This window comes from Onychomys torridus, chromosome 5, assembly GCF_903995425.1.
Source record: "Onychomys torridus chromosome 5, mOncTor1.1, whole genome shotgun sequence".
Taxonomy (NCBI): domain Eukaryota; kingdom Metazoa; phylum Chordata; class Mammalia; order Rodentia; family Cricetidae; genus Onychomys; species Onychomys torridus.
Genome location: NC_050447.1, coordinates 39,704,335 through 39,824,428, shown reverse-complemented (window position 1 = coordinate 39,824,428; position 120,094 = coordinate 39,704,335). Strand labels below are relative to the sequence as shown.

The 120,094-nt window shown below is 43.4% G+C and overlaps 2 protein-coding genes and 1 non-coding gene across 5 annotated transcripts; 2 read left to right on the top strand and 1 right to left on the bottom strand.

Moving 5' to 3' along the window:
• Positions 1–4,036: 4,036 nt before the first annotated feature.
• On the bottom strand, positions 4,037–4,139 carry LOC118584903. Its single transcript, XR_004945078.1, has one exon. It is a non-coding gene; the product is annotated as a U6 spliceosomal RNA (small nuclear RNA).
• A 1,460-nt stretch (positions 4,140–5,599) lies between these two features.
• Tmem170a (transmembrane protein 170A) lies at positions 5,600–20,328 on the top strand. Of its 2 annotated transcripts, none has more exons than XM_036187972.1 (3): positions 5,600–5,824; positions 15,421–15,522; positions 18,666–20,328. In XM_036187972.1, the coding sequence occupies exons 1-3, from the start codon at positions 5,680–5,682 to the stop codon at positions 18,794–18,796; spliced, it is 378 nt and encodes a 125-aa protein (XP_036043865.1). In that variant the 5' UTR covers positions 5,600–5,679; the 3' UTR covers positions 18,797–20,328. The 2 variants fall into 2 exon arrangements, with proteins under 2 accessions (XP_036043865.1, XP_036043864.1); XM_036187971.1 differs by having other exon boundaries at positions 15,421–15,591.
• Positions 20,329–28,132: 7,804 nt separating this feature from the next.
• Cfdp1 (craniofacial development protein 1) lies at positions 28,133–118,821 on the top strand. Of its 2 annotated transcripts, XM_036188827.1 has the most exons (8): positions 28,133–28,347; positions 35,434–35,551; positions 38,867–39,083; positions 40,612–40,739; positions 50,559–50,678; positions 104,912–105,070; positions 116,383–116,515; positions 118,637–118,821. In XM_036188827.1, exons 1-7 carry the CDS (start codon positions 28,284–28,286, stop codon positions 116,471–116,473), a joined length of 897 nt encoding a protein of 298 aa, XP_036044720.1. In that variant the 5' UTR covers positions 28,133–28,283; the 3' UTR covers positions 116,474–116,515; positions 118,637–118,821. The 2 variants fall into 2 exon arrangements, with proteins under 2 accessions (XP_036044720.1, XP_036044719.1); XM_036188826.1 differs by lacking the exon at positions 118,637–118,821 and having other exon boundaries at positions 116,383–116,673.
• The last annotated feature ends 1,273 nt before the right edge of the window (positions 118,822–120,094 follow it).

The following is a 120,094-nucleotide window of genomic DNA, read 5'->3' as shown; positions in this document are numbered from 1 at the left end:
TGAGAGGCTGGAGAGATGGCTCAGCAGTTAAGAGCACTGGTTGTTCTTCCAGAGGTCCTGAGTTCAATTCCCAGCAACCACATGGTGGCTCACAACCATCTGTAATGAGATCTGGTGCCCTCTTCTGTCCTGCAAGCATGCATGTAGGCAGAGCACTATATACATAATAAATAAATAAATCTTTTAAAAAAAAGAAGTTTGACTGGGTTGTACGTTTGTATATAGGACGTTAAATCACCACGTTGTCACATTCAGTGTCACCAAATTACGAAGTTACAAGTGAATTCTTCCCTTACATCCTCTGAATTTTGTGCTTGTCTTTGAAATCCTTATTCTGTTCAAGATTATAAATGTGCCTTCATGCTTACTTCAGTAGTTTTTAATTTAGCGTTTCCCATCAGCAGCAGTCATAGTTATAAGGAATCATCTTTCTGGCCAGAATGAAGTGTGAGGCAGTCACTTACATCAACTTTTTCCGGATGTAATCCTTTGTCACACTGCCCTCTACTGACCCATCTGTTCTTTACACTTAGCTTGAACTGAGATCTTTCTAGCCAGAACATTCACTTCACTGAAGTGGATTAACAAAAGAATTTCTTGAGGGGAAAAAAGTAACTAATACAGGGTTTCACTGTATATCACTGGCTGTCCTGGAACTCACCATGTAGACTAAGTTGGCTTTGAAATCAAAAGATCTACCTTCCTTGGCCCCCCAAGTGCTGGGATTAAAGGCGAGTACCACCAACACCCACAAAAATGTATAGCACAGGCTGGTATTGAACTTGTAATCTTCCTGCCTCCGTTTCTTCAGCATATCCTTAGAGTGTGTGTCACCACAACTGGATCTTTGTTTTGTTTTGTTTCGAAGACAGGGTTTCTCTGTGTAGCTTTGGAGCCTTTCCTGGAACTTGCTCTGTAGACCAGGCTGGCCTCGAACTCACAGAGATCTGCCAGCCTCTGCCTCCCGAGTGCTGGGATTAAAGGGTGCATCACCACTGCCCGGCACACAACTGGATCTTTATGATCTGCATGCTGGGATGAGATGGGCTGTCCTTTCCCTTATAAGTTATTGGATTTAGCTTCAAGTACTACTTTCTCCCAGTGGTTCCTTCCTTCCTTCCTTTTTTTCTTTTCTTTTTTCTATTTTTTATTTTTGTTTTTTGTTTTTTCTAGACAAGGTTTCTCTGTGTAGTCCTGGATGTCCTGGAACTTCCTCTGTAGACAGGGCTAGCCTCAAACTCAGGGATTCATCTGCCTTTGCCTCCCAATTGCTGGGTTTAAAGGCGTACATCACCATGCCTGGCTTCTTTCTCTCTTTCTCTCTTTTTCTTTCCTTCAACTTTATTTGTGGGATGGAGAGATAACTCAGTGGTGAAGAGCAGGCTGCTCTTCCAGAGGAACGGGGTTTGATTCCCAGCACCCACATGGCAGCTCACAGCTGTCTGTAACTCCACTTCCAAGGGATCTGACATCCTCTTCTGGCTTCCAGGGCGTCAGGCATGCATTTGGTGCAGAGACATACCAACAAGCAAAACATTCATACACATTAAAAAATCATTATTGCCGGGCGGTGGTGAGTCACACCTTTAATCCCAGCACTCAGGAGGCAGAGGCAACTGGATTTCTGAGTTTGAGGCCAGCCTGGTCTACAGAGTGAATTTCAGGACAGCCAAGGCTACACAGAAAAACCCTGTCTCAAAAACAAAAAACAAACAAACAAAAAAAACCAAAACAACAACAACAACAACAAAAAAAAAAACCAAGCCAAGCCAAGCTGTCGTTACTGTGTGTAGGTGTGTGTCCGTTGGCACATGTGTGGCCCTAGGACAACTCATGGAGTTGGTTCTCTTCTCTGACCTTTACATGGGTTCTGGAGAGCAAACTCAGTCGATCAGGCTTATGTGGTAAGTGTCTTTATCCACTGAACCATCTCACTGGCACGCTTCTTTATTTTTTGAGACAATGGCTCACACTGTAGACCAGGCTAGCCAGGAACTCACTATGGAGCCCAGGTTGGCCTAGCACTCTTGGTTGGCTTCCCTGACTCAGACTCCTAAATTCTATGTGATTACAGGAGGGAGCACCTACAATCAGCTCCCACAAATTCCTTTTCCTTCTCTTTCCTCACTTTCCCAGTCATTAAAATTTTAGTAACCACGTCACTGCTACACTGAAAGTGGTTTTATTATTCTTCCCGAGGATAATTCTTTCTGGTCGAATCTAGACAGGTGGCTGCTGGGACTTTTACACAGAGGATGTGGTGGCGTTCTGGTTAACTCCCCCATTTCTTGCATTGGACCCCTCTCGTCCTTGCTCACCACTCTTTACCTCTGCTCTGGTTCTTTACTTCTAGTTCAGCACTTTTTTAGGAAAGGCATGAGAATACCATTTTTCTGAGTCTTTGGGTCTAATACCTTTCTTCGAATCTCTCAGCAGTTAAAAACATCTGTTGCTCTTCCAGAGGACCCTAACTCAGTTCCAAGCACCCAATTCAGGCAGCTCACAATCATTTGTAACTCTAGCTCCAGGGAATTTGACACTGGCACACAGTGATATACACTTATGAAGACAGACACATATATCCATAAATAAAAACATAATTAATCTTAAAAAGAAGCTTCCAGTTATAGTTTGGTGATGGGATTCTGAATTCAAAATAGTTTTTCCTGCTTTGGTACACAGTCGACTGTCATATAACCCCCCAAAAATGGGATCTGGCAATCTTGACAATGCATTAAAAAGATGACTTCTTTCTTTCTTTCTTTCTTTCTTTTTTTTTTCTTCCGAGGACAGGGTTTCTCTGTGTAGCTTTGGAGCCTGTCCTGGAACTCGCTTTGTAGACCAGGCTAGTCTCAAACTCACAGAGATCTGCCTGGCTCTGCCTCCCGAGTGCTGGGATTAAAGGCATGCGCGCCCCCCCTGCCCCCTGCGCCCCCCCCCCCCCGAAAAGATGACTTTTAACATTTAGTATTTTTGTTCTGGATAAGATTCTTGGTTGACAAAAAAAAAAAAAAGAAAGAAAGAAAAAGAAAAAGAAAAAGAAAGAAAATCCAGCGGCTTTGTTATGGAACAAACATTAGAAGCATTCTAAAATTCGGCTTCAGGAGGATTCAGGATGCTGCTAATCAGTCATCTTACTAATATCCTTGAAAGAGAAATGCTGTGTATTTTGCACATGATATGTTCAAATTTAAAGTAAGTTCGGCTTTCACTGCCTACTTACTGAAATGGTATGTGACTTTACTATGTCATGAGGACCCACATACTGTTTTGTTTTGTTTGCAGCCCAGGCTGGCCTTGAATTCACAGAGATCACCGCCTCCCAAGTGCTGGGATTAAAGGCATGTACCACCATGCCCAGCTAGGAGCCAGGTATTTTTCACAGTGTAACTTTTAAAATCTATTTCTTTGTGTGTGTGTGTGTGTGTGTGTGTGTGTGTGTGTGTGTGTGTGTGTCTACACTAAGCTCTTGTTTCTTGATTCATAGTTGATGCCCCATTTGAAAAATATATTTGTGTGAGTGTGTGTGTGTGTGTGTGTGTGTGTGTGTGTGTGTGAGAGAGAGAGAGAGAGAGAGAGAGAGAGAGAGAGAGAGATACATGTGTACATACAGGTACTCTCAGAGGCCAGAAGAGGGTGTTGAGTCTCCTGGAACAGCAGGAAGCACTCTGAATCACTAAGTCTCTGCACCCTCCCCACCCCGTAGACAGAGTCTATGTAGCCCAGCATGGCTCTGTACTTACAGTAATCTTACTGTCTTTTCCATGATCTGGAATTACAGGTTTGTGCTACCACACCTGACACTCTTGTGCTTTCAGAACACAGTCTGTTTTCCTTTAAATTCTTTTTCATGTTTATAAAAATATGGCCAGGTGGTGGTGGTGGTGGCACAGGTCTTTAATCCCAGCACTCGGGAGGTGGAGGCAAGTGGATCTCTGTGAGTTCAAAGTCAGCCTGTCTATGAAGTGAGTTCCAGGATAGCCAGGGCTATACAGAGAAATCTTGTCTCAATAAGCAAGCAAACAAACAAACAAACAAATAAATTGAACGCTTCACAAATTTGCATGTCGTCCTCGAGCAGGGGCCATGCTAATCTCTGCATCATTTCAATTTTATATGTGTGCTGTGGAAGGGAGGACTCCTTTCCTTTTTCTTTTTAAATGGTTAGAAGCCAGACATAGTGTATACAGTGAGTGAGTTCCAAGCCAGCCAAGACAACATAGCAACACCTTGTTTCAAAAACTAACTAACTAACAAAAACAGTAGCAGAAATGGAGGCAATTTCTTAAGAAGAAAGGCGAGGACTAGCTGCCTGGGAAAAGGCATACACTCTGTCTTGGGGTTTCTGTTGCTGACATGAAACACCATGACCAAAAGCAAGTTGGGGTGGAAAGTTTATTTAGCTTATACTCCCAGATCATAGCCCATCATGGGAGGATATCAGAACAAAGAACTCAAACAGGGCTGGAACCTAGAGGCAGGAGCTGATGTGCAGGTCACGGAGGGGAGGTGCTTACGAGCTCACTTCTCAGGCTTGCTCAGCCTGCTTTCTTATAAAACCTAGGACCACTAGCCCAGAGATGGCACCTCTCACTATGGCCTCTGCCCTCTCCCATTGATCACTAATTGAGAAAAATGCCTTACAGCTGGATCTCACAGGGCATTTTCTCAAATGAGGCTCCTTCCTCTCTGATGACTCCAGCTTGTGTCAAGTTGACACACAAAATCAGCCAGTACACACTCAAATTCAAAACACATTTTTTTGGGGGTGGGTGTTCGAGACAGGGTTTCTTGTGTAGCCTTGGCTGTCCCCAAACACTCTCTGTAGACCAGGCTGGCCTGGAGCTCACATAGCTCTGACTACCTTTGCCTCCCGAGTGCTGGGATTAAAGGTGTGCACCACCACCGCACAATTAACATCTTATTTTGTTTATTGGTTATTTGGGTATTGAACGTACAGTCTTTTACATCCAACTGGGGTTGAAATCCAGGATATTGTGCACCTAGGCTGGTTTTCTGCCAATACATACCCAGAAATTTGAGGACACTATTGATCATTTCTTTCTTTCTTTTCTTTTTTTTTCCTTTCTCGAGACAGGGTTTCTCTGTGTAGCTTTGCGCCTTTCCTGGAACTCGCTTTGGAGACCAGGCTGGCCTCGAACTCACAGAGATTCGCCTGGCTCTGCATCCCGAGTGCTGGGATTATCTATGTATTTATTTTTGGTGCTGCAATTTTTATAATGTTAATTTATGAATTTATGTGCACAGTTCACGTGTGAAGGTCAAAGGACAACCTTCCACCGTGTGGGTCCTAGGGATGGAACTCAGATCCTTCATGCTTGCAGGTAAGAGCTTTCCCCCAAGCCGAGCAACCTCACTGGACTTGTCCTACTGAAAGGCGACACTAAAGCCGAACCCAACGCACCCAAACGGAGCAGGAGAGACTTGACCACTAGGGGGCGCAGCGCACCGGGGGTCTTTTGCAACCGAACGCAGAGCCAGGGGGCGGGAACAACCTTCGCCCCGCCCCCTCCATCTGCGGCGCCCTGTGATTGGAAGGGGAAACGATTACTTAGTAGCGCCGTTGGGGTGGCCGGGAGAAGAGGGCCGGCCAGAGGTGACGCCGTGGCGGCCGAGGTGCGGGGTTCCGCGGCAGTCCGGGCGGTGGATGGCGGCGGGATGGAGCCCGAGGGGAGCGGCGGCGGCGGCGGCGGCAGCGGCGGGTCGGCCGGGCTCATGCAGCAGATCCTCAGCCTGAAGCTCGTGCCGCGGGTGGGCAATGGGACCCTGTGCCCCAACTCCACTTCGCTCTGCTCTTTCCCAGGTACGCCCCGCCCCGCCCCGCGCCTGCGCACTGCGCACCTGTCGCCGCCCCCCCCCCCCCCCAGGGCGAGGCCGAGTGGCACCCGGGTGCCTGGGGCGACGTCTGTCCTGACCTAGGGACTGACCCTTTACTCCCTGCCAGAGCCTGTCTGCTGGCCCCGTCCTCCGACTCTGTCCTACACCCATCTCCCCTCCAGCCGGTCTGGGTAGGAATCACTTGCTCAAACCTGTTGCGGGTTCTCCCACCCACACCTTGAAGAACTTCAACTTCTGAGCTGCCCCTCCCTCCCACCCGCGTCCGGAGAGTTTTCAAAGTTACATTTACGCAGCAGAACTGCCAGAGTTCAGAAAGTTGGGGAGGAGGAGAATTGCCTCCCCTGGGATCCATCGTAAAGGCCTTGGGGGAGGGCATGCTTTATTTCCTTTGGATTTTTGAAGGCAAGGCGACTGGGGTCCGGGGTACGACAGAGCGGGGGTTAGGGCGCCCGCGTAAAGTTGAAACTTGGACTTCGTAAACGGAGAAGCTGGGCCAGAGACATGGTAAAGGAAGACGGGCGGGATTGCATGTTAAGCCAGGCACCTGTGAGTCTCGTCCACTGGGCAGCGACTCCCAGGCGCCTCTCGGTGGACACCTGGGACCTGCTTGTGTAGTAGCTGACAAAGTGGTTATCTGTTTTTGCGGCAGCTGAAGATGTTAGCTTGCGATCTGTCTAAAGTGAGAGGAAGCTCAGATTGTCTCCAAAAGTATTAGTGTTACACTTGACAGTGAGTGATTAAAAAGTAAATAAAAATACACATGAACCCCTTTCTGGAGACTTCCAAATGATGAAGAGTTCATACTCTCCGAGGATTAAATCAGTCTTTTTTTTTTTTTTTAATTCATTTTCTTATTTCTCTTACACAATTTGGGAATTTTCCAACCCTGAGAAATTGAAACACAGTAAAGGAAATACCCATATGCTTATGTTCAGTGTTAAAGCCACACACTGCTTAAAAACTGGGGCTCATCAGGCAGTTGTGAGACCATCACCCATGTAGTTAGGCAAGCAGATGGCAGGCTACTTTAGATTATGGGGCCACAGTTGAATATTTGGCTTGTGTTGATGGAAATTTCATTATGCAAAGCATGACTTTGGTTTTTCTTGCTCTCTCTCTCTGTCACGCCTATGTACATGTGTGTGTGTACACATCACATTTTAACTTCCTGTACTGCAGAAGTCAGGACACTTTATGATTCTTCAGCTCAAAACTTCTGAAGCAAGGATGGGTTCTTTCACAGTCCCCTAGTCACAGCACTTCTAAAATACCAGGCCTATTTTAAATTATTTAAATTTCTTTTCAGTTAACCAGATGCTTTCTTCTTTCTTTCTTTCTTTCTTTTTCGCAGGCTTTCTTTTTTCTTTTAAGAATAATATTATTTTAAATATGTGCATGTGTTTGGGTATATGGACATTAGTGCAGGTGCCCATGGAGGCCAGAGGCAGAGTTACAGGTTATGGGTTGTGAGCTATCTGATATGGGTGCTGGGAATCAAACTTGGGTCTTCTGGAAGAACAGCAGTTACTCTTGGCCTCTGAGCCATCTCTCCTTTGTTGTTGTTCACGTTGTTTTTGTGTTCCTTTGGTGGGAGAAAAAGGTAGTTTATTAAGAAAGAGAAAGGCAGATGGCCTAGTGAGCTGAGAAAAGGGCTGTTAAAAGTCTCACAAAGTCTGGGAGCTAATCGTTAGGTGTGGTGGCTTGCAGCTTTAACCCCAGCACTCTGGAGTCAGGAGCAATCAGATGTCTGAGTTCAAAGTCAGCCTGGTCTACACAGCATGTTCCTGGCCAGCCAGGGCTACATACTACATAGACTTTGTCTTGAAAATAAATAAAAAGAACCATACCTTGCATCTGATTATCCCTACTCTTTAGCATCATTTACACCAGTGTTTACTTCGGCTTTTTGTTTATTTCTCACTTTGACACTAACCTGGAACTTGCTGGGAACTGAACTTGGGTCCTCTGGAAAAGCAGTGACCACTCTTTTCCTTTTGTTTTGTTTGTTTTTCGAGACACAAGTTTCTCTGTGTAGCCCTGGCTGTCCTGGAACTGGCTCTGTAGACTAAGCTGGCCTTGAACTCACAGAGATCCTCCGGCTTCTGCCTCCCGAGTGCTAGAATTAAAGGTGTGCACCACCACCTGTAACAACAGCAACTGCTATTTACTGCTGAGCCATCCCTCCAGACTTGATATGAGACTCGAGAGTATGGTTTACCAAGACTCACTCCTTCATCAGGCATCCGTCTGGCCCAGCCTGCGCTCCAGGCTGGAGGCACAACACGGATGAGGGTAAAGCCCTCCTTGATCCCCGAGTACTAATCACAAGGGCTAATCCAGTGTGTACAGCCCTTGACCTCAAGCTGACCAGGTTCAGCAGTAAACATACCCCTCCTTGCAGTGTCTCATCTTTATCTGGAATTCTGGGTAGAATGGGCCCTTGGAGTTGGACCCTAGTTTGAGATACTAAAGACCTCTCACTAGGAATCTTATTCAGGGTGCGGAGGCTGACTTCCTCTGTTTTGGTCACACAGAAAAGGTTATTAGTAATTTATGCCAACTCATGGCAGGTCATTGCCCTCAAAGATTCTGTGGTTTCTCTGTACTAAAAAGCTTTGAATTGATTTTTTTTTTTTTTAACCCACCTTTGCACTTTAGCCATTTAGGATTCTGCCAGATTCTCATTCTAACTTGCTCAAATTTCTTTCGTTGTCTCTGTGTTTGTTTGTTTGAGACAAGGTCTTATTATGCAGCTGAGGCTGCCAGAGGACCTGAGCCCTCTGAGGTGCTGAGGTGAAGGCCTGCACCACCATGACTGGCTTTAGTTGTCATTTATCACAATCAGGAATGGCATTCATTCTCTGAAGATAGGGATTTCACTAAAGTAATCTCATTTTTTTTTTTCGTTGAGCCAGGGTTTCTCTGTATAATAGCTGTGGCTGTCCTGGATCTCACTCTGTAGACCAGGCTGGCCTCGAACTCACAGAGATCTGCCTGCCTCCGCCTCCCCGAGTGCTGGGATTAAAGGCCTGCCCACCACTGGCCAGCAAAGTAATGCCCAATAAGCAACACTATTGTTACTCTGAACAAATATTTACTGATGGTGGTGTATCTGGTTTTTTTGTTTTGTTTTTTTAAGATTTATTTCTACTTACATGTATGAATATATGTGTACAGATGCCCATAGGGCAGAAAAGGGCATTGAATCTCTGGGAGCTGGAGTTACAGGTACTTGCCCATTGTGGGTTTTGGAATGTGAACTCTGGTTCTTTGGTTCTCTGCAAGAGTAGCATGGCTCGTAACTGCTGAGTCATCTCTCCAGCCTTCCGGTTGTGTTGGGGTATCTGTTAGAAAGGCCTTGACAGACAAAACAAGAACCCCTCCATATGGATCATTCATTCCAGTGGAGAGACAGAGAGAAAAGTGAGGACACCACACCTGGTGGTAAGTGGCTGAAGTGTGTCAAGGGATGGAGTGTTGTTTTACATAAGATGATCAGGGCCTGGTATGGTGGCACAGACCTGTAAACATAGCACTTGAATGGCCGAGGCAAGATGGTTGTGCATTTGAGGCCAACCATCCTGAGCTACATCCTGAATTCAAGGCAAGCCTTGGCTGTTGTGGTAGTTTGAATAAGAATGTTCCCCCCTCCTTCCCAGTTAAATGTTTTCTTTTATAAGAGCTGCCTTGGTCATGGTGTCTCTGCACAGCAATAGGACACCAACTAAGACAAGTAGTATCAGGAGAGAGGTGCCAGGCCACAGTGGGTAGTCCTGAGAGAAGGTCACTTTTGGAGAGGAGGGGAGGCCCCGCATGGATCTCCTGGCAGATAGGAATGAACAGTTGAGTGATGCAGGCCAATGGGCCATGAGCATCCAGGCAGCCTAGTTCCAGCAGGGAGTCAGAGCACTGGAGAAGACTCTGGTCCCCAGGAGGACAGAGGTGGTCTGCTCACAGCCCCAGCTTTACAAAGGCTCACCCAGGAACTGTCAGCAGACTTTATTCAGCTGTTGGACCTGGAACATAAGGTCCGAGTAGGCCTCCTGAAAAGATGGCTGCCTGCTTGCCTGGCCTTCCTGTTTCTGTTCTTTCAGAACGGAGTTGATCTGGGGGCCAAGAGGACTTAGGCAGAAAGCTGTCCATCAGCAAGCCCTTTTGATAGTTCTCCATTGTCTGAAAGCTCTGTGTCTATATGGACGGATGTATCTTGCTCAAGACTGAACCAGGGCTTTGATACCACCAGGACCAGAATTTGGATCTCCAGTACCAACATAAATGTGGTGTGAGCATGGTGACCTACTCATAAAGCTGGCACCTGGGAGGTGAAGAAGGGATCCCCAGAACGAGTTGGCTAGCTAGACTGTCTGAATTGTGAGCTGTGCATTCAAGTGAGAGACTCTGCCTCAAAATATAAGGATGAGAACAATCAAAGAAGACACCCCTCTAAGGCTATAAATATGTTGATATTTCAATATTTCACTTATTCCCAAGAAAAAATATTCTTAGTCTTTTGTAAAAGGGTGAATTTTTGCATACATTTTTACTCTTTAAATAAAGACACTTAGCCGGGCAGTGGTGGTGCATGCCTTTAATCCCAGCACTCAGGAGGCAGAGGCAGGTGGATCTCTCTGAGTTCGAGGCCAGCCTGGGCTACAAAGCGAGTTCCAGGAAAGGTGCAAAGCTACACAGAGAAACCCTGTCTCAAAAAACAAAAAAAAAAAAAAAAACCAACAAAAACAAAAACAAAAACAAAAGAACCCACTTATACTATCATAATAACAATTATGTATTTCTTTGGGTTTTTTTTTTTTGTAATTTTACAACAATACATAGTTTTCTATTTTTAGTCAGTTAAAAATATTTGTACATGAAATATAAAAATAGTAAATGAAAAATAAAACTATTATATAATTTAAAAAAAAGAAGACATCCCATGGCAATCTCTGCCCCCACACGTGCCCCCTCCACACACACACACACACACACACACACACACACACACACACACACTAAAAAGAAGGCCCTCACAGAGGTGGCCTCTCCGTCTTGGACTTCCCAGCTTACAGAACCTGAGCCAAAGAGATTGTGTTACAGCAGCAGATAACACCACTGGAGCCGCCAAGGAAAACACAGCTGATAATGCGCTGGATGTGAAGCCGGGAGCAAGGAAACGGTTGTATGCCGGGAAACATCTTGGCAGTGTGTTGAGCCAGGGCAATGGAGAAGAACTCCCCATCGATCAATAAATAGCTATTAAACAGTTGGTAAATTGAGGTGCAGTAGATTAAAAAGAAATCACTTAGGTTTTTTTTTTTTTTAAGTGTTTTAAGTTTGCTATAGTTTTTTAAAATCTTGTAGTCATCCATCCCATCTGAGAGTTGTTTTTTTTTGTTTTGTTTTGTTTTGTTTTTTTTTGGGTTTTTTGAGACAAGATTTCTCAGTGTAGCTTTGCGCCTTTCCTGGAACGCACTTTGTAGACCAGGCTGGCCTGGAACTCACAGAGATCCTCCTGCCTCTGCCTCCCAAGTGCTGGGATTAAAGGAGTATGCCACTACCACCAAGTATTTTTATAAACTACTCATTTTACATAATAAAGCCTTTCTTGCCCCTCAGTGTTTTAAGTCATACTGTACATGGGCACTGAAGAAGCCAACCCCTATGGCTCAGGGTGTGCCTGGGGGTAGTGCATTCCTGGGTGCTGCTGCCCCCCAGCACAGAGTGGTGGTGGTAGGGCCCCGGTAGCCCTCCTTTGCTAGGTGCTGTGCTCCAGGGGAGGTAGCAATGAGTGAGTGCTTGGGTGTCTTAGCACACTGCCTGCCGGAACACAACTGCACAGGCTAGACCTTTAACAGCTGGTTGTTTCCGCAGTCTGGGTGCTAATCAGCATCAGGGTTTCCTTCCTGCCTTTCAGGGAGCTGCCTTGTTACTGTGTCTTGGCGGTCAGGGGTGGGACGGGGTGGAGTTAATATTTCTCCTACAAGACAGTTAAAGGTAATGAACACCTTTAATCCCAGAACTCAGTAGGCAGAGGCTGATGGATCTGTGTGAGTTCCAGGCCAGCTTGGGCTACATAGTGAGACCCTGTCTCAAAAAAACCAAAATATAGTGTTCTCAGATTTAGTGTGAATTTGGGGAAATACAATTCAACCCACAGCAGTTGGGTGGTACACCTAGACCAGACTCACAGATGTGGGAACTACTAACTTGAGGTGTCTGGTGAATCGGGCACTGCTCGCCTCCACGTTCACCACTCATGCTCTGGGCAGCCAATAAGAAGCCCCCACTGCAGCTGCAGAGGGGTCCAGCCTCAGGTCAGTCAGTGGTTTTGGATAATAACTGGGTGGTGACTGCTGTAAGTTCCTGGGGGTGGATTCACATTCATTTGTTCCCTTGTGGGGCTACAGCCTTCCCAGAGTCGTCAGAGAACTTTCTTGCAGGCCCCATACTTCAGCAACTACAGTTTCAGAGTGATGGGAGTCTAAGGAAACAAAATATCTCAAAAATGGTTTGGCTTTTTTTTTCCTTTTCTTTGCTTGGCTTTGTTTTGTGACATATCTGTGTCCCAGGCTGACCTTGAACTCATAGTGATCCTTCTGCCTCAGCTGCCCAAGTGCTGGGGACTACGGTCTGAGTTATTGCTAAAGCTTTGACACCCTTTGTAGCCTTTCTGATAGTCACCAGACCAAACACTGTCAGTTATCAGTTATTTCCAGCATGCTTGGAGCCCTAGATGGGGCATCTGTGAGGTTTTCTGAAGAATCATCCTGGGGTCTGGGGAGATAATTCATCTACTAAGAGCACTGGCTGCTCTTCCAGAGGACCTAGGTTCAATTCCCAGCACCCACATGGCAGTTCACAACCATCTGTAACTCCTGTTCCAGGAACTTCTGGCCCCCTTGGGTACCAGGCATGTCACACACATACATACAGGAAAAGCACCCATACACATTAAATAGATATTTTTAAAAAATCATCTAGCGTTCAAAGACCCAGGTTCAAGGTTTCAGAGACCACAGTCCATAGTAAGTTGGATGCACTGTTTCGGGGGCTGTGGTGAGGTACCATGGCCTGGTGGAGCAGAGCTGCTCACCCAATGGCAGCCAAGAACAGGAAAGAGATAGTCCAGGACCCACCCCCAGTGACCTGCTTCCTCTACCTGGGCCCACCTCCTACTTTCCACCATCTTCTGGAATATTACTACTAGCTAGGGACCAAGCCCTCAGTGTATGAGCCTGGGAGGGCCACTTCCTATGCAAACCTGAGCTCCTGATGATGGAATCCCATCCACCTGTGTGCCTGTCACTGTTACGTGCCCCTGTAAATGTTTGTTCTGCTTCACAGCAGATGGTGGCAAGCTTGGTCTCTGTGGAGATATTTGGCATGGCCTGGAGATATTTTTGATGTCGTATCTGGGAACTGAGTACTATTGGCCAGTGTGAGCTAAGAAGCCCTGGGTTCAGTCTCTAGCATCAGAAAGGGAAAAAAAGGTTAATATCTGAATTAAAATCCTCTTAAGAGTAGAGGTCCTCCAGCCTGGCAGTGGCAGCGCACGCCTTTGATCCCAGCACCCGGAAAGCAGAGGCAGGCGGATCTCTGAGTTTGAGACCAGCCTCATCTACAAAGGGAGTTCTAGGACAGCCAGGACTGTTATACAGAGAAAAACAAACAAAAGAGTAGTGGTTCTCAGTGGGAGCCAGCTCTGTTTTGTTTTGTTTTTTTCCTGGGACAGAGGCCCATGTAGCCCAGGCCAGCCTCCAAGCTGAAACTTAGGAGATGGCTGAACTTGTGAGCCTTGTGCCTGGCTTCAAGTGCTGGTTACAGGGGTGTTCACATCCAGCTCTGTAGCCTTCTTTCTCACTTAATCTGCCGCTTGTCTTCAAGCCAGACTTGTGTATTTACTTTTGTTTTTAAAGACTTACTTATTTATTATGTACACAGTGTTCTGCCTACCTGTATGTATGCTGACCAGAAGAGGGCGCCAGAACTAGTTACAGATGGTTGTGAGCCACCATGTGGTTCCTGGGAATTGAACTCAGGACCTCTGGAAGAGCAGCCAGTGCTCTTAACCGCTGAGCCATCTCTCCAGCCGTGTATTTATTATTATTGTTATTTCTTCCTCCTCTTCCTCTTAGGTTTTTTTTTTTTTTTTTTTTTTTTTTTTTTTTAGCTGAGAATGGAACCCAGGGCCTTGCACTTGCCAGGCAAGCACTCTACCACTGAGCTAAATCCCCAACCCCTCTTAGTTTTTGAGACAAGGTCTTGCTATATAGCTTAGGTTGGTCTTGAACTCATGAACCTTCTGCCTCCGCCTCGCTAGTGCTGACATTACAGGCCTGCCCTACCATGCAGGCTTTTATTTCACATTTTAAAGAGTTTTTGATACCTTGATTAACAGTATTTATTCTTTTATTTATTTATTTATTTATTTATTTATTTATTTATTATTTATTTATTTATTTTGAGACAGTGTCTCACTGTGTAGATGTGGCTGGCTTGAAACTCTGTATGTAAATCAGGATTGCCTTGAACTCACAGAGACCCACCTACTTCTCCCCCCCCCACCCCCAGCTGAGGACTGAACCCAGGGGCGCTCTACCACTGAGCTAAATCCCCAACCCAGTATTTATTTTCTTATTGCTATTTATTTACTTATTTTGAAGCACTTTCACTTTGTAGATATTTATTGGCTTGTGCTAGCATAGTCAAGAAGTCATGTCTTTTGACCTGTGGACTAGATTGCCTTGCCCCCCCCCCCCCACTATGTAGCCCAAGGGTTGATTAGCTTTTCCCTTAAAGAAGACTTCCATCGTCTAAGCTCTGTGGGCGTACAGTGTCTGCCACTGATAACAGCCTTGTTGGTGTTGGAGAGCTTTCATAGACAGGACTTAGTGAGCAAGCCTGGGTCAAAAGATGTCTGTGTCACCGAGACCTATGATGAGTTTAAGTCCTCAATACAGAAACAGGAGATCAGCTGTGTGTGGTAGTTTGTGAACCCTTTAAACACCGTCAGTAAAGCCTGGCATGGTGGCAAATGCTTATAATGCCAATGCAAGGGAAGCAGGAGGTTCAGAGTTCAAGGCCAGCCTCAGATACATGAGTACAAGGCTGTTCTGGGCTACATGATGAGACCTGTCTCACAAAAACAAAGGCCTGGAGAGATGGCTCAGCAGTTAAGAGCACTGACTGCTCTTCCACAGGACCGGGGTTCAATTCCCACCACCTACATGACAGCTAACAACTGTCTGTAACTCCAAGATCTGACACCCTCATACATGCAGGCAAAACATCAATGCACATAAAATATATAAATAATTTTTTAAAAATAGGTTTCCCCCTCTACTTTAAAAAACAAAAAAAGCTGGGTGGCAGTGGCGCACACCTGTAATCCCAGCACTCGGGATATAGAGGAAAAGAAAAAACATCACCACCAAAACCCTCTAGAGTACAACTAAATGCTATGAGAATGGGAATAATGGGGTGCAGCAGCTTTGACTGAGCCCCTTGGCAGGGCCTCACTGGGAAAGACGGTGACTTCAGCTTTGCCTTTCTCTGCCCTCACAGAGATGTGGTATGGTGTGTTCCTGTGGGCACTTGTGTCTTCTGTCTTCCTTCATGTCCCTGCTGGATTACTGGCCCTCTTCACCCTCAGACATCACAAATATGGTAGGTTCATGTCTGTAAGCATCCTGTTGATGGGCATCGTGGGACCAATTACTGCTGGAATCTTGACAAGTATGTTAGACATTAAAATACCAGTCAAAAACTTGCGATGTGGTTAGTCAACTAATTTTAGGACTCCTTTTAGAAATATAGGGGGGGAGGGAGGATGTAGCTCAGTGGTAGAATGCTTGCCTCGTGAGCACAAAGCCCTGGGTTTGGTCTCTAGCACTGGGAAGAAAAGGTGTGTGTTATGTATGTGTTGCTTGTGTGCTCACACACAATGAATTTTAAAGAATTAGCTTTTAAGTGTGGATCTTGTTTTTTTTTTTTTTTAATTTTTTTTAAGGTTTATTTATTATGTATACAGTGAGTGTTCAGCCTGCAAGTCAGAAGAGGGCACCAGATCTCATTACAGATGGCTGTGAGCCACCATGTGGTTGCTGGGAATTGAACTCAGGACCTCTAGAAGAATAGCCAGTGCTCTTAACCTCTGAGCCATCTCTCCAGCCCTGGGTCTTGTTTTTTAAATGTATTCCTTTCTGGGTTTTGCTTTGTTTTTTAGCTCTCAAGGCCCTCAACTGGCTGATCTCTTCGGCTTCCCAGGCCAGGTTTGAAGCTTTGTGAGACAGGCCATTTGGCTGTGGAAGCTTCAGCACCTTTCTCTTCTAATCTGACTTGACTTGGCTCTGCAGAATGGTCCGCTAATTGCTTCCACTCTTTCGGGTGTGGTTCCTTTAGGGATGGAGATAAATCTGATGATAAGAATTCTTTTTTAGAAAGATAATTGAGGGCTAGGGATACAAAGCTGAATGGCTGAGCTGGCCTAGCGTCTGAGGTTCGTTCTGGGTTTGACCCCAGCTCCACACAAAGGAAGTGCCTGATTTGTGTGTTTCAATTCTCCATGCTTCCCTATGGAGCAGGCTTTCTTGTTGGACTATCTTTGGATTGCCAGCCCCCACATCAACCCAGAGACTATTAGCTTAGGCTTGTCCCACTAGCTCTTATAACTTAAATTAACCTGCTTTTATTAATCTATGTTCTGCCACATGGCTTGTTTACCTCTACTCTGTATCATATGTCCAACTACTTCTGTGTCTCCCTGGCTTCTCACTTAAGTGCACCTAGATTCCTCCTCCTCCTCCTCCTCCTCCTCCTCCTCTTCCTCTCCCTGGAAATCCTGTCTATCCTCTCCTGCCTAGCTATTGGCCATTCAGTTCTTTATTAAGCCAATCAGAAGGTTCCTTGGCAAAGAAACATCTTCACAGTGTACGAAAAGATTATCCTACAGTACCCCACCCCCAGACTTCCTGACAAGAGACTAGAGTAACATGGAAATTACAGACTATTTTTAAACCTGCTTCTTTTTTTGTCTTTGTTTTGTTTCATTTCACTAACACAATTAGAGGGACCAAAATGGAGCCTGAATCATTTCTAAATTCATACTTACATAGAAGCATACGTATTTTCTAGACATAAAAATTTAAAAGCATCATGAAAATAAAAATTATATTTTATATTAATAGCCACAGATTGTATTTTTATGTAGATTTTGTATATGTATATATATAAATCATAAATTTATGAAACATAAGAATGTAACATTCCTAATTTGTCACCTTATTTTATTTTCCCTGTGAATTTTCAACCCTGAGCTTTGAGCAGAAATGTCCATTGGTCTCTGACTTTCTTTTTTCTTTTCTTTTTTTTCCTCTCTGTCTCTTTCTTTCTTTCTTTCCTTCTGAGGCACAGCAGCCTAGTTTCTCTGTATTTGTGTCACTTAATGCTGCAGTAACCACACTGAATTTCTGGCCCCTGGGACTGGTCTCTGCCAGTAAAGCAGAGATGAACTACCCACCCCACATCCTAGAATGCTGATTAGATGAGATGTCTCCATACAGAGTAGAGTACTTGGCACAGTAGTTGGCACACATTAACTGAGTATGTGCTCATTTCTGTTCTAAGGATTTGGGGAAGTTTTTTCCTTCCCGTTCTCTGTAAGATTTCCCTTTCTTCCCTCGTCATCCGTGTCTCATGTGAAGGCCCAGACCAAGTTCCTCAGGCTTCTTTCTTTTCTCTTCAAGGAAGCTCAGAACAGAGGTGCCATGAAACTTGAGCCCTGGGACTAGTGGCATTGATAGCCACTGGAGGCAAAGTCAGATATCCAACACTGTTTTCTTGTTAAAACACGTTAATCATATCTCACATCACAGTTTAAGAACGTGTCGTCTTCCTTTCTTTTGGGGATGCTGAGAATGGAACCCGTGACGTTGTGCATGCTAAGCATGTGCCTTACCATTGATCCACAGCCCCAGCCTACCTGTAGGAATTTGATCGAGTCAACTGTATTCTGTGAGTTCCTGTGACTCTCAGATGGATAGCTGGGTCCACACCAGCGCTTGTGCAGAATGTTAGATGTGGGGGAGGGGGTCTGGATCAACACAGCTGCTTGTGTAGACTGTTAGATGGGGTGTCTGGGTCGACACAGCTGCTTGTGTAGACTGTTAGATGGGGTGTCTGGGTCGACACAGGTGTTTGTGTGCTGTGCTCTTGCTCTCTTGGACGTTGTAGTCACACAGTAAGGAAACAGAAGGGACCCTGAGTTCTCTGCCCCGTGCCCTTTGAATAGCTTTAGGGCTCAGAATGCTGTGTTGCTTTCTCACTCCTTTCTTTCTTTCTTGGATGGAACCCTCAGGATAATAGCAAGTGGAGCTGGGATTCCCTGTGACCTGGAAACATTTCTTGATCTGTCTCAGCAGATTGTCATCCATTGCCAGGAATGTATTTGGTGCCTTTCAGTGACAGGCATGGGGCTAATTGAATGGCACAGGAGTGAAGAGAGATGGTGGACCATGGGGGAATTGCTGTCTTGTCTTGTCTTCTTGCCTGACACTTCAGATCACTCAGTCAATATGAGGTGCTCAGTCTTCCAGGGGTCCAAAGCTAAATGCTGACTTGCAAACCACACAAAGAAAGTTAGTGTGGGCCAGAAAGGACAAGGAACACAAAACTTCTGACATAATTAAATGGGAAGTCTGTCTCCCAGTAGTGAAATTTTTAAGTGTTATATTTTAGTGACGTCGTTAATCTCAGGCTTTGTTTTATTAATTAATGTTTTTTCTCTTTTAACACGATTCAATTTGGACCAGGCGCAGCAATTGCTGGAGTTTACCGAGCTGCCGGGAAGGAGATGATCCCGTTGGAAGCCCTCACTCTTGGCACTGGACAGACGTTCTGTGTGGTGGTGGTCTCTTTTTTACGGGTTTTAGCTACTCTCTAGCATACGCCCTTTCACTGGGATGGCGTACCTGCATTTTATAGACTCCTCAAAAGGCAGAGATGGTGTCCTGGTTTCTTCATTCCTCAAATGGAAACGACTTGGAGGCAGGAGAATGTGAAGAACACCGCAGCTCTTCCTTCACTTCGCAGCTCCAGCAACTGAAGACCCCTGCAGGCACCTCGCGTTCACAGCCAATCCAAGCTCCTTGGCTCTCTTTTCTTTTGGCTATCTAAGTTTTACATGCATATCTTCACCTAAGCCAACAATGCCTCAAGTTTGCATCTTTTGAACAAGAATTTGCATCATTATTTGCAAGAATGCAACATTGCTGTTTCACAGAAACAATGGAAAATGCTATTTAATTTCAAGGAAGCAGGCTGCACTGTACTAGAAGCGTATCGTCGTGAAGGTAAAGCCAAGTTGGCTTGGGTTGAGAACAAACTGGTGGAATGTAACAGGAAGAAATGAAGTATAATTCAAAGTAACAGCTTTGGTTCCACTGTCAAAAGTAGGTGACTACTGAGAATGTGACACTCTCTGGATAACTATCTTGACCTCTGATTATTTAATATATTTTAAGAGATGTGAATTTATCATTTGATCAAAATAAGCTAGCTAACTGGGATTTCTTTTTCTTTTCTTTCTTCTTTCTTTTTTTCCTTTTTAAGATGTGAGGACTTGCTTTGTTACCCAGGCTAGCCCAAACTCCTGGGCTCAAGTGATCCTCCTGCCTCAGCCTCCTGAGTAGCTGGGACTATAGACATCACCGTCATGTTTAATTTAGGCTCTTTTCCCAAAGAATTTCCATAGTATCTTTACCTGTCACCTTTAACACTGCCCATTTTATTTACTTTCTCTAGAAACTTGCAGACTTTCTTAAGTGGCTTGAGTTGAACTTCAAAACCAGACAGGTTAGATACTGTCTGGGACATTCAGGCACAAGTGAGACACTTGCAGGATTCTGTTATAGTTTTTCTTCCTAATTTAAGTGTATTTGATGACTCCAAAACTTGTGAGCACTGCTAAAATGAGTTAGTGGTTATTGGTTTCCTTCTGTGTTTACCTAGCGATGGTCCTCAGCCCACTTTGGCAGTATTTGAGTATCAACTCCCAGAAAGTGCCTAAAACTTCCTCTTATTCAAGAGAATTTATATCCTTAAGGAGATAGTTTTTAACTTTATTTTAGCTATTTTAATTTTTAACTCCACTGCCTAACTTTGTTTTTCATTTAAAAAGACCTGTGAACTGTGACCTTCAGAAGGGAAAGGGATGTAAAAAAGTATGCGCCTTTCATCATTTTAACGGTTTTGTATAAAGTACAATGTTCTTGTTGTTATCTGTTCTCAAAGTAGCCGCTGGTATTTAACTCTCACATTTTAAAAGGGGAATGTTCACTGTGAGATTAAGACTGACAACCTATGAGGGCATACATTTATCTTAAAGCAATATGCTTTCAGCTTCTGGTTAGAAGTAGCCAGGAGGGGACCAGCAAGATGGTTCAGCAGGTGAAGGTGCTAACCTCTGGCCTGAGTTCGATCCCTGGGACCAGCATGGTGGAAGGAGAGGACCACCTCCTGCCAGTTGTCCTCTGGCCTCCACATGCAGTTCACACGCATGAATGAATGAATAAACAAGTAAACAAATGTAATAAAACTTTTAAATAGCCAAGAGGACCTCTGTGGGCACTTGCACTTATGTGCATATATTCCCTGTCCCCCACATACACATAAACTTTAAAATAATATAAAATAGCCAAGAGGGTCAATTTTTCCAGGAATGGCAGGGGGAAAATTGCAGGGGTGGCCACAAAAACCAGTCGGCTCTTTCCTGTAGACCACCACTTGTTAAAACTGCAGTGACAGATCAAATTTGGTGGGCAATTGAAGCAGATAAATGGCCGTTAATATTCCCCAGAAATAAGAGCAATCTTTCTTTTGACAAAAGATTTCCATTTTCAGTCTCAGGGGTTGTGAATTGGGAAAACATCCTTTCAGTTGGAAAACTGGACCGTTGTCCTCTGCATTCTGGGAAATGACAACACCGTTTATGGAAGGGCACCTTAGAGTGCTTACTAAACATTCTTTGGGATGTAATTTCACACACTAAGCACATCCATGATTAAAATGTTAGGTCTCTGTGTTTACAGCCAAGACACAAAAGTTAGGGCATTTTGAAGGACGTTTTTGTTTCCATCTGTTTCTTGTTTATGTTTTATCTGCTCTTAAAAAATAAAGAACTTGAACTGTAAAATGTATCTTCAAATTACTGAGTATTTCATCTATCCCAACGTGTGTCAAGCATTCTTTTGTGAATAAGTGTATATAGGCTCTATAGACTGAGCTTTGTAAAGGCTTGATATGTTTTCATTTGAATGATAAACCAAGAATGCTTTCCACTTTGATCCTGTTCCTCATCTTCCTCTTTTCTCTTGTCTCAAATGCAGATTTACTTGCCATGATTTGGGTAGAGCACATCACCTTATACAATTTCTTCAGGAGGTGTCTCCCACTGAGGACTTTCTTGGACCCTGATTCCTGCATTTATTTATATTTCCACTTCTCACCCCCTCTTTTTAAATTCTGAGATGGAGGGGTAACCCCCAACCAAAAAGCTGATCTCTTGATTCTTTAGTGAATTGTGGGATTTGTATTAAGTTTGTGTCCAAAAGTGTAATGATTATTATGTGAGCAAGATGTGTCTCTGGGCTGTTAACTACTTCCTTTGGAGCAAGACACTCCTTAGGAAATGCTGGCACTAGTGAGAAGCAGTTGGTCAAATACCGGTGTCCTTCCTGTGTCCTGTAGGTTTCTAAGTTGTTTGTTGGCTTTTGATTCCAATGTCCTTCTGACCGCCCCGTTTTTTGCTAAGTTCTTGTGCCACTGCAGAACATGCCAGCCTTCCCCAAGGAACTGTTTCCTGGAATGTGGAGCCCTGGTGTCCTTAGTGGCCCACATGCAGAAGGTTCTGTGAACTTGTATTTCTTTCTGTGTACTATGTAAGGCTGGTTATGACCAAAATCAGCTCAACTTTTTATATTAGGTTATTGCACTTAACTGCTATAGCCCAAGCGATCAAATCTTTGTATATTAGAAACTTATTTAAATTTTATTTTTCTACTGACATTTCTAATGCTAGTATGTTTATCAATAAAGAATTACTTTAAATTCTTTGAGTTGGGATTGCATTTTTTGTTTGTTGTTTAGATTTTATCTGAGGCAGTGTCTTGCTCTATCTGTGTCTAGCCTCCAACTCTTCATGAAGCCCAGCTGGCTGGCCTTGAACTTGTGGCAGTCTACCTGTCTCTGCCTCCCAAGTGCTGGGGTTATGGGTGCATCACCACACTTGGCTCTGGAGTTGCTTTTTTCTTTTCTTCTCCCTTCCCCATTTATTTATTTATTTTGGGGCAAGGTCTCACTATGTAGCTGTGACTGAAACTTGTTTAAGGCTATCCTTGAACTCAGATCTGCTGGCCCCAGCCTTCCAAGTGCTGGGATTAAAGCCATGTGCCACCATGACTGGACCCCCCACCCCCATTTTTAATTTATTTATTGGTGGGAGCAAGGGCATGTGCTTGTCATGGCATATCAGTAGAGGTCAGAGGACAGCTTTCGGGAATCAGTTCTCTCCTCTTCCACCTTGTTCGTCCTTGGGATCAAACTCCTGTCAGGCTTCGTAACTGCTGTCTTGCCAGCTCCTGGAATTACATTTCTATTGTAATCTCTCTCTCTTTTTTTTTTTTTTTGGAGCTGAGAATCGAACCCAGGGCCTTGCGCTTGCTAGGTGAGCACTCTACCACTGAGCTAAATCCCCAACCCCTATTGTAATCTTTTATAATGGAATTATGTATGCTTTAATTGTATTTCTCCTAGGTTCAACTTTTTTATTTTTATTTTTATTTTTTTGTCTGTTTTGTTTGCCCTGGCTGTCCTGAAACTAGGTCTGCAGACCATGCCTGCCTCGAACTCAGAGATTCACCTGCCTCTGCCTCTGCCCGAGTGCTGGGATTAAAGGTGTGCATCACCACCACCTGGCTTACGTTTATAATTTATAATAAAATTCTCTTTCAAAGATGTGCTTAAACTATGCTTAAGGTGAACATCACTCATTAACTTTACTGATCAGGACATATATTCTTATCAAGAAGCTTTGTATGGGGCCTAAAAAGATGACTCAGTAGAGAAGGCATTTGCTGTGCAATCATGAAGACCAGAGTTCAGATCCCCAACACTCACAGAAAAAGCTATGTAGGCACAGGGACCTACTTGTACTCTGGAGGGAGATTGGATCCCTGAAGGTTCATCAAGAGGCCCTGCCTCAGTAAATAAAATATAGCATGAGGAAGACACCTAATGTCAACCTCTGCTTTCCATATGAACATCTGCCCAAACACACGTGAACATATGTGTACACCATACATGTGAAAAAAATTGTGTGCTCTTGGACTAGGATGGCTGAGTAGTGTGCAAATTATATATTATCTCAATGGTCCACTGGAGGAGAAACTCTAGATTTCCATAATCTAATGTCCTCAGTGACTAATATGCCTCCTTTATTTTCAGCAGGTTGGGTCACTCAGGCTTGGGTAGTTTGCCATCCATTCTTATCTTATAAATTTTTGTTTGTTCATTTTTTGTTTTTAGACAGAGTTTCATTATTTTCTTTGGCTGTCCTGGAACTCACTATGTATACTAGGCTGTCCTGGAACTCACAGAGATCTGCCTGCCTCTGCCTCTCAAGTGCTGGGATTAAAGGTATGCGCCACCACATAGCCATAATTTTTGTTTGTTTGTTTGTTTGTTTGTTTGGTTTTGGTTTTGGTTTTTCAAGACAGGGTTTCTCTGTGTAGCTTTGCACCTTTCCTGGAACTCACTTTGTAGACCAGGCTGTCCTCGAACTCACAGAAATCTGCCTGGCTCTGCCTCCCGAGTGCTGGGATTAAAGGCGTGCGCCACCACCGCCCGATTTATATATATTTATTTTAAGCATACAGTAAGTACACAGATCTTGACTGTACAGCTTGGTAAATTTTTGCACACGAGTGTACTTATGTGACTACCTGTCAGGTCAAGAGACATGTTTCTGCCATCCTGGAAGGATGCAGAGTATCAGGTATGGACAGTCAGGGTCAGCCGGAAGTCCCCATGATTGTAGGGACCTGAGACATAATGAAAGGGCTTTGAGTTTCCATAAAAGTGACAACCCAAGCTTGAAGGTGGAGACTGGAAGATGAGGAGCCAAATTTGGCAGGGATGACCCCTTAAGGTATCGCCAAGACATCAGTGAGCCAGGCACCTTAAGAGGCTTAGCACTGGTCTAACTGTTGCCCTGGCCTACTTTTGTCCTGCTGGATGATGACCTCCTGTTGCCATATTTAATTTTTTTTTTTTTTAAGAAATTAGGACTCTAGACTGTTTGAAATCCATCTACAGTCTACATTTTAAGTGCTGACAATTTTCCTTTTTTTTTTTTTTTTTTTTAAATCTTTTTTGGAGATCAAGTCCAGAGCCTTGGACTCACCATACTGCCTTTAAGCAACACTGTACAATGTTCCTAGATCCACTGGTACATGTTTTAGAGCTAGAGTTGGCATGCTACCCACCATTTTTAAAAAAGCATCTCCAAGCTAGGGAGCTGGCCTTGTTGGTAAAATGACCTGACCTCAGGTCTCCAGCACACACCCATACAAATGCTGGGCAGGTGTGGAGGCTCCTTTGTAATCTTAGTGCTCAGGGGTGGAGGCAGGGCATTCCTACCTAGGATAATGGTGGCTAGCTCTGGGTTCAAGAGAGAGACAGACCCTGTCTAAAGTAAGGCAGAGCGTGATTGAGGAAGACATCCAATACCAACCTTTAGTTTCCACATGCAGGAGTGCAAGCACACACACACACACACACACACACACACACACACACACACTTATATGCACATGTGAACATGGATATACTACATACAGGTAGCCCTCCTCAGATAAACAGCCATGCATGGTGACTCAGGCCAGTGACCTCAGTGCTCAGAGCCTGAGGCAAGAGTATTATCACAAGTCTGAGGGTGAGTGTAGGCCATGCTGGACTACAGAGGCCCTTTCTCAAAAAAAAAAAAAAAAAAGAATGGAAAAAGAGAATACCGTAAGTACTTGAAACTATGCAATAGTTCTTATACTGGCTGGGAATTTTAGCTGGGAATCTGACCTTCATTCAGTGTTAGGAGAAATGAGAGAGGATTGCTGGTGAATACCAACACATCTTCTTTGGAGACTGCCCTCCATGATGGGCTATACTACTAGTCACAGGGAGTGTTTATAATATCCAAGAATAACAAGGCCAAGAATAGTGAAATTCAAAAGACTGTGTCTAAGTTTTCCTATTATTCTATTATTTTCAGATAAGAAAAGTCTGTTTTAGGGCCAGCAAGAAGTCTCCAAGCATAAGGACACTTGCCACCAAGCCTGATGACCTGAGGTCAATCTGGGACCTGCAAGTTGGAAGGAGAGAACAGAGCCCTGCTGATTCTCCTCTGATCCCTGCTTGTTCATGATGTAAGCACATGCAAGAGGGCGCACACACGAAATAAAAAGTTTTAAAACAAGAAAAGTCTGTTTCAAGGAATCATAGGCCTAAATGTAAGAAATAAAACTCTCTAGTCTTAGCAGGATACTGAAGTAAGAGTCATGATCTTGGCTTAGGCAGTTTTTTGTTTGTTTCTTTGTTTGTTTGTTTCTTTGTTTGTTTGTTTTTGTGGAGCTGAGAACAGAACCCAAGGCCTTGCGCTTGCTAGGCAAGCACTCTACCACTGAGCTAAATCCCTAACTGAGAGTTTTCTTAGATGAAATACCTAAAGCATACATGGATGACACAATAACAGATAGACTTTGTCAAAACTAAACATCCATGTTCAAAAGGAATTACCTGGGCAGTTATTGCTCCCTCTCACCGTTGGCTTGGCTCGGTCGGGGGAGGGATGAAGGAAACAGAGTCATGACGAATTCCCCAGGAAGCAGACTCCAGAGACCACCAGCATGGAGGTACAGATCTGGTTTAATTGTTAAGGTCATGTCAAGATGCTGTATAGTGAGTCCGAATGACACAGAACCGTGTTATGTGGGGGTGTGCAGTGTGGGGCAGTATGTCCAGGCTGTGTGTCTGCAAACAAAGGGCAGGAAGCAGACAACGCCCTAGGTTTTGGCGCCAAACTAGAGAGTCTCCAGTTAGCTGGGACTCCATTATGAGTCATCTGGTGTTCCAGAGACTCAGGTCTGCTCAAACAGCCGCAGGGGATGCTGGCGCTTCTCACATTCCCTGTCCTTTAGTGACACCATCTGAACAGAGACTGACCCCTCACTTACCAAGAAGTGCAAAGAGGCCTCCGAAGATTGGAGGAACTATTCTCTAGTCAGAAATACAGAAGACAGATATCCAGGATACAGAAAGCACTTACACCGTCAATAAAACCAGTTGTAAAATGGGCGAAGATTCTGAGGAGACTGTGTATGAGAGAAAGAGGGTAACCCTGTAACTGTGTAACCCTGGCTGTCCTGGAACTCACTATGGAAACTGGGCTGGCCTTCAACTTACAGAGATCTGTCTGCCTCTGCTGGGGTTAAAGGCATGTACTACCACACTTGACTGAAAAGGCATTTTTTCCCCCAAAGACCATATACCAATAAGAACATAATATTTAACATCTTTTGTCCTCAAGGAAATATAAATCAAGGTTGTAACGAGATGCCATTTCATAGCCTTTAAAAAAGACAACATAGGGTGTTGGCAAGGATGCAGACAGAGAAATGGGTTCTCATAGGCTGCTGCTGCTGCTGATATAGACTGGGCAGGGCATCCCTTTGGAAAACAGTCTAGCAGTTCCTCAAAAGGTAAAACATTATTATATGACGGCATAATTCCACATTTGAAAACACCATGCTAAACACCACAAAAGACCACACACTGTATTATTCTGTTTACATAAAATGTCCAGAACAGGCAAATCCATAGATACTGGTGATTGGGTGGAAATGGGTGTGAGCACCTGAGTTCCAGGGCAGCCAAAGCTACATAGTGAGACCCTCTTGCAAAAAACAAAAACAACAACAAAAGCACCCGTGTATAGTGTGCCTTGAAAGCTTTAATTATACCTTGACCAAGGGGCTGGTTGAGGCATGAAACCATTTTCTTTGGCTTTCAGTTTCATATTAAGGTTTTCTTTCTTTATCTTTATTTTTTTTTAATTTATTTGTTTATTTTTCTGAGACAGGGTTTCTCTGTTTAGTTCTGGCTGTCCTAGAGTTCACTCTGGCGTTCTGGCCTCAAAACAAAACAAAACAAACAACAACAAAACGCCTGTGCCACTGCCATGAACATTATGGTTTTCTGACAGGCCATCTCATGAATCCACAAATTTTTCAGATTTTAATTTATTTTTGTTTTACATGTACGTGCCTATGTGCCTGTGTGTGTGTATGTGTGTCTACCATGTGCATGCCTGGTGTCCACTGAGGTCCAGGGTGGTTGTGAACCATTGTGTAGTGGGTGCTGAGAACTGAAAACAGGTCCTCTGCAAAAGCAGCAAGTACTCTTAACCTTTGAGCCATCTCTCTAATCCCCACAAAGGCACAGATTTCATTGCTTTTCCATCTTCCCCATTGCTTCATCAAGTACTATAAGTGTCAATTTAGCACTTTGTGCAGTGGCTTCACTCACAGATAAGCGGATTTCCTTTCATCTTTAGTTGATTACCCGATTGTTGATTCATTAACATTGAACTCCTACCAACAACACTTGTAACTCAGGCCTTAAAGGCAAACTTACTTAACAGGCAGATTTTCTCAGTAAGGCACATCGCAGGCTTCTTGCGCTTAGAATATTAGACAGAGTTTCATTAGTATTCTTGGGAGCCATTTTAGACTGCAAAATTATCCAGAAAAACCCAAAATGCAGGGGGAAAGGCAGAAAACTGTGCTAAAAGACTCAATACTAGCGGTAAAGTTGAACCAAGAAGGCGGAGCTTCCCCCTTCTTCCCAGCTCAAAAGTCGCTGGAATTTAGCACAGTGTCAACTCTTAGTTTTTACTTGCTGCGCATGTCCGGGAGTAACATTTTTAATCATTGATTTAAGAGTTACAAAAAGCAGTTACCAAGTAAGCGATCTGGGAAAAAAAAAAAAAAGACACGTATAAAGAGAGACAACTGTAATTCCGCAGATAGGCCGTTCTCCAGCCAGGATGCACGGTAGAGCCGAAGACTACAAGTCCCAGCATGCATCGCTTCCGGGTGGCTCCGAAATCCCTACAAGGGCTAGGAGAGTGTGGGAGGATCGACCGCACCAGCCGGAAATGTCGTATTTGACCACGTGGCACCGTCTGCGCATGTGCGCACGCCTTCAGGGCTGCCCTAGCTGCTGGTCCAGCGCCTCTATGGTCTCGCCCTAGAGCTTTGCTGTGTGGTTGGGGGCAGTGGCCGCAGTCGTGTGGGTAGCAGGCCCCAAGTGACAGCAGCATGGAGGAATTCGACTCCGAAGACTTCTCCACGTCGGACGAGGACGAGGACTACGTGCCGTCGGGTGAGTGATACGGCTCGAAGCGAGAGGAGGGTTGTTCCCACGCTTCACGCCTCACTCGAAGCTCTCCAGGTTCCTCAGGGCGTTGGCCTCATGGCCTCGGTTCCCCGGGGCGCGTGGGTCCGGCGTCGCCGTCCTCAGGACCCTGGCCCACAGCCGGCCTGGAACGCGCGTGGGTCGGTTCTGCACAGCTGCTCTCCTGGGCCGCCGCCCCCTCGGAGCGCGGGAACTGGCGCGTGAAACCGGCAGGCTGAGCGCACTGTCGCTCCGAAGCGTCCTGGAAGCCGACCCGGACACTGGAGGTTGTTTCCAGGGAATTGCCAGCCCCCTCCTCGCCTGAGACCGAGACTGAGCTGTCTGCCTCCGGGCTCCCAAGGGATCGGCTTGTCAGAAAGTTCATGTGATAATGTAGTTTGTATCTTTACAGTGGCTACTCATTGCCCACTTTTAAGAACTTTTTAAGAAGTTTTATTTTTAGATTTGTTGTATATCAGGCATATCACTGTTTTTCCGGCATGCATGTCTGTGCACCATGTGCATGCTTAGGGCTTTTAAAGGTCAGAAGAGGGCATCCAGGTCCTCTGGAACTGGAGTTACAGGTGGTTGTGTGTGCTGGCAACCGCGAACCCTGGTCCTCTGGAAGAGCAGCAAGTGCTCTTAATCGCTGAGCCATCTCGACAGCCCCTTATGATTTATTTGTGTGTGTGTGTGTGTGTGTGTGTGTGTGTGTGTGTGTGTGTGTGGCAGTGTGTTCAGGTGCCCAGAGAGACCAGAAGGCAATGTTGGATCCCCTGGAGCTGGAGTCACACTCAGTTGTGAACCACCCAACATGGATGCTAGGAACCAAAGTCAGGTCCACCGAAAGCGTAGCACATGCTCTTAACGGCGTAGCTATCTTTTTTTTGGTGGTGGTGGTGGTGGTGGTGGGGAGTGTGCACGTTAAGAATCCCAAGTTATGTGAGGTCAAGACAAATCTTTTTTAAAAAATTTATTCATTTATTTATGTATATGGATGTTTTGCCCACATATACATCTATCTGTGCATTATATGCATACCTAGTGTCTTCAGAGGCTAGAAGAGGACATCGGATCCCCTGGAAGTAGAGTTACAGCCGATTGTGATCCATTGAATGGGTGCTAGGAATCAAACTGGAGTCCTTTGAAAAACCAGCCAGTGCTCTTAACCACTGAGCCATCTCTCCAGTCCAAGGTATCTTAATATGAAAACACAAACCTTACTTATCTTGTACCTTGTTCTGGCTTAACCATTTCCTTAAGGTTATTTATTCCAGTGTAGTTGCTTAGGGATTGTGAATAAGAAGGTTGCTCTACAGCACGAGGCATGGAAAGATCCTAGAGGAAGATGCGGGCATCTTCCTTCAGCCACTGTACACACAGACACATACACACAGTCTCTCACACACATACCTCTTAGTCATTCTTAACAATCCAGTCACAGGAGTTATGTTGTGCCAGGTGTGGTAGTATAAGCCTATAATGCAGAAACTTGAGGGGCTCTGATGCAGGAGGATTGCTATAAATTTGAAAATAGCCTGGTCAACATTGTGAATTCCAGGCCAGCCAAGATAATATAATAAGACCCTGTCCTGGGGGAAGGGAGGGAGTCTGGGAAGATGCTTCAGTTGGTAAAATGCTTGCCTAGCAAACCAATAGACCTGAATTCAGTTTCCATAATTCATGTGATTAAAAATGCCTGGTGTAAATGTTCAACGCTTATATGATACCACAAGTGCTGGGAAGACACTGCAAGCCAGTTGACCTAATTTGTGAGCTCTCGGCCAATGAGAGACCTTTTTCAAAAGAGGTGGACAGCTTTCTTAAGAATGACATTCTAGGTTGGCCTTTGCCCTCTGCAGGAAGGCATACACATGAGCACCACTAGGGAGAATGCAGTACAAATTATAGGATTTGATTTTTAAATTTCATATATATGTCTCCATATGTATGTACATGTGTGTGTGGGTACCTGAGGAAGTCAGAAGAGAATGTCAGATCTCCTGAACTTGGAGTTTTAGGTGTCATGGTGCTGGAAGTGGAATTGCAGTCCTTTCTGAAAGGATGGCAAGGGCTCTTAACCACTGAGCTGTCTCTTCAGCATCCTCCCTCCAAACAGTTCTTAAATTAATTAAAAAAAATTTGTTTTTAGATTTTTGTTTTTGTTTTTGAGACAGGGTTTCTCTGTGTAGCTTTGGTGCCTGTGCTGGATCTTGCTCTGTAGACCAGGCTGGCCTCGAACTCACAGAGACTTGCCTGCCTCTGCCTCCCGAGTGCTGGGATTACAGGAGTGTGCCACCGCCGCCCAGCCCATTTTTAGATGTTTAAATTGTATTTTATGAATGTGAGTGTTATGCCTGCATATTGCTCGTGTGCTGGGAGCTCAAAGGGGTGGGAAGGAGCTGGAGTTAGAGACGGCAGTGAGCCACTACATGAATGCAAGAGTAAGAAGTGCTCTTAAGGCCTGGCCATCTCTCCAGACCCCTCCCCAACCTTAGAATCTAAAGCTTTTGTTGTCTCTGGAAAGTGTCCCGGCCACTTTCAGGGCTGTCATTTTATTCTAGACTACCATCATCCTTCACTAGGAGTCTTCAGAATTTTCTGACTTTTTCCTCATTCCACCTACCAACATTTTCTCCTTCTTCACCCTCAGAAGCTGAGGAATAAAACCCAGGTCTCAAACAAGCTAGCCAAGTGCTATGCCTCCGAGCCATCCCCACCTCACATCATCCTCTCTAACCTTGTTCTTTTGCTGACAACCAGAGTGATCGTTTTTGGAAATGGTTTTCATCTCATTTTAATGAAAGTTACGCATACACATACTCACACATTGTCAGGTATTTCAGTCCATTTAAGGAAACTGCTTTCCCCTTTCCCAGCTTGGCTTTGCTAGTTTCTTTCCTTTCTTTCCTTCCTTTTTTTTTTTCTTTTTCTTTTTTTTTTTTTTTTTTTGGTTTTTTGAGACAGGGTTTAGCTGTGTAGCTTTGGAGCCTGTCCTGGAACTTGCTCTGTAGACCAGGCTGGTCTCAACTCACAGAGTTCTGCCTCCTAAGAACTGGGATTAAAGGTGTTCATCACCACCACGCAGCCTGCTAGTTTCTTTTGAGTTAAGTCATACATACTGAGTTTCTTTTTAGCACCGTATCTCATCCCCCTGTCTCCAGCATGCATTCTTCAACTTCTCTTCAATTCCTTCTCAAAGGGATTACCCCCACCTGCCATTGTACCCGTTTTGATTAGATAAGTATTCCGTTTACCTTTCTGCAGATTGTGTGGCCACCTGTTCACAGCTGAGCCATGGGGGTACTGTGCTTGCTTCAGCTAGACTACCTTTCTCTGGAATTAGTGATTGTCTGTTCTGTTTTATATATATTTAGTGTGTGTGACCACACAGTTAGGCGGTAGATGACAACATGGAGTAGTTGGAGCTGTCCTTCCAGGGATGGAGCTCAGGTTGTCAGGGTTGGTGGCAAGTGCTTTTACCCACTGAGCCATCTTGCTGTTTCTCATTTTTAATTTAGCTGTCCATGCTCTGGTCTTCCAGAATTGCCAAAATCATCGCCCAGCATAGATTCCTTGGGTTTTTATCTCCATCTCTTGGAAGTTTATCTTTGCCTTGCTTCATTTTGGTGTGGTTTCTCTCTCTCTGCCTGTTGGAATTTTAAACTTTGGGTCTTCCGCATCGTTACCACTCTTTTAGGTCTCCTCTGTTCCTTTTCTGTATGTCCATGTTCTGTCTGCCTGCTTGCCTGTCCGCCGCTCTCTGTCTCTCTCAGCTGGGTGTCATGGATCCCGGGCTGGCCTTGAAGTCCGTTTGTAACTGGTTTAACTCTGAGTTCCTGATCTTCCTCCCTCCACCTATGGGATAATTCTAAGTGTGTGCCACCATGCCAGCCTCGGATTCACTCATTCTTGGTACGTGTGGTCTTCTTTTTTGACATGTTCCACCAAAATGAGAAGAGGACATTTAATGGCTTCCCGAGGAAGGAGGCAAGGCAGAAACTTTGCTCTGAGACCTAGAATGTCTAAACGTTGCCTCAGGTCTGTTTGATGGTTGGTTGATAACAGAAGCCTAGGTTGGGAGTAGTTTTCCATCAGAATTGTGAAAGTGTTGCTTGGCTTGCTGGGTCCCGGTGTCGCCAGCAAGTCTGTCTTGTGGTCTGGAGATGCAGCTCGGAGATAGGGAGAGAGAGGGTTTGCTCCCCAGTGCTGTAGAGGATAAAAAGCATTTGATTTTCTGCTCGCTGCGTAGGATCTCTTTGTCTCTGAAGGGCTTTCTCTTTGCCGCCATATTCCTGATGCTGGATTGCCATCAGCGACCTCATACTCTTTGGCATGACTTGGTTGGTAGTCAGTGAGCCATCTAGAAACCTCTCCCGGAAGTTTTTCCTGGAATCTTCATTGTTGCATTGAGCCTGTATTAGACCTTCTACACTGTTGTAGTTACCCATGTTCTTCCCCCGCCTGCCTCCACCCAGGTCTCCCCACAGATTCTGTGCCTGGATTTTGTTTGGAACCGCACTGAATCTGTAGGTCAGTGTGAGGAGAATGGATAACAGTCTTCTCTACCAGTCTGTGAACATGCTCTCCTCTCTATGTATGTCTTTTTTTGTTTTTTTTTTTTTTTTTGAGACAGGGTTTCTCTGTGTAGCTTTGGAGCCTGTCCTGGATCTCACTCTGTAGACCAGGCTGGCCTCGAACTCACAGAGATCCTCCTGCCTCTGCCTCCCGAGTGCTGGGATTAAAGGAGTGTGCCATCACCACCCAGCCCATTTTTAGATGTTTAAATACTGTTTGAAAGAAGGCAAATAGAAACATGTATTTTATTGTTATGGGACTTTTTGTTTCTATTGCATTCAGTTATCATCTTTGAATATTTCAAAACATTGATTTGTTCTCTGTGAATGATAGCAGTTTTAGCCCATTCCATCAGTGCTGCTTTGCTGGCTGGTTTTGTGTCAGCATGGCACAAGCTAGAGCCATCTGGGAAGTGGCAACCTCAGTTAGAAAATGCCCCTATGATTGCCTGTTGGCAAGCCTGTAGTGCATTTTCATGATTGATGGTTGATGTGGGTAGTGCTACCCCAGGCTGGTGGTCCTGGGTGCTATAAGAAAGCAGGCTGAGCAAGCTGTGGGGAGCAAGCCAGTAACAACCGCTTTTCCATGGCCTCTGCATCAGTTCCTGTCTCCAAGTTCCTGCCCTGACTTCCTTCATGATGGACTGTAAACCGTAAGGTAAAATAAACCCTTTCCTCTTCAGGTTGCTTTTGGTCATGATGTGCTTGTTTGGTTTGGTTTGGTATTTTGTTTTCAAGACAAGGCTTCTGTGTAATTGGTCATGGTGTTTAATCACAGCAATAAAAATCCTAGGTCAGACAGCTTCCAAGGTGAATCAAAATATATCTGTCAAAACCCAAGATGCCTACTCTGGGGTCTGGAGGGATGGCTCAATGATTAAGAAAGTGAGGTGCGCCAGGCGGTGGTGGTACATGCCTTTATTCCCAGCACTCGGGAGGCAGAGCCAGGTGGATCTCTGTGAGTTCGAGGCCAGCCTGGTCTACAGAGCGAGATCCAGGATAGGCACCAAAACTATGCAGAGAAACCCTATCCAAAAAAAAAAAAGAAAAAGAAAGAAAGAAAGAAAGAAAAAAAGAAAGAAGAAAGAAAGAAAGAAAGAAAGAAAGAAAGTAAGTAAGTAAGAAAGTGAGGTGCTCTTGCAGTGGGCCCAAGTTTGGTTCTCAGCATCCACACTGGGTAGCTAAAAACCTCCTGTAACTCCAGCTCTGTACTGTACATGTGCCTGCACTCACATATAGCTATGCTTTTACATAACTTCTTTAAAAACTTTTTTTTTTTTTCTGTTCAAGACAGGGTTTCTCTGTGTAGCTTTGGAGCCTGTTCTGGATCGCACTCTGTAGACCCGGCTGGCCTCGAATTCACAGAGATCCACCTGCCTCTGTCTCCCAAGTGCTGAGATTAAAGGTGTGCCCCACCATACTCAGCTCCTTATATTGTTTTTATATCAAATACTCCTAGCCAGGATGAACGTCCAGTCTGGCTTCCTGGCGCCCTCCACCTTCATGTCTGGAATCACAGGCATTGCCACCATGCTTTGTAGGTACTGGGTCTTAGAGCAAATCTGTTGTTTCTGAGTTTTGCTGTCTGTAGGTAGAGTGCTTTCCCTTCCTGCTACCTGCTTTTTATAATGGGCAGGTGCTTTAGCACTGAGCTGCAGACCCAGCTCAGTCCATTTAATATGACCTGTTTTTGTTTTGTTTTGAGGCAGTTGCTCACTACAAAGCCCTGGCCGGCCTATGTGCTATATAGATTGGGCTGGCATCACCCTACTTGGCCCTTATTACAACCTATTATTAACTAAGGCCCTGACTTTGTGGTGCAGCTGGGTGTCCTGATTCCACCTTTTCTTTTGCTTGCCTGAAATGAGCTAAATTTTTTTTTTTACCCCCCAAAGGAAATCCTTTATAATGTAAATTATATAAAAATACCACTTGAATTTCAGTGATGTTCACTGCTACTGTAGTGACACTGGTTCTGCATCATTCAATAAACAGAAATTTCTCTCTCCCATCCTCTTGCTTTCTCTTCCCCCTGCTCTCTCTTTCTTTTTTTCTAAGACAGGGTTTCTTTGTGTAGCCTTGGTTTACCTGGAATTCACTCTACAGACCAGGCTGGCTTGGAACTCAGAAATCTACCTGCCTCTGCCTCCAGAGTGCTGGGATTTAAAGGCATGCATTGCTATGCCCAGCTCAGAAATACTTATCTTAAGAGGGCTAAAATTTTTTATTTGTTTTATTGTTGTTGCTGCTTTAGGGGTTTTGTTTGTTTGTTTACTTGTTTGTTTGCTTTTGTTTTTGAGACAAGATTTCATGTAGCCCAGGCTGGCTTCAACCTCACTGAGTAACCAAGAAAAAGGTTGAACTTCTGGCTCTCTTGCCTCACCTCCCAAGTACTGAGCACCAGGTGTGTGCGGGCAAGCTTGGCTCAGACTCCATTCTTAATGCTTTGTGAAAGTCTTCATTCCCGCGGTCTGACCACCCTGTCACATGGTTTCAGGTGGAGAGTACAGTGAAGACGATGTCAATGAACTAGTGAAGGAAGACGAAGTGGATGGTGAAGAGCAGGCTGAGAAAACCAAAGGGAAAAGAAGGAAGACTCAGAGCATAACAGCCAGGTGATGCTGCCCTCAAGGCCTTTGCATAAGAGCTGTCTTTATTGCTGAGATTGCTCTCATGATAGATGTCTGTCTTTTCACATGTATTGTTTGTGTGTGTGTGTGTGTATGCTGTAGCACAGGCTGTCCTAGCCTCCAGCTTCAGCCTCCTGGATTGTAGGGATTGTAGGCATGAACCACTACACCTAGCTTTATTGCCAGGGTTTTGGTTTATGTTGTTGTTGGGTGTTTTTTATTCTCGCTTGCTTATTTATTTACTTATCTATCTATCTATCTATCTATTCATTAATTAATTAATTCATTTATTTATTTATTGTTTTTCAAGACAGGGTTTCTCTGTAGTTTTGATGCCTGTCCTGGATATCTCTCTGTAGACCAGGCTGGCCTCGAACTCACAGAGATCCACCTGCCTCTGCCTCCCGAGTGCTGAGAATACAGGCGTGAGCCACCACGGCCTGGCTTTGCCAAGGTTTTTAGCACCTTTCTGTATGAAGGAAATATTTGCTGATATTCTGAAATTAAAATCTTGGCCTTCAGCTGGGCAGTGGTGGCGCACGCCTTTAGTCCTAGCACTCAGGAGGCAGAGGCAGTCAGATCTCTGTGAATTCGAGGTCAGCCTGGTCTACAGAGTGAGTTCCAGGATAGCCAGTGCTACACAGGTAAATCCTGTCTTGATAAACAAAAATGAAATGGGCTGGAGAGATGGCTCAGCAGTTAAGAGAGCTGGCTACTCTACCAGAGGACCGGAGTTCAATTCCTAGCACTCACATGGCAGCTCACAGCTGTCTCTGACTCCAGTTCCAAGGGACCTGACACATAGACACAACAGGCAAAAGCCAATGCACATAAAATAAAAATAAGTAAAATTGTCTTGGCCTTTGCAAAAAATTTAAAAATTTTTAGGACTTTTAAAAATAACTGGGTAAAATAACGCACATAGTTAAAACAGTCCTTTGTTACTACAGGATTCATTTTCTGTTCTTACCCCGAAAAGCTTGTTACCTTAGATACTGTCACACTCGTTGGGGGGGGGGCGGTAATATTTCCTGCCTTATTTATTTAAAATAATACAAAAGGTAGCACACTGCATACCACGCTAACTCTTGCTCTCTCACTGTGTTTCCCAGGCTGGACCATTCTTGAGCTTCTGTCTCAGTCTTCTGAGCAGGAGTGTCATTCCCGGGAGGCACCACTCTGACAATTCTCGCTGAGTCGAGTATGTTAAGGACACCATGGCAGTCCTAGACATGCCGTGTTCTTTCAGTGACTGGAGTGTCACACTTTATGAATAGGCCTGACTTGACTTAAGCATCTGGGTATTGAGGCGCATTAGATTGTATGGTCTTTGTCACAGCAAAAGGCTGCAGAAAACATTAGCAGAACGTGTTGTTATACTGGTACAAGGATTTTTGTAAGTCAGATTTGAAGAATTTGTAGAATTGTTTGATCTAAGGCTGTCAATTAATTTATTTTCAGTTGATTTTCCACAGGCCATGTTCTGAATTCCAGTTCCATCCCCAATAGGAAAATCACAGGTTATAACTCAGATAAAGGCGGCTGCTGTAGGACTCTCTCTATCACTGTTGTTTCTGGCTGGGTAGCGAAGTTTATGAAAAGGAGAAAATGAACACGAAGCACTATGTGATGCTCTCAAGGTCCGAAGAGTGTAGCATGGACTTTTTAAGTCTCAGGTCCAGTTTTCTTTTCTGTGTTTGAAGTTGTCTCTTTTGGAGGTGGCATGAAATTGCTATACTTTTTTAGAGTGTGTACAAGAACATGATACAAGTAAATCTGAGAATGAGTAGACTTTATTCTCCAAATGGAGTGGCTTTTAGAAGTAAAAAAATGTTTAGCACATATGTTTATAGAACCCCATTTCTGAACAGATAATCTCATGAGGTCATTTTGGGTATTTTCTTTTTATCTATTAGTTGTTGGGTTTTTATTTTTTTATTTTGTTTTCGTCTTTGTTTTGTTTTGTTTTGGAGACAGGTTCTCACATTGTAGCTTGGCTGGTCTGGAACTCACTATGTAGACCAACCTGGCTTCCAACTCAAAGGAAAATTCAAGCCTCTGCTTCCTTGAGTGCTCAGATTAAAGGTGTGCACCACTATGCCTGCCTCAGGTGTTTCCTTAGTGAAAAATAATGGTCTTGGCATACTAAATTTAAGTTTCAAGTGAGCTTGACGCTCCCCTTTATTAAGTAGAAGGCGGGGTGATAAAAAAGACAATGCTTACTGAAGCGTTCACACACAAAGTGTATATAGTGTATGTCATGAAAGCCCTTCAGTTACTTTCCAGGTATAGCACATTTGCAATGCAGGCAAGTCCTTACATGGGCAATATCCATATGTGATTCCATGTTACTGAGAGGCCTGAATTTTAAATTTTCATTAAATATTCCTTCAGGATGTAGTTAAACTTTGTAAGTACTACTAGACTCAACGTGTTTTATTCTTTAAATGAGAATTCCAGCTATTCAAATTATAGACTGTGAAGATTATTAGAAATATGTTTAAAATATAATTTTTAAAAAACCCTGAGAATACTGGGATACTGATTTATTGTTCCTGAACCTCAAAAAGTAACATGCCAAGAATTTGAAAACACTGAGAAACTTGTGGGTATTTTTTTTACTGTATGGTATAATTCTAAATTGTACTATTATTGATGAATAAATATTCTTTAAAAAAAAAATTAGGGTTGGGGATTTAGCTCAGTGGTAGAGCGCTTAGGCCCTAGGTTTGGTCCTCAGCTCAAAAGAAAAAAAAATTAGTTGTGCTGTGGTGGCACACACCTTTAATCCTAGCACTCCAGAGGCAGGTAGATCTCTGAGTTTGAGGCCAACCTAGTCTACAGAGGAAGTTCCAGGACTGCCAGGGCTGCTACACACAGAGAAGCCTTATTTTGAAAAACAATCAAAAAATTAAGTCAGAGCTAGAGAGTTGGCTGCCAGGTTAAAAACAGTTTTGGCTCTGGCAGGACCTGGGTTCAGTTATCATCATGTACATGGAGGCTTGCAACTACCTGCAACCTTAGTTCCAGGGGATTTGACAACCTCTTTTGACCTCCACAGGCTCTTGTGTGCAGGTGGTGCAAATACATAAACTCAGGAGCACACACATACACATTATGTAAGTGAATAAGTATTTCAAACAATTCAATTTCAGTTCACCTACTGTGTCTCCTTTGTGCTATTAGTAATTACAGATTCAAGCTTTCAAGTGTGTAAGGTGGTCTAAGGATTGAAGAAAGGGAATGAATAATTTTGCATTCTGTCTGTCTTCCTTTTTCTGGGTGGCTGTTGGCGATTAGAAAGAGAAAGCAGAGTGGCTTCTTGTTAGAGGACGAGGAGGAGGAGGAGGAGGGCGGCAAGGAAGAGCCTGGAGGTGGCAGTAGTGGAGAAGATGAAGAGGAGCAAGGAGGCCTTGGGTCCGAGAATGCAAGGAAGAAGAAGGACGATGAGCTGTGGGCCAGCTTCCTCAATGACGTGGGGCCCAAGTCAAAAGCAGCTCCAAGGTCACAAGTTCAGGTAAGTTGAGAGTTCGATGGGACAAAGACCTCTCCAGAAACACCCTCAGTTCCCCAGCAGCTTCCTGTTTTTTTAATTTACAAACTGACTGAGATTTGAATCTCAAAGCAAAAAGCAAACTAGATGTCTTTTGATATTGACTTTACTAAGTGAAAAGGAAAGCATTCCTTAGTAGAAGGGAAAATGAGCTGTTTTAATCAGATATATTGTCAGTAGACCTTTATAAACTTTTTAAAGATTATTTGTTGAGCCGGGCAGTGGTGGCGCACGCCTTTAATCCCAGCACTCGGGAGGCAGAGCCAGGCGGATCTCTATGAGTTTGAGGCCAGCCTGGTCTACCAAGTGAGTTCCAGGAAAAGGCGCAAAGCTACACAGAGAAACCCTGTCTTGAAAAACCAAAAGGAAAAAAAAATTATTTGTTGGGCTGGAGAGATGGCTTGGTGGTTAAAAGCACTTAATGCTCTTCCAAGGGACCTGAGTTCAGTTCTCAGCACCCATACCAGGTAGTTCACAAATGCCTGTAACTCTAGCTCTAGGATATTTAATGTCCTCTTCTGGCCTCCAAAGGTACCTGTATACATGTGGCTTATACATATGCATACACCTAAATAAAAATAAAATTTTAAAAATATTTATTTGTTGTTATTTTTAATTATGAGCATATGTTTGTGCCTATGTGTAGATATGTGCATGGAAGTACCCACATTGGCCAAAGGCATTAGATCACCTTGGAGATGGAGTTATAGGCTGTTATGAGTTTCCTGACCTGGGTGCTAAGAACTGAGCTTGGGTCCTCTGCAAAAATTATTTTTCTTTTTTTTTCTTTGGTTTTTCGAGACAGAATCTCACTGTGTAGCCTTAGCTGGCCTGGAACTCACTATGTAGACCAGACTGACTTCAAGCTAGCAGAGATTCTCAAGTCTCTGCCTCCAAAGTGCTGGGATTAAAGGTGTGAACTACTACCACCCTGCCTCTGCAAAAACTCTCTAACTGCTGAGTCGTCTTTCCAACCTCTCCAATAAGCCTATTTTTATTATTTTACTTTATTTTATTTTATGTGGACAGGTAATTTACTTGCATGTGTACCTATGCACCCCATACATGTAGTGCCCATGGTTGCCAGAAGAGGGCATCAGATTTTTTTTTTTGGAACTGGAGTTATAGGTGGTTGTGAGCCACCTGATGAGTTCTGAAAATTAACCTGGGTCCTCTGGAAGAGCAGTCAATGCTCTTAACCATTGAGCCATCTCCAGGTCCTCTAGTAGTCTTTAACTGATTGGAAATGAACCATGGGAGAACAACCCCAAACAGCATGTTCAGACAGTTCTTTTAGTCTTATACCTTCGTGAAACTGATTGATATATTTATTTTTGAAACAGAGTCTCACTTGTAGTCTCCTACCTGGCCTGGAACTCACTATGTAGACCAGGCTGGTTTCAAACTAGCAGAGATCCTCAAGTCTGCTTCCTGAGTGCTGGACTTAAATGTGTACATTACTTCAGGCCTGATTCCATTTCTTACCCTTTAGGCAGCAGAGGAGACCGAAGAGACTAGTTCAAATAAACTGTTGGTGAAAGCAGATGAGCTGGAGAAACCTAAAGAATCAGAAAAAGTGAAAATTACCAAGGTGTTTGACTTCGCTGGTGAAGAAGTGAGGTAAGAGGTTGTTTTCAAGGGTTTGAAACTAGTGCTTTTACAGGGTGGTGTTTTTGTTTTTATGGCTTTTCAAGACAGGGTTTCTCGTGTAGCCCTGGATGTCCTAGAACTCACTCTGTAGACCAGGCTAACCTCAGACTCTCAGAGATCTGCTGTGGGATAATATTCTTGTACACTGTAATGATTTGCCACTCAAATTGGTTTAATAAAACACTGATTGGCCTATAGCAGGGCAGGAAGTATAGATGGGCAACCAGACTAGGAGAATTCTGGGAAGAGGAAGGGTGGAGTCAGAAGTCACCAGCCAGATGCAGAGGAAGCAAGATGAGAATGCAGTGCTGAGAAAAGGTACCAAGCCACATGGCTAAACATAGATATGAATTATGTGTTAATTTAAGTGTAAGAGCTAGTTAGTAATCAGCCTGAGCTACCGGCTGAGCATTTATAAATAATATTAAGCCTCTTAGTCAATTATTTAAAACTTTTCTTCAACATCATTTTCTTTTGTGAAATGCACTTAAGGCAGAAATGCAAGAATAATATTATGGTGAACACTTCACATTCTGTCATTCAGATTCACCACTGGTCAGTGCTGTCTGTCTTTGTGTGTGGGTGTGGGCACTAGTGTCCCAGCACGTGTATGGAGGCCAGAGGACAGCTTGTGGCCGGCCATTGGCTCTCTTTCTACCATGGGGTCCTGGGAATTGAATCAGTTTGCCAGGCTTGGCAGACCTTGATACACATGACTCGGTTCGATTCTCACTGGACTGATCTCTGTTCTCCATAATGTAATGATTCTGATGGCTAAGTATGAACAGTGCATACGTCCAGCAGGTATCTCCATGCTCATAGTTGCAGTACCTCTTGTCTTAAGCTAGTAAGAGGTGGCTTTGGTTTTAAAGATTTTCTCATTTTTCACCAATAACAGTTTTGCAGCCCATATTTTGAGTAGGTCTATGTATGGGGCTTTTAGGCTCAGTTATTCCATTGATACTCTTTCTAGTTGTTCTTACACAGTCAAGATTAAATAGTGGGTTTGGTCTTTTAAGAGTCCAGATGTATGCCAGGTGGTGGTGACTTACGCCTTCAAATCAGCACTCAGGAGACAGAGGTAAGCCGATCTCTGTGAGTTCGAGGCCAGCCTGGTCTACAGAGTGAGTTTCAGGACAGCCAAGGCTACACAGAGAAACCCTGTCTCGGGAAAAAAAAACAAAACAGAAAAAGTTCAGACCATTTGTATTGGAGAACACGCTTCAATTTGGATTATTGCTTTGCCTTGTATGTTTAGTTTCTAGTTAATCACCTTAGAATCACCAGTGGTTCTCAACCTTCCTAATGCTGTGACCCTTTAATACAGTTCCTCATGCTGTGGTGACCCCAACCATAAAATTACTTTCACTGCTGCTTCATAACTGTAATTTTGCTACTGTGATGAATTATTACGTAAATATATGTGTGTTCTAATAGTCTCAGGTGACCGCTGTGAAAGGGTCCTTTGACCCCTAAAGGGGTCACAGCCCACAGGTTGAGAGCTGCTGCCCTAGACAGAACTACTGCACTGGCAGTACTAGCTGCCCTTCAGGAACCCAGTATTAGTGGAGAGTTAAAGGACATGGACAGCGTCTGTCAGACCTCACCGTTGTAAGACACCCTCGGTAATTAGTCAGTTGGGGGTCTATCACATAATTACTGATGGTGTAAATTAGTAATGTATTTCCCTCCAGAAATCATACTGCAGTTATCCAATAGGGAGTGTCAGAACATTGACAGTAACCATCAACCTTTAGGAAACTTTGGACACAGCAGGGCATTTGCACATAAGAGCTCACAGCAGTTGTGACAACATGCACAGGACCTGCGTGGTATCATCCAGACAAAATCCCAGCATGTGGAGGTGGGTCACAAAGTGGAGCTCCTGGCTAAGGAGCTCTTGATGGCTGCCGAGAGAGGGAGAGTCTGTTTTCTTTGAGGATGTGCCCCTGAGAGACTGTCCATGTTCCAGGTGATTCCCTATATCCAAGCACATACTAACAGCACTAAGTAGACTCAGTGGGTTTAAAGGAAAGAAAAACAAACGCAGGAAGTTGGTACTAGATAGTGGTAGAAGGGTCAGGAAGGGATTGGAAGAGGAGGAGTGGAGGGTGAACTTAGTCAAAACACATTATTTGCCGTATGAAATTCTCAGACACGAAGACGTTAGAGAGTATTAATATACCATAGAAAATATAAATTAAAAACAAAAAACCAAAACATTTACAGGCAGAGTTGAGAGGCAGTGAGGTCTACAGAGCAAGTTTCAGCTAGGACAACATGGTAAGAATATGTCTCAAAGCCTGTGTTGGCTTGGAACACTTCCCACATGTAATGTAGACTACAGGAAGGACTACATAGAGAATAGAATCATCTGAATAACCATTGCTTTGAGAAATCAGTAAATTTCTGATCAAATTATGAATTTCATAAAGTTTTTTATAAACATTATTTAATATGTCACAGATTTTTTTTTTTTCTTTTTTTGAGAAGAACTTCTGGTTCTCCTTCCTGTTGCTTCCCAAGTAAGTGCTGGAGTACAGTCAGGTGCAACTTCTCTTTACGTTTTTGTTTGTTTGATTTTTGAGACAGGGTCTCTCTGTACAGCCCTGGCTGTCCTGGAACTCACTATGTAGACCAGGCTGGCCTCTAACTCATGGAGATCCCACTGTCTCGTTTGCCTCCCAAGTACTGGGATCAAAGGCACGTGCTCTCACTTTTCACTCTTGAAAGCAAATAAATGGAAGTTGTAAATATTGGTGAGTACTCAGGGAGCCTACCATTTATACCATTTGTCAGAAGAGGGCAGCACTGTGTCTCTTGTCAAAAAACGAAACAGGATAAGAGCACTTTCTTTACATTAATTGCACACTCATACATAGGCATTTATTTATACTTAACAGTAATACATGCTAATTTTTTTGATATTTAAGATTTTTCTTTTTTTTATTAAGTTTTTTTCATTTTACATAACAACCACAGTTCTCCCTCCTTAAGATTGTTTTTATATCTCTGTGTAAAGGTATAGTATAGTTTTCTTTTTAAAAATATATTTATTTATTAAAATTTTTTCATTTTATATACCAACCTCAGTTCCACCTCCCTCTCACTCTACCCCCATCCACTCCTCAGAGTGGGTAAGGCCTCTCATGGGTAGTCAACAAAGTCTGGCATACCAAGTTGAGGGAGAGCCTAGCCCCTCCCCATAATACATGCTAATTTTAAAAAATTATATATTATAGAAATATATAACAGAACAAGTGAGTGTCCTCTCAAACTCCTTCCCCATAAAGAATATGAAAGCTTGTCTGCCTTGGTGATACACTCCTGTAATCCCAGCACTTGGGAAGTGGAAGCAGGAAGATCAAGGTCAACCTGGGATGAGTATATAGTTGTTTATATACGTGTTCAATATGTATACCTTATAGTATATATTATGTGTATATTTATATAACTTTTATTTAAACCTGTTAATAGTTGCCATGTTGGTAAGACTTTGTTTGCTTTGTTTCTCTGTGTAACTTTGCGCCTTTCCTGGAACTCACTTGGTAGCCCAGGCTAGCATAGAACTCACAGAGATCCGCATGCTTCTGCCTCCTGAGTGCTGGGATTAACAGGCCTGCACCACCACCGCCTGACTTTGTTTTTGTTTTTCAAGACAGAGTTTCTCTGTGTACCTCTGGCTGTCCTGGAACTTTGCTCTGTGAACCAGGCTGGCCTTGAACTCAGAGATCCACTTGAGTTCTGGGATTAAAGGCATGTGCCACCATGACCCAACTATTAGCAAGACTTTTTTAAAAAAAAACGTAAGGTACGGGCTGGAGAGATGGCTCAGAGGTTAAGAGCACTGACTGCTCTTCCAGAGGTCCTGAGTTCAATTCCCAGCAACCACATGGTGTCTCACAACCATCTGTAATGAGATCTGGCGCCCTCTTCTGTATGCATAATAAATAAATAAAATCTTTTTTAAAAAAAAAAAAAAGGTACACTGGACAGTGGTGGAGCACACCTTTAATCCCAGCACTCAGGAAGCAGAGGCAGGTGGATCTCTGTGAGTTTAAGGCCAGCCTGGTCTACAGAGCAAGATCCAAGACAGGCACCAAAACTACACAGAGAAAACCCTGTCTCGAAAAAAACTAAAAATAAAATAAATAAAAAAATAAAAACATAAGGTACTATAAGGAACTTTCTTGAAGGATCTTAGGAGATTTGAACTAACTAACTTCCTTCCTTCCTTCCTCCCTTCCTTCCTTCTTTCCTTCCTTCCTTTTCTAACCCAGGGCCTTATGTTTGCTGACAACTCAGACACAAACTTGATGTTTAGGTTTGAGCACATCTTCCCCCCCCCACCCCGGGGGGGTGGGGGGCTGGGAAAGGAGGCCCGGGGAAAGGATTTATTCAGTACTGTTCATCTTTGGAAGAATCCAGGACAAGAACTCAAGCAGGGCAGGAACCTGGAGGCAGGAGTTAATGCAGAGACCAAAGAGGGGTGTAGTTGGAGACCTTCTCTTCAGCCCCCGCCAAGCCCTGTTAGTCCAACAACCCATTTGTAAAATAAACACACAGACATTTATATTATTTAAACTGCTTGGCCATTAGCTCAGGTCTACCATTGTCTAGCCCTTACTCTTATATTTAGCCCATTTCTATAAATCTATACTTTGCCATGTGGATTGTGGCTTACCGGTGTCTTTACATGTTGCTTGTCATGATGGCGGCTGGCAGTCTAGTCTCTCCACCCAGCCTTCTACTTCCCAGAATTCTCTTCTCTCTTATCCCGCCTACAGAGGGGCGCTGCTTACTGGCTTGCTTCTCCTGGTTTGTTCAACCTGCTTTCTTTTTTTCTTCACAGAGGGTCAGCCCCAGCAACAAAGTTTATTTATCTCTATGTTTGTCTTTCATCCTACCTTTTTTATATATATATATAAGATCTTTATTGACAGATAATTCACATAGTATACAATTTTCCTGCTTGCACAATTTGATAGACTTTAGTCCAGCGTCCTCATAGGCCATGACACCATCACCACTTCCTTTTTTAGAACATCACTCACTGTCTTCAATTTCTTTCTTTCCTTTTTTTTTTTTTTTTTGAATGCCGAATGCCATTTATTGAAGGAGGGAGGAGGTCTTAAATACAGGCTTACAGTACAATGGGAGAACCCCGGAGGGCAGAAGTTCGCTTCTGATGTTTTACAATCTTGTATCTAAGCTGTTAACGTCCAATATGCTGGATACACAGACAAGGAACTTCCCTTAAGCATTCAGGGGGGTGGAATCTCTCAGGGAATTAGCATAGGGAGGATATCAAGGTCAAGGTCAGCAAGCAAGGCAACAGTTACCTAAAACGGAGGCCAAGGCTCATCAGGTCACACACACACACACACACACACACACACACACACACACACACCCAGCTTCTGACTTAGGTTGCGTGGGACGTCAGCAGGACTTACCTGTCATGGAGACACCTGTCCAGGCCACACAGGCACTCTGTCTTAGGTTGGTGAGTGCCCCCCCACCCCAGGCATTACCCGTCTGTGAATACTCATTATTATACAAGTTCAATTGTGTGAGAGCTGCAGAGTTAACTGTTGCCAAAGATGTCTAAGTGGCATTGAGCTTGCAATCTGTGTGTTCGACACAGAGAAGACCAACAGAAGTCTTAACCCACCCATAGCTGGTAGGCTAAAGGCAACTGAGCCATTCCCTTCCTTAACAAGCCTTACTGCAAATTGGAGTCCTTGTAAGATGGTATCCCAAAAGCAAATGGAACTTGAGTTTGTAAATTTATAACTTTCAAAGCCAATCGAAATGTATATAACTATAGATTTGAATTTGTCATGCCCAATAGAATGAAAGATTAATTAACTGTGATAGCTACTTTTGCTGCCAGGGTCTCCACTGAGCACATCTTTTAATCTCTTGACATCATTTTTTTTTTTTCCTTTTGTCTTTGTATCAAGTTAAGGGCATCACTGCATCTTTAAGAAATGTGAAGAAGTAGCTGGGCTGTGGTGGCACACACCTTTAATCCCAGCATTTGGGAAGCAGAATCAGGTGGATCTCTCTGAGTTCAAGGCCTGGGTTACTGAGCTAGTTCCTGGACAGCCAAAGCTACACAGAGAAACCCTGTCTCAAAAACAACAACAACAATCAAAAAAAAAAAAAAAGGAAAGAAAGAAATGTGGAAGAGCTGGTGGGAGGAATTTCTAATTGAAGAATGAGGTAGTGTTTGCATGAAGTTAGTCTTTTAGTTCCTCTAATTTATTATAATGGTAAAATTTTTTATTTGACTGTTTTGTTTGTTTTTCCTCCATGAAAACTATAATTTTGTAAGCCTTGGGGAAAGAAGGAAAATGATCATTCTTACCCTCCTCTATGGCATAGCCAGCTGACCCTATGAGCTCAGACTTTCCTAAATGATTCACCTTTTGGAAAAGTCCAGTCATGGAAAAGTTCTGTCCAACTAAATACTTTTCAGGAAGTTGAGTGAGTGAAAATGAAGTTAAAATGGAATTTCTGCTAAAAATAAATGAATTAATTATTGCTAATAATAGGCATTTTCCTATCAGGATTTCTTCTCATGCATAAGATGATTGTAAGTTAACCAATCTCCTACTTAAAAGTAGTGTGATAGCTAAACCCTTCACTGTTTCTTGACAGTGAAGTCCCTTTTTGGTACCCCAGAAGGCTGAGTACAAGTAGAAAGTCAGCTTGGACCATGCAGAGACCCTGTCCTGCAAAACAAAATGGCAGAAAGAATGATGTTGTTTCAGGATATCTTCAGCAGAGAGTAATCTGCTATTACTCTGTCAACTATCAAATTCCTTAGAAATACCCCAGTTTATATAATGTATTTTCTAGTGGGTATGGATAGACTTTGGCACAAGAAATTAAGAAGGGCATTCCCTAGGGTTATGTTTTCTCCATGCCTACTCCGTGACACTTGCTCTATGACATGGTTGTCATGTCGCTTTTGTAGTTGGCTGTCTTGCTGGACTGTGAGTTTTTGATGGCAGAAGCTGTATTATGTTTCTTTATAGGTCTAATATCTAACAATATCAGCATTTGGGATGTTTTCCAGAAAATGTTTACTTAAGTGTGTACCCGGAGTCTTTATCGTCCTGTAGTAGAACAGGAACAACACAACTAAACATAAGCTACATGATTGCCACTTTCCTCTCCTTGTTCCTTAGACCACTTGTTCTTCATATCACAGTGTAGCAGAATTTCAGCCCTGTATCTTGAAGTGGATCCTCTAAAGTTGGCTGTGTCAACCAAGTGTTCTGTGGCTCTTTGTTGAAACACCTCCTCCAATTCTAGACTTTCTTTTGTTGTATTTTCCTCTTTTCTGGAATGTGTATTGTTGAACTCAGACGAGGCTCTACTGTGGTTGGGCAACCAGCTGTGCTTCAGTAGCGTTCATAGTAAAGTGTCTATTTCTTAGTAGTGCTGAGAACATTATGGGGTGGTAGCACTTAGGTCTGTCACTCAGCCCTCTGGAATATACAGCCTTTCTGGGTGGCTTTCGTCTAATTCTTCTAATTTCAGGATGGGACTTCTTTCTTCATTCCTGTCCTTCTGTGGTTTTTGTTTGCTCCAAGTGTTGTGGACCGCTCGGGATTAGTAGTGCTGGGGGCATATATAGCCTGTGTTTTGAGGTAAGAAAGGTTAGTTGTTCCTAATGCAAGCTTTCAGCTGGTTGTGGCAGCCTGTGCCTCTCTTCCACCTTTGAAAGTTAACTTGAACAAGCCTTTCTAAGGTTCTGTGATGCAGTGTGACTTTCTTGTTGTCATCCATTCCACATGGCTGTAAACTTAGGAAATCAGAGAAAAAAACAAAACCAGTTGCTACTTAGATATTTGCTACTTTCTTTGAGTCAAAATCTCATGTAGCTGAGGATGACTTTGAACTCCTGATCTGCTCAGCTGCCCCTTGTGGAGCTATTACAGGCATGTGCACCATGGCCAGTTTCTTTACTTTCTGAAAATTTAATTACTCTCTTTTTCTGCTGTACCTCTTGTGCTAATGTTGTATCGTTTCAGTTGCCTTTGTTTGCACTGTTCTAGACGTTGACAGTAGGGGACAGTAAAGCATGCGTTAATTCTTTATCAATCACACTCATTTTCTGTAGATTTACTCAAGACAGGGAACTATTTTGAATCCAGTATTTTGGGGTCTGCATTAAGCCCAGTATTTTGATGCAGGTTTATTTGGGGTATTGATTTAGCAGTATGACAAATCACCCTAAAATGGCTTGCATAAAACAGCTAACTGTTCTGTTACAATTTCTCAGAGTTCCAGAAGCCTCTAGGGCCGTGTGGGTGGGTGTTGCTCAGGCTCTCTCGTGTACTTGACACAAGACAGTAGTTGGGACCGTCATGAAGCTCATTTACTTCCGGGTCTGATACTTAAGGACTCAGCTGTCTTGGCACTAGGAATGATTCCTCAGACATCTGTGTCTGTGTGCTCTTTCCATTTGGTCTCTGCTGCAGGAGTGGTTAGGCTAGGAGTTCTAAAGATCTACTCTCGGGGAGAAAGCCCTTAGGAGGCCTGTAGAGCCACTTAAACAGAACCCCTTAGGTGAGATAGCCATTAAGGGTCTTGCTTGAGGTTCTGGAAGAGCATGTGGGACAGAAATGTGTGACAACCAGTTTGGAATATGCCATCTGTTGCAGAATTTTCAACCATTGCTGTGTAGTCTCTGGATAGTTGAGTAAGGAGCATAACCCCTTAGATTTCAGTTTAATACTTAGGAAGGTAAACGAGCTTCCCGTTGGTATATTAATGCTGTAGAGCAAACCTTCCCAGCCTCAGCTATAACAGCAAATGGTAAGCAGTGGAGTGTTGCTGGTGTGTTCCTGTGTTGCCTGGGATTTGCTTGTCTCATCTTAGCTCCAAGCTTAACTCGGTACCACTTACATGCATCACACACAGTGTTAATTCTTCATTAGAAAGTTCATCCTGGAAGGTGGTAGAGACTTGTATACCCTCGTAGATGGAATTTATAGGGTTTATTCTATCATTTTTGGCCAGTCTTTGTTTGAATATTTATAATGCACTGACTATAATTTTGGACCTACCTACTGGTAGATTGGAATTTAAACTAAATTCCCCAAATGTTTTTGTTGCTCTAGCATGTCAAAGCATGCACTACATATTTCTCTTTTTCTCTTTACCTGGAATATGAGACATCTTTAATATCCTTGTTTCATCCTTTTGAACTCAGTTTTATCTGATGCAGTGTTCCAAATTTGAAATTGGATAGTATTGTGTTACATTCTGCTACTCCCCGAGTAGTTGTGATTTGCCCAGTTTTAGGAAATTGTGTTTTGTTTTTGGGTTTTAGGTGTAGAGCAGGAAGTTTGCTTTTCTTCTTGACATGTGATGGCAATGCTCTTGTCCCTGTATCCCATCTCTCCGTCCCACCTTTCAGTGGCCCTTCGAATCTTCATGTCGATGTGTCAGGTGAGGAGTAGTGCAGGAGTCTTGTGGCCGTCACGTGAGTCACCAAGTGAGCTGAGATTGGGGAGTGGTTGCAGAGTCTCCACACTGACAGATATAATGGAGGAGACTTGGGTAACATTTCACCTCTAGTTGTGTCATTAGTTACTGTCAGTCTGGGAAAGCATCTCTTTGTAGGACTGTTAGAGTGAACTTTAATCAAGTGGCTGGAATTCACTGGAGACTCAGAGGTGGGTGCGCTCCTAGTTTTCCTTTCTTTCCTTTGCCGCACTTGGACCTCCTGGCCCACTTGTAAATTGATCATCTCTTTCCGTGAAACAGGGTGACTAAGGAAGTAGATGCTGCGTCCAAGGAAGCCAAGTCTTTCCTCAAGCAGACTGAGAAGGAAAACCCTCAGGCTGGTGTCACTTCAGCAGCGCCACCACTCCCTGCGGGGTCGGGGTGAGTATTTGCATCTGTCCCAGGGGTTTTGGCACACTCAGGAAACTTCTGTGCAAGACCCTGTTTCCAATGTAGCAGTCACCACTCCTGTTCTGAGACAGGGAAGGAAACTTTTGCTCTGCCTTGTTGGAAGTTTTTACCCAGATAGAGTTTGCTAGAAAAAATTAGCTCTATGTTGCTTATTTAATAATCTAGCTTGAACCACAAAGCTAAACATGTAAGTTGTATAACTAAAAAATAATAATTTTTGCATGACAATGTTAGCAGTTCATCAGTACCACTGAACTAAGTCCCCAACCCGAACCTTTTTGTTTTTTGTTTTTTTTTTTGTTGTTGTTTTTTAGGTTTGAGACAGGCTATCCTGGAACTCATTCTGTAGACCAGGCTGACCTCAAACTCACAGAGATCTGCCTGCCCCTTTATCAGAACCTTTAGTGAATGTTTGAATTGAGTACTTTGTTCCACCTCCCACCCCCTTTGCCTTTGAGCAGTTCCAGCTGCTTGGGAGACTAAGATAGGTGGAGGTGGACCTTTTGAGCCCAGGAGTTCAAGGCTAGTGTCAGTGTCGGAGTGAGCCCCTGTCTCAGAGAAGGCCGTCAAAAATGATTGAAAGAAAGAAACTCTGATAGTTTACTCCTTTTGTGCATTCCATGCGTTAGTTACTGTCAGCTGAAGACCGGAGTTCTTTCTCTTTGAAAAAGCAAAGTTCCTGTCTTCTTAGCATGTATAAGAAGTAAATAAGAGAAACCCAGGGCTGTAGGCCTCATCACATGGGTATCCCTAACTAGCCAGCTAATACCTGCAGCAGAGAGTTCTGGGTAGACCAGGCTCCTATGCTGGCTCCTCTGACCTTTCAGATGAGGACTGTCACCTCATTAATGTACTCACCTTTGTTGTGAACAGGAAAGTTGTTTTTTTCTTGTTTTTGAGACAGTCTTACTATATAGGCCTGGCTTTGCCTGGAGCTAACTCTGTAGACCAGGCTGGTCTCAAACTCACCAAGATCTGCCTGCCTCCGCCCCCTGAATGCTGGGATTAAAGGTGTGCATCATCACCATGCCTGGCAAACAGGAACATTTTATTTTACATTTTTTTCTCCCACTAAAAATTCATCCAATTTTCCTATCAAACTGTGTAGGCAAATCTTCATCTTTTTAGCCCCAACTCTGAGTAATATTGTTACGGTGTTATGTCCCCTAAGGTGCACTTACCTAGAGTAGAATCTCAGATAGGTTTACATGCAAGTCAGTTATGTGAGGAGTGATGTCAGGGAGACCCCTCTCAGATAATTCTAACCACTTTTCCTGTTATACATTAATAGTACTGTTGCTATGGAAGATTCTGGCTAAACAGACTCTTGTTAAAGGCAGCTGAGGTGATTGGATATCAGCATAGGACACTCTCTTTGAATTGACTGAGAGGGATTCCACCTAAACCTGAACTAGATAGTCCTGGCATAGACAAGAGTCGGTGTCAAGACTTGATTGAGAAATGGCTAAAAGGAGTCTGACTAAAGTTCATTAAGGAGGGAGTCTTCCTGAGGCTGTGGACAGGAAGGCTCCTGGGATACAGGGCAGCTGAGAAAAGGAGCTGTTGCTGGCAGCTGTTCTAGAGAAATATTTTTGTTTTTGTTTTTTTGAGACGGTTTCTCTGTGTAGCTTTGCACCTTTCCTGGAACTCACTTAGTAGCCCAGGCTGGCCTCGAACTCCCAGAGATTCACCTGGCTCTGCCTCCCGAGTGCTGGGCTTAAAGGTGTGTGCCACCACCGCCCGGAGAGAAATATTTTTTAGTAGATTAATTACCCACTTACTCCCTTACAAAAGAGTAAAATGAAATCTGTCGAAATCCATTTCTTTGAAAGCTATAATGGTGGGGCTGGAGAGATGGCTCAGAGGTTAAGAGCACTGGCTGCTCTTCCCGAGGTCCTGAGTTCAATTCCCAGCAACCACATGGTGGCTCACAACCATCTGTAATGAGATCTGTCACCCTCTTCTGTATACATAATAATAAATAAATCTTTAGAAAAAAGAAAAAAGAAAGCTATAATGGAATATACCAGAGTATAAGAATATATTCTAAGTATCTGAGGAAAAGTGCATGAATATGGGACATTTAATTACCTATGGTACAGTATTATGCCTTGAATTTCTGATAAGTTGCATGGCCTTCAAGGGTGTTCTGCTTGTTTTTCTGACCTGTGTCTTAGAAAACTTTTACAGTTATAACTGCTTGGAATGCCAAAGGAAGTCATCTGCTTTGGTATTTGGACTCATTTTATCTGTGAAAACATTAGAATCTGCAACAGATACCACTCAAGTATAGAAGGTCTTTTCTTTTTCTTTCTTTCTTTCTTTCTTTTTTTTTTTTTTTTGGAGACAGAGTTTCTCTGTGTAGCTTTGTGCCTTTCCTGTATCTAGCTCTGTAGACCAGGCTGGCCTCGAACTCACAGAATCCTGCCTGTCTTTGCCTCCTGAGTGTTGGGATTACAGGCGTGTGCCACCACCGCCCGGCTAGAAGGTCTTTTCAAGGGAGGAATTTGCAGGAGTCAACTAATATACAAAAGAAAAGTAATACAGTAAAATGTTTTCCATGGCCTTTTTTCCCTCCCCACTTTGGGAGCTGCTTCAGTTTATAGAAATTGTGTATTTCCCTTTTCTCTAAACAGATTTAAGCAACATAGGAAAACCAGTGCAGAAGACTAAAACATCCTGCCCCACATCTCTCAGTAACAAATAAGGACAGATGCGGAGGAGCCAATGTTTGTAACTGAAAATGCATTTCCTCCACATGTTTAAAATAGCATGCAGCTTAGGCTATAAAAAGTCAGAGTTTGTGTGTTGGGGTGGAATAAGCCCTCTTCTAATTAAGAGGCCAGAATCAGGCCGTTACACTTGGTAGAGCAAAGTACGGTGCTTACTTAGTGTGTCTAAATTCCCATGGCTTCCTCATCCAGGCCTCTTGATCTGTCTATTCCTCTGCATCCTGAATTCTTGCTTCATCTAGCTCTACTAGCTGGTGCCTGGCCAGGCTTCAGCCCCACATTTGTTCTTTTCTTCCACATTTATTACTCCATTAGTCTCATCAAAACTTAACAATTCTTGCTATAAGCACAGAATTATTTTTATTGAGTTACTACTTTAAGCTGTAGCCTTATAGATTGGGAACAAACTGAGGTGATAAAATATAAGGTTGAAAGATATGATTTTTTTCCCTTGTGGTTTTGTCTTGTTCTTGATTTTTGGACATAGAAAAAGGCTTTATTGTTGAATCTCAAACAAGTTCCTGGTGGTGTCAGTTTAAGCAGTGTTTGTCCCAAAGACAAAAAAGATAGGATTTGTTATAGAGCCATATGAAGATTATGACTCAAATTGATAAGCTGGGTATGATGACTGTAATCCCAGTACCCAGCAGTGAAGGCAGTAGGATCCGGGAGTTAAAAGCCAGCCTGGAGTACATAGTGAGTCTGTGGTCCATCTGGACTGCTTGAGACTGTCTCTGAAAACCAACAGTAAGACCTGTTCAGGTCGTTTGTCAGTGTTGGTGTCCTTGACTGTCCCAGGAACCTAACTTTTGGGAATAGTTTTCTGTCTGAACAGTTGGCAGTTGACCTTTCCTAGATTAACAGGGATCAGACATAGCCACGATGTTGGGAGGAAATGTTTCAATTAGACTCTCTAGTTGCCTTGTTCTTTTGTTTTGTTGTTTGGATATGTTCATATTTTCTTTCTTCAGTGATATGTTCACAGTTGAATGTATATTAAAAGCCTGCATACATACCAAAGCCAAGTACTTTGAGTGGTTCAGTCACAGAAGTAAGACCTCCAGCGAGGTCCCAACAGAAATAAATGACAAGGACGTCATGAGTAAAAAAGTTTATTGGTAATTGTTGTAATTAAAAATAGAGGCTGGACGGTGATGGCACACACCTTTAGTCCCAGCACTTGGGAGGCAGAGGCAGGTGGATCTCTATAAGTTTGAGGCCAGCCTGGTCTATAGAGTGAGTTCCAGGACAACTAGGACTATTACACAGAGAAACCTTGTCTCAGGGGAAAAAAATAGAGGAAAGTAGATATTCTAGCAAACATGACCTGACAGTATGGGAGATCTAAGTGATTTTCTATAATGAACAGTGCTTTGTTCATTTAGTGATGTATAATTGGATGACTTTTTGGTTGTTTGTTTTGTTGGTGCCATTTGTTGTTGTGTTGTGTTTTGTTTTTTGAGATGGGGTTTCTCTGTGTAACCATCCTGGCTGTCCTGGAACTCATTCTATAGACCCATCTGGCCTCCTCACAGAGATCCACCTGCTTCTACTTCTGGGATTAAAGGCATGCCCCACTACTGGCTGTTTGTTTGTTTGTTTGTTTTTAATACAGGGTCTTACTATAGAGCTAGGTTGGCCTCAAGCTTGTGATCCTCTTGCCTCAACCTTTTGAGTGCAGGGATTATAGGTGTATGCTACCAAATCTGGCCCCAAATAAAAGAAAAGCAACCAAAAATACTTTAATGAGATGAAATGTGATGCTATGTAATTTATCAATTTGAATTATACCATTCATTTGTTTCTGGCAAACTCACAGGGTATATTCATAGTAATGGGCAACTACAATTGGTTTTTTGGTCACCTAACAAAGAAACACTGGACCTATTACTAGTCACTCCCCCATGTTCATCCTCAACCTCACTCGTGGACTTTCTGGGTCTAGGTTTGATTATTTTGGGCATTTCATGGGTGGAATTCCAATATTTGCTTTTTTTTTATTTTTAAGACTTTTATATATATTTTATGTGTATGAGTATTTGCCTGTATGTATGCCTGTACCATGTGTGTGCCTATGGGAGCCAGGGTGTTAGATCCCTTGGAGCTAGAGTTACAAGTGATGGTGAGCTGCCATGTGGGTGCAAGGAACAGAACCTGGGTCCTCTGCAAGAGCAGTGGGTCCTCTTAAACCCTGAGGTACCCCCCCAGCCCCTGTGTCTGGCTTCTTTGACTTAACAGAATTATCTTTAGGGTTCATCCACGTTGCAGCATTTATGTATACTTTATCCTTTTTTATGCCCTTTGTGGAATAATATAACACTATACTACCTTTTGTTTATATATATGCTAATTAGTAGATTTAGGATGGTTTTTACGTTTGGCTACTGTAAATGCTTCTGTGGACATTCATGTACAAACTTTAGTGTTATTGGGTGTTTTCATTGCCCTAAGGTATATCCCTACAAGGATTTGTGGGTTAGACAGTAGCTAGAATAAGTTCTTTGATTTTTTTAAATGTACTGTATGTGTATGGAGTTTCACCTGCATGTGTGTCTGTGCACCATGTATGTGCCTGATGTCCACAGAGGTCAGAAGATGTCAGATGCCTTAGAGCTGGAGTTAAGAGGTGGTTGTGAACCACCATGTAAGTTCTGGGAACCGAACCTGGGTCCCCTGCAATTTAACCACTGAGCTATCTCTCTAGTCTCTTTAAGGTACTATTAAACTGTTCTAAAAATAAACCTCTAGCTAGCTAGGTAGGTGTGGTGACTTGGGAGGCAGAGGCAAGAAGATAGATTGCGGCTAGTTTGATGCCAACTTGACACACATAACAAGTTCTAGGCAAGCCAGGGATATTAGCAAACCCTGTCTCCAAAAAGGACAAAAGATGTGCAGATGAAGTCATCAAAAAATAAGGTTAGCGTGCTAGAGAGTACATTATAACCCATTGTTGTTGTATTCTTACAGTCTCAACTGTGCCACACTTCTGGTGTGAAAAAAAAGTGAAGTTCTTTAGATCCTTTTGCATGTGTAGAACAGGCACTTGAGATTATTATACTAGCAGAATTGACTCAGCATAATGGTGGGAATGGATTTGTGAACAGGGAGGTGAAGACCTTCATTTAAAAAGAGCATTATGATGCTCTAGGAATGAGTCCCAAGTCCCCTGGTTAGTTACAGCTGTGATCACTGAACATGCAGTAGAGGGCAGATTAGTCCTAGGAAAGCAAGCTCTCAGGTGCTTGAAGCATTCCTAAGACTGTGTATGGTGCTGTACATTTTTCTTTTGTCTATTTAGATTAGTCTATTGAGATTTCTTTGTTCTGTGCAGTTTCTAGATACATCAAATTGTTTTAACTCTATTTTGTTTGGAAAATGTTTTACCCCTCTCATTTTTATGATATGCAGTTTTATTTATGGAGGTGTTTGGTATTAGATGGTATAACCACTAAAGGCACTTGTTCCAAATATCCTGATGAGACTCCCACAAGTTGTTCAATAGCCACTTACATATGATATGGTACTCATGACCTTCTTCTCCTCCCTAAACAAAAATAAATAAGTGTAAAAAAAGTTCAGATTAAAAACTTTGAATTTTATAAAGAAAGAAATTTAGGAACTGCATTATTAATATTGATCCTTTTAAAATGCTGTATGCTGCTGTCTTAGGCACTTTTGCATGGAAGTTACCATCTGTTCCAGTGTCCATAAAGAATGCCATTCATTTGGAGCGTGACTATCTGAGTCCTATGTTCTGATTGAGGTTCTGATAAAAGATTCCTAGTACTGTTTTGTGGATGGTTATGATTATATAGCAAGATTCACAAAACATATTAAATTTTTAATTTCAAGTAGGGATTTTTCCTCCAGTAGGGATTTTTCCTCCAGGAGATGCTTGAGCAGCTGCGATCTAATTATTTTGGTTGGGGATTGAAAATCAGGCTGGCCTGAAGTCTGCATTTGCTGTATCTAGTTACATGGGCCTGAGTTCTTGCCAAAGCCCTACTATTTAAGCAAACCCATTGTAAATGTAAGATGAAATAATTTAAAACTTTGAAAAATAGATGAGCTTGTAAAACCTAAAGAAACAGAAAAGGTGAGGAAAATGACAGATTCTAAGCAAACTTCTGTCTTTTGGCCTAGTAAACATGGAGGTTAAGACCATAAAAACAGTTTGATTATTAGCTGTATTTGAACATGACACCATGTCAGCAGTTGCTGACTTGAGAATGAATGGGAAATCCATGCCTTGCCATGCCTTCTGTTTTAGATTGAGAGCTCTTCCTTCACTCCAGCTGTTGAAGTGTGGAGGAAGAGAAAGGATTTTTCCCCATAGCCAGAGATTTGAGGAAAGTTTTGTTTATTTGTTTGTTTTTTGAGACAGTTTCTCTGTGTAGTTTTGGAGCCTGTCCTGCATCTCACTCTGTAGACCAGGCTGGCCTTGAACTCACAGAGATCCGCTTGGCTCTGCCTCCTGAGTGCTAGGATTAAAGGCATGCTGCACCACCACCACCACCACCACCCCCCAGTTGAGGAAAATATCTTTATTATGGTAATTGTTGGGCTCTGTGGTGTGCATCTCAGGGTCATTCAAATTCATGGCCCCTCCCTCCCTTCTCCTGGGCTCTTTGTAGTGAGCCCTAATGTTAAGAAGCTTGCCAAAAGCCTCTTTCCAATCCAGCAACCTGACCTGCACAGCCCTGCTTTGTGTTCAGAGTCAAGGGAAGTGTACTGCACACTGTACTCTTACTCATTGGGCCCAAACCTCAGAGTTCTTCATCTGCTCCCTACACTGTACCCAATCCAGTAAGTTCTTTTAATTGTATCTTTGATGGGTCTCTAAATATTCTTATCCTCTATTCCATCCCACCCACTCCTTCCTTCATCATAGAGGCCTATTTTATCTCCACTTCCATAACACTTTTTTTTAAAGATTTATTTATTTATTATGTATATAGAAGAGGGCACCAGATCTCAACCACCAGATGGTTGTGAGCCACCATGTGGTTGCTGGGAATTGAACTCAGGACCTCTGGAAGGGCAGTCGGTGCTCTTAACCTCTGAGCCATCTCTCCAGCCCCCCATAACATTTTTAACACATCTGTCTGTAGACTATTCTAAAGTCTTTCCAAAGGCTTGAACTGTTGTACTCGTTTCCTAAGTCTACTTAAAACCCAGTTTCTCTTCCTGTATCCGTCCAGCGCTCAGTCAAATCATATTACTTGCCCAAAAATTTACTCTTGTTGCTTCCTGTTAGTTAGATTCTTTAGCCTCATGTTAAGGCATTCCATCCTTTATCTCTAGCCAGTCTTCTTTTTTTCTAAGTTACTCTGTGTGGTGGCCAGAAGGGACTCATTCCCGTTAGCCAACGTTACTGTCTTTCAGCTTTGGTGTGGATTTCTTTTGTTTCTTACACCTGAGTTGGTGACTTTTTATCAGGCCTGGGAAATTCTCCGGCGTTCTGACTATTGCATCGTTTGCATTCTCTCTCCCAGAGCTGGCGTGAGGCAAGTCAGTTTCCTGGCTGTCCACGTATCCTTTAACTTCTCGTTGATGTCGTCCACCTCATGATTGCTGAACTGCCTCTTGGATGTTCCCGGTGTTTGTGTTTTCACTTCTTCTTTAGCACTGTCTAATCTACTTAAATCTGAGCATTGCATTTGATTTCAGTGGCTAAGTTTTGAGTTTTTTTGTTTTTTGTTTGTTTGAGTTTTTGTTTTGTTTTGTTTTTTAGAAATCCCTGTTTGCTTTGTTTTCAGATTTGCTTTTTCCTGGGATCTTATTCTGTTTGTTTGTCACAGGGTTTCTCTGTGTAGCCCTAGTTGTCCCAGAATTCACTCTGTAGTCCAGACTGGCCTCAAACTCATAGAGATCTGCCTGCCTCTGCTTCCTGAGTGCTGGGATTAAAGGCATGAGCTACAAAGCGTGGCTAGGGCATATGTGTAATCATTTAATTCCTTTGTAACTTCTAGCTGAAGGTTCTTTACTGGAAGGAAGTTCTTAGGTTCCAAAACTATTCTGTTTGTTCTCTTATGATGGTGCTCTTTTAAGGCTAGGAGTTAAACTATATTTTTCAAAACAGGTATGAATTTATGTTTCTTTGATGTCCCGGTTTGAGCTTTGGCTTAGGCTAATTTTGAAGGTAAATGCATGGTTTGGAATCCTGGAACACTGTAGTTAGGATTATAGTCTTGAATCCCAAATCCATATGAGTCTTCTCAGAAGAGAAGAGAGATCTTCTATCTCCCTCTACCCTGAACAGAGATGCACTCTTGTGTGCTCCCTGCAACACTGGCTGAGTGTCAGATTCTGGCTCTCTGTCTCTGTAACACCAAGACAAGTCCTGTTTTGATTTGGTTTACCAAACCCAGGCCCGGAAGTTATTAAAACCATCTCTCAGCCCTCTTGGTTATTCTATTAGGTCATGTGCACTATTGTGGTTTTTCACTTCCTCCTCTAAGTCTAGCTGTCTAGAGGTTCCCTTTCCTTTTTGTGAATTTTTAAATAGTGATACACTTTGTCTAGTATTTCTGTATTATTATGTGGCAAATATTTAGTTTATCTTAAACATTCATCACAGATCCCTGTTGCTTTTTTCATGTTTCTGAGCATCTTAGTTAGGTTTTTGTTGCTGTAATGAATATCATGACCAAAACATCTTGGGGAGGAAAGGCTTTATCTTTCTTTCTTTTTTTGTTTGTTTGTTTTTCGAGACAGGGTTTCTCTGTGTAGCTTTGCTCCTTTCATGGATCTTGCTCTGTAGACCAGGCTGGCCTCAAACTCACAAAGATCCGCCTGCCTCTGTCTCCCGAGTGCTGGGATTAAAGGCGTGAGCCACCACCCCCTCGGCTGGGTTTATCTTTCTTATAACTTCCTCAGCACTGTCCATCCTGAAGGCAGTCAGGGCAAGAACCTTTTTTTTTTTTTTTAAGATTTATTTGTTATGTGTACAGTGTTCTGTCTGCATGTATGTATGCACACCAGAAGAGGGTACCAGATCTCATTACAGATGGTTGTGAGCCACCATGTGGTTGCTGGGAGTTGAATTTAAGACCTCTGGAAGAGCAGTCAGTGCTCTTAACCACTGAGCCATCTCTCCAGCCGCTGTCCCCCCTTTTTGGTTTTTGGTGCCTGTCCTGGATCTCACTATGTAGACCAGGCTGGCCTCGAACTCACAGTGATCTGCCTGGCTCTGCCTCCCGAGTGCTGGGATTAAAGATGTGTGTCACCCGCCGCCCGGCTCAGGGCAGGAATTTACGGCAGGAACCTGGAGGCAGGAGCTGAAGCAGAGGTCATGGAGGGGAGCTGCTTACTGGCTTGTTCTTTATGGTTTGCTCAGCCTGCTTTCTTAGGCACCCAGAACCACCAGCCTGGGGGTGGCACCACCCACCATGTGGACCCTCTCCCATCAGTCATTAATAGAAAATGCCCTCCTGGCAGTTTTTGAATTGAAGTTCCTTCTCTCAGATGACTCTAGCTTGTGTCGGTTGACATAAAATTAGCCAGCACACTCAGCAACTAGTGCAGAGTTGTGGATTGCATTTGGTAAATTTGAAGTGAGTAAAACAATCTGTGTGTGTGTGTGTGTGTGTGTGTGTGTGTGTGTGTGTGTGTGTGTGTGTGTGTGTTTTCCGTCAGCCTTTCCTGCACTTAACTTGGGCTGTCTTGTGGACAACAGGCAACCCCTTAAGTTGTTCTCTGCCCTTCAGCACGCACAGGGGCCAGATTAAAGTGTGCTGAAGGGATTTTGATATGCAAAGTATGTAGGCTTTGACTGGTGGGAGTAAACAAAGTTGCTGGGTTGTGTAGATGTAAGGGACATGAGCTAAAACATTCTGTCTTGGCATGGTACTCTATGTAGTGCTAAGGCCCCTGTTTGTAGCTTTGGAGAATCTTCTTACTGCTTCCGGGAAGCTGTGGGGAGGAGGCGATGGGGGCGGAGTGGGGGGATATGAATATAACTTCTTTTTGTTTGTTGTTTTTTGAGACAGGGTCTCACTATGTAACCCTGGCACTGTTCTGTAACTTGCTATGTAGCCCAGGCTAGCCCCCAACCCACAGAGATCACCTGACTCTGTCTCCCGAGTGCTGGGATTAAAGGTGTTCACCATCATGCCCAAGGAGGCATAGCTTCTCCATCTCTGTGTTTTCCTTTTCTCTTCAACCATGCTGAATAGCTTCATATCCTGTCTCCTTCGATACTCGACTGACTAGACTGCTCCCTAACACTGTGAGCGACTTCCGTATCTTCTCTCATACTTCGTTTCTTCTTTACTTTCTTTCTTTCTGTTCCTTGAGCCAGCATCCTTATTTGGACATTCATTGGAGAGATTTCAGAGACAAGCATGTCATCTTAGTGTGGTTAGTGTGCATTCATCTCATTTATAAGTCTCTAACTAGTAAAACCGAGGAGATTGTGTGGTCTCCTGTCACTGTATGATAAAGAATGGTGAGAATATGTGAATGAGAATCCGCCAGGCTCACTCTTCATCTGTAAGATTGCTCACTATGGATGTAGCAGCATCTGTTGAGTGTTCCTTATTTTGGTCACAGCATGAAACTTTCAAGACAGGAAGTAGGTTGGTTATCACAGGACCCTTAACTGTTCAGCTCAGTGAATTTTGACAATTGTATACATCAGTTTATCCCCAAGCCTCAAATAGGATGTTTCCAGAAAGTTTCTTTATACCCCTTTCCCATTTGGTTCTGCCCTACACCTCTGTCATTGACAACTATTAGTTTTATTTTGGTAGGTTAGTTCTCTCTATTTCAGAACTTCATCTAAATAAACTATACATTATTTTACTTTTTGTTCCTGGTGTCTTTGACTCAGTGTTTCTGAGATTTGTCCTTGGTATGTGTATTAGAAGTTTCTTTCTGTCTTATCTCCATTGTGTAAATGTAGCAAGTTGTGTCCATCCATTCTACTGTTTCGATGGCTTACGTTTGTTTGTTTATCTTTAAATGTTTTAAAATTTGTGAAAGTCAGAAGAAAATTTAGGGATTTGTTCTATCCTTGGACCTGTGGGTTTGGGGATGGCTCTCACTTAGGCTGTCAGGCTTCCTGGAAAGGGCCTTTACCCATTGAGCCGTCTCACCAGCCCATGGTTATTTTTAAATCTTTTTTTGGGGTGAGGAATATGGAGGCATGATGGGAGGTTGTCTTGTGTAAACCTGGCTGGCCTTGACTTGCTAAAGAGCTGATGCTGCCCTTAAGCTCCTAATCTTCTTGCCTCCACCTGGGATTACAGGCATGCATCACCACGCTCAGTCTTCCATAGTCAAACATTTTTACTTCTTTTGGATAAATACTTAGGAATGGACATTCCAAACCAGGGTAGAAGTATTTAATGTTACAACAAACTGAAAACAATTCTTCAAGATAGTTGTCCCATTTTATTTTCCTGCCATTGGCCCATGAGAGCTTTAACTGGCCCATATCCTGTCTACATTTGGCGTAGTCATTCTTTTATTTCAGTAAATGTGGAATGGTATTTCCTGTAATTTTAGCTTGCACTGCCTTGAAAATTTGTACAGATAATGTATTTTCACATGACTATTTGGCATGCACACATATTTGTAAAGTGTGTCTTCTAGTCTTACTCATCCTTTTTTATTTAATTTTTTATTTTAAAAACATTAAATTTTAATGTTTTTTATTTTATGTGTATGAATGTTTTTCTCCATGTACGTATGTGTACTGTGTGCATGCCTGTGACCTAGAGGTCAGAAGAGGGGGTCAGGTCCCTTGGAACTAGAGTTATGGGTAGTGAGTCACCATATATCAGGCCTGTGCTGTCTGGTGTAGTGGTATCTAAGCCTTGGGAAGCATTGGGAAGTGGTCAGTTTAAGAGAGATGCTCGAAGTATAACACACAAAGAAGCTTGAAGAATTAGAAATGAAAAAATAAGCAAATCTTAATTTTTATAGCAATGATACTGTTGATACATTTTAGATGTATTAGGTTAAGTAAATGATTAAAAATAAGGTTGTTACTTTAACTTGGCTACTATAGAATTTTAAGTTGTATTTCTATTGGACAGATCTGTTCTAGACCTTCCTATAAGCAAGCATTCAGCAATAAACATATAATTCTATGAGTTCTTTTTATTCCTTTTGATATTAAAGAAATCAGCCAGCCATTTTATGCAGAGAAAGACCCATAGGAGAATGAATAAGTAAGGATAAGCAAGAATGGATGAGGTGAGGGCAGGCAAGATGGCATAGTGGGTAAAGGTGCATGCCACTAAGCCTGACAACCAGAGTTCTCTGTCTGGGGTCTACAGGTTGTCATCTGACCTTCACATTTACACCATAGCTTGAGCTCAGACAGACAGATGCACTTGTGTGTGTGCGTGCACGCATATGCACATACACACAACACACACACACACACAGTGAATGAAATGAGATCACTAAAACATACCTTGGCTAGTTGAGCATCTGCTTGTGAAGGTGTTATTTTTATGAATGGGGCCCAGGACCTGTGCTTGCTTTTTCTCTCAGCAAGTGTAACTGAGCAAACCTGGGTCTGAAGGGGCTTCAGAGCAAGTGATATAATTGGATGAGTGAGAGCACTGCTTTACCTCTAATCCAGGACTGTCTGTTCCTGGGTGGGGAATTAAGCCTGTGATCTGATTTAAAACAGTGAGAGTGAGGTCGTGAGCTGTTTTCTTTCTCCTAAGTTGATAAAGTTAATTTTCCTCTTTAGTGAGCAGTTTGCTTGTGGAACATTGGAAATAAAATGTTCCTTACTGGGGCTTTTATTCTTCCTAACATATGTTCTTGATTAGAACTCAACCAGGTATGTAAAAGATGTGTATATGTGTCTGGGGTCAAGGCTTGATTGAGTCTAAATTTGTGAGTGACAGAGATTTCTTCCGGGAAACAAAATGTGGAAGGAGAAATTGAGTGAAGCTTAGCAGTAGTTCAGAAAATGGGCTAACATGCAGAGTTTGAGGCAGGAGCAGAATACCTTGCTTATATTCTTGTTAATTCTTTCTTTCTTTTTTTTAAAGATTTATTTATTTATTTATTATGTATACAGTATTCTGTCTGCATGTAATTCTGCAGGCCAGAAGAGGGCGCCAGATCTCATTACAGATGGTTGTGAGCCACCATGTGGTGCTGGGAATTGAACTCAGGACCTCTGGAAGAACAGTCAGTGCTCTTAACCTCTGACCCATCTCTCCAGCCCCTAAAGCAGGAAAATTTAAAACATTAATTTATTTTGAAAAAAAAACAAAAAACAACTCATCCCCTGTTAATGCGACTAGCATGATTTTGTGTATGTTTTGTAAAGCTTCTAGACTCTAGTATGAAATGTGGCATTTTATATTTTTAAGGAACCTCCTTTGTATCTGTTTGCATAGAAGATGGCTACCTTACAGCTGCTTAGCATTTCCACTAGCTGTTAGAGTTATAATACTGCCCTGTGGGAAATGCCACCATACCTTGTAAGAGAAAAGGAGAAATATTGTCTTATTGTTATCACAAAAGTGATTTTAACCTTTTTAGCTCCCTGGAGAGAAGAGGTCTCTGGGTCCCTCTGACACTTTGAGAACTGCAGGTGTCATGACAGCTCTTGGAGGCCTCATCTCACAAAGGACACTTTGCTGGTTGAGAGACAGTAAAGAGTGGAATGTAGGCTACCTTTCCAATACCTTTTGCATATTTTGCTTTGAATATTAATTACTGTCTTAAGGTAAATTATTATTAAATAAAACCTTTTTCTTCCTCGTGGCAAGAAGATGTTTAAAGTAATAGATTGATGCTTGGTGGGGGGTGGTTTTGTTTTGTGAGACAGCATCTCATTCTTTAGCTCAAGCTGACCTAGAACTCACAATGTAGTTCAGGCTAGCCTCAAATGTGAGGGAATCCTCCTGCTGCAGTCTGCCAAATACTGAGATTGCAGCATAGTACCATCAAGTTGGGCTTCAATCTGTTGTGTGGGTCACATGCTCCCATCCTTTGTTCTCACTTCTGCATAGGTCCCAGAGGAGCAATTAGGAGAGACCATGAAGGTGTGAAGTCTTTTCATCTGTTTTAAAGATTGTGTGTTTATTTTGGGAAGGCAGAGAGTGGTTAATGAGGTTTTTCTCCTAGATGAACACAGTGAGCATTTTCCTCCCTCCTTCCCTTCCTCTCTCCCTTTTTTCTTTTTCTTTTCTTTTTTTTCACAGACCTTAACTTTGTCTGACCTCAGGGAGGACCCATGCTCTCTGTCTCCTTGTAGTGATTCTTGAGTATTCCTAGCTCACATACCATGGATTGCAGAGGGTGAGGGCTGGATTTCAGAGTCAGTACTTTGCTCATAAACAGCAAGACTGTCCATTGCCACAAGATCTACAGCTGCCATAGTAACAGAGTCTCAGCTGGATCTGTGCTGCAGCCTTTGAGGTCCATTGAGAGGCCTCCTGCCCTCACCCCTGGTTCCATGTAGTATCATTGTTTTTGTTTTTGTTTTTGTTTTTTGAGATAGGGTTTCTCTGTGTAGCTTTGGAGCCTGTCCTGGAACTCACTGTGTAGAACAGGCTGGTCTTGAACTCACCGAGATCCACCTACCTCTGCCTCCCAAGTACTGGGATTAAAGGCGTGCGTCACCACTGCCTGCCATAGTATTGTTTAAAAGAAGAATTAGTACTTTTATATAAAACAGCCCCATGGGACAGAAGTTTTGCTGTCAAAAGTGAGATTTGTGCATAGTGACTCATGCCCGCAATCCCAGCACTCAAGAGACCTCTCAGTGGAGAACTGTCCTGAGTTTGAGGGCAGTCTGGGCTACAGTAAGACCTTAACTCAAAAAACCATACACACACAAACAAAAATATAAAGGCACACAGCAAACTACAGTTGTGTAGTAAGTGCTCTTTCCCTTGACAAAAGCAGCACTAATAGAGGCTTGCTTGTAAGTGAAGAAGTGAAGAGCAACAGATAGTCTTAGGGAAGGTGCTTCAGCCCCGCAGACTCGTGGCCTGTGTTGTGGGTGAAGACTAGCTTTGTTATTGTGCTACACACTTTGTTGAAATATAATGAACATATTTTCTAAACCAAAAACCACACCTGCTTTAACAGTGCCTCTCACCCATACTGAGATTGAACCCAGGCCTCACATATGCTAGGCAAAAACTATACTTCTTAGCTTGCTTTCTCTCTTTCTTTCTTTCTTTCTTTCTTTCTTTATTTATTTATTTATTTATTTATTTTATGTGCATTGGTGTGAGAGTGTCAGATCCCCTGGAGCTGGAGTTAAGACTAATTAGGATCACACTTCATCTGGCACCGAATGTGGGACACAAACCCATGACCCTGAAATTAAGGGTCTCATGCTCTACTGACTGAACTAGCTGGGCAAACTTTGTCAGAACAGAAACACAATATCATACAACAGACAGTTGTGAACTGCCATGTGGGTGCTGGGAATTGAACCTGGGTCCTCTGGAAGAGTAGCCAGTGCTCATAACTGCTGAGCCATCTCTTCAGCCCACACAACTTTGTTCCTTTTTATTTTGGAATATAGTCTCACTACATTATCCCAGGCTGACCTCACACTCAGGGTGCACCTACCTTAGCTCTCAAGTAGCTGAGGTTACAGGCATGCAGAACTACACCTGGCCCAACCATTTCTTTATTTGTTAACTTATTTCTCAAGCATTTTAACATAATACAAAAGCAAGTCATCTGGGTGGGTGGGGTAGTGTACACTTTTAGTCCTAACACTCAGGAGGGTGAGGCAAGACGATCATAAATTTTAGGCCAACCTGGACTACTTCATGAGATCCTGTCTCAGAAACTTTTCCCCTCCTGAATCAGGGTTCCTCTGTCTACCCCTGGCTGTCCTAGATCTTGCTGGCCTCAAACTAACTCAAGAGACTGCCTGCCTCTGTCCCTCCCAAGTGCCACTATGCCCAGCTTCAAAAACTTTTTAAGTTGGTTATGTAGCTCAGTGTTAGAATGTCAGCTGTAACTGAAGAGTGGGAAGTTCACTCTTCAAAATCCAAGTGTGTCATTCAAAGTTCTGTTCTAATACTTCTAAAGATGTAGTCTGGTGTCCTGTCTCAGGCCACAGACTCCAGATTCCCCGCCTGGGCAGGGACGGTTTTTGTTTTTTTTCAAGATAGAGTTTCTCTGTGTAACCCTGGCTGTCCTGGAACTCACTTGGTAGACCAGGCTGGCCCCAAACAGAGGTGTGCCTGCCTCTGCCTCCTGAATGCTGGGATTAAAGGCAGGCACCACCACTGCCCTTCAGGTTCTTTCTTCTTGGGGTTGTTTGTTTTTGAGATCAAATCTTGCTACATAGCCTGAGGTAGCCTTAAACTCAGATCTGTAGCTCACTCTGACCTGGAACTCATGGAATCCTCCTACTTCAGTGTCTCTAGTGCCCTTTTGTTATGAATGCAAAGCATATTTCCCTAAGAAGAGCCTGGTGTGATAGCTTACATCTATAATCTCAGCCCTTGAGAGGCAGAGGCAGGCAGATCTTTGTGATTTCGAGGCCAACCTGGTCTACAGAGCTGGTTCCACGACAGTCAGAGCCACACAGAGAAACCCTGTCTTGAAAAAACTAACTAAATAAACAGACAGACAGGTAGGCAGGCAGGCAGACTGGCAGACTCTAAGAAGAAGAAGAGCTGAAAGGCTGGTGTGGTACTGGTGGGTAAATCATAAACTAGATGAGCGTTAAGAGACTCACAGGTCTACTCTCAGGACACAGGGCAGAGGCAGAAGAAGGTCACCCATGAATCAGAAGACAAGCTTTGGCTACATATTGAGTGTGGGTTGGAGTGAGATCCTGTCTCAAAATCACCAAAACATAAACTAATTCACTTTAAAATTTTTATTTTCTGTTTGTTTTGCCTTGCCTGCATGTATGTCTGTGCACTGTGTGCCTATGGAAGCCAGAAGAAGGGTAGATCCCTTAGCACTGGAGTTAACAGACAGTTGTGGGTGATGAGAATTAAATGCTGGTCCTCTGGAAGAACAACCTGTGTGTGTGCTCTTAACCCCCAGCCATCTCTCCAGCCCTGAAGACATCATTCTTAATGGTCCTAAATGCCTAGATTAGCTGGCTGTTAACCCTTGTAGGGCAGTCTGGTGGAAGGTGAGCACTAGCGCTTGGTAGAGTGACTGCTTGCAGGTTGTGACTACACTGATTTCAGGCAAGGCAGGTGGAAGGGTTTGCAATGGCCATTTCATCCTTCCCTCTCCTCCCTCAGTCTTTCTTTGTAGGGGAGGAGATCCAACACACAGACTAGAATCTAGCACTTCATCAACGGCATCATTGCCTCTACAGAGCTTTGCTATTTTGGAACCGTTGGTGTGAATTATTCCCTGTTAATAGGAACCTGGCTTTCCCTGCTGGCAAGAAGCTAAGGCACAACACACTGCTCTAAACCAGCAGTTCTGATCTTTTTGTTCCCGGGGCCTCTTTCCACTCCTCAGAATTAATTGAGCAGGTTTTATAGATTTTCATTATTTTTAATTATGTCTATGTCTTTGGGTATGTGCGGTGTTTATGGAGGACATCAGATCTCTTAGAGCAGGAGTTAAAGACAGGAGTGAGCTGCCTGGGTAATAGGAACCAAACTCAGGTCTTCTGGCAGAGCAGTATGTGCTCTTGACCACTGAACCATCTCCAGCCCTGACTGAGTTTTAACTGTTGTTATTTATTGTAAATAAAATTAGAGCTGAGAGAAAATTAAAATATTCGATATTCTTTTTTTGTTTGTTCAGTTTTTCTGTGACAAGATTTCCCTGTGCAGCCCTGGCTGGCTTGAAACTTGTTACATATAAACCAAGCTGCATTTGAATTTGCAACAATCCTCCTGCCTCTCTCTACCTTTTAAGTACTGGGATTATATGGATGTGCTACTGTGCTCAGCTTGCAGTTCATTTTTTAATAACAATAAGGATAAGCCCATTACTTGTTAACATAACTGTTTTTTAATTACAAAAAACAGCATTATGGTTTTGTGAATCTCTTTAGTGCCTGGCTTAATACAGCATAGCTAGCCTCACATCTGTGTGAGCATGTGATCTGCTTTGACAGATTGCTTTATGCAAATGGGTAGTTGAGAAAGGAACGTTTTAGCAGTGTGGATGATGTTTGCTGTCCTGTGCTGCTGCACTAAAATGTGAAGACTGCTGGTTTCCTCTGGTTTACTTAAGAGCACAATCTGGCCTATCCATGCACTCTGCAGTTTCATTGCGGCCTGAAGAACTATTCACTGATGCGATTTGTAGCACCACATCTCATTTGCTCAGAAATACTTATTTGCTGGATTATGCTGCTCTTGTAATGTTGGCTGACTTCACTGGATAGTTTCTGTAAATAACATTGATTACTGTTACTGCCAACTTCATCAGAAAACTGTTTAAAGTACTGGGAGGTTGTCCAGCTCATGGTCGTATGCACAAATTTTCCAGAATTCTAAAGCTCAGAATTTGTCATTGGCAACCAGTGCTGCCAGTTATTCTCCTTGAAGTGACAGACTTACTTCGTTCATTCTTGAGAAATGAGAAATGTCTGTCAAGTCCCCAAGTGTGAACGAGTATAGTTTATCTGCCAGACACTTTAAAATGAAATGGTGCTCCATTACTCAAGCAGGTAATTCCGCTTACAGCCCAGTTGCTTAAATGCTCCTTTGGAGACCTCTGTTCCCAGTAGAAATACTTTTTGGTTATTTTCCATTGAAGATGTTAAAAAGATACCAAGGCTTAGGGCCTGGAGAGATGGTTCAGCGTTTAAGAGTGTTTGCTGTTCTGTTAGAGGACCCAGGTTTGGTTCCCAGCACCCATAACAGGTAGATCTAAACCCCCTGTAGTCAGTCTGGCTCCAGAGGATTCAGTGCCCTCCTGGCTTCTACAGACACTCTCTTATACATGTACATATGCATATACACATAAATAAGAATAAATAAGACAAGTCTTCACAAAGAGAACCACAGTAGAGGTGAGGGGATCTGTGTGAATTCAAGGCCAGACAGAGCTCAAAAGCAAACTAAAAAATGAACTAAAGTTTGAGATCTCTGTGAGTTTAAGGCCAGCTTGATCTACATAGCGATTTCCAGGCCAGCCAAGACCACATATCAATACCTGGACTCAAAACAAAAAGAGTCAAGGTTTGATTTCATTGTGTTATTAAATTTAGATTGTTTATTACAAATGTATAGTTTGTTTTATTTAAACTTACTGTTTCATTTCTTATAAAAATAATTTCTATTTCAGAATAATTCTATTTTGAGTAACCATCACAGGTTATATCAGACAAACATTTTGTTGTTGTTGTTGTTGTTTTGTTTTGTTTTTTGAGACAGGGTTTCTCTGTGTAGCTTGACACCTTTCCTGGAACTCACTCTGTAGTCCAGGCTGGCCTTGAACTCACAGATACAGACAAACTTATAAAATGATATGTGCACTTAGTTTCCCCATGTCATCACCTAATAAGGCCATGGCACTAGATCTGTCTAAATTAAAAGATTCCTACTAATCAAGCTACACTTGATGCACTTCATCTGGTTTCCCTAGTTTTCCAAAGCAAGTGTCCTGTTGCTGTTCTAAAGAAGGATACCGTTGCTGCAGGAAGCTGCTTTAGTTTGTTTGGTTTTTGTTTTTCTAGACAGGGTTTCTCTATGTAATAAATAGCCTTGGCTATCCCAGAACTCACTTTGTAGACCAGGCTGGCCTCAAACTCACAGAAATCTGCCTGCCTCTGCTTCCCAAGTGCCAAGGTTAAAGGAATGTGCTACCACACCTGGCTTGCTTTAGTTTTTTGTTTTTTGGGGTTTTTTTTTTTGTCTTTAGTGTTCAGTTTCCTTTAATGACCCCCATCTTCCTTGAAGGGTAGGTGCAGGCAGCTGGGCCTCGACAAGACATGTTCACTTGAAGATCATGCCTTGATTGACGGCTTTGCCCACATGCTGGAAGGCTCCCTCCCAGGAAGAGTACTCTTGACCCAGGGTCTTGGTTAACATTTGTTTACTCACTTACTTGGTGTGTGCATGTGTATGTATGTGGACACATTTGTGCCATGACATCCATGTGGAAGTTAGAAGATAAACTTGTGAGTCAGTTTCTCTCCTTCCATTATTTGAGTATTAAGGCTCAAACTCACTCAGGTCACTAGGTTGCAGGGTAAATATCTTTATTTACTAATCTATCTTGCTGGCCCAAAGACAGCAACTTTTAAAACAATACTTGTTAGGTAGTGGTGGCACATGCCTTTAATCTTCTGGAGGTAGAGGCAGGTGGGTATCTTATGAGTTCAAGGCCAGCCTGGTCTGCAGAGCGAATTCCAGGATAGCCAGACTATACAGATAAACTCTGACTCACCACCCACCCACCCCCCCCCCCCCCCCCCCCAAAAAAAAAGCACCCAGTACTTTTCCTGCTATATTAAGAAAATAAACAAAGCCACACAATTTTAGAAAAAACTGAAAAGTCCTGGAAGAGCAGCCAGTGCTCTTGACCACTGAGCCATCTCTCCAGCCCCTTTAATATTTATTATTAAATCTGTGTGTGTGTCTCTCTCTCCCTCTCTCTCTCTATACACACACACACACACACACACACACACACACACACACACACACACTTGTGGGGGTGGGAGTTATATACCTGTGAGTGCTGGTGCCTAATTAATCCAGAAGAGAGTATGCTCTGTGTATAACTCACCCAACATCTTGCAGAACTAAGATGCACTTGTCAGAACTGAGAGTCTGTGGTGCCTCCCATCTGTATACAGTGTGTGTGTGTGTGTGTGTGTGTGTGTGTGTGTGTGTGTGTGTGTGTGTGTAGTGGTGTATAGAGGTCAGAGGACAGTTTGGGGCTATTAATTCTCCTGCCAGCTGTGGGATCCAGAGCTTGAACTCAGGTTATCAGGCCTATGTGCAAAGAGCCTCTACCCACTGAGCCATCTCTCTGGCCCAGTTGTCTGAAGCAGTCCTCTCTGCTTACAGGATCATCTGGCCTTCCCATATCTGTTTGCTCTCTCTTCCCATCACCACAGTTTTCATGTTACTTCTCACATAGGAGTAAGTCTCCAAGGCAAATAGTCCAGCATTTCTTTGTGGGCCATTCCTTCCTTTCTTCAACTCTGCTAGACATTTTGTCACCCTTGAGATGATAGTGGCAGTAGTGGCTTGGCACTTCATTCTTTCAGCAAGACTGGATACAAAAGAGAATGGTGGTAATAGTTACTTAATGAGCATCGACCTTGGCTTTTTACAACTATTTATTTATTTTTAATTTTATGTGCATTGGTGTTTTGCCTGCATGTATGTCTGTGTGAGGGTGTTGGATCCCCTGAAACCAGAGTTACAGACAGTTGTGAGCTGCCAAGTGGGTGCTGGGAACTGAACTTGGGTCCTGGAAGAGCAGCCAGTGCTCTTGACCACTGAGCCATCTCTCCAGCCCCTTTAATATTTATTATTAAATCTGTGTGTGTGTCTCTCTCTCCCTCTCTCTCTCTATACACACACACACACACACACACACACACACACACACACACACACACACTTGTGGGGGTGGGAGTTATATACCTGTGAGTGCTGGTGCCTAATTAATCCAGAAGAGAGTGTTGGAGCCTCTGAAGCTGGAGTTATAAGTAGCCGTGAGCCACTCTGCATGGATTCTGGTAACTGAACTTGGGTCCTCTGCAAAAACAGAAAACACTCTTAACTCCTGAGCTATCTCTCCAGCCCCTGTCATGGCTTTTTAATGTGTGTGATCTCTAAGACTAGGGAACAGCTTCATCCCCTTCTACATATTTAAAAACAAACAACAACAAGAAAAAACAAGTTCATTGAGTCCTATTAATTTTCCCAGTGTACTAAGAGGCAGGGATTGTCCAATTTCAAAATAGGGGCTTTTCTTACTGTATAATGATGCGGTTTCCAAGGAGATGGGAGATAGGAAGCAAAGGTGTGGCAGGTAAGTACTTGTAACGATCATGGCACTCATGTTGGAAAAGGGACTATCAACATGGGAGGTATTGGGCTTTCCTGACATGAGTGATGGTTTTGTCAGTTTTCTAAGTGAAGGGCTTTCTTCTGTGTGGACTTCATTTATTTTGAGAACTAGAAATTAATGTGATGGTTGCATCCCCATTTCCCTTTTCTTGAAGATTAAAATACTCCCCCAATTGCCGGGCAGTGGTGGCGCACACCATTAATCCCAGCACTTGGGAGGCAGAAGCAGGCGGATCCCTGTGAGTTCGAGACCAGCCTGGGCTACAGAGGGAGATCCAGGACAGCCAGGACTACACAAAGAAACCTGTCTCGACAAACCAAAATAAATAGATAGATAGATAGATAGATAGATAGATAGATAGATAGATAGATAGATAAATAATAAAATAAAATACTTCCCTCAGCGGAAAGCACTTGGTTCATCCAAGCCATTCAGCTTATTTTTTTGTTTAATATTGATGTGAGGATTACACCTGTTTCCTTGAAGACATTGTTGGTATAATTAATATTCGTTAGGATGAATTTTTATGATTTCTGTGGACATTCTTTTAAACATAAAAATAATGACAGTGGAGTGTATAAGCATTCTATTTTAGTTACAATTAGTCTTTTCTGATCCCAGAAAGCGGCACAGAGCAGAGATTCAGTAAAATGATACAAAGCTTTGAGAGGAAAAAAAGGAAAGCAAAAGCTTTCCTAAGAATTTCTGAAATCATTTCATGGGGCCCATTTATTTATTCATTCATTCATTTCTTTTTTTCTCTTTTTTTCTTTTTTTTCTACCATTGGTGTTCTGCCTGCATGTATGTGTGAGTGTTTCAGATCTTGGAGTTACAGACAGTTGTGAGCTGCCATATGGGCACTAGGAATTGAACCCAGGTCCTCTGGAAGAGCAGCCAGCCCTCATTAACCCCTGAGCCATCTCTTCAGCCCCCCCCCCCATTTATTTATTTTTATTCAGCTTCAGTAATTAAAAATTAAGTTGTTGCTATGCCACACTCCTGTGATTCCAGCGCGTGGCAAGTAGAGTCGGGAGGTTATTAAGGGCATCCTCAGCTAGACAGCAGCTGGGCCAGCCTGGGTCACAGGGCTTTACACTGCCACCGTCATCCTGCTCAGATAGCCAGCTTTGCTCAGGTGTTTACTGGCTCTGTGGTTGTTTGTATCCAGTTAGGTCTGTTCAGAGCAGTTGTTGATATGTCTCTGCCTTTGAGCCTTGGTGTATTTTATTTATTCAGACATGAATTGTATATGTTGAACTAGGTTGCATTTGTCCCATGGAGTTTTCCACATCCTGGGTTTTGCTGGACATGTTCTCATAGAAAGGTTATTTTTCTGTTTGTGTTTTTGACAAGATCTCGGGTAGCCCAGGCTAGCCTTGAACTTGTGGTCTTCCTGTCTTCTCCAAGTGTCAGTATTGCAGGCATGTGCCATTCACCAGACTTTATAGTGACATTTAATGTATTCCTCTATCCTTTGTGTATATTACAAATTGGTGTTAGATATAGAGACTTGATTAGATTTCACTCATGTATAATTGAGCAGTGTTTGGTTGGTTGGTTGGTTGGTTGGTTGGTTGGTTGGGGGACAGGGTCTCACCGTGAGCCCTGGATGGCCTGGAACTGACTACATAGACCAATCTGGGTTTGAATTCACAGATATCTGACTACCCTCTTTCTCAAATGCTGGGAATAAAGATGTGTGCTGCCACACACAGCTTTGTTTGTTTTTTATTACCAAGATCATATCATGCTTAGTATTGAAAATGTTGAATAACATTTTGTATTAGGAAACTCATAAAGCTTAATTTTTTGTTTTAAATTTGTGTGTGTGTGTGTGTGTGTGTGTGTGTGTGAGTGAGAGAGAGAGAGAGAGAGAGAGAGAGAGAGAGAGAGAGAGAGAGATTAGTAGCCCCTAATGGTTGTAAATCTGGTCATGTTTGGGAAATGGTGACAGGAGGAGAAATTTATGTCTTTATGAGTATTGTAAGTAATAAATAAGGAATACAGAATCTTTCCTCTCTTTAGTTCCTAGTTTATATAGGAAAAATAAATTGTTTTCATTTATTTACCTGTTTGCAAACTGAATCAGTCATTAACATCCTCCAATAGTGACTACTTAATATTTGTATCATGAAGCCATGAACTTAATTTCAGTTTTAGATCTTCATTTTTGAACCATAAATGTAAATACTTGGTCTTATTTCAGTTTGTTGTAGTTACCACCCTTACTGATTCTCAAGTAGTTGGCATTACTACTTCAAGTAAGTTCGCATGTCCTTTGGCGCTTGTCCCTGCTGCTGTCTTTGATAGCTGCTGTCTGGTCTGTGTGACTGAATAGTCCAGTCTAATTTCATGCATTTCCTGCCTGTGGACAGTTGTTTGCTGTATTTTATTTTTGCAGTTCTGTTTGTCCTTGGAATGTATCTCACTAGAGATGTATCAGTGACTACGAAAGGGCTTTTTTCCTCCTTATCTTTAGACTCCTTAGCTGTAGTTTTTAACTTGTAGAGATGGCTTTGTCTCCGTATAAATTTGGCTGTGTTTGTCTCCGTAGATTAACCTTCATACGTCTCAGAACTTTCCACACTTTGTTTTCACTTAGTGTGCCCTGGAGTTACTTGAGTGTCTACTTACCTGTTACTTGCAAACAAGGTAAATGCATGTAAAATAAAGTGAAGTTAAAATTAAATGATTTTGTTAAAAGATGATCCCGGAGTGGTGGTTCAACATATGGAATCACACTATTCAGTAGCCTGAAGCAGGATTGTGAGCTTCATGCCAGTGTGCACTATAAAGGGAGGCTGTTTCTTTAAAAAAAAAAAAAAAAAAAGGTTGAATATAGCAGGTGTAACCAGAACATGGAGAGGAGATACCAGACTATTCTATATTGTTGATTAAATGTAAGTACTGTAAGTACTTTACAGGAAAGAAATTGGCATTTCCTTAAAAATAAAAAATAGAGTTCTTATCCTAGTTAGGGTTATTGTTGTGATGAAACACCATGACCAAAACAACTTGGGGAGGAAAGGGTTTGTTCAGCTTACACTTCCAGGTAACAGTCCATCACTGAGGGAAGTCAGGACAGGAACTCAAAAGGGGCAGGAACTTGGAGACAGGAGCTGAGGCAGAGGCCATGGAGGGGAGCTACTTACTGACTTGCTCCTCATGGCTTTGCTCAGCCTGCTTTTTTATAGAACCCAGGACTCCCAGCCCAGGGATGACACCACCCACAGCGGTGTCCATCAATCACTAATTAAGAAAGTCTTCAGCGGATGGTGGTGGTGCACACATTTAATCCCAGCACTCGAGGCAGTAGCACCTGGGCTACAGAGTGAGCTCCAGGACAGGCACCAAAGCTACACAGAGAAACTCTGTCTCAAAAAACCAAAAAATAAAAATAATAATAATAGGGGTTGGGGATTTAGCTCAGTGGTAGAGTGCTTGCCTAGCAAGTGCAAGGCCCTGGGTTTGATCCTCAGCTTAAAAAAAAAAAAAAAAAAACACAGGAAAAAAAATAATAAAAATCTTCTACAAGCTGCCCTACTGCCCAATCTTATGGAGGCATTTTCTCAATTGGGTTTTCCTCCTCTCAGATTACTCTAGCCCGGGTCAATTTGACATAAAATTAGCCAACACAGACACCATGTGGCCCAGCAGTTCCACTCACTATCACTATACCTGTGAGAAATTAAAACAGCCACACAGAAAGTTGGTGCACAAATGTGCTGAAAAGTAGGAATGGCCCAGTCACTACGAAGTGGTAAACAGATAAACAAAATGTTGTGGATCTCTGAATGGGATGTTATTATTCAGTCATAAGAAGGATGAAGTAACTCTCAACAACCTAGGAACAGAATGGAATTTCTTCAACCTGAGAAAGCTTGTGTAGGAAAATCCCATAATCAACATACTTAAGAGAATCTGGGTGCTTTCCCAGTAAGATAAGAACACGACTAGGATTTCCACCATGCACTTCTTTCTATTCTACTTTATTCAGGAGGCCATAGTCACAGCATTGCTGGTTTCCCACTAAACCATCCTGTGTTCCAGGATCCGCACGAGTATTCTGTCCTGCAGGAAGTTGTCAGATCTGAGTCTTCACCAGTCTGTGACAGGCTCTTGGCTAAGCAGCTTTTTTAAAAAATTAATTTTCTGTTTGTTAATAAAGATGTATTGCCTTGTGTGGTGGCGCATGTCTGTAATTACAGCACTTGGGAAGCTGAGGCAGGAGGATTTCTGCAAGATTGAAGTCATCCTGGGATATACAGTGACACCCCACCTCAAAAAATTAAATAAATAAGTACTTATTTTTGTCAACATGCTTGAGCTTTCAGACTTCACTGTGGCCTTAACTACTTGCTGTCAAATGATGGGATAGGTGAGACCATGTGCATTTTCTAAGAGAAGCTAGGTCATTTTTCAGGGTGGGACGTCCTGTTGACTAACAAGACTTACAATTCTTTTTTTTTTTTTTTAATAATATCTTTTATTAATGAGAAGCCATGGCGGGGGGGGGGGGGGAGACTCAAAGGAATGATCAAGTTTCACAATGACCATAATTATAAGACTTACAATTCTTTTTTAAGTAGTGGAATAGAAAGAGGAATGGGAGATTTGCTTTCAAAGTTGGAAGGAGATGGCATAGAATCTCTTGCAGGAGAGTTGCTTTTGAGTGGAAGTTTTTAGAGCTATTTTGGAAAATCAAAGTATGACTGTTGGAGATCTAGTTTTTGTTAACTTCCTGCATCCTATCTCTCAATCTGGTATGCAGTTGAGAGTTCCCTTAGAGAGGTTTGGCAAGTTTACTCATCCTAAGGCTGTTTAGTTTGCGTTTGTGTTTACCTGTTCCTTCACTGTCAGGATCCAGGACACAGTCTCATGACTTTCTGCACTGACACCAAGTCTGCACCAGCAGACCTTGATCATGCAGCACACTTTAAGCAAGGCAGAGTCCTCATAGGAGATTATTATGAAGGCCAGACATCCACAATGGAGTCCTTGTTTCAAGTTAATTGAACTATACTCCTTGTAATCCAGCGTCCATGTTGGTCTACCTTAAACCACTCACAATAGGAAAACAAATGATCTTGTTTATATTGTCATGATTGGGGGTTCTGTGCAAACAAATTTAAAGTCTTCAATTTAGGAAAGCAATCAAAATATCATCAACAAGACAGATCTGTCAGTGTACCAAAATGACAGACATCACAGTGCAATCCGTTTTGTCCTAGGATGCATAAAGGCTCCTGACTCTCAGCCCAGCCACTCAGCCCCTAGATAGTTTCCCTTCTTAAAGAAAGGAGGTTTTGCTTTGGTGGAGCAGGGGTATTTGGTGTGCAGGAGGAGCCAGGCAGAAGTCTTAATCCTGTTCTTGCCTTTAGCTACCAGCAGAGGTGAAAAGTGATGACAGCAGAGAGTTCCTCACTACCTGCTCTCCTCTTTCTGACTAAACAGACTTTTGTAGTCTTCCTGTTAAGCAGCTGGTAGTGAAAACAAACTGCTTCTGGTAAAGCTGCTGGAGGTGAGGCACAGCAAGTTTGTGCACCAGAGTTCCAGCTGTTCTTCATGGAGTAGAAAGGGTTACCAGTGAGAAGCAGCACCAGCAAGGGTGGTCACCTTAGTAAACAGCAGTTTCTTAAAACGCCCTAGCGTTTCCTAGTCTTAATAACTAAAAAAGCGCCACTTTTCTCTCTTTTTTGTTTGTTCTTTGGTTTTTGTTATTTGGTTTGGTTTGGTTTGGCTTGGTTTGGTTTTTTTCCGAGACAGGGTTTCTCTGTGTAACTTTGGAATCTCTCCTGGAACTCACGCTTTAGACTAGGGTGGCCTCGAACTCACAGAGATCCACCTGCCTCTGCCTCCCGAGTGCTGGGATTAAAGGTGTGTACCAGCACTGCCTGGCCTCTGTCTTTTTTAAGCATCTGCACATGTGTACATTTGTATGTGTACATGTGTGTGCACATTCACGTGTGTGTATGGAGATACACAGTTGACATCAGATAGCTTCTTCAGTCTCTTTCCACTTTACTTAACTAGGGAGGATCTGTTGTTTGACCTGGAGCTATCTAGGCTAGCTAAGCAGCTTGCTCTGGGGGACCTGTTATCTGTCTCCCAAGTGTTGAAAATAAAGGAGCTGCCACACCTGCCAGGCTTTTACATGGGCCCTGAGGATCTGAACTTTAGTCCTCACACTTGCATAGCAAACACTTTATTTATTTTCCCACAACCACTCTGTCCCCCATTTCCTGCTGAAACCTACTGTGTATATAAAGGCCAAAGGAGCTTTCCTGCCTGGGCTTGTCAGCACAATGCTGAGTACACTCCGAGTCCTGTCCAGCTCCAAGAGGTTTGCCTCGGAGTTGTGTTTTGGAGCCCTCTGCCAACTCAGCTGATGTCTTATTTCCGAGAGAAGCACCTGTTTTCTCTCGACAGCATGGTAATTGTGCAGTCTTACATGGTTTTCCTCAGGCTGGGGACTGAGCTCAACATTATAAAACAGATGCTATAACAAAACCAGTTGGGTTTCCATTAGTAACTTTGAATCTCACTTTGAATAGGACTAGTAAGGTCAAGAGTGGCAACCAGAGAAGTATAGCTGATGCCGTGCTGTACAGGCAGCTGGGCAGGCAATTACTACAAAACCGTTCTAATTACAGCTGTCAGCATGTACACACAATTCATTAAAAACTGATGCCTTGACAGTGAAACCTAGTGAAGAAAACATAGCAGCACTAGAGCATACTTAACTGGAAAGGGGAGCATTAAAAATTGCCCTGGGAGTGGAAGCTCTGTGCTTGCCCCTGATTGATGCCTTTGAGCCAAATGTAACACTAGCCTAAGAAGAGAGTGGTCATCATGAAAATATTTTCTTTCCTTCCCAGTCAGGAAGCGGAGTCACAATGGAGACCACTGCTCTGCTGTGCATTTTGAATGTGCAGGAAACAGCCAGTCATTACCAGCTGAGCTTTTTCTGCTGATGAATGAACCCTGAGGACACAGTGACCTGTCTTGTTAATGAGTTCATGAAGAATCTGGTCCTTGCATTGACCCTGTCCTTAGAAGCTTTCTGTAAAGCTGAAACAACATTTCTCTGATTTAGGAGTTAACTCTTAGTGAGCAAATGAGAGCCAGAGCGGGAAAAGAACCTGTGTGGTCCAGAAGTGAAGTCTGCCAAGGGGCTTCTATGTCTTGGGCTTTTTATTTTGACTCCATTTGCAGGGACGTGCTATGTTGTGTTGTCCTGTTGTGTTTTTCTTGATGTGGTCGTTGTAACTGGTGGTGTTTCCTTGATTTCTTTTCAGCATGTTACTTGCATATAGAAATCTGCTGGGGTCTGTGTGTTAGTTTACATCCTGTCACTACTGAAGATTTGTCAGATCGGAGAGTTTCCTAGTGGAATCCTTAGGGTCCTTTACCTATAGAATCCTATCACCTGAAGATAGTGATCCTTCAACTTCTTCCTTTCTGTCCCTACCCTTTTATTTCCTCCTTCAAGTTATTTGGATTTTATTTTTTGATTACTATTTCACTTTTCCTGTTTATTGATTGGGTTGTTTGATATCATAATTGGTTTTTGAGTTCTTTGCAAGTTAATATATTCTTGATTCTACATATTTAATGAGATTGGAGGAAATGGACCTTGTTTTTTATTTTAGTGGTAATGCTTTAATGTCCCCTTTTAGTGTGGTGTTGGCTATAGATTCATTGTGTATACATGCATTATGTTCTTTCTACTCCTAGTTTCTTCAAGACCTTATCATGATTGAATACCAGATATTGTCCAAAGCCTTTTCAGCATCTGTTGAGATGATCATGTCATCTCTGCCCTTGAACCCATTTATGCACTGTATTACATGTATTGTTTTGCCTATGTTGAACCATCCCTGAATCTCTGGAATAAAACCAACTTAATTACAGCAACTCAGATTTTTTTTTTTTAAAGACAGTCTCACTATGCAGGTTTGGCTTGCCTGAAATTCCCCATGTAAACCAAGTTGGCTTCAGACTCATAGAGATCCACTTGAATGTTGGGATCAAAAGACATGCCACCACACCCAACCTCACTCAAGTTTTTAAAGAGCACTAAACTGAGAGGTCACAAGAAAGGAAATGCAAATGACCCCTACACTTTAGAAAAGATGCTGCATTTTTCTCAGGAAAAAACTCACGGATTTATTTGTTTGTTTGTTTGTTTTACGTGCATGGGGGTTTTAACTACATTATGTCTAAGTACCATGGGCATGCACTGTCTGTGGAGCCCAGAAGATGTCAGCTCCTCTGGAACTGGAGTTATATGGGAGCTGAGAATCAAACCCAGGTTCCCTGGAAGAACAGCTAGTGCTCTTATCCACTGAGCCATCTCTCCAGCCCCGAACCCACAGATTCAAGTCATTAGGAGATGCTGTTTTTCACCAGATTTGCAGAAACCATAAAGTTCAGTCACACTGTTTTTCAAGGCCTGTGTTTATTATAGACCACCCGCACACTGGAACTTCTCTCCTCAGTGACTTTGCTCTCCCAGGTATCACCTACTCAGCATCAGTGGTAACCACATGATAAATTATGGTCCTTCTGTACCATAGAGTGGCCTTCAGCTTTAAAGGAGTGGGATGTCCTTTACGTGTTGGTAGGGAAGGAACTGTAAATGATTGTGGATGTTCAGATTCTCTAAGTGGACATAGTCAGAATTCTGGGGCTGGCAAGATGGTTCAGATGGTAAATGAACCTGCCGCCAAGTCTGAGGACCTAAGTTTGGTCCCTCAGAGCCACATGGTACAAGAGAGAAGTGACTCCTGAAAATGGTCCTCTGATGGACACATAAGAGACTGTGGTAAATATGCAGGCATACTCACACACTCATACACAATAAATTAAGTAAGTAAATATAATAAAACATTTAATCTTTAGAAAAGAAATGAGAAAAATTGCGTGAACAGGGTATATTGGAACAAGTAGATTATTTTTTACTAGGGCATCTTTTTGTTCATTTTTAAGTCATGACTCTAGACTTCAATTTGTTAGACTGAGATTGTATTTCTCTTCTTTTAAAGATGTCTTCTATTTATATATGTGCATCTGTGTGTGTGTGTGACTAGGCACATGTATGTGTGGGTGCATGCCAAAGCCAGAAGAGGATATTAGATCCTTTGGAGCTGGAGTTAGAGATTTGTGCTAGGTTCTGGTTCTCATGATCGAGCAGCAAGGACTCTGAACCTCTGGGTCATCTCTCTAGCCCTGTTGAATGTAAGTGGTATAAAAAGACAAGAGGTTTGTTGTACCATTGCATGGCCCTTCCTTCCTTCTTTTGCTGACCGTATCTCCCCAGCCGCCAGCCTTGGCTCCTGCTTTACAACTGGTTACCCCAGTCACCTTGTAGACCGACTCTGGGGCTCGTGCCTCAGATTAATTACAAGGAGGGCGGGGCAGGGAGACACTGTAAGTCTTCATGGACAAGATTACAAAGACATTACAGGTCCTAGACACAGGAAGGTGGGCAAGCAGTTCTGGGCTTTTCCAGAGGACCATGAGGTAACTGATAACCCAGTGCTTCTGTTCTACATAGGCTCGTGTAGAGCTTAATAATTAGTAAAGCTCTCAGTCTCTCCTGAGTTAAATTGATACCTCAGCCACTGAAAGGGCACAAATGAAAGAGTACTTTCTCCAGGGTGGGGCAGTGCACACAGCAGATGAATTAGCTCAGCCCAGAAGCCTTGGCATGGTCACGCCTTGCTAACCACCATAACTTCCTTCTTTATGTTTAATCAACTTGTGGAGAATGTGAGAATGGCAGTGTGCTTTATTAATAACCGGAGTGTGGTATGGGGGGTTTTAAGTATTTCCTTTCTTGTCTCTTTTGGTTTTCTTCTCCACAACTCTTGCTTGATGGCAATCTCCACAGCATGTCAGGGCTCCCCTTCTTGATTTCTATCTGACAGAGGCATGTTTCCATGTAGCCATCTCTTGTGGTTTTCCTTGGTCCTGAAGCAAGCATAGCATATATCTGAAATAGGTAATCATCAAAGATTTATCATTTTAGAATTCGCCTGAGCACATCATACCTCCTTTAGGCAGTGAAATGAGTATAATGGTTCTCACTTTGCTGAGACACAATTTTCCTTTTAGGGGGTGCAGTCATGGAGACAGTCTTTATTACATAGTGCAGGCTAGCCTGTATGCTCCAACCTCTCCTGAGTGCTGGGATTTCAGATGTACCCACTGAGCCATCTTACCTGCCCCAGTTTGCACTTTAGATATGTAACATTGTCAATGTCTTTTATGTTAACCCAGTAGCCATGTAGATACCTCTCCTGCTCATCAAGAAGTATTATTAAGAACATGAGTAGGCACAGAAAGACAAGAAGTGTTTACTGGAGACATCTTGGTATGTATGCACACACACACACACACACACACACACACACACACACATACATATATATATATATATATATATATATATATATATATATAACTTGACTGCATAAGATAACCCAATGTTTTAAATAAAAGTAGACAGACTTCATAAAATAAGATAGATGAATAAGTACGTGAAAGTACATTTGACATTAAGAGACTTCAAGGAAATGAAAGTCAGTCCATGTTAGTTGAAATGAGATAAGGAAGACCAAATGTTGGCAAGGATATAGAGCAGCCAAACTCCTAGGAGAGTTTCCAACTTAGAGAACTATTGGGCACCATTGTTGTTAAGTTTAATATGCACCTACTCCATACTCAGCAATTCTGCTTCTGTTTTCATTCAAAAGAAATGAAAACGTGTGAATTTTAAAGACTTCATGCAACCATATTTTATTCCTAATAGTGTAAAACTGCAAAACAGCTCAGGTGTCCAGAGATAGGAGGATGGATTAGCAAAGTATGGCAATAATGAGGACCCAACCGTTGGTCCTTGTAACACCGGTGAGTCTGGAGGGCTTTGTGCCACATGAAAGTCACCAACCACACACAAGTTGTTGTTTGAATCTAAATGGTCTTTTAATAAAAAACCCAGAGCCAGATATCAGGGTAAAAGTTGAAAGATCAGAGAAGCAGAACAGCCAGCCACTGGTTCTTACATCTAAAATCCTCAGCCTAAAGAGTGAGTTCCTGTTTCCTCACGCTTATATACCTTTCTCTGCCCAGACATCATTTCCTGGGATTAAAGGTGTGTGCAACCACTGCCTGGCTCTGTTTCCAGTGTGGCCTTGAACTCACAGAGATCCAGACAGATCTCTGCCTCCCGAGTGATAGGATTAAGGGTGTGTGCCACCATTGTCTGGCCTCTATGTCTAATCTAGTGGCTGGCTCTGTCCTCTGATCCTCAGGCAAGCGTTATTAGTGTACACAATATATCACCCGTTTTTTTTTTTTTTTTTTTGTCTAAAACAATAAAAGGTTATAACTAATATAAGAAAAACTATATACAATAAGTATAATAAGTATATACAATATATACAATCAATAGCTACATTAACAATGTCCATAAACATTTGACAAATTCAGAGAAAATACTCCATTATCTATCCTATTTTTGTGAGTCCAAAGTGTTGTATCTAAATCACATTCTATCCTAACTCGTATTACCAACTAAAAATATCTTTTGATGTCTTTCAGTCTTATACACTTTACACCTCTTCATTGAGTAACAAGGAAAACCATAACTATCTAATCTTCAACTCTCTCAGATACCTGAGGAAATAATATTACCTAAGTAAGTTGGAAGTGCAAAAAAGCGACTTCAAAAAATGTGAGAAATGACAGAAACAGCTGGCTGCCTGGACAGTCACCCAAGATTTCTCTGCAATGTTGGGGCATCCATCTTTGTTCGGCCTATAGGCCTAACATATCTGACAGACTCATCTGTGAAGCAGGATTTTTTTTTTTTTTTAAAGCAGGATTTCCTTTTTTTTTTTTTTTTTTTACCCCCCCCCCCAAGACAGGGTTTCTCTGTGTAGCTTTGCGCCTTTCCTGGAACTCACTCTGTAGACCAGGCTGGCCTCAAACTCACAGAGATCCGCCTGCCTCTGCCTCCTGAGTGCTGGGATCAAAGGCGTGCACCACCACCACCAGGCAAAGCAGGATTTTCTAAAGGGCCTTCCTGCCTCGTCTTGGCAAGGCTTAGTAGTCCTTTTGTATCCTGCTTGTCCATTTTGGACATCATATTGTCAGCAGTTAAGACAAGGGCCTTTTCTTGCCCAGTGGCTTACTTGCCACAAAGAAAATAAACTCCATGTGGAGTTTTTTCAGTGCCCATCATCTTCTCTGAAGTATGTTGGTGCTACCAGGAGTAGACATGTCTCACTGTCATTAAGAAAAAAAAAAAGAATCTTTGTTATTAAAACATCTTAAATGCCATAGCTTGTAGATCTCAAGTGTTTGAAGATGACCTGTCTATCTAACCTATATCTCTGTTTGACCTTAAAAACATACCTAACCTGACTACATGTTCGATTGTAATAGGTGACTAGTTACTAACTTGCATTTCTTTATATCCTAAGTAGTTGGTAATAATAACTTTCAAGAACTAGCAATTTGTATTACATTGTTAAATGAGCTGCATAGGCATAATGCCTTGAATAAGATTAGAAATATATGTACAGTATTTTCTAACAAAATTAATCTCAAGTTTGTATCAATATATATAATACATATATAGTGTACAAAAATTGGATTGGATGTAAAATACTTAAAACTAGTAGTTGCTTTTTAAAAGTAGATTCTACCTTTTTATCTTATATCTATATCCTACTCTTTTTCTTTGAAGATTCAATAATCTACCCTTTTATCTTATTATTTCCTCTGGAAATGCAGCCAGAACTTTTAACCACTGAGCCATTTTTCCAGCCCCCCTTCTTGTTTTGTTTTGAGGTAGAGTTTCATTATGGACCTGAGGCTGGCCTTGAATTGATCTTCCTGCTGTAGCCTCCCAAATGTTGGTACTACAGGGGTGAGCCATCATCACATCAGTGGTGATTTTTCTCTTCAAGCTCCTGACCATAAGAATGTGATGTCTCAAAAGGGCAGTGGTGGCGCACGCCTTTAATCCCAGCACTTGGGAGGCAGAGCCAGGTGGATCTCTGTGAGTTCGAGGCCAGCCTGGTCTATAGAGCGAGATCCAGGACAGCCAGGACTATACAGAGAAACCCTGCCTCAAAAAAAAGAAAAGAAAAGAAAAGAAAAGAAAGAAAGAAAGAGAATGTGATGTCTCCACACAGCAGGTTAAGCAGTGGCAGTAGCAGTTCTTATTGCTGCAGAATGAAACTCCATATTGCTCGTTGATGTAATCCTGGTGAATAAGGCTCACTTTGTGTTTTAAGAGCTGGAATTTGCTTCATTTTGTCCTAGAGACTGGATAGCCTGCCTGAGAGGCAGCCTTCAAAATAATAGCAAAAGCTCTGTGGATACATTGTGCTTGGGAATGGACCTGATTGTAGAGTGAGGGTCATTCTCTAGAGATATGTAAAGTCTTCATACTCTAGTCATTAAATCATGAATCTACTAAGAAGTAGGATTCTGTAAAACCTTTTCTGTTAGGCACTGAAAAGATTCTAGCTTCTTTTCTTCATTCCATCAATGTACTCAATAAGAGTTTTTTTCATCTGTTTTTCCAATGGAGAAAGAGCAATAAATTAATGACTACCCCATCCCAGCCTCTCTTGAATCTTAAGCCTATATATTCATTGTTTTTTAAATCTACCTCTTGCTGACTTAATAACTCCATCTAGTTAGGACCAGTTCAGCTCATGTCCAGGCTTTAATGTTTGGGTGACCACTTGTGCTTTGGCAAAGAAATCAAGAGCTTACTTGAATGGTGGTCCTCAACCCTTAGTGTGTTCCTAGTGGTGTGCAGGTGCTGGGGCCTTGCCCCTAGAGTATATATTGGGGAACAAGAAAGGGACCCTAGAATTTGCATTTTGTGTATGTTTCTACTTGCGTGCACACTTATAAAGGTCAAAGGACAGCTTGTGGGATAGGTTCTTTCCTCCTATGTAGGTTCCAGGAGTCAAGCTTGATGGCCTTTACCCACACAGCCGTCCTGTGGACCCCAAGTTTGTATTCTTAGTAATTCAGGGATTCCAGAGCTAATGGTTCTTAGACTTCTGAGGAACACTAAACAATATGCGGTGGGTGTTGGAGGAGAAGCAGGCAGTCGTTGTTCTTGGTGTTCTATTTATCACGACAGGAACCTGGGTACACTGTGTCTCTGGCTTCAGCATGGCTGCTGGCACAGACTAGGAAGGAATACAGGACATTGTGAATGAGCAAATGAACTAATTAGAGCAAGGGACATATGCACAGAGTGCTATCAAAAACAGCTCCATTCGGGAACTTGGATGTTGTAGAGAGGACTGCAGATCCATAAGCACAGTATTTATTAATAACAAGTAGGACACTAAAATACTGCAGCAGTAGAGGTGAAACAGGACAGCTTCAAAATTAGGAAGAGGAAGACACTAACAGGGAAAGACTGAAGATTCTCCAGGATTTTCCCCTTTGGGTGGTTGTTAGATTGAACTCTCATGCCAGGCACATACACTACCATTGAGCTACACCACATCACCATCCCCACCTACCCAAAAGAAAGGTTAACCCAAACTGACTACCAGTGATTGGTTGGTTAGTTAGTTAGTTTGTTAGTTAAGTTAGTTTTTCGAGACAGGGTTTCTCTCTGTAACAGCTCTAGCTGTCCTGGAACTTGCTTTATAGACCAGCCTGGCTTTAAACTCAGATCTGTCTACCTCTGCTTCCTGAATGCTGGGGTTAAGGCATGTGCTACCACTGCCTGGCTAAAATTTGTAATTTTTTTTCTTTTTCTTTTTCTTTTTTTTTCTTTTTGGAGCTGAGGATCGAACCCAGGGCCTTGCACTTGCTAGGCAAGCGCTCTACCACTGAGCTAAATCCCCAACCCTGTATTTTTAATATAGATAGAGTCTTACTATGAAGATCTACTCTGTAGATCAGGCTGGCCTCATAGAGATGCACCTAACTGCAGTTTGAGTGCTAGGATTTAAAGTCTGTGTCACAAAGACCCCATACACCCATGTGTGTGTGTGTGTGTGTGTGTGTGTCTGTCTGTCTGTCTGTCTGTCTGTCTGTGTCTGTGTGTGTATGCTGTGCTTGTATAGATTCCTGTGGAGGTTAGAAGACTTAGGATCTTCTGGAGCTGGAGTTAATAGGCAGGGTAAGGAAGGGTGCCTGGGCTTGAGTACTGGGAACCAAACCTGGGAAGAACAGCAAAGCCATCTCTCCAGTTTCCAGTGATTTTTTTTTTAATCAAAATTATACAGATGTACAGTTTGAAGAGCCAAAATATACCAGTCACCTGACTGAAACCTGTCTTCTGCTTCCTAGATGCTGTCATTTAATAAAAACTTTCTTTTTTTTTCCAAGACAGGGTTTCTCTGTGTAGCTTTGAGCCTGTCCTGGATCTCACACTGTAGACCAGGCTGGCCTCAAACTCACAGAGATCTGCCTGCCTCTGCCTCCCGAGTGCCAGGATTAAAGGCGTGGGCCACCACCTACCCCCCCCAATAAAAACTTTCTAAGCTACTCCTCTCCCTCCCTCTCCCCCCACTCTGTTCCATATTTTAAAATAATCTGCTTCTATCGTGTTGCTTCTTGTTTTATAAGTTTTACACATTCTTTATTAATTTCCTCTAGCCTTTAAGAAGCACCAGCTTGGCTGGGGGTAGCTCTCTGGATAGAGTGCATGTTTAGCATGAGAGGCCCTAGAATCTGTTTTCAGGGTAGAAACAGTAAGCAGCTGCCCCTTGTGTCTGAGACAAGGAGGTTAAATATTCCTGTACTGGCTTCTTCCCTCGGCACCTTTTTTATGGTAACGGTCACTGTGTTTAGCTTGATACTCAAAGGGTGTGGACTGTATTTCCTGTTATAAATACATACTTTTTATTGTCTGGTTGGTTTTCTGTTTCTTTTTTTTTTCCCCCAGACTCCATCAAAGCTTAAAGTCTGGCTGAAGACTATTTTCTACTAATTTCTACTGTATTATATACTTGATATAGTCTTACGTTTTTACATTGGATATTTTCATTTTTTATAATTTGTATGATGGAGCATCAGAGTCAGGTCCTTACAAATGCTAGACAAGCATTCTAACATCAAACCATAATCCTAGCCCCTACATTCTTCGATCTGTCCACCTCCCTCCATTCCCTTGGTGATCCCTTCTAGAGCCTCTCCTCCTCTTGCTCAATTCTTTGGTCTTTGTTCTTTCAGCTTTGTTCTGGGACTCCTTCTGTTCTTTTGTGGACTGTCCTTCTTCCCTGGTCCTATAACTTCCTCTTTCTGGGATAATTTTCTGAGTTGTCATAGAACTCATCTCCCAGTGCCTTCCTGAGGAACAGGTTTGTGAGAGGTAAAGTATGTGGCAGTGCGTGTTCTTTCTGCCTTCGCTGGTACACCACTGCAGCTGAGAAGAGCCTTCCCTGGAGAATGGTGAGAGGCAGCTGTCAGTCTTCCAGCTTCCAGGGCTGCTCTTGAGAAGTCCAGAGCAGTTCAGAAGTTGGGGGCCTTTGTATATGACCTCATTTCACTGCATCCCCAACCCCCACGAAAGCTTTTGTTTGCTTGGTTGGTTGGTTGGTTGCTTGCTTGCTTGTTTGCTTGCTTGGAGACAGGGTCTTGCTATGTAGCTTGCCTAATCTCTTAAGTCCTCGTAATAATTCTCCAAGTCCAGTCTACGAAAGACTGGAATCACAGGTCTGACCTACCATGCCTGGACCTTTGGAAGTTTTTCAGTCTTCTTTTTATCCCCAGAGCCTTACTGGGCACCAAGAAGCCCACCACTGAAAAACACCAGTCCCTTTTTGTACCTCCTCCTGGCTAGTGTCACTCACTGCCTTTCTAGTTCTCCTGTGTGCACAGCTCAAGTTCCCAAAGAATAGGAAGCTAGTGTCTATATGAGTCTCTCACATTGATATGGCTGGGCACAGCTGGAAGAATGCTCGCTTTTCTGAAGCTATCCTGTGCCTGTAGCAAATCTGTAAACCTGATGATTCTTTCTGGCAGATTCTGACAAGAAATGCAGTTGTCTAAGTACTGAGTTAGTTAATTGCTCTGATTATATCCATCAAGTTATATATAACTTTGAAAGTGGCCCCACTTCCTTCCTCCAAGCTGGAGGATACAGGTTCAGGGGCAGAGGGCTTATCTAGCATATGTTAGCTCCTATGTATTGCTAGCAACACATACTTGTACACATACCCACATACAACACTAACACTCAACACATGTATACAAGCACTAGTGACCCCACAACATACCCACATGTACCCCGTAAAAGGAGCCCAGCTGTGTTGTCTCCAGTAAAAGTGGGAAAAGCTGCTATAGTGAAGAAGTCTTTGGTTGTTTTCATGATCTAGTTATGACAGAGTTCCATTTTTGTATAAAATGAACCTGTATTTCTTTCACTTACTGCAGATTGGAGGAAACATTTATCAGCATTCCTTTCCATCTTTCTCTTTAGTTATTGTCACTTAAGGGATTGTAACCAAGTATCTGACATTAGAGTTTAGGACATGATGGAGGAACATTCTGCAGATCCTCAGGATGGTGCAGGCTAGCCTAGGGTAAACTCCACACCACTGACAACTATGCAGAATGTCTCTCATGTGCCACAATAAACAAATGCGTTTTTTCTGCTGATTTGAAGTTCACAGCTGCCTGAAATTGCTAAGGATGGACAGCCACAAAGGCCCTAACCAACACAGAGTTTCACTTAAATCATTTCACTTATGAGAATTTATGCATGATGTACAAAATTAATATTATTTCCCAAGAATCATACATTCTTTTAACAAATATTTATTGAGTCCATACCAGGACCAGACAGTGTGCCAAGTGATGTCATCTGGAGAGTGTCAGGAAAAAAGTGCCCAAAATTGACTGTTTAGAAGGCTCCCAGAGATCTTCAAAGAAACTAAAATTTAACAATCAGACCAAGTCCAAATAGAAAGCCAGTTCTTGGGTTTGGGGGCTGTTACACAATAGATCGGCTTTTCTTGATTTGAAATTCAAGGGACTTATTTGGGATTGGGAGGTAAAATATATCTTGCTGCTAGAGATGACTTACCTTCAGAAAAAAGCAGAACAAGCAACTCGTAGATCCTAAGTCCACTAATGTTTCTAGCAGTAACAGTTTAAATTTGGGGACTGAGCCGGGCCGTGGTGGCAGCGGCGCACACCTGTAATCCCAGCACTTGGGAGGCAGAGGCAGGTGGATCTTTGTGAGTTCGAGGCCAGCCTGGGCTACAGAGTAAGTTCTAGGAAAGGCGCAAAGCTATACAGAGAAACCCTGTCTCGAAACCCCCCCCCCCAAAAAAAAACTAAATTTGGGGACTGGAGAGATGCCCTATTGGTTGAGTATACTTGCTGCTTTTTCAGAGGACCAGAGTTTGGTTCCTAGCACCCACATCAAGTTCACAGATGCCTATAACTCCAGTTTCATGGGTCCAATACCCTCTTTTGAGCACCTCGAGACCTACCCAAATGTGTACAAATATACATTACATACACATAAAAAATACATACTTAAAATTTTTTAGTTTGTATGTATGTGGATTTAGAGTACATGTTTTTATTTGTTTTAGTTTTTCAAGATGGTGTCTCTATGTAGCCCTGACTGTCCCAGAACTTGCTTTGTAGACCAGACTGGCCTTGAACTCACAGAGATCCACCTGCCTCTGCCTCCTGAGAGCTGGGATTAAAGGTGTGTGCCATCACGCCCAGCATAGAGTGCATCTTTTTTAGGACACGTGAAGACCATAGTGGAGACTGCTGAAAATGTTAGTGTGCCGGATATTGTGATGTGTACATTCACAGCCATTACCATCACATGCTTCCGCCTCCTGGGTTCCTCTGTCCCAGCTGTTCTTGCACATTTCTTCCTCTCGAGGCCTTCCCCATCTCTTTGCTCCCTGTTCTGCTCAGCTACACTTCCTGTGTGTAAGGTAAACCTTGAACTCAAAGATCCACCTGCCTCTGCCTCCTGAGTGCTGATATTAAAGGTGGGCGACACCACCACTTGGTTCTTTGTGCAATTTTTAAAGAAAGTAACTGCTTGTTTGCATATTTGTCTCTTGTGGGTGAATTAAAAGAGAAAAAATCTGTGTCTCTGTCTCTAGTGCCAACAAAGGGTTTGGCTCACCAAAGGCATTCTGTAGATAAGGGTTTAGCAGTGTCTTATCTCTGGTTTAATTATCACTCTTCAAGGCGGTTATTATTACCCTCGTTTTACTAATTGGTTACTTGAGTTTCAAGAAGTTAACTTGTACAGAGCACAAGTGAATATGTAGTAATCAGTGGTGGGGTAAAGCCATAGCGCTCCAGTGCAGTGTTAGAAGCATAGATTCAAGGTAGTGTTGGCAACACCTAGAACTTTGCTACACAAGTAGTTCTCAGGCGTCCTGCCACACCCGTTATGAGGAGGTTTTGTGGTGATGACCAAAAGTTCTAAAATTAGATTATGATAATATACCAACAACCATTGTACCAGCTGTGATGGTACACTCCTTTAGTCCGAGCACTTGGGAGGCAGAGGCAGACAGATCTTTGAGTTTGAGGCCAGCCAGCTATAGAGGGAGTTCCAGGACAACCAGGGCTACACAGAGAAACTCTGTCTTGAACATCACCACCACCACCACCACACCACCCCCCCAAAAAAAAAAAAACCAACATTGAGTTATATGCCTTATGTGGGTGGGCTCTCTATTGTGTGAATTCTATCCCAATAAAGTTATTTTAAAAGTATTGTCTGAGATTAAAAATTGGCTGGTTGGGGCTGGAGTGATGGCTGGGCAGTTAAGAGTACTGACTGCTCTTCCAGAGGACTCAGGAATTATTTAAAAAAAAAAAAAAAAAGAATTGGCTGGTCATCAGATTTCCCAGCATGCTTTCAGAGCATAAGTTCAGTAGCTTATATTTGGGTGATTTTCCATTATCTTCATTCCCAGGAGAACTTTCTTCAAAGTGATTGAGGCTGTGGTTTGGGTTTGGTTCTGGTTTTCACATGCGCGCCCCACTTTGAGCAATATCATTCAGGTCAGACTGTCAGTGCCCATGCTCGGTCTCCTTCCTGAGTCGGGACTGTGAGAACATTGGTGATGCCTGCTCACTTAGTCCTTGCAGAGTTACTAGTCCAGCCCCGTGGTGACAGGAATGGCAGGCGGCACAAAGCCACTGGTCCCCCAGGAGAGTCAAAGTTCTGAGAGCCTCACTCAGCAGGGGGTATTGTGCCCCATTTCCCAGAGCATGTGGCAGGTACGTGGGGACAACAGGGAGAACTGAATATTGCGCTCTTCTCAATCACACTTGAATTTTTTATAGTAGTCTAATCTTAGTTGACGTGTCTGCTGGGTCGTCTAGCTTTGTTTCACTGCCTGACCACCAGTGACAGCTTGTGATTGTTAACAGCCTTAGTAGCTGTTTCGACCGTGAATGACCTGACTCACGTCTTTTCATTGTGACCTATTGTGGCTGTGAGTACAAATGCAGATGCACTGAGGAACCTAGGTACAAATGAAACCATCACTCAGCAAGTAGGAATTCATAACAGAACTGTCCGTGTTTCTATATGAAAAGGCTGCTCTCACACCCACTGATTGGTAGCTTAAAGGAAGGCGCTGTGCTTGACCATTTTCTCCGGCTCTAGAGATGGGAATTCTTATTTTGGTGGTCAGTGGTGCAATGAGTGAAAGCCTCCATCCATTCAAGAAGCGATGTTGTGGTTTACAGATGGCCTGGCTGTGGCCACCATCTATGAAAACCATTTCCTGCCTCCAAAAAAGAGGTAGGTGGAGGGAGAGAAAGAGAAAGAATTTTCTGCTTTTGGTCCCACGCTACATGAGAGCAAATATTTCTTGAAATATTTGTTGAAACCCATTACATTTCCTTAGCAGAGTGACATTTTGGGATTCCAGCTGCCTTCCTGAAATCACTTGCATGCAGATGTTTGCTTCTGGGGTCCCTTAGTTCTAGGTTAGCAGGGGTGCCATGACAAGGAAAAGCTGCTGATAGAACATCTGGCTTTCTGAGGAGAGAGAGGAGCTGCCCCGGGAGGTAGAAGGATAGGTTGAGGTGAGCGTCTTTCTATTTTTCAGTGAAGTTCTAGCAGGGCTGTAGTTTCTATGAGACCAGAGACATTACTCCAGCAGTTGAGCAAGCAAACCGTGTTGTAGATGCTGACCAGGAAGGGATTTGGGAATTGGACTCCCATAGGAGCTCCTGACCGCTTCAGCCTCATCTAATAAAAGGACCATATCTCACACTCCTCTCCAGACAGATCAAAGGTTTAGAAGAGTTGGGGAAACATCTACAAAAGTATATATCAGCCAGCTATTAAGTGTCATATAGAGCTATGTGGTTAGTGTGCCTACCTGTTCCTAAAAAGGGCCACACATGACCTGTTTTAAATGAGTTGTCTATGACATAAAACTGAAGGGAGCCAGGTGGTAGTGGTGCACACCTTTGATCCCAGCACTCGTGAGTTCAAGGCCAGCCTGGTCTACAAAGCAAGTTCCAGGAAAGACTCAAAGCTACACAGAGAAACCCTGTCTCGGGGGGAAAAAAAAATTAAAGGGATTGTTTCTGTTCTGACTGAGGACACCTCCATGTCCTGAAATTTAAACATGACCTCAGCCTTAGAGATGCCTATGAATTTACTTTTTTTTTTTAAGCTGAGGACCGAACCCAGGGCCTTGCACTTGCTAGGTCAGCGCTCTACCACTGAGCTAAATCCCCAACCCCTACATTTTATTTTTATTGACATCTGGATTTTTTTTGTTTTGTTTTGATTTTTGAGATGGGTCGTGTGTATTAGTTCAGGATGGTCTCAAGCTCCCTGGGTAGCTGAATTTGATAGTGAGCTTCTGCTCCTTTCTTGCCTCCATCTTCCAAGTTCTGGAATTATGGGCATGCGCCACTAAAGCTGTCTTTAAAATATTAACATATTCAGGGTTGGTTGTTCAGTGTTTTGTTTGTTGAGACAGGGTTTCATGTATCCTATGCTGACCTCAAACTCATAATATAGCTGGAGATGACCTTGAACTTCCACTTCCTGAGTGCTAGGATTATACATGCACCATCATGCTTGGTTTACTTGATGCTGGAAGCTAAACTGAGGGCTTCCTCCTTCTAGGCAAGCACTATACCCGCTGATATATCTTCAGACTCTTGAGTGTTGGTTTGTTGTAAGGCAACAGAGAGGGGGGGGGGGGGGAGGGATGCTGAAAGTTACAGAAAAATCAACACCAGGGTTTAGAAAATGTGCCAAGTCCTCTCTGAGCAGCCAGCCAAACACCCCGTCATTGAGACACATTTGTCTTCTGTTTTGCTTCTCTCTGGGGCTAGCCTAGAGAGCTATGTCCAGCCGTGTTGTCCTAACAGGAATCATAATTATGAGAGTATATGGCTCTGTCCCTCAGACCAGCACATGCCTGACCTTCATGGGCTTGGCAGGGTCATAGCAGAAAGCTAGGCAATGTTCTCCTTAAGAGAGATCATTAATTACCTTTTAAATGTCAGATTCTGGTCTGCCCGGACTCCTCTTAGCTTTGTGGTTCGGATTGGTTGGGAGTCCATATGGAATCAGTATCTGGAAAATGAGCTGCATCTTCCTCCACTGAGCTCCCAGGGCTGTGCATAAAGCGAAGTGTCATCGTGGTCTTTATTAGAAGCTGTGTTTAAAAATTTTCTTAACATTCCATCTCAGAGGTGTAAATGGTCTGTTGTATTGGTCAATAAATCATTGTCCCCAGCTTAATCTGGAGATACAAATGAAAGCAACAGCAGTTTGTACCTCAGGGACAAAACATCCCCTCTCCATGCATAATCCTCTTCGCATTAAACTGAATATTTCCTCTCAAAGAGCTTGCCACTGCCTTCCTTTCTTACTGCCAGGAAAAGAGTGGAGTGCCTTTCCCTGTTTGCCATGAGGTCCCTGCCCCACCTTGGGAATGGCTCCAGGAAGGGAACTGCCGGAGCAGAGTCAGGAAGGGCTGTGGGATTGTCTCTTTCCTTGGGAGTGAGACTACATTGGAATGAGACTGGGCATAATGTCTGAGTCAGAGGCTCTGCTCTGCCTTGCCACCAGCTTCACATTATTTGCCCCTCGTGGTTCACACATCTAGGTGCATTTCTTTTGTGTTGTCCTGAGAGGCCCAGTCCTGATGCTGTACTCTTCAAACCAGGGCTCTGCTAGTAATTCCATAACCCTTCACCATTTCTTTAGTACTGTTCTCTTGAGTTTAAGACTTTCTCATGCCAGAGCTTATTATCCTCTGGGGATCTTCTGTGTGTTTATCCTTCTATAGGATCCTTTACTGTTCATTTACCTGAGTGTGTATTTAGATATGGCTGGGCATAACAAAATGAGGTACTAGAAATAAGCAACCAGAATTTCCTGGATTTCTGGTACAAGTTAATTATCCTCCATAGTACAAATTAATTAGAGGGAGGAAATGTCATCCCCTTACTATAGAAACAGTACTTAACATCTTCAGTCTAATGCTTTAAAAAAAAAAAAAAAAAAAAGGCGAAGTGGGTACCTTTTGGTGGGCTCTGCCAAGGTATGCCACTAACCAAATGCCCAGCACACAATGAAGTTAGTCCAAGAGGTTATTAGGGGAGGGAGGAGGAGAGTTAATGAGCAAAAAGCCTTCTAGGAATAGGGACATTGAGAGGCAGACAGACAGACATACAGGGAAGAGGAGCAAGAGAGGGAGCTGTGCCTGGCGGACACTTTTAAGGAGTGCACACATCAAGTAGCTAATGGTGGAAAGGTGATGACATAACTGCCTCAGTGGCGAGGTAGGCTGCTGCTGCTGCTGGTCACTAACGTTCAGTATATGCTGACCTCACACTGTGCTGCTGATGGCACAGCAAACACATCTAAGCCTTGCCAAGGGAGCAAGCTCAGCAGAATTGTTTAACCTGAATCTGTCCACAAGAGACAGGTGAATCCAGTGAGCAACAATCTATGAGACAGCCAGAGTAGACTCTTAAAAATTAATAATGACACCAAGGCCAGAAGGCAGAAGACTGCTCAAGATTAAAGTTTAAAAGAGACTAAGACACTTCGAAATATGCTGTGCTGGGAAGGGTATTAAGTTTCTTGGGTATATGAGGTGTTGAATTTATGTAGGAGAGTGTCTTAGGAGATGAAAGCTGAGTATTGAGAGGTGCTGTGGTATGTCTACAAATTCTGTCCCCAAAAGTCAACATGTATTAAGGGGAGGGAAGCGCATGCGGCCAGAAGTTAACTGACGAATTTAAGTGAAGCTTGTTCAGACACTGGCCATGCTGTGCCTCTCACTCTGACACTCTCAAACTGGAAAGTTGACATCTTAAACTGATTTCCCGTGGCCTTTCCAAGTTCCCTTCTTATTGTTATAAAAACAAGCAGCAGAGTGGGGTGGAGGGCAACACCACTGACTACTATCGTTGCTTCCCATTTCTGCCTTCCAAGAACTAACCAAGCCCAGCCTACACAGTATCTAAGCTCAGAAGAGGTCAGGGAAGCATGACTGTAGACTGGTGCCCATTTCTGTCGTTGTCATTATAAATGGCGTGCCAGGAGGTCTTGTTGGTTGGCTACTTGATTTTGAGACAGGATCTCATTTTGTAGCATTAGCTGAACCAGTACTCACTGTGTAAACTAGGCTAGCCTTGAACTCATGGAGACCTGCCTGTCTCTGCCTCCTGAGTATTGAGATTAAAGGCACATGCCACCATGCCTGGCCTGAAAACCTTCTGATTGACCACATGATAGCTCAATTTTAAGGTACCTTTGTGAATCTAAGTAATATTTTTGCTTTAAAAATAGTTTTGGGGCTGGACAGTGGTAGCACAGGCCTTTAATCCCAGCACTCCAGAGGCGGAGGGAGGTGGATCTCTGAGTTTGAGGCCAGCTGGTCTACCAAGCCAGTTCGAGGACAGCCAGGACTACACAGAGAAACCTTGTCTCAAAACAAATCAAAAATTAGTTTCTTTTGAACAATAAAAGATAAATTAGGTATGTAAATTCAGTGCTTACAGAAAAGGTATGCATTTTCCAAAATAGCTTTATTGAGGTAGAATTTCCCCATTGAGAGTGGAGTTAGCTGACTTCTAGCATCCTTCTCAGGCTGTACATCTGTCCACATAGCTCTAGAACCAGAATATGGAAAATGACCTATGTCTTCAGTGGTTCCCAGGGAAACTTGTATTATTCCAAAAAGGAAACCTGCACCCTCAGCTGCTTCGTCAGCTCTCATTGCTATGGTAGACCTGAGAAAAAGAACTTCAAGAAGGAAAGTTCATTAACTAGAAATCGTTTTACATTTCTTTATTTTGTGTGTGTGCTCAGGTGTGGTTAAACAAAGAACATCTTGCAGGAGTTGGTTCTCTCCTTCCACCATCAAGGTTCAGAGGTCAAACTCGGGTCATCAAGCTCCCTTACCTACTGATCATATCACTGGTTTTTTATTTATTTTGGAATCGTGTGTTTTCCATCGTGGTTTCAGAAGTTCTGTCTTTGGTCAGCTGGCCCCATTACTTTCAGATCTGATACTGACTGTCTTAGGTCTCTATTGCTGTGACAAACACCATGACCAAAAGCAAGCAGGGGAGGAAGGGGTTATTTCACTTCACTTCCACATCATGGTCCGTCATCAAAGGGAGGAAGTCAGGGCAGGAACTGGACCAGAAGCCATGAAGATGTGCTGCTTACTGGCTTGCTCCTCATGGCATGCTCACCTGCTTTGTTATATCGTCCAGGACTACCAGCCCAGGAGTGGCGCTTCCCACAGTGAGAGCTCTCCCACATCAACCATCAATCGAGAAAATGTACCCCAGGCTTCTCTGCACACCAGTCTCGTGGGGGCATTTTCTAGTGGAGGTTCCCTCTTCCAAAATGACTCTTAACGTGTGTCAGGTTGATGTACTAGGCAGCTCACTGACAGAAAGGCAGGGAGGAACAAGCCATTTACCTCAGTAGCCAGAAAGCAGAACAGAAAAGGAAGGATCCTGAGATAAAAGTGCACCCTTAAAAGGCATGTCTAAAGCCAGATGTGGTGGCATATCCCTGTAATCCCAGCACACAAGAGGCTGAATGAGTCCAAGCTGAGCTACATAGTAAGTCTGTGTCAAGTTTTTAAAAATAAATGAAGAGTATGCCTCCAATGACCCTCTTCTTCTAACTAGGCTCCACTTCCTAATAGCTCATTCAGCTTCGAATAGATTGGTCAATTTAATTAGATGCTGCCACCAGCACCAATCTGAGCAAGGGATGGGAGGTGTAATTCATATCCCAACCATAACAGCTGCCATTGACTCAGTTCTCCCTTCCATTCCCCTCTGTCATGGAAATTCTTACTCTGTTAACACTTAGTCTGCATAGATTTGCCTGTTCTGGACATTTCATATAAATAGAATCATGTAATCTTCAATCTCTGACTTTCTTCTTCACTTAGTGTAGTGTTTATATGGTTCATCCATGTTGTAGCATGTATTCAGGGATTCCCTCCCTCCCTCGTCTCCTCATACCTTAAGACAGGGCCTTGTGTATCCCAGGCTAGCATGGAACTCATCCTGTACGGGGTTGACCTTCAACATCTGACTCCTGCTAGGATCATAGGTATATGCCATAGTTCTCAATTTGACTAAGCACATTTCACTCAAGTCAGGGTTTGCATAGGGGCAGATTCAGCGACTCAGCTTTGAACCTAAAATTGACACGTATTTTATATAGGTGAAGCATCTACATGCAAAGAGGAGAGCTGGTTTGTGAGTCTTGCTTTCTGAAGAACTGAGGCGTGTTCTTCATAAACTTGCTCAGAAGCAGGAACAGAGTGAACCTGATGTGCTGTGCCATAAAGCTTACATTATTGAATGACGGTGCATATCCATTTGTATTTTTTGTTTTTGCTTCTGGTTTTATTTTTGAGGAAGAGTCTCACCGTGTAGCCTAGACCGGCATCATTCCCAGTCTTCTGTCTTGGTCTCCTGAATGCTGGGATTACAGGAATGTTCCATCACACCTGGCTTATCCTTTTGTATTAAATATGTGAAGCAAGCCTGACAATTGCTGTGTATACCAAGAAAGAAGTAAAAGGGGGGGGGAGTCCAGTCTCCCCAACACTTGGTCAAATCTGGACTTCCTCCAGAAGTTCTAAACTAGGCGCATCAGTAAGCACACATAATACATTACTCTTTGTGTGGACACAACCCAACTGAGTTGGCTGGTCTCAGAGCCAGAGGTCAACAGAGGACTACACTCCACAGAGGGGAGGGGCATTAACTGTCTCTTGGAATGTGAGTCCAGCAGGTCAGGCATATTGGTGTCATTTGAGAACACTTAGTTCCAGTTAACTGTCTCCAAATTAATGGCCTGATTACAGCAGAAACCAGAAACCATGTAGCTAAAGTACTTCTGCTCTGGGGAGGGGATTCAGGTCTCACTGGTGGAAATAGAGGGCTCTTACCTAGGAGGAGTTCTTCATTCAAATCGAACCACAGTCAGCTACAATTGCATTGTCCTCTTTGAGATTGCCAGCTGAGAGTCCACAGCAGAACAGATCAGATCGCCACACTGAACACATGGAGAGGGGCTCATAGCATTGTTTTTGAAGAGACATTTGCCATTACAATAATCAGATATGTTTAATTCACATACTTAAAAAATCTGAAGCTAGCCTGGGCTACATGGCAAGACCCTATCTCAGGGAAATCAAACCACACCAACGAATGCCTTTCCTGTCGGATTAGCACAGGAGCAGTGGAACTGAAGAGCAATGTGTCAGTGTGAAGCTGGGAGACAGTGGCTGGTGGCCAGCTTCCGTGCTCACCTTTTGTTGATAGGTGCCACGTCTTTTCCTGGGATTGTATCAGCTTCAACAGCACAAAGAGTTCTGATGGTTCTAAACCCCCAAGATGGTCATTAGGACTTCTTCATAGGAGTTTCTGCCTTCAGGTTCGGGGTTAAGATGGGTGGGTCTAGAGCAGCTTCATCACCGCTGGCTTCAGTCCTTTCCTTGAGTGCTCTGCTCTGATCGGGGCTTTGGGGAGATTAGTTAACAGGCGGGGTAGTGAAATCAGCCATCAGAGACTTGGGTTGTACTTTTCCTTCTTAGAGCTTTCAGCTCATCTAGGGAAAAACCAGAGGAACAGCAGCACCAAGCCTGCAACAGGGAGTTCTCAGATTGAGCTTTCCTCACATTCCTACAAGGTGCCAGACCTACACCCAGCCCTGGAAAGTAGTTCATGTGTGTGCCCCTCCCTTGTGAACAGAGGACAGACACTAAGGGACAGGCAGCTCTCTGCCAAAGAGTCTGCTGCCGATGATTTGCACGTTAGTGGTTCTGCCAGTTTTGATGGGAGGTGTAGACTTGAGCCCAGCTCTGTAAATATTCTGAGGAGAGGTCACTAATGCTCCAGACATGTGCTATGCTTGCTGGCCCACTTGGATTGATTTTCTGTCTGTCAGTTCAAGCACAGTGTTGAGTCTTTTTGTTATGAGGAGGGGATTTTTTTTCCTTTGAGTAACTGTGAGTAATAGTTAACTTTTGAGTAACTTTTGGGGACTTGGTCAACTAAAAGTCTAAAAAGCTTATGCCATGAGTAAGCTTTTTGCTTCAGTGTGGGTGAGACAGAGTGAGTAAGACAGCAGAGTGTGGTGGCTCATGCCTTGAATCCTAGCACAGACAGGTCTCTTGAGTTCCAGGCCAGCTGGGCTATATAGTAAGACCGTGTCTCAACAGAAAAAGGAATGAGTTAGGAATGCATGAGCTCCAGGACAACAGGGAAAGTGGACCTTTCTTCCTCCCCCAACTGATCAGTAGTAGAAATGGGAGTGTGGGAGCAGATACAGGATTTGTGTCCCAGGCTGTGGGGTCATGCACAGAAGCCAGCAGCTGGTGTGAGGAGCACTGATCTAGTCCCAGGTCCACCATTGTGGACTGTAACAGGTTCATTCCCTTACAGTGCAGTTTGGCTAACAAATGTGTGAAATAAGGTTCTATTAAACAGCCCCTCAGCGACTTCCTCTTCAGAGTCTTCTAGTAAATGGTCACAGTTTGCCTATTTGTTACCCTATTTACTAGATTTTTTTTTTCTCCTCATAGCCAAAGATCAGACCTTGTAGCTTTTGTGTGTGTGTGTGTTCCTAATTTCAAGCACAGTGGAGTAGCTATCTCTGTTGAATGACTATAATTGATGGATGAAAAAAGATGACTTTAAATCCCTTTTCAAACCAAGCATTCTTCTGTGGGTGCCTGGTTATTGGAATTGGTGTTAAAGATCACAGGGAAGGAAGATCTTGAATGTCCTCGAACCCCACTGGCACATTCTACCAACCTCTTCATGAGGGGCTTCTTCCTCAGTTCCTTTCCAGACCTTGTAAATAGAGAGTAGCCCAGGGCATAACCGAGGGTGAGCAACAGTAGGATTCTTCTACAGAGAGCAATGAATCAAAATCCTTGCTAAGGGCACAGAGCAGAGAAGACACATGTAATATCTGTTTCCTTAACAGGACGGTATACCTTGTAGTTGAATTTGCTTATGATCACTGGCTAGTACTACCACACCAAAAGGTCCAGGGTCCTTTCATATATGCATACAGTGCATTTTCATCCCATTTAGAATTATCTTAAGCAAAGTAGATTTCAGAAAACTCTTAAGCAGCTTCTCATCTTGGAAACACTCAAGCCCTGAGGCCTCATTTTGTCCTGTATCTGCATTTCTGTTGGTTTGGCCTTCGTTGTATTTTTGTTTAACCTCTCTTAATTTTGTTTCCTTATCCAAGTGATCTTAATAATGAATAAGCCCAGTGTGTAGGGGAATGAACTAGCCTGACATCCTCTGTATCAGTGTTTTCAGAATAAGAATGTTTGTACCACTCCCAAGTCTTGTGTTTTTTGGTGTGGGCACTAACCTGTTGGCCTATCCTAGGGCACAAATAGCCCACGGTCCATGGTTTCATATTAGGTTGGAATGGTAACAGGTCGGCGCAGAAAGGATTCTCTTCGGCATTAAACCTGAGGTTATCCACACCAGTAGGCCAAGTACAAGTCAGATGGGAAGGAATCTGAGAAGGCACTGGGGGAGTAAGCATTGCAGTGCCAGCCTGAGCTGCTTGCATATTTCAACTCCTGCCCATCTCTGTGAAGCAGAAAATAACCTCCAGTTTCCTCCAGCAGAGAATTCATTTTAATTTCATAAAGCCAAAAGCAGGCTGGCAAGATGGCTTGATGGGTAAAGGGCCTTGGCACCTGACAGTCCAAGTCTACAAGCCTGGCATCAATGCCCAGATAAAGGTGGAAGGAGAAAATCAACGCCACAAAGTTGACCTTTGATCTGCACATCTCTGCCCCCCACCCACAAAAAAATAATGTTTTGGATTTTTTGGTTTGTTTTTTTTGTTTGTTTGTTTTGTTTTGTTTTGTTTTTCGAGACAGGGTTTCTTTGTGTAGCTTTGCGCCTTTTCCTGGAACTCACTTGGTAGCCCAGGCCGACCTCGAACTCACAGAGATCCTCCTGGCTCTGCCTCCTGAGTGCTGGGATTAAAGGCGTGCGCCGCCACCACCGCCCAACTAAAATAATGTTTTTTAAACCCATGTTCTTTCTGTAGTTTCCTCCTCTCATGTCACCTTCTATGAACTCTGGTTGCCTTCTGTTTGCCTTATCTCATTCATGTAACATTGACTAGAAACATTTAACCTGCCGAGACTCGAATTTGGCATTGGGGTTTCTCCCACAGCTCATGATAGATAGCATCATCAGCAAGTAGAGCACAGGCTGTACCTTCTCTGCTTTGGGATGTTCTCTACCTCCTGGGAAAAAACCAGGCCCAGTTTCCAGTAGTTGAAAGGCACTTGCCTTTAAAAGGCCCTATTACAGTGCTTTGACTTCTTGTTTGTATGTGCTAGGCCCTGGCTCTTACTCTGTGAAGTAGTCCCCTAGGGCTTCAGAACACAAGCGAGGACAGTGATTCACAGCAGCCAACAGTTAACTACACCTTGACCCCATGCCGGATGCTGTTTGGCCCTTTACATGAACAGTTCCCACCATCCATGAGTAAGCATTCAGTGTAGATTGGGAAATCGAGACACACGTACTTGAACAATTAGCCTTGAGTCATTGGAACAGAGCTAGAATTTGGACCTATGCATGTGACTCCAAAGCCTTGTCTGAACCCCACCATCCTCCTCCCTCTCTGCGAGCAGAGGCTTGCCTCACACACAGAGGTCTGAAGGGCTGAGGGCTTCCTGTCGTCTGTGCAGCTGAGCAGTCATGTGTGTTAGGCAGGAAAGGCGGATCAGGATTCTACCCTGCCTACAGTTTCCACATAGAAAAGAAAATGCCCTAAGTACAAGCATGGCTTCCATTGAGACAAATAGCTCCAATCTAGGGAATCCTGTGTCCACCAAAACAAAAACAAAAACAAAAACAAAAACAAAAAAAACCTGTTAATCCAGAGATCAGCGTTCTTATATTCATTTTTTTTCTTTCCATAGGATAAAAAGGTCAAGTGGCATGAGCAGCCTTTTGGGGAAAATTGGAGCCAAAAAACAGAAAATGAGCACCCTTGAGAAGTCCAAACTGGACTGGGAGAGCTTCAAGGAGGAAGAAGGGATTGGTGAAGAGCTGGCTATCCATAACCGAGGGAAAGAAGGGTAAGGAGTAGTCCTGTTCCTCTGCAGCCTCAGAACTCTGCAATGATTTGTTTCAAACCATCCTGTTTAGCAAACAGGAGTTTTTCACTGTGCAATAAAAATGGAGTGCTTTAGTTCCTGGGCAAGCTCTGTGAAGATGAGGCAGATCCCATCTGTGAGATGCCACTGGGTGAAGATGGGGCCGAGTGAGAGCAGTGGTCCCTGGACTGAGTTTGCTGAATTAAAGCTCAGTGAACTGTAAGTCTCCTGGTTTATTCACAAGGCTGGGTCTGGCTTATGGCAGTTGGCTTGTCCTAATCTGAATCATTTAGTCTTCGGAGAATGTGGCTAGCTCAAGTGCTTCAAAAGCAGAGGAAGCCAACCCAGTGCCAGGGTACTGTCACCTTATCACAAATGGTTTGGTGTTATTTTTTTCGATCATGTTACTGTGGTCCCGGGCACAGTCTGACGGTTTTCTGCAGTGTGTGATCTATGCAAGGCCATTGCTGTACCTTCTCCTGTTCACTCTGGAGTAAACCAGAAATTACCTTTTCCTTATTAGTGTTTATTTTGTTTTCCCTGTGGGAGTGTTGAGAAAAGATCTCACTCTGTAACCTAGTATAGCCTCACACTTATGGCAATCCTTCTGCCTCAGTCCTCCAAGTTTGGGATCACAGGCAAGAGCCACCACACCCAGCTTTCCTGTATGTTTTTTGGTAAGTAGAAAGAAATGGGGCTCATTTAGTGCTTAGGGAGTGCAAGAGAAACCTGAGGGACACAGGCACATGGCTTCAGTCAGCATTCCTCACTCCTGAGGTATTGAACGGCCATTTACACAGTCCGGGCTTCCCATCAACCCTGCCCCTCTCTCAGCATGGCTGTCATCTCCTTTACCAGTAAAATAGGGATAATCTTACACCTGCATTCCGGTGAATGCAGAATGTATGTGTCACTTACACGGATGTAATATGTATAAAGCACTTTGAAGAAAGCTACTGTAAAGAGCCTTCAGCAGCCCAGGAATTGAAGAGCAGCCATGAGTCGGCAGATTCATCACTCAATTTGACTTTTCTATCTGAGGCAATAAAAGTTAAAATTCTCTGAGGCCAGCAAGCAAAGCAAAACTTAACTATCGGGGGCTGTCGAAAAAGGGAGACACACACACACACCACCTTCAGGATCTTTCATCTCCTTCTCATCTCTCTATTTTCTTACCTCTATCCAGATGTGTCCCTTCTGGGTTTTATTTTCCCCTTACAGCCTGTTTACCCCAGCAGAATCTTTCAAGCAATATGAAAGTTACAATGTGGTTACATACTATTTTTTAAGTGAATGATTACAGTGAATTACACATTTTTTAAAAAAACTTGTATTTCCTTTATGATTAAACATATTATAGGTGAAAAACAAATTCTCCCCAAGAACCCACATACATTCATGTTTAAGCAACTTGTTATAGATGAACAGAGTGTAAGCAAGCAAGGTATTTTTCTCAGCCATTTCTTTTACTGGCAGGCTGCATTTTGTGGTTACAAAGAAAGGATCAGTTACTTTATTATTTATTATTTAAAAGGTAATCTTGGAAATAAATCTTAAAAGAATCATACATCTAAACTTCTACATATGCAAGACAATCAGTCAGCTCTACTTTAAATCCACTCATCTACAGTTTTTATGTCAGGAAGCTGAGGGCAGAAATGGGTACAAGGAATTAATCATCACCTTTGATCACCAACCCATCCAAGCAAGACAGGTACGTCAGCCAGCAATGGCCAGGCAGTCATTGTTTTGTTCCCTGACCTCAGTGAGTCCCTCGCTCACCCAATAAATGTGTGTCTTTCTGAACTTTACATTGTTCCCTAAGATTTTCTACCTCAAAGCTGTTAACAAAACCATCTTTACCTAACCTTAAGTCATTTTTAAAAGCTTTGTTTTAGGGGGCTGGAGAGATGGCTCAGAGGTTAAGAGCACTGACTGCTCTTCCAGAGGTCCTGAGTTCAATTCCCAGCACCCACATGGTGGCTCACAACCATCTGTAATGAGATCTGGTACCCTCTTCTGTGTTCATAATAAACAAACAAACAAACAAATAAATAAATAAACAAACAAAAAACCAAAACCCATACTAAATGCTTACTCTGGACCAGGAATATTTGTTTCTGCACTCCTACTCCCTTTAAAAAAAAAAAGCTTTGTTTTAGCTATGATGCACACCGAAACCCATGAACACCTTTCCCAATATCAAAAAGAACTTGAGCTAATTCCTGGGACTTGATTGTTTTCCTTAATCATTAACCTAATCAGCTCTTCGAGAAAAACTTGTAAGACCTAGCTGTGTGGCATTTCCTTGTTCTTATTTTCTATTCTCTGTAGCCCTCACTTTATCAGGGGCAGGGGCAACACTTTAAACAGTACAGCTTAAGAGGAAATCATCTTCATAATAATCCACAGGTAAAAATGCCCAGTAGAGTAGGATATTTCCATGAGATAATCACACTACATTAAAGTCAGGGAGGATTCCCCCAACACCCAGTCACACAATGCCAGATACCAGAGAAAGATGGCAGCAGCAAACATGTAAAGGCACAGCAGTAGCAAGAGACATTCCAGAGACAAAGCCCCTTGCCTATCCGAGATTCACCCCAGTGACCTGCATTCTGGTGGGCCAGTCTCCTGCAGTCAGTTGCCACCTACTGCTCCTCTGACATGGCCACTCATCACATGATGGCCTATATAAGTACATGTCATTCAGGTTATTAGTTAGCCTGAATTAGCCTTTAGTCCCAATACTTGGGAGGTAGGGTGTCTTAGTTAGGGTTTTCTATTGCTATGAAGAGACACTATGACCATAGCAACACTTATAAAAGAAAATATTAATTGAGGCTAGCTTACAGTATCATCATGGTGGCAGTGAGAGCATGCAGGCAGCATAGTCCTGGAGAAGAAGCTGAGAGTCTGCATCTTGATCTGCAAGAGCACAAGCAACTGTGTGTCAGAGTGGGCATAGCTTGAGCATATATGAGACCTCAAAGCCTGCCCCCGCCAACCCCAGTGACACATTTCCTCCAACAATACTGTACCTCCTAATAATGTCATTCTCTATGAGGGCCATTTTCTTTCAACCTACAACAGGAGGAGATAGGTTTCTGTGAGTTTGAGGACAGCCTGGTCTACATAGTGAGTTCCAGGCCAGACAATAAATAAATAAAATATACCCTAAATTATAATTAAAAAACAAGTAAGGGTATTGTATTTCTTTTTCTTAAGATAGGACTTCACTGTATAGCCCAAGTCAGCCTGCACAATCCTTCTGCCTCAGCCTCCCTAGTGCTAAGTGAGATTATGGGCATGCATACCACACCCAGCACTGGGAGTAACTTTTCAAAATAAGACCTTAACATTATTTGAACCAAACTGGGAGAATTTTTGTTTCTGTTGTTGTTGTTTTGTTTCTTTTACAATTATTATAGAGTGGTGGACACATGGTGGGTTCCAGGTCTCTCCTTTAATGGTGGGTCCCAGGGATTGAACTTAGGTCATCAGGCTTGGCAGCAAGCACCTTTACACACTGAGCCATTTCACTGGCCCTGAACGTATTTCTAAATGTCTTAACATTTAAATCAACCTGGAAGCTATCCAATATGTTTTAAAATTTTTAAAAAAGATTATGAGCTTGCTTAACCACCAGTTCCAAGTCAGTCTAGCTAAGCTATTCAGTTTTGCACAGGAAATGCTAAAGTGTGCTACACTGGATTGCCTCTCTGAGTATTGATTATGATAGAGGTCTTATAAAAGTAAGGAGCAATGCTGTTAGAGATAAGGGAGTGTTAATAAAATACTCGTGGAAAAAAAATACAGAGTGGAAGAAAAGACAAGATTTAAAAGACGCCTACCCAGGAAGGCAGTGGTGGCACACACTTGGGAGTCAGAGATGGGCAGATCTCTGAGTTCAAGGCCAACCTGGTCTATAGAGCAAGTTCCAGGAGAGGAGAGCCAGGACTATACACAGAGAAACCTGTCTCAAAAAAACAAAACGACGGGGGGGGGGGGGGGGGGGGACGGGGGACACGGACGGACGGACGGACACCTACCCAATGGCTAGAGAGATGGCTCAGTAGTTAAGAACACTGGCTGCTCTTCTAGAAAACCTGGTTCAATTCCCAGCTCCCACGTGGCAGCTTTTAGCCCTCTATAACTCCAGTCCCAGGGGGTCTAATGCCTCTTCTGGCCTCCATTGGCATCAGGCACAGATACATATTTAGGCAAAACAGTTACATACATAAAATAATATGGGGTTGGGGACTGAGCTCAGTGGTAGAGCGCTTACCTAGCAAGCATAAGGCCCTGGGTTCGATCCTCAGCTCAAATAAATAAATAAATACATAAATAAATACATAAATTTAAAGAATTGAAGATGTCTACCTAGTGAGGACTTTTCAGAAAATGGGAAATGGTGTAACTGAGATGGGGGTGTAGTTCATCTGTAGAGCACTGGCCTAGTTTGCATGAAGCACTGGGTTCAGTCCCCAGCACCACATAAACTGGGCTTGGTACTGCAAGCCTGTAATCCCAACACTTGGAGGCAGAAGAATCAGAAGTTCAAGATTATCTTTGGCTACCTAGGGAGTTCTAGAGCACCTGGGAACAGCCAGACAAATAAAATAGAAAGCATCTAGGATGATAGGTTTGGGGGTTTTAAGATTTGTTTTATTTTAATTATGAGTATGTGTGTCTTTGGGTGTGTGCACATGCTTCCGATACCCTGGAAATGTAATTACAAGTAGTTAGGAGCCACCTGTGTAGGTAGGAAGAGAATTGGGTCCTCAACAATAGCAATACTGGCTGAGCCATCTCTGTAGCCCTTAGAATGGTAGATTTAAGACTATATTTACCAGTATTTTTATTGAATGTAAATAAACAAAATGTTCCAGTTAAAAGTCAGAAATTAGCTGGGCAGTGGTGGCACACGCCTTTAATCCCAGCACTTGGAAGGCAGAGGCAGGCTGTCTCTGAGTTCGAGGCTAGCCTGGTCTACAGAGTAAGATCCAGGACAGCCAGGGCTACACAGAGAAACCCTGTCTCGAAAAACAAAACAAACAAACAAAAAAATTTAACCTATTAATTTCTGACCTTTTTTTTGGGGGGGAGGGGGTTCGAGACAGGGTTTCTCTGTGTAGTTTTGGTGCCTGTCCTGGAACTCACTCTGTAGCCCAGGCTGGCCTCAAACTCACAGAGATCCGCCCAGGTTAAATTTTTTAAAAAATCAAAGCACAATTTGCTGTTTTAAAAAGATTGGTGTAAAATGTGGGATGAGGAAATGTTGAGAGGAAAGAAGACGAATTATGTAGTACTAGCCAAAGGAAGACTGATACAATGGCATTCATATTAGACAAAGTAGACCTGAAGACCGGACCATTACCAGTTATAAAGAGGGCAGCCTCTTCATGGGGCAGACATCTGAGAATGGAAAGGTCCAATTGGAAAGTACCACTTTCCGTGGTCTGCTCAGATTTCGTGTAGTCATCTTCTGTAATTCAGCACTTCCCTCTGAACTTTATTCCCAGCAGAAATGCAGATATGTACTGACAATATGCACAAGATACAAAACAAGAAATAACCCAACGGTCTGTCACTAGTGTGACAGTTAAATCAAATGTGACCGGACTGCACAGTGGGCTGCTGTCCAGCAATGGGTGTGAACATAGGTGAGTCACAGAAGCGCTGAAGTGTGAAAGAGGAAGGGAGGCTGGCTCTATTAATTGAAGATCAAAGCTGGCAAAACTAGTGCATCAGTTTCACAAGAGTACACAGAATAGACTTCTGTGTGTGTCAGAATCAAAACTGGCAATAGCAACAGGTAGAGGTCAATGGAGAGATTAAAAAAAAAAAAAAGACAGTAGGACTGGAGATGGTTCCATGGTTTAAAGTGCCTGCTGCTCTTTCCGAGGACCAGAGTTTAGTTCCTAATACACATTGGGCTGCTTCCAACCACCTCCAGAGAATCAGATGCCTTCTTCTGGCCTCCATAGCACCTGCACTCACCACACATACACACATGGGCACATAAATTAAAAGTAAATCTTGCCAAACATGGTGATGCACACTTTTTTGTTTTTGTTTTTCCAGACAGGGTTTCTCTGTGTAGCCCTGGCTGTCCTGGACCTCACTCTGTAGCCCAGGCTGGCCTTAAACTCAGAGATCTGCCTGCCTCTGCCTCCAAGTGCTAAAACCGGGACTAAAAGTGTCACCACCACCGCCCCTGCCGTGATGCACACCTTTAATCCTAGCACTTTCATTCAGCCCCGTCTCCAGGTCCCTGCCATGGCGTCCCTGCCTCTATCACTCGTAAGCCAGGTAAATCTGCACTTCTCCAAGTTGGTTTTGGTTGTGTCTCCTCACAGCAACAGAGCGCTAACAAGGACAGTCACTAGTCCCAGCTTAGTCATCTGTACCGTGGAAACCTTTTCTAGGCCTCTCCCGGGGTTAGGGTAATGAAGCAGAATAGGCAAAATGCTGGCCTTCCCGCAGGCTTCTGCTTACATTCTTTTCTCCCACTTGCATTAACTGACCACCCCCAGACTCAGACCTTACTGGAAAGCTGGATGCTTTATCCACTTAAGTCCTGGCCAGCTTTTTAGGAATATTTTCCATGGTGATGGGGTAGAGCTTGGAGGCATCTCTCCATGTCTCCCAGGTTGGCTTTTCTGCCTTCCCAAGCAAACACTGGTTCTAAGACTTAGCCACCATTTTCTGCCAGTGACTCAGAACAGAAGGGCCTTCCTTTCCTGCCCCCTCTTGTCCACTTCTGCTGCTTGCTGCAGCCCAGCCTCCGTGTGTAAGGTCCCTCCCCTACAGGCTCTGATTTGTCGGCTTAGATGCCACTCTAGAATAGCTCCACCACCCCGGTCACATCACCCTGTTTCTCTGCTGTACTAAGTGACTGATGTTGTCATGTTTTGTTAGTGTGCAATAAGCCCCCCAGAGCAGAGGAATCCTGCCCTGTTAGGACTGCCCCAGAGACATGCTGGGTGTGAGTGCTTCTGTTGCCCACCAAGAACTGAAGTTATCATTGCTGTGCTGTTTGTGCAGCACCAGAAACAGTTCCAGACCCAGAGTATCCTCTTACCGGTGTCTCCTGTGCATGCCTTTTTCCCCAGTAGTGGCAGGAAGCCTCCCCTGTGGTTTCAGCCACAGGATGACCACATGAAAGAGCTTTTGCAAGCCAGCACCCTCTGACCTCTTCCAGGCTGGGTTCTCTGACAGGAGGTACTTCCATCTTCCCTGATAGTGCTCCCTACTCTTCCCTACCCAGTGTCCTGAATTTCAAGATAATTGAGGCAGAAAAATAATTTGAGTCAAAAGATGTCAGAGATGTCAGAGCCTATTGTGTATAACCCAGATCTGCAAGGGAAACTGGAAAATCACCTCAGTTCTTGATGTGTTAGCGTATTTTGTTAATGATAATAAAGACCTGCTTGCTCTGCCAGGCACAGTGGCCCACACCTTTAATTCCAGCACTCGGGAGGCAGAAACAGACTGATCTCCATGAGTTTGAGGCCAGCCTGGGCTACAGAGTGAGTTCCAGGACAGCCAGAGCTACACAGAGAAACCCTGTCAGGAAGGAAGGAGGGAGGGAGGGAGGGAGGGAGGGAGGGGGGAGGGAGGGAGGGAGGGAGGGAGTAAATAAATAAACCTGCTGCTGCTTAAGTGGGCCATAAAAGAATATAGTAGCATGAGAGGATGGCACACTCCTTCAGGCCAGAGAAGTAGCAAGACCAAAGAAGAGTAAGAACCAGAATTCCCACTGCCCCTGTCAGCCGGCAGATGTGTTCTGAAGCTTGGCCCAGTTAAAGTGCCTGGAAACCCCTGCAGCCCAGATGAAGTAGGCGAACCCTCAGGTGGCCTTCAAGGCAGCCCTTCCTCAGGAGCATTTTCAGTCTTGGTCTCGAGTCCAGATGTCCTGGTCTGAGGCCGTGCAGATTATGGCTGTGGTTAAGTTGATGAGAAGCGAGAACCTCAACCTCAAACAGCTCGTGTAGCCGACTCTTACAAAGCACTTCTTGAGTTTCATTGTGTCCACAGAGGGGCATTACATTTTATTCCTGTTTCACAGAGAAGGAAAAAAACAAACACAAAAAGCCAAAAGTTAAATACCTATACCCTTCCCAAAAGGACAGATCGTAGATATCAAAGTCATTCTCATCCACAGCACCATGTCAACCTCTGCACATCAGCAAGCTCAGCTCTTGGATGTAAACCAAGCTGTCACAGGATCCTCTTAGCAGCTGCCTGTGAGTGGCTGTGAACAGGGGAATAAAATAGCCAGACCTGCCTTGATGGCCTTTGTCTGGGCTGCCCTGGAGAATTGAGTTGCATCTGTGTGTGTGCCCTTATTGCTGTCTGAGGCTTCCCTTAGCCTCAGCTTTGCCCCATTAGCATCTATTCTGCACTTTGTTTTCAGTGGTCTCCAGGCCATCTGGAACTGCAGGCCCTTCTCCATGCTCAGTGAGCATCCCAGTGTAAGAGTCACTTCCTTCTTCCTGGTCTCCCAGCAGATTGGGAGCTCTGTCCTGAAACACCCACACGTGATGCTTACACAGTACCATCTCTCGCCTGTGGTTATTGCTCTTCTGCTGGCTCCTCCAAGGGGCAGTTAGCATGCCTGCCACCAAGTCCCCGATTCCCACGTGTCTACTTCTCCAGATCCAGGATAGGCAGGGGCTGGGAAGGACTGTTCGCAGTAGGTGAGGCCCTGATTGTGTCCACACCTCCTCACCCAGGTCCCCATTCTTTGCCTGTATCAGAGGAGCATACACTTTGTGCTGCTGCGCTCTCTGCCAGGGAATCAGAATTTCAGATTTAACTGGGTCTCCTTTATTTTCACTTACTAAATCTGACAACTCTGACCCAAGGGACTTGTGTCAAGCCTGAGCACAGCCTTCCCATGTGTTCCAGCTAATCTGGCCTCATTGACAGTTTGACACCACAGCCTAATTGCAGATCCAGACAAGGTGGTAGTTACTCGTTTCAGACAGCACGCGTCCTCAAGACCCTGATGGCAGCTGCTACCCAAAATCATAGTGACAGTGTTAGCTACCGGCTTATTGAGCTCTTGCTCCATGCTAGCATTATTAATGTACTATTTAATGTACTCCTCAGAGCAGCCGCTCTGAGTAAGGAGGGTTTATCTCCCTCTAGCTTTTCTTTTGGCAGGGGGAAGGGGTGTAAGTTTTTTTAGTTTGGGATTCTTTTTGTTGTGTTTGTTTGTTTTCTGTTTTCAGTTTCATTAAGACGGTATTTCAGGATCCAGGGATACGGTTCATTTGGTATAGTGTTTGCCTAGTGTGTACAAATCCCTGGCATCACATAAGACAGGCATAGTGCTTCATACCTGTAATCTTAGCAACTAGAAAGGTAAAGTCAGAAGCTGGTCTATCTATAGCAAGCCATCCTGAAATGCATGAGACCCCATCTCCAAAAAAATAAAAATGCAGGAGTGGTCTCTGGCCCAGGTTAGTATAGAACTCACATCAGTCTTCTTGCCTCAGCCTCAGCAGTTTTGTGTGTGTGTGTGTGTGTGTGTGTGTGTCTTTGTTGTTGTCCCCTCCCCCTTTTAATATGTTAGGAAACTGAGACTTGCTAAGTTTATATGATTTGTCCAGAGTCACACAGCCAGTGAGTGACAGGATTCAAATTCAGCTTCCACTGGCCTCAGAACCTGTGTTTTCTGACTAGTCCTTGGTAGTGTGTGGAGGATTAGTAGCCACAGTCTCATCTGGCAAGCAGGTGGGATGGGCTTCACTTCAGGATGCTGAGGGGCAGAAAAATAAGACCTGAACTCAGCGAAGAACACAGGTTCCTGGACCTGGTTACATTTCACCACAAATGTAATAACCTTGTAGTGACAGATGCACATTTTCCATGGTGCAACAAAGAAAAATTAGTGCAGAGATTCAATTATGTCTCCCATTTTTAGTGGCAATTTTGCTCCCTCAATAGATTAATTAGCAGCAGAGAGTTAGTTCCTCCCCTCAAGCAATCGCAGCACACTTTATAGCAAGAAAGGGTCCATTAAAATGCAGCTGTGTCTCATTAAGCAGCTGGGCTCCCTCCTGAGCACCGTGCCTGCCAGGGTAGGCTGGCCTGCCTCCCACCCTGTCTGGGAAGACTGAGGGAGACCTCGAGGGAGCCTTCTGACCTTGGCTTGAGAGCTAGAGCAGAGCTCCAGGCTTCAGGGGAGCCCTGTGTGTGACTGTGGATGCAGAGATGTTTGGTCTCATTGCTAGGGGAATTCAGGAACTGGCCTCTTCTTTATGCCACAGAAGCAGCCTGGCCTCAAACTAAGGAGAAGGTACCTAGGGGAACAGCAGAGGAAATCAGATGGCTTTGCAAACCTTGGCTAATGGTTCACCCTCAGAGTAGTCCTTGGTGGTTGATTTTCTGCCTATTTCTTCCATTTTCAGGTGTATTTTTTGTGTTTTGAGATACACAAAAACATAGCTTTGGCCCAGTGAGATGGCTCAGTGGGTCAAAGGCACCTGTGCCAACCTTGACAGCCGGAGTTCAGTCCCCAGAACCCCATGTGGAAAGAGAGAAGCAGCCCTACAAGTCAGCTCTCCTCTGACCTCCACATGTGCCTGCCCACATACACAAGCACAAAATACATCTCTTTTTTAAAAGAATATATTTTGGCCTAGCAATGGTGGAGCACGCCTTTAATACCAGCACTTGGAAAGCAAAAAAAGGCGGATCTGAGTTCAAGGCCAGCCTGGTCTACAAAGCAAGTTCTAGGACAGCCAGGACACAGAGAAACTCTGTCTCGAAAAACCACGGAAGCCAGAAAATACAGTGTCATCCTGTTGCTGTAGACAACAGTGAGGCTCAGAAAGATTCAAACTTTGACCATAATTGCCCAGCCAATATTTACCAATAGGGTTTGAACTAATAAGAAGGCATTACTTCTCCTTTCCTCAAAGTCCTGTGACAAAACAGATGTTTACTTTTTCCTCTTGGCTTGCTGGCGCACACCTTTAATCCCAGCTCTCAGGAGGCAGAGGCAGGTGGATCTCTGTGAGTTCAAGGTCAGCCTGGTTACAGAGTGAGTTCCTGTCTCAAACAAAAAGGGGTTAGATCATTCTTTTCCTCTTCAGATTCAGTCATGTCTGAACAGAACTGCCCTTGTGTGGGTGAAGTGGATCAGTGATAGTCCAGGTGGTCATCTGGTCAACCTGGCTCCCTGCTGGTTCCTTCAGCCTAATCTTTCCCTGGGTTGGGACAGTGCAAGGGTGAACGCCTTTCTGCCAGACTATGACACTGTTTCTGTCCTCTTCCAGGTACATTGAACGGAAAGCTTTTCTGGATCGAGTGGACCACAGGCAGTTTGAAATCGAGCGAGATCTCAGGCTGAGCAAAATGAAACCTTGACATTCTGGGGAGAATTAGTAGCAGCTTAACCCTATTGACAATGTGAGCTCTTCTGTGTGTCTGTGAAATATTTCCAGTGTTCATGTTTCCAGCAAGGCCCTTTTTCTACGTTGCAGTTTGGTTTATGTATCTTAATCTCAGCTGGTTTCATCCATTTTACTTTTTACAATGTGTCTTTAAATAAACAAATAGAAACCCTCTGTGAGGTCAGTGAAGGTTAAGATACCACTCCCCTTCCTCTGCTCCACTGCCATGTCCAGCCCAGGCCCAGCTTGCATGTCTCAGACCTGTCGAGGTGGTGGGAGTTTTGTGAGGCCACAGGCCTTTCTCTGACATCAGCCTTTCCCAGAGACCCCTGAGGGGGCTCCCTGGGCAGAAGCTGAGTCCCTGGGCATCTGTTTTTCAATTGATTCAGCTTCTCTCTTACATGGAATTCTCATGTGTAAGGTGGGACAGTGGTATAAATTAATACTGAGTAGTTTTGTTTTTTCCTACTCCCTTTTTCTCTTAAAAAGAAAAAGTCTACTTCAGATATATTTTCTACCTCAGTAATTCTTTAGTTTTTTATTGGACAAAGGATATTCTTGCCAGTAGTGCTAGCACACACTTAGAATCCTAGCACTTGGGAGACTGAGAAAGGATTGCTACTAATTTGAGGCCAACCTGGGCTGTGTATAGTTCCAGGTCAGCCTAGGCTATAGTGTAAATCTTGTCTCAAAAATGGGGGTGGGGAGTATTCTAAAGAACTATTTCCTCGGGGAAATTCCAAACCCAAACTTCCTGCCTAGGAAGCGTGAAAGAAGGAAATCAATAACAAACCACCCAGGCTAATACAGCATTAAATCCCGCCACTTGCTCCTGGGGCATGTCAATGAGGAAGAAAGTAGACTTCAAAGGCTACGGCTCTGTGACCTTGGCCACAGGACTGTTTTCTGGCCTGTGGGTGGTGTGAGTAGCATCAGGGTCTCAGAAGGCTGAATTGAGCTGATGCCATGAGGATAAGGACAAGGGACACCACCAGGTCACAGTGGGCTTCCCCACCTAGGCCTCGGAGGTGTAGGCGGGGTTTGTAGCAGCCAAACTGAATTGGTGGCACCAGATGGCTCGCATCTCATTACCCAGAAAGGGAGTTTACGAGCTACATTTGAACTCACGATGGTCTGTTACATCCATCTGCAAAGGACTGTTCAGGTGGCAAGAGAGCATTTTAAGCTGGCATCAGCACAGATGGTCTCTATAGGTCTTGGGATTATAGAGGAAGTCTAACCTGAACCAGCCAGCACCCAGGGCCTCCAGACCTACAAGAGACCTGTGGTACTGTCTGGCATGTCACCCACTGCACTGGGGTGACTACTTCTCTTGACTGTTCCGGCATTGCTGTGTACCCCCAGCACCCTATCTCACACAGTTTAAAAGCCTTCTCTACAGTACATGTGGTGTGTTGATAAAGTGCCTCCTTGCCTAACTCTATAGTACATGTGAACATACAAATGAGTGTACCAGTGTGTGTCAGGATCAGTAAGACAGTGGCCTCAAAGCAGACCTGGGTCAGCGCATCACTCCGGCTGCAGGGGAAGCTGCAGCTGTGTGCACGGAGCACTTCCAGCCTCTGTCGCAAGGGTAGCTGGAAGGGAGGGAACTGGGACTAGCTGGCCAGTGTGCCCGCACCACCAGCCTTTTCTATTTATTTATTTTTTAAAGCTGTCACAGCAGAGTAGGGAGGGAGGAGAGGAAAGCAGATGGCCACGTGTTGGTAGTTGCTGAGCTATTCTGAGCTTGGATTTTAGTTTTTCATAATAAAACTTTTTTTTCTGGGCAGTGGTGTCACACATCTTTTATCCCAGCACTCGGGAGGCAGAGCCAGGCAGATCTCTGTGAGTTCTAGGCCAGCCTGGTCTACAGAGCAAGATCCAGGACAGGCTCCAAAGCTACACAGGGAAACCCTGTCTCAAAAAACAAAACAGACAAACAGAAAACATTTTTCAACATTATCCAAGAGATTGTGTTCTGTATAAGGAAGGGTTTTGAAGTGCTTCAGGCTGAGCCAGAAGAGGGTGACCTGCCTCCCCAACAGCCGACTCCTAGGGCTGCGAAAGTGTAGGAGGGCTGCCTGTTAGGAAGGAGGTCCTCTCTGCTCACTAAGATCTGCATCTCTTTCAACAGCCCGGAAAACACACTCTGCACTTCTCACTGTGACGTCAGAGTCGAGGGGCAGGACCCACCAGCAAGCCAGGCCGCCTGAACTAGACATGGCTGTTCTCTGAACAAGTGGCTGTTTCTCATAGGCATAAACCAGACAGAGGGGGCTGGAGAGATGGCTCAGAGGTCAAGAGCACCAACTGCTCTTCCAGAGGTCCTGAGTTCAATTCCCAGCAACCACATGGTGGCTCACAGCCATCTGTAATGAGATCTGGCACCCTCTTCAGTGTACATAATAAATAAATAAATCTTTAAAAAAAAACCAGACAGAGGTGCCAGGAGTCTTCAGCCCTGCTGGCTATGCCCTGTGCGCCGAATGCAGTGACTGTAGCATGGAGGCGGGGAACTACATAGAGGACACATGTGGGACATATGAGGCAGACATGGGCCACCCAGGAGCTTTTCCTCTTGGTCGGTATGTACTCCTGTGTGAGCCCACCAGAGTTCTTAGTGGGGATTGCTTTCTCAGTCACATTGTTAGCTGTCCTGATATCCTGCTTCACTTTCAAAGGGTTAAGCCACCTTGACAAATGCCTGGCACTTCTCGGTGGACCCTTGGTTCAGTCCCCAGCACTGACTCCCCCACCCCACCCCCCAAAAAATCCTCTTTTCTAACAGTTTGAACCATGAACACTTTCTAACCCAGTTTATAAAATGTATGAAAAAAGTATTTTATCTAGCTCCTCACATTGTAGTTAGTGGAACCTAGCTCCCACAGAGATGGTGCCCTTTATTCAGGAATTAGGGATGGTTAAATGTTTGTGGGGAACTGTGAAGGATGAGTCAGTACTTGGGGACAGTTTGGCACCCTTTGTGGGTCTGGTGGTCCAGTGCTCTGCTGGCCCTCACCATGGGCCTATTGACTAAGGAGGTATCTAAGGGCCCTCTATGACTGATCCTGTGGAGCAGAGACTGTCTTAGGAGTTGAGTTCTCTGTCCCTGCCCCAGTCCTTTGTCTTCTCTATGTCCCAGATGGGTGTGTCAGAATTCCAGAGTATCTGGTACCTTTTAATTAGGGGGTGTGTGGGGGAATTGACTGCCCTAGAGCGGTATGAGGTCAAATAATAAAACAAGCCTCTTTCTGTGCTCTGCTCACCTACTTCTTGAGGAATACAGTGCTCTAATTAAGAATTGTGCACAAGGCCTCTAGGGGCTTACAGGGACACATTAAGAAGTAACCTTGAGTGTGGTGTACACTGTGGAGCTAAGGAGAAAGAAAGGCACTGAGGCCTTGGCCAATATTGAGCCAGGGTCAGTCTGGCATGAGAAATGTGCCATGTGGCCGGTTAGCCAAATGGCCAGCATCACTGGAGGACCAGAGATACCTTTGGAGAGAAGTGGAGACAGGGTACGTCCCACCACTCAGCACTGGGAAGACTGTGACAGGCTGTCCGGAGACTGTGCTACCTTGTGGTTAGTGTG

What these genes read in the sequence shown, in the direction of transcription:
- Tmem170a (XM_036187971.1), top strand. Translation starts at nt 5,680, where the DNA reads ATGGAGCCCGAGGGGAGCGGCGGCGGCGGCGGCGGCAGCGGCGGGTCG. An exon ending in TTCGCTCTGCTCTTTCCCAG is followed by an intron (nt 5,825 to 15,420) that starts GTACGCCCCGCC and finishes CTGCCCTCACAG; the next exon opens with AGATGTGGTATGGTGTGTTC. An exon ending in TACTGCTGGAATCTTGACAA is followed by an intron (nt 15,592 to 18,665) that starts GTATGTTAGACA and finishes AATTTGGACCAG; the next exon opens with GCGCAGCAATTGCTGGAGTT.
- Cfdp1 (XM_036188827.1), top strand. Translation starts at nt 28,284, where the DNA reads ATGGAGGAATTCGACTCCGAAGACTTCTCCACGTCGGACGAGGACGAG. An exon ending in TTCGCTGGTGAAGAAGTGAG is followed by an intron (nt 40,740 to 50,558) that starts GTAAGAGGTTGT and finishes TCCGTGAAACAG; the next exon opens with GGTGACTAAGGAAGTAGATG. An exon ending in CATAACCGAGGGAAAGAAGG is followed by an intron (nt 105,071 to 116,382) that starts GTAAGGAGTAGT and finishes GTCCTCTTCCAG; the next exon opens with GTACATTGAACGGAAAGCTT.